The 143,138-nt window shown below is 32.5% G+C and overlaps 12 protein-coding genes, 1 long non-coding RNA gene and 1 pseudogene across 19 annotated transcripts; 5 read left to right on the forward strand and 9 right to left on the reverse strand.

Annotated features, from left to right (window-relative positions):
- Positions 1-5,871: 5,871 nt before the first annotated feature.
- LOC133683700 (uncharacterized) lies at positions 5,872-8,226 on the forward strand. The gene is made up of 3 exons (XM_062106792.1): positions 5,872-6,304; positions 6,406-6,561; positions 7,703-8,226. The coding sequence occupies exons 1-3, from the start codon at positions 5,933-5,935 to the stop codon at positions 7,883-7,885; spliced, it is 711 nt and encodes a 236-aa protein (XP_061962776.1). The 5' UTR covers positions 5,872-5,932; the 3' UTR covers positions 7,886-8,226.
- Positions 8,227-24,746: 16,520 nt separating this feature from the next.
- Positions 24,747-25,937, reverse strand: LOC133706049 (uncharacterized). Its single transcript, XR_009844427.1, has 2 exons — positions 25,722-25,937; positions 24,747-25,606 (listed from the first exon to the last, which is right to left on the reverse strand). It is a non-coding gene; the product is annotated as an uncharacterized LOC133706049 (long non-coding RNA).
- A 4,103-nt stretch (positions 25,938-30,040) lies between these two features.
- LOC133706044 (calcium-transporting ATPase 4, endoplasmic reticulum-type-like) lies at positions 30,041-36,837 on the reverse strand. Its single transcript, XM_062131560.1, has 9 exons — positions 36,656-36,837; positions 34,987-36,467; positions 34,628-34,700; positions 34,402-34,523; positions 33,425-33,706; positions 32,954-33,331; positions 32,566-32,675; positions 30,963-31,191; positions 30,041-30,830 (listed from the first exon to the last, which is right to left on the reverse strand). Exons 2-9 carry the CDS (start codon positions 36,403-36,405, stop codon positions 30,246-30,248), a joined length of 3,198 nt encoding a protein of 1,065 aa, XP_061987544.1. The 5' UTR covers positions 36,406-36,467; positions 36,656-36,837; the 3' UTR covers positions 30,041-30,245.
- Positions 36,838-46,397: 9,560 nt separating this feature from the next.
- On the reverse strand, positions 46,398-50,088 carry LOC133667941 (enoyl-[acyl-carrier-protein] reductase, mitochondrial). Its single transcript, XM_062087659.1, has 9 exons — positions 49,850-50,088; positions 49,549-49,778; positions 49,316-49,459; positions 49,124-49,226; positions 48,289-48,388; positions 48,057-48,133; positions 47,843-47,921; positions 46,743-46,861; positions 46,398-46,631 (listed from the first exon to the last, which is right to left on the reverse strand). Exons 1-9 carry the CDS (start codon positions 50,008-50,010, stop codon positions 46,538-46,540), a joined length of 1,107 nt encoding a protein of 368 aa, XP_061943643.1. The 5' UTR covers positions 50,011-50,088; the 3' UTR covers positions 46,398-46,537.
- A 1,183-nt stretch (positions 50,089-51,271) lies between these two features.
- Positions 51,272-53,663, forward strand: LOC133667952 (lysine-specific demethylase JMJ32-like). Of its 3 annotated transcripts, none has more exons than XM_062087669.1 (4): positions 51,275-51,454; positions 51,889-52,854; positions 53,056-53,126; positions 53,206-53,663. In XM_062087669.1, exons 2-4 carry the CDS (start codon positions 52,001-52,003, stop codon positions 53,373-53,375), a joined length of 1,095 nt encoding a protein of 364 aa, XP_061943653.1. In that variant the 5' UTR covers positions 51,275-51,454; positions 51,889-52,000; the 3' UTR covers positions 53,376-53,663. The 3 variants fall into 3 exon arrangements, with proteins under 3 accessions (XP_061943668.1, XP_061943653.1, XP_061943660.1); XM_062087676.1 differs by having other exon boundaries at positions 51,275-51,443; XM_062087684.1 differs by lacking the exon at positions 53,206-53,663 and having other exon boundaries at positions 51,272-51,454; positions 52,978-53,114.
- Positions 53,588-66,623, reverse strand: LOC133667926 (myosin-12-like). Of its 2 annotated transcripts, XM_062087649.1 has the most exons (40): positions 66,351-66,623; positions 66,112-66,240; positions 65,333-65,476; positions 65,060-65,205; positions 64,751-64,910; positions 64,602-64,660; positions 64,360-64,519; positions 64,133-64,282; positions 63,887-64,023; positions 63,636-63,782; positions 63,241-63,342; positions 63,103-63,160; positions 62,913-63,014; positions 62,800-62,837; positions 61,123-61,249; positions 60,862-61,032; positions 60,639-60,770; positions 60,392-60,498; positions 60,057-60,117; positions 59,759-59,936; positions 59,232-59,437; positions 58,834-58,953; positions 58,612-58,710; positions 58,017-58,232; positions 57,087-57,226; positions 56,908-57,009; positions 56,366-56,471; positions 56,233-56,286; positions 56,082-56,141; positions 55,795-55,965; positions 55,538-55,693; positions 55,254-55,460; positions 55,036-55,185; positions 54,864-54,934; positions 54,674-54,773; positions 54,535-54,591; positions 54,378-54,434; positions 54,221-54,301; positions 54,055-54,137; positions 53,588-53,966 (listed from the first exon to the last, which is right to left on the reverse strand). In XM_062087649.1, exons 1-40 carry the CDS (start codon positions 66,351-66,353, stop codon positions 53,825-53,827), a joined length of 4,689 nt encoding a protein of 1,562 aa, XP_061943633.1. In that variant the 5' UTR covers positions 66,354-66,623; the 3' UTR covers positions 53,588-53,824. The 2 variants fall into 2 exon arrangements, with proteins under 2 accessions (XP_061943633.1, XP_061943624.1); XM_062087640.1 differs by lacking the exon at positions 66,351-66,623 and having other exon boundaries at positions 66,112-66,252.
- A 6,189-nt stretch (positions 66,624-72,812) lies between these two features.
- On the forward strand, positions 72,813-75,859 carry LOC133706056 (protein neprosin-like). Its single transcript, XM_062131575.1, has 7 exons — positions 72,813-73,362; positions 73,557-73,643; positions 73,740-74,006; positions 74,248-74,412; positions 74,530-74,583; positions 74,744-74,890; positions 75,120-75,859. The coding sequence occupies exons 1-7, from the start codon at positions 73,150-73,152 to the stop codon at positions 75,495-75,497; spliced, it is 1,311 nt and encodes a 436-aa protein (XP_061987559.1). The 5' UTR covers positions 72,813-73,149; the 3' UTR covers positions 75,498-75,859.
- Positions 75,860-88,912: 13,053 nt separating this feature from the next.
- Positions 88,913-89,711, reverse strand: LOC133667855 (non-specific lipid-transfer protein 8-like). The gene is made up of 2 exons (XM_062087539.1): positions 89,228-89,711; positions 88,913-89,111 (listed from the first exon to the last, which is right to left on the reverse strand). Exons 1-2 carry the CDS (start codon positions 89,572-89,574, stop codon positions 89,102-89,104), a joined length of 357 nt encoding a protein of 118 aa, XP_061943523.1. The 5' UTR covers positions 89,575-89,711; the 3' UTR covers positions 88,913-89,101.
- On the reverse strand, positions 89,347-96,674 carry LOC133667834 (beta-hexosaminidase 2-like). 3 transcript variants are annotated; one of them, XM_062087519.1, is made up of 3 exons: positions 95,615-96,674; positions 93,596-94,555; positions 89,347-89,482 (listed from the first exon to the last, which is right to left on the reverse strand). In XM_062087519.1, exons 1-2 carry the CDS (start codon positions 96,405-96,407, stop codon positions 93,600-93,602), a joined length of 1,749 nt encoding a protein of 582 aa, XP_061943503.1. In that variant the 5' UTR covers positions 96,408-96,674; the 3' UTR covers positions 89,347-89,482; positions 93,596-93,599. The 3 variants fall into 3 exon arrangements, with proteins under 3 accessions (XP_061943503.1, XP_061943512.1, XP_061943496.1); XM_062087528.1 differs by lacking the exon at positions 89,347-89,482 and adding an exon at positions 93,105-93,121; XM_062087512.1 differs by lacking the exon at positions 89,347-89,482 and having other exon boundaries at positions 93,447-94,555; positions 95,615-96,673.
- A 2,896-nt stretch (positions 96,675-99,570) lies between these two features.
- Positions 99,571-100,718, reverse strand: LOC133680459 (uncharacterized; annotated as a pseudogene).
- A 3,404-nt stretch (positions 100,719-104,122) lies between these two features.
- On the reverse strand, positions 104,123-107,853 carry LOC133667864 (non-specific lipid-transfer protein 8-like). The gene is made up of 6 exons (XM_062087550.1): positions 107,810-107,853; positions 107,475-107,711; positions 107,142-107,258; positions 106,866-106,925; positions 104,428-104,682; positions 104,123-104,312 (listed from the first exon to the last, which is right to left on the reverse strand). Coding segments are annotated over exons 3-6 (327 nt in total). The 5' UTR covers positions 107,144-107,258; positions 107,475-107,711; positions 107,810-107,853; the 3' UTR covers positions 104,123-104,302.
- On the reverse strand, positions 107,620-111,369 carry LOC133706386 (beta-hexosaminidase 2-like). Of its 2 annotated transcripts, XM_062087502.1 has the most exons (3): positions 110,467-111,369; positions 108,430-109,389; positions 107,620-107,847 (listed from the first exon to the last, which is right to left on the reverse strand). In XM_062087502.1, the coding sequence occupies exons 1-2, from the start codon at positions 111,257-111,259 to the stop codon at positions 108,434-108,436; spliced, it is 1,749 nt and encodes a 582-aa protein (XP_061943486.1). In that variant the 5' UTR covers positions 111,260-111,369; the 3' UTR covers positions 107,620-107,847; positions 108,430-108,433. The 2 variants fall into 2 exon arrangements, with proteins under 2 accessions (XP_061943486.1, XP_061943481.1); XM_062087497.1 differs by lacking the exon at positions 107,620-107,847 and having other exon boundaries at positions 108,282-109,389; positions 110,467-111,368.
- Positions 111,370-134,596: 23,227 nt separating this feature from the next.
- LOC133699528 (hypothetical protein At1g04090-like) lies at positions 134,597-136,724 on the forward strand. Its single transcript, XM_062122813.1, has 2 exons — positions 134,597-134,847; positions 134,991-136,724. The coding sequence occupies exons 1-2, from the start codon at positions 134,724-134,726 to the stop codon at positions 136,541-136,543; spliced, it is 1,677 nt and encodes a 558-aa protein (XP_061978797.1). The 5' UTR covers positions 134,597-134,723; the 3' UTR covers positions 136,544-136,724.
- Positions 136,725-137,802: 1,078 nt separating this feature from the next.
- On the forward strand, positions 137,803-142,638 carry LOC133687254 (cleavage and polyadenylation specificity factor subunit 2). The gene is made up of 17 exons (XM_062107027.1): positions 137,803-138,240; positions 138,321-138,417; positions 138,490-138,616; positions 138,695-138,810; positions 139,003-139,097; positions 139,185-139,336; positions 139,523-139,580; positions 139,666-139,773; positions 139,959-140,211; positions 140,309-140,493; positions 140,663-140,755; positions 140,866-140,964; positions 141,489-141,620; positions 141,713-141,757; positions 141,853-142,020; positions 142,119-142,193; positions 142,297-142,638. The coding sequence occupies exons 1-17, from the start codon at positions 137,923-137,925 to the stop codon at positions 142,396-142,398; spliced, it is 2,223 nt and encodes a 740-aa protein (XP_061963011.1). The 5' UTR covers positions 137,803-137,922; the 3' UTR covers positions 142,399-142,638.
- Positions 142,639-143,138: the final 500 nt, after the last annotated feature.

The following is a 143,138-nucleotide window of genomic DNA, read 5'->3' on the forward strand; positions in this document are numbered from 1 at the left end:
AACACTGAACCCTGTCCTTTGAATTATGTTTTGTGAATAATAGCAATATCTTGAATAACATACATGTCGGTTAGGCAAACCATATTAATACACATTTATCATTGAAAATAAACAACAATATAATTTATTTTAGGTAGGATGTATAGGATGATGTCTATTTTTTAATTACATAATTAGCCTTCACCCAAAACCTTTGAAGACTAATTATGATTTTTAGTTATTATAAAATTAGATGATAATTTTTTTTTATCCCTTTTACTTATTGGCTCGCCTCGATGTCTATATATATATATATATATATATATTGAAATTATTGAAATAATTTTTAAAATAATGATTAAATTATGAAATTTTCTTCCTTGTAGTTTTTTAACATAATTGTTTTATTTATCCTTGTATAGAAATACCTGACATGTGAAATCTAAAAAGAAATAAAAACTAGGGGAAAATATAAATAACATATAAAAATATACAAAAAAATAAATTTTTGCTTAGTATAATATGTAAAATTATGGTTTTAGGTAGTATTTGAGATTATGGCAGTGGTTGTTTTTTAAAGTTATTTTTGCTTGAAAATATATTAAAATAATATTTTTTTTATTTTTAAAAATTTATTTTTAATATTAATACATTAAAATGATTTAAAATCATAAAATAAAAATAATTTTTTAATGTAACAATCGACATGCCAAAATAGATTTAAAATAAAAACAACGGTAGAGAAGGCATTTCAAATCGTTTCGAAAAAATAAAGATTGAGTTGACAACCAATATTTGAGTCAAATAGTAATCATTCACTTCAGAGTAAAAACAAGTCCACTTTCCACTATTACAAATTCGAAGGTGCATCTTGAAAGCATGTTTTGGCTTTTATAGATGATACAGTGATCCAAGATCTGAGAAATTGGGCTCAGAATTAATTTTCAACTTAAGAAAAAATATATCTTACAAGCTTTATTAAACACATTTTTAAGTTTAAAACATCATTTAATTAGTAAAAATTAAAAATTATACCAAAACAGAAGGCAAATTAATCATCCAATCTACTTTTATATATATATATATAACAATTTTTCATATCTGAAACGAATTCATTAATATAAAATCTGACTATTTTAATGATTAATTAATAATATTTTTTTTATTGTTTTCCAATGACTCGAAATACTTTCTCAACAAGTAAAATTTAAAACATTATAAAAATAAATTTTTAAATTAAAATTAAAAAAATCTAACATAACAGGTGTCAAATATCTACAATTTGAAACTTCAAGAACAATGCTAAATTTTTTTGTGCTTTTTATAAAAATAACTGTTTTTATGACTGCCAATTTTAGTCATTATTTTTTTTTAATTTTTTAATAATAAATTTAAATTGCATTTTGTGAAATATATCATTAATTTAATGGTAAAATACTTTATGACACGCGGTTATGCAAGGGAATATAAGTTGAAACAAATATCAACTCATAAATTTGAAATGATAAAATTGAAATGAAAGTACAATGACTAATATGTAAAGAAAAATAAAAATTTAAATACCATAATAAAACCTATTTTTTTCCCGGCTTATGTGTTAATTTTCCCAGCCATTCTCAATTATTCTCTCATGTATGGAGTTTTCAAATGATTTGAAATAAACTTCTCTCCTTTCATTTTTTTTTTAATTACTATGAGTGTTCGGACTATCTTATACGTATCTTAATTAATCCCACAGACTCTAAAGTTAACGACCATATAAGTTTTCGTGACTATTATATTAACAATCACATGAGATCACAGGAAAAATAAACTTTTTAATTTCAAGTTTTTACCACTGAATATCTATTTTCTTTTTATATACATACATTAGTGTCAAATTGAATTACAAATAGATTTCATTCAACCAAAGTTAAGTTAAGTTCACTTCTTCATTTCTTCACTATGATCGAAGATAAGCTATCTACATTAAAATTAAAAAACTTAAGAAAATTTCCTTCCGATAATCTATTCTAGGCCCACGGGATTTTAAAGTTAATTTTCCCTTTCCAACTTTCGTAATAAAAAAACATTAAACATATATTCCTTTTTATATTAAAAGTATGCATGTTCTCCATTTTACACTGCAAACAATAACTTTTGTTTAATTTTTAAGATTAGGCAAATCCATTGGTAGGAGAAACAATTTTAAGTCCTTTAATCTCTTGTTGATATGATTTTTTTAGGGGATTTAATTACTTGATGGAAAAATTAGTAGTAAAATACCCTTAAAAAAATAGTTAAAATATTTTTATAATAATATGAAGTTAGAATGAGAGAATAGAAGAAATCGTAATAACAGCATCCTAAATGGATTTTCTTAGACATCAACAACGGATTAAGTTCCTAACCTTATTTTAATATGGGAAAGATTATCTTTATCATTCAGAAATTAATAGTTGGAGTTTTTAAGTTTAAATAAATTCAATCAAGGAAGTGGTAACTTCCATTATGCAATGCATCTACAAGGAGTGTTCATGAATTGGCCGGGTTGGTCTTAACTAAGGGTGTTAAAAAAAATTAAAGTATTCACAAAATTTATATTATTTAACCCGATTTAATCTGTTAAAATAAGTTAATAAAAATATTATAAATAGTAATAAATAAAAAAAACTTTAATAAATAAATATTATATATCATATGCGAGTCAAGATGTTTGAAACCAACTTAACTCATATAGCTAATTAAATATAAATAAACTTAAAAAATCCTTGATATAAATAGCATTTTCCCTTCTTCCTATTCTTGTTTTTCCTCATAACCGCTTCTCATTCTCCATCATTCATTTCTCTCCTTCAAACTTTAAATAGCCTTTAACGTTTTTATTTCTATTTAGCTATTCCTTTGTTTCTTTTTCTAATTTTAGGTAAGATGTCTTTGTATCTTTTTTAAATTAGATTTTTTTGAAAATTTTTGATCCTATTAATAAATAATAAGGTTGTATTTAGCTATATTACCATAACTTGATTTGTCTAAATTTATAATGCAATACTTATTTATGAGTTGATTACAAGCTTCTTCTTGTTGTTTCTTCATTTGAATCTCATACCATACCATGATGTGGCCAATCTTAAGAAAATGGTTTTGTTGAAAGCAGAGAGAAGAAGCTTTGTTGAGTAAAGGCAAGTGGTGTTCTTAGGACATTACAAGAATTATCCCATGAGAACAAAATTATGTCCATGCACCCATATCCTTTTCTCATTCTTGAGAACAATACATGTCCCATGCCATTGAAATTAAAGATAGGATTTTGTCTTAGAATTAGTAACTTTTTGTTGAATTATTCTTTTATTTTTATTGATGTTTTGATCTTAAATGTATTTTTTAATTACAAAAATGAAATTTAATTTAATTTGTGTTGAAATATTATAAACTTCGTATCAATATCATCTAAGATGTAATTCTTTATATTTATGTTGCCGGTTTTAAAACTTTTTTTTTTATTTCTCAGTAGATATTGATTTCATCTTTTCTTTCACATAGTTATCTTTTTTTTTTTTAACTATTGGATTAATTTTGTCTTCTTGTTATGCAGATTGCAAATAAGGGTTTTGAAGATCTGACTAGCAATTCAAATGTATTTGATAAGGTAATTTACCAAGTTATTTATCTTTATAAGTGTAATTTTTTCCAAGAATATCATGAAATAAAGGATTTGATGTTTAACTCATGAATATCTATATACACTAAAACTTAGTCAAACCAGCTAAAAAAATTAAAATAATTTGGGTTGATAATTTATAAAATATCAGAAATTTGGTTTATTATGATTATTGACTCAAACTCGATCAGACTATATTCATAAATATCTCTAATTTTAACTAATATTTATACTTTAACCACACTTTATTATTATTTTTTAGTTTGGGAACCTGGCCAAATCCAATCTAAGTGAAAATTTTGTATATTCAAGAAAGTTTGATGATTTTTTAACTAACAAAATAGGAAAATGTAGCTAGATAGCTTATTTTAGGATCTTAAGCAAGTCAAAGAGATTCATATTATCTGGAACTTAAACTTCAATTATCTCTACAAACATGCATACTAGTAAAATTTAAAAGTTGCAGTTTTGTGGTTTAAGACATAAGAATTTATGATTAATGTTGAAGAATTGGTTTTAAAATCAGGGCAAGCAATGAATTGAAGCAAGTTAAGAACAAATCAAAACATCATAACCAAAATAATTCAACAAAATTCCAAAAGTCTCATTTCTCTCTCTCTCATATGTATAAATATAGTTTTTTTCATTTGTATTTTTTTAATTTTTCTCTTTCGTAATTTCACTAATACAACAACAGAAATAAAGCTCCATTAAACTAACACCATCTCCTTGAGACATTTTGTCAAACATGTAGCAGGCTTTCTTGGTATACCCAAACAAATATATATATGATTTGCTATGTATCAATATAGTTAAATCTTCATAATAATACTTTGTCATCGAATAAAAAATTAAAATATAAATTGTATCCTTCTTGTCATGCAAATTAAAAAAATAATTAAATTTGGACACCAAGTTGAAATAAAAAATTAGCTGAAAGATTAATTAAATTAAATGTCAATTTCCTAGCATAGGTTTATAGTAAATTGTTTTTACTTATAAGCTTTAGTTAGAGATGTTTATTGAATATTTTTTGGTGAGATATAAAAGCAAGAAGATTATGAAAACCATCTCTTATATTTGATCAATCCACATCAATGTTTTTCTGAGTTGTTATGGAAGTTGAATTATGCATTATTTGAATTTTTATTATTTTTAAATTAAATAATTTTAAAAAATATATATGAAATCAAGTATTATAATTGTTTTTATTTCAAAAATCAAGATCAGTTAAGAATTTAAGTTCAATTTATTTTATATTTTTATTATTTATTATTTTAGTTTCATGACAGGGAATTTCTGAACCTACGGTGTGTTTTTGCTTGAATCTCAGGGTCGAAAAATTAATTCTACACTAGTCTTGGACTCACAGCTCGACATTGTTGAGTTGTAAAGTTAAAAAATCCATATCATCATCACAAGTAAAACTAAGTTTTTCTACAAATAAAAAATATTGTTTTCATCTTGCAGAGTGATTGGTGGAATTTTCATGAATTTATTGATTTAAAGCTTAGTTGTTTTTTATTTTAAAAGTATTTTTAAAAAATTAAATTTTTTAAATTTGTTTTATTTTAAATTAATATGTTTTTAATATTTTTATATGTTAATTTTAAAAATATTTTTTAAAAAATAAAAAATATTATTTTTATACATTTTTAAGTAAAAAATATTTTAAAAAACAATTATTAATACATTTTCAAACACCCCTCCACTTGAAAGACACTGTCCATTAAATTTTGCTATTGCCTTCTTTTTTTCTTTTTTCTTTTTTTAATTGTGCTTGAGCTCTTGTTCTTACTGTTTTGTACGAGTTAAATCTTCATAATAATACTTTGTCATCGAATAAAAAATTAAAAGAACATTAATTTAATTTTAGTTAGGTTAATCGAGTAACAGGTTAAATCAAGTTAATATTTTTAGACTAGGTTAGGAGACCACTAGATCCCGTATGAACCTGTAGGTCAAATTTAAGAGGAGATGATAACGAGCACTTCTCAATAAAGTATTACAGAACAAAAAACCAAATAAATAGGACTATCAAACAAAAGGAAGGAAAAAGGGTAAAAAAATCGTAGAGTGGAAACTAAACCCTGTCCCAGAGAATAGAAGAGGAGGAGGAGGTGTAATTTTCTGATCCAACTAGGCAGGTCAGGTCAACGCATACTTAGATGGCGTCATCGTACACGTCAGCTCCAGCTCTTTACCCTCTCTGTTATGTTCGGGTCGCAGCATAAGTACTCCACAAGCCTTGAGCTCCAATCTCTTCATCCCTTGGCATAACCAGAATAAAAAAGAAGAAATAAATACTTAGCCATGAACGGAAACAACACATTCGTTGGCAGCAGCAGCTCTCTGTGTAATAGTTCCGGCGTCATCAACACGAGGCCATTAGCAGCAGATCAGTTGGTAATCCCAGACCCAGTTGCTGCTGCTGCTGCTGCTGGTATCGAACTAGGGAGTACTGTTGGTAGTCACTGTACCAGTAGTACTGCTAGTGGGTGCAGTAGCTATGGCTCACCAAGTTCACTTGTAAGTGGCAGCTGCAGTGTTAATATGCAGAGGAGCATTAGCAGTCATTCGTTTCAAAAGAATGGGTATCATTGTCATTTCGCTTCTCATCCCCATGATTTCTTGGACATGGACACCAGTCCTGTCAGAAGGGTTTTTAGCACCGGTGATTTGCAAGTGAGTGATCGCCCACCTATTCCTTTTTCTTTCCAAGATATTTAGATTTTTTATATATATATTTGTGGTTGTTTATCTGATGCGTGGTTAATGTCGTGCAGCATGGTCACAGAGCAGAGAGCCCATTGTTAAGTGAGAGCAGTATGATCATAGAGAGTATGAGCAAAGCATGCAAATACAGTCCAGAGGAGAAGAAAGAAAGAATTGAGAGGTACAGAAGCAAAAGGAACCAAAGGAACTTCAACAAGAAGATTAAGGTATTAATTAGACTATATATATATATACTAAAACGAACCTCTTTTACAGTAGAAATGACATAATTAATTTTTTTTTATTGTAACAATGAAAAATTTATAATTTTTTGTTTCTGTAGAATTTTTTTTATATACTTGATATGTTTATTCTTTTACATTTAATCTATTTATCATTATTATTTTATTTTTTATAATATTATTTTATTTTTATTTTTCTTTAAAAATTTTTAGAAAAAATAATATTTTTTATTCTTTATACTTAAAATATTTATCCTTTTATACTCTATTTTTACTTTTTTTTTCTGATTTTCATTCTTTTGTAGTTTTTATTTTTTTATTACACTTTTGTTTTGAAAAATTATTATACAAAACTAAAAGTAAATAGTGTTTTTATGTAACAATTATAATATTTCTTTTATTTTTATACTATTTAAAAAATTAATTTCAAACTTTACATGTCATTATTAACCTATATGATTTTAATTTTATTTTATCATGTGTTAGTCAAAATATATATTAAAAACACCTATATATTTTTATTTTATGTTAGAAAAAAAATAATTCGATCCGCAATCCCCAATGAGGTAAGTCATATAAAAATATTATTTTTTTTTAATTTTTGACCTACCCAATTCTTGATTTATTTAACTAAATATATGTAAAGCGTTATAATTTATAATTAGGATATATTTTTTCTTGTAAAAAAGCACATTAAAAAATTTTACATATAAATTTTTTATTAAAATAATTATCTGACCATCAATAAAACAGAGATGAAATAACTAATATAACTAGTATATATATATATATTAAATTAAAAAGCATACCAAGCGCACATTACCTAGCTGGCGCCTTTTACCTCTGGCCTCTATTGTACAGCACTATTGCATTGTGGCTATTCCTTCATCCTCACATGCCTTCGCTTTATGTCAAATCCAACTTGACCCTCGCAACACTATTAGAAAGAAGTTGCAACAGTTGTTTTTTTTTTTTTGCCTCGTCATTTATTTGCCCGTCATATGTGTGCGTGACTGACTGTTTTATTGCTGGTATGTTTCTTTATTAGGCTACAAAACCAGGGTTTTTTTTTTTTTTCATAATTAAGTAGATTGTGTGCTAAATGAATATTTCAATTTGCATTTAGTATGAGTGCAGGAAAATACTTGCAGACAGCAGGCCACGCATCCGAGGACGGTTTGCAAGGAACGATGAGATTGAAAAGAATCCTCAACTCCAATGGAGCAACGTAAGTGGAGAAGAAGATGAAGAGGATGATGATAACTGGATCGATTTTCTTGATTCATTCTCAGAAAATTCAGTTCCTTGAATCATGAAGGAGTCTTTCTGCATGGCCACAACTCTCTGCCTGGTTTCCTAGTAGTGTGCCATTGGCAAATATTGATTTAGGGTTCTTGTTTGTTATTATGTAATTAAGATCAGTTTGAAGTGCTGATTATTTTCGTTTACTTTAATTAGGTGATATTATGTTTTTTTTTTTTGGTTTTTCCCTCGTCTGAAGGCCCAACAGGCTGTGTATTATATACATTGACGGGGGCCATCCTTAACTCCCCCCTTACCCTTCATAGAATTGACGGCTAAGTTGCGCCCCTGCTGCCGATGATATAATAATTTCGTTAACATCATGAAATCTCAGAGGCTTTTAATTAATTGCCGGTAGAAATGTTTTTTTTTTTTTGTGGAGATATTATTTTAATATAATATCAAAGAAATGCACACATTGATTTTAATATTATTGATGAAAAAAAAAAACTCTTAAGAGTTAATAGAAGACGAAACACATATTTGTTCGCGAAAACATGCATACCACTATGCTACACTACCATTAATATCACCAAGTTTTCAAATCAACGTATAAAAGAAATTCGCATCATTTTATTACTATTTATTTTTATATTTTAAAAGTATTTTTGAAAAAAATTATTTTTTTTATTTTTTTTTACTTTAAATTAATAATTTTTAGTATTTTTAGATTATTTTGATGTGCTGATGACAAAAATAATTTCTAAAAATAAAAAAATTATTTAATACATTTTTAAATAAAAAATATTTGTCAAGTGATTTTTAATTTATCACCATTCTTTCTGTCTTTATATAAATTTTATTTTATATAAAATTTAAGTCTCTAATCTATAATTGAGATGAGATTTTTAGAAGATAATTATTTTTTAATTAATCATGAAATCAATATTCTATTGATTTTAATTGTTTGACAACTTATTTTACTATGTACCATCTTAACCAGGTGAGATTTTTAGTTTTTTAGCGTGTTTTGAATTGTAACATTTTATGTTCTATCAACTTTTTTTAATAACCAAGAATCCTGTTGGTAATTAAGTGACTGCAAATTCAAACATAAATTTTTTTTAATAAAATTTTATGTTTGCGTAAATATATTAGAACTTTAGGTTTTAGTTGTTTTTATTAGCATTGGAGCAGGATAACCAAGAATCCCGATGGTAAAGTGGACTGCAAATTGGTGGGAGATCGAGTGGCTCCGCCAAGACTTTTAGTACTTATCTTTAGAAGGATTATCATTTGCACCGTCAACGTCTAAGGAGGACTCAAGAGAGATTGATTGCGACGATTGAAAGGAACTCACCGACTTGATAGGTGCAATCCTGTGATTGTTTTTTTAATTTTTAGTATTAATATATTAAAATAATTTAAAAATAGTAAAAAAGTTATTATTTTTTAATATTTTTAAAATAAAAAAGGATGAAATTTATTCAATTGTAAGTGATAATATCGTGATGCTTTTCAAATTGATTTGTAGATATCTTTGAAAGGACATTACTACAACTTTCTCTTCAATTGAAACACCAGTATGGATGAACTCTTCGGAACTAGGAGTCCTCTCAGAGACATGACTTGCATCATCTAAATAGCAACTCAACTCAACTCATCATTTTGATCGATTGATTTCACCTCTTCTTTTGTTAGGTTCTTGACATGGATTGATATTATAAAATAAAATAAATCTTGATTTACTATTTGGAAATTCATCATTTTTATTCTAATTAATAAAAATTTATAAAATTAATTATAAAATAATATTTAGTTTATGCAAATATTAAACCCATCATTTAATTAGGGTATAGAATCAATTCAATTATTTTTCATCTCCTTCTTTTAAATTATAAATTCTATTTACAATCTAATTAAGTTCTCAATATTAACACCCTTAACAATGTGCACGAGCCATTCCTTTCTTTGGAGACCATAACACACTGCCATACGTTTGCTGTACTTGTTCCTAGCAAGAATTAGTTATCTTTTAAATTTAAATATCCTTCGTATTAATTAGTATTTCAGTACAAAACATGAAGAAGAAGAAGAAGAAGAAGAAGTTCTCTTTATTAGTGCTATTTTTTTTATTAATTAAAGAAAAGCAGCATCTTTATATGCAAACATTATATTATTTAAAGTGTTTCTTTGGCTTTTTCAAGCAAACATTGGATTATTTAATCGCTAATCATTTATCCGCTCATGCAACCTAATCATGAGAAAATATACTATAGAACCTGAATCTAATTTAACTTGCCCTTTCCATAAAGGCTGCCTATACATAAATAACTCTCCAGGGAACCCATAGAGGTGGGAAGGACGGCGATCTTGATTTTTGTCGGCCGGCGGTGGGTTACCCACTGAGGTTATGGCTAACCCTTTACTTAAAAATATAGACCAGGTGTTTGTCTGATTGACGCAGTGTACAGTGATCAAAGATATAAAATTAGGGTTTTTTAAGCTTTTAAAAATTAAAACTACAGCTATAAACTATAGAGTAAAAAAAAAAGGGATTTCTCAAGCCCTAGAATTATAGTTTATAAAATATAGAGAAAACTCTAAATTAAAAAGTTTAGAATAAATTTTGGAATAATCAATATATAATATATTTTGAAAATAAACTATAAAATTATTAAAATAATATAAGCTAATTAAAATCAAATCAAATTAAGATTCTAAAACCTGACTAAGAAAGGAATCCCAAAATAACTAAAAAATTAAGAAAATCCCTAAAAAATAACTTATAAGGCTAATTTCAGTATGATCTCGATCTTAGTTAGTTATAAGAAGTTGAACCATTATAAAATTGACTTTTTGAACATTTTAATCAAATTTCAACTCTATCCAACAATAAAATAAAAAATTATACTTGTTTATTAGAAAATATTTTTGACTGGTTCAAATTAATTCTTTAACTTAGACTTTTAAAACACATGGCACATCATGATAATGTTATTCTTATAGCACAATTATTTATATTTTTTTAATCTAAAAATAATATATGGTTAAGATTTTAAGTACGCAAACTTAAAAAGAAAAAATTTATTTTTCAGTATATTTTGTTTATTTGTTGAAAAATGTTTTCCTATAAAACACTTTCCTAATTTTTTTCATGTTTAGCTATATTGTGAAAAATTGATTGGTAAGATTTACTTTCTAGTAAAAAAAAATCATAAGCTCTAGATGATTGAAAATGTTTTTTAGTTTAAAAGATTAAAAAACACTTTACATGAATGACTCTAAAACTATAGTGGGTGTGTGTGGGTGTGTGTGTGTGTGTGTTAGGGTATATTAATATACAATATAAAAGTATATTGACTTGATATATTAGTGCATATAATACTTTAATTTAGATAATATTACTAGAAAATATATTCAAATACGAAACATGATATGTTATACAATACTCATACATTTTAAATCATAAATTGTGTTATAAAATTTACTTTATAAAATTTAAATTTTAAATCATGGAAAGTATCATTTCATGTATGGCTATATTGTGAAAAATTGGTCAGTAAAACTTACTTTCTAGTAAAAAAAATTCATAAGCTTTAAATGGAAGAAAATGTTTTTTGGTTTGAAAGATTGAAAAACTCTTTCCATGAATGATTCAAAAATTATACTTGGGGTGTGTTTGTGTATTAGGGTATATTAATATACAATATAAAAATATATTGATTTGATATATTAGTGCATATAATACTTTAATTTAGATAATATTGCTAGAAAGTAAATTTAAATAAAGAAGATGTTACATGTCTATAAATTATGGTATAAAATTAGAATACCATAGAAAAGAAATTTATTTTCAATGATCTCTAAACACCAAACAATAGTTGCATGTCTATAACATGCATAGTTACATTTTATAAAATAAATTATATATAAATATATGATATAGTAAATTCTTTTTTGTTTCCCACCATTACATTTTTTATATCTCATTATTTTATTATAAATGGATAAGTAGTTACATTTAATATTTTATACATGTTAGATAAACTTGAAAAAAATATTAATAAGTGATTTTCAAACTTATTTTTCATGGCATAATTAAAGAATAAAAAATATTATTCAATTTTTTTTTATGATAATGCCAAACATAAAAAAATAATCAACTTTTCAGAAATTCACTTTTTATGAAAACTATTTTTTGAAAAAAAAAACAAATTGCTTTCTAGCAAATAAACAAGAGATATAGTTGCTACCATGATTGTAGTAAAAAAAGATTACACACACACATACTAAATGGTGAGACTAAATCACTATAATTACAATGTTTTCTGTTTAGTTTTTTTTTTCAATTTAACCATTCAACAATCCAATCTTATTTGTTTTTTAGCTTTTTTAATCATTCAATATTAGATTGTATGAGAATAGTGTTTTTTTATTTTTTTTCAATTTTCTATATGTGGGGTCATATAACGGTCTCATGGATTTAATTTTTTTTTTCTTGATTTAAACCTTCAACATTAGATCTGTTGAAAGTGAAGACTTCATAATTTTTTTATTTATTTTTTATGAATTTATCCCAATATCATGATTTAGGTCGCGAATTTAATAGGATAACTCGAGTGGATTTAGGCTATTTTTTTCCGTAATGCTTTTTCTAATTGATTCTTTTTTATTTTATCCTTCAATATTGAGCTGATTATTATTTTTTATTTAGATATGATTATCTTGATCTCATTTTTCAAGGTCAAGTTGATTTAGGCTGACTCTATTTAGTTTTTGGTCTTTTTTTAATTGGGCTTCGTAAATTGTTTTCAATTTACTTTCTATAACGTTATCATAATCAGACTGACTCGAGTTGTGAGTTTGACAAATTGATTTTTTTTATTTTTTTAATCCCTTTTTAATTGATTTTTTTTTCAATCTCTCCCTTCAACAACTCAAACTTCTTTTTTTTATTTAGTTTTTTTTTATTTCATCTTTCAATATTAAGTTGTTTGGGAATTGCAGTTCATAAGTTTTTTCAATTTGCTTTACGTAGAGTTATATCAATCTCATGAATTTAGTTTTTTTCTTGATTTAAACTTTCAACATTGGATCTGTTGAAAATAAAACTTCATAAACTTTTTTATTTGGTTTTTAGAGAGTTATCTCGGTTTAATGATTCAGGTGGAGGGTTTAATAGGTTAGCTCGAGTTGATTTGAGTTGTTTTGGTTTTTGTTGTTTTTTTAATTGATTTCTTTTAAATTTCATCATTTTATATTGGGTTGATTGAAAATTGAGTTTCATAAGTTTTTTTTTCAATTTATTTTATATAGAGTTATCCTGATCTTATGATCAAGGTTACTAGTTTGACAAGTTAATCTGAGTTGACTCGAGTAGTTATTTTTTTATTTTTTTTATTTAATATTTTTCTTTCAATTCTTTCCTTTAACATTGGGTTGATTAAAAACTGATATTCATAATTTATTTTGATTTACTTTCTATAAGATTATCATAATCACATGACCCTAGCTGTAGATTTATTAGGTTAACCCAAGTCATCTTATTTTTTTTAAAATAATTTCATCTAATACGTCGTCTTATCAATATTTAGAAAAGATATTGTCCAATATGCATTACATTTTGAATTCATGATTATTTATTTTTACTAGAAATCACATCAGCAACATTTGAATAATAAAATTTATTTAAACTGCAACACAACAAGTGACAATGATCTAAGTATAAACTATAAAGAAACAATCAAATAATTTCCAAAATAAAGATTAAGCTACTCGACTTTAGTGATCAAGTTAGGAGCTACCCTGCACTCAAATTTTTGGCAATCAAATGAATTTAATCACAAAGTAAGGCTCTCATCATCATTACATAGAAATGCTAATGTTATATAAGCTTTTTCTACTTGTTTTTTTTTTTTTTCATAAATCAAGGTTCTTTTGAATTTTATTTATCAAAACATGGCACCTTTTTAACTTATTTTCCAAACAGAGTCTTTTATGTCATGTAGACTCTGCGCATAACCATTCCATATCATTTTTTTAATATATCAATAAAAGTGAAATTAAAATTTAGAACAAATAAATAATTTAAAAGGTAAGAAACTCACCTCCCTATTCTATTTCTTCTAGGTTGAGTATTTTTGTTTTGGTCCCTATTTTTGTTTTTTTTCTTTTCCCATCAATTTTTACACTTGAAATGAAAATCAAACAAAAGCAAATAAAATGGTTTTGTAACATAAAACTAATAACTAATATTCATATAAATTAGTGTCTTATAATTTGTTGAGAACTAATCTTAACAAAGAGACCGAAAGAAGTTGGAGAAATAATTAAAAGAAAAGAGAGAGTTATGAAAATGTAGAATTGCAGGATTTTCTTTTTTGATATTTCTTGAATTATACATTTTAAAATTCATGATTATAGACATTAGATTTCCCTCTAATTCTAACTGTTTAACTAACTAACAAAATCAACTATTAACTGCCACTAACTATTTATTTTTCAAACAAGATTCATGTGCTAATTCTAATTATTTCTTCAAGAAGAACTTATGCTTAAACTATACCCTCTATGTTGCTTCTAAGATTGGTATTCTACAATTATCCCATATGTCTCTAATAGTTTTCTTCTGCTTCTTATTCTTGTTGTAACAACTGCCTCACCTTAAAAGGATTCTTGACCTAAAAAATATGTGTTGAAATTTGAAAATTGAGTTCATCAAGATCTTCTCAGATGACATTTTCTTCAAAGAGTTTGGACCACCTTACCAATCCTATCATAGTAGCCTTTTTTCCTTCATTAAATTTTCTATGTAAGATTGCTAATAAAGTCACTTTAACCCTACCAGATTCATCCATGATTGGCAGTTTAGAAGAAAGAACTGCATTCTCCCAAACCTTTTTTTTATATATAGTGAAATGTGAAAAACTAGATGAATTAAAACACCTTTTAGCAGCTGTAATCTATAAGCTACAACACCAACCTTTTGAGTTATCTTATAAAGGCCATAAAACCTTGGATTAAGCTTGAAATTCTTCTTGAGAGTTACACTCATATGCTTGTATGGATGTAATTTTAGATATATGAAATCACCGATCTAGAATTCTCTCACAGTCCTACCTTTATCAGTAATTTGTTTCATTTTGTTTCTAGCTAAGTACAATTGCTACTAAAGAATGTTGTCTATGTTCTCTCTAGCTATTAACATATCTTCCACAGCTACTACTGAGGATACCCCTTGTGCAACTATTTATCTATTAGGAGGGAAATAACTATACAATGCTTGAAAATGACATTTTAATGGTTGAATGGTAACTTGTGTTGTACCACCATTAAGCTAAGGACAACTATGAATTCCATCTCACAGGATTATACATTATCATGCATCGTAGGTAAGTTTACAAACACTAATTGACCCTCTTAGTTTGTCTATCTGTTTGAAGATAGTAAGCAAAGGAAGAACACCTAACCTTTTAAACAGTTCTTTCCAGAATACACTTATAAAGATTTTATCCCTTGTTAGTTACAACTACAATTGAGGCTGACAATCCATGATTTTTGTAGAAATGATTAAAGAATACTTGAGCAACATTATGAGCAGAATAATGATGAGTTAAAATAATGAAATGAGCATATTTTGTAAATCTATCTAGCACCACCAATAATGCATCTTTTTAGATTTAGGTAGAGATTTAATAAAGTCCATTGTGATATCCCTTCAAGTTCCCTTTGGTACTGGTAGAGGCTGCAATAACCCTGGATAAGCCACTATTTCTATTTTTTTCCTTTTATAAACATCACATTCTTCTATCATCTATTTCACTAGTTGTTTCATAGATGACCAATAAGACAATGCCTTTAGCCTCTTACAAAAATTTTGAATCCATGCATGCCCTCTAATATAAGAATCATAAAAAGCATTAACTAGTCTTTTTCTTAATTCTTCATCACTTCATATCACAATCCTGTTTTTATAATTCAGAATGCCATCCACTAATTCAAATTCTGGCTAACTATTAGCATTAACCAATTTTTCAATCACTACATTCTTGAATTTAGGATTTAGTGCATAGGACTTATTGGTCTCCTCATACCATACTGGCACCATTGTTGTCAAAACATGAATACTTTATTGCTTCTTCTTGTTTGCATCAAGATTCAATGTGGTGTTTATATACAAATCTTATTTTTTGAACAAGGCATCTCCAACGAAATTATCTCTTCCCTATCTGTATTGTATGAAATATTTCAATCCTAATAACTTTGTTAATCCTTTCCTTTGCATTGGAGTATGTAATTTATATTCAAACAAATACTTTAAACTTTCATGGCCAGTCTTTATGACAAATTGATCATGTTCTAGGTAGTGTCTTCATTTGTATATTGTTATTAAGATGGACATGTTTTATTTTTCATAAATGGATAACCCCAAGTGTTGAGGACTTAAGGCCTTACTAATATAAGCTAAAGGTATGCCCTTTGACTCAATATTCCTCCTAACCCCACAACACAAGCATCAGTCTCTAGCACAAACACCTTATGAAAATTCAATAAGGCCAATATTAGAGCCTCACATAAGGTCATTTTAAGTTGCTCAAATGTTGCATTAACCACTTCATTCCATTTGAAATTGTTTTCTTTAATAAATCAGTCAATGGTTTGCTGATAATGTTAAAACCTCTAGTGAGTTTCCTGTAATATCCAGCTAAACCAAAAACGTTTCTCAACTCCTTCATAGAATAAGAAATAGGCCAAGTCCTCATATCTTCAGTCTTTTAAGGATCAGTTCCCACCCTTTCTGCAAAGATAGTATGTCCTGGATAACCCATTTTCTCTTCATAAAATGAGTATTTAGATTTCTTTACAAATAGTTGATTGTGTATCAGTGTTTCTAAGATAGTTCTTAAATGAATGATATGCAATTTCATTGTAAAACTATATGTCAATGTGTCATCGAAAAATATTAACACAAATCTTCTCAAATAAAGCTCCAGTACAATATTCATCAAAGCTTGAAACGTGGTTGGAGTGTTAGACAAGCCAAAAGGCATTACTTTGAATTCATAATGTCTTTGATGAGTCTTGAAGGCTATCTTTTTCATATATTTTGTATTCATCTTTAGTTGATGTAACCTGATCTCAAATCTAGTTTTGAGAAGTATCTGGATCCATTGAGTTCATCTAACAATTCATCTATAAGAGGGATTGAAAATTTATTTTTGATTGTAAGATTGTTCAACTACTTGTAATACATATAAAACCTTCATGTATTATCCTTCTTTTTTACCAAGAGAACTGGAGATGCAAAAGGGCTAGAACTATGTTGAATAACTTTATTTGTCAAAATCTCATTTACCAACTTTTTTATTTCATCTTTATAAATAAAAGAGTTTTTTTAGGGTATGATAATTATTATTTTATCACTTAGGATAAGAGGGATTTTATGATCAAGTTTCTTTCTGAAGGTAAGGTTTTTGGCTCAGCAAATACAGGCTGAGATTTTTCCAATAATATTGTCACTTTGTATTACTTCCTTTCTTATTGAATTTTTCTAAGGCTGTTAAAAAAGACAACTGACCTACAAAACCAAATATTATTTCATTTAATTTTTTATAGAGCTTTGATGCCACCATCATCTGCAATTTAGCTTCTTCAATCATTTCCTTTAACTCAACAATTTTTCCTTCTCTCTTAAAAGAAATCTTCATTTTAATAAAGTCAAACATAATAGAAGAATATTTTTAGCTAGTCTACTCCCAATACCATATCACATCTCTCTAGCTTCAACAATCCTAGATCAATTTGAAACTAATATCCTTCCATGAAGCATGAGAGTTTTAAGCATTATACAGATTTCAACACATTTTCATTTGCTATTGTGACAACCAATGTAGTAATTATTTCCATCACTGCTTTGACCTCATTAACAACACATTCATCAATGAAGTTGTAGGCACTCCCACTAATAATCAAGATCATTAATTTTTTTCTAAGATAACTTTCTCTAATCCTGATTGTGTTATGGGCATAACTTTCTACCAATGCATTCAATGATAGGCCATATTCTTTAATATCTTCAGCATTTATCTCATTATTTCTACCTTTTATTTCTTCTATAAAGTCATCCTCTTATTTCTTATCTCCTTTTATCAAATGTATACTTTTATTATGACATAAATAACCAGGACTATGCTTTTCTCCATACTTATAACATTGCTCCAGTAGTTTTTTTTATTCATAAACATATTATTAAGGTTGTTTTGAACCTTGTGTTGTATCATTCTTAACTGGATTATAAGACTTTAATGGTTGATTATTTGTCCATCTATTAGTATTGATTAGAACCATTGATCTTGTGGCCATCTTATTCCTCCTGGCCATAATAAGTTTTGATTTTTCCTACCATTTAGATTGTTCAAATGCCTGTATTAATGTGATTAGCTTTAAAATTTTCAATATAAGCTTCACAACTTCCTTAAGTCCACTAATGAAGCTTGAAATGTAATAAGATTCTGGCAATGTAAAGTTCTTGACAATCATTAAAGATTTAAGTTCTTTAAACTTCTCAATGTATTCTTTTATTCCTTTCTACCATGTCAATTTATTGAATTCTTCTACCGTATTTTCTTTATTGCCAAATATCATACAAATTCCTTTTGTAAAATCATCATAACTAGCCATACCTCTACTGTTTTGAATGTATCTTTCAAACCATACCTCAGCTCTTCCTTTTAAGTATATAGAAACTATCTCAACACACTAACCAACAAGAGAAAAGTATAACTTAAATTGTTTTTTTTTACATTTCCTAATCCAACTTTGAGGGTTATCTCCATAGAAATTTGTTATCTCTACCCTGGATAGAGCATTATTATAACCAAGTTCCTATGCTTCAAAAAAATTCACCTTCTCTATTCTTGTATGTGTTTTTAGTTGAAGTAGAATTCCATTAGAAATTGGATTGTTCTTTACACCAGGCAATAAACTATTTCTGCCTTCTTTTTCAGCTTCTTGATTGTTAACCTGTAACACCCCATACTTTCATTACATTTATAATTATTTTCCTACGATAACCGAGGGTTTAGATAACCATTATTGAAGCCGACTTAGAAATGAATTATTTGTTCTTCATGTTTTGTTCTTCCCATTGCCTTTGATTCTGCAGAAATCCATCATTCATGCCTTGTAATTATTCTTAAAATTCATCATGTATTCTTTGTATTTATTCTTCCATTTTGTTTCCATGCTCTTCTAAGGCTCTATCTTTATTGTTTTCAACTATATTTAACAGTAATGATTGGATCTTTTGGGACCTGATACTAATTTGTTAAGAACTAATCTTAACAAAGAGGTCAAAATAAGTGGGAGGGAGAATTAGAAGAAAGGAGATTATTATGAAATTACAGAATTACAAGATTTTCTTTATTGTTATTTCTTGAATTGCACGCTATGGAATTCCTGATTTATATACATTGGATTTCCCTCCCATTCTAACTGCCTATCTAACTAACAAAATCAACTACTAATTGCCACTAATTGTTTATTTATCAAACAAGATTCATATGCTAATTCTAATTATTTATTCAACAAGAACTTTTGCTTAAACTCTACCCTCTTTATTACTTCCAGGACTAATATTCTATAATTATCCCATATGTCGTGCCTCTAATAGGTTTTTTTTATTTCTTATTCTTGTTGTAACATAATTTACCTTTGATCTATATATTATCTCACTCCTCCGCATATATAAGGGTAGAAATTGAAGCATAAGAAACTAATTAATCTAAAACATGAATTTTATTCAAAAAAACTCATTCCAAACTCAATGAGTGTTTAAGAGTGACATAACTTTTGTTTTTTTAGTGTATTTCACTTGGAAAGAAATCAAATTAATAATTTTTAATATTTTCTGATAGTTTTGATGCTCTGATATAAAAAAAAAATATAAAAAAATTATTTTAATACATTTTTAAATTACAAGCTCCTTGTACCATAATACGCACATGCAGAAACCAATGAAAATCCATATAATGATACCCGAGTTTAAAAAGAGAGAAAAGAATTATTCAAGGCATTCAACGAAAGAAAATGTAATTATATATAGCAATAAATTACAATGTGCATACTTTATGTCGGGGAGATGAATCGTTTTTTTTATATATTAAATTTGATAATTGAGTGTGAACTTTATTTAAAATATTTAAGTCTTGTGATAGGTAATTTATTTTTAATTTTATATAGAGAGAATTATTTTATTGATTTCATTTTCTCTTTAAGAATTTTTATTGATCACTTACTTGTAAAGCATTTGATTTATTAACTAAAAAATGACATGTAATCGATATCGTACATGGAAAAAAAAATATCTGGTGTAAGAAATAAAATTAAACTAAACTCGATAATTTAACCTAAACTTGATAGATATTGATATGACATGATTTAGATGTGTGGATTTTTTTTATAGTTATCTTGCTCAATAAAGATAATGGATAGAGTATAATATCATCAAACTTGATCCAATCCAACCCAAAACCTGATCAAAGCATACGAAAAGCATTTATAGTTTTTAAATTCAATATAATATTCGTATACCCTGGTATTATACAGGCGCGCTCGCGCACATATAAATTTCTTATTTAATAAAAATAAAAAATAAAAAAATCTACTTATAAATACCCATTTTGTTTTAAAGGGCAAGCGCACATGTCCAAGTTGCAAGACAAAACAAACAAGAGCCTTAAAAAAATTGGATTTGAAATAGAATGATGATAACTTATGTTAAAAGTATTTATAAAAATTATGACCGACCTGAAACCATTACAACTGGGTAAACTGCTAATTTGGAAAGGCATGCATTCTTGTTACTATAATAATACTATGTACAATCATGTCTTGGTAGTGGTAGATTAGGCAAAAAGACTGTAGGAGCGGCCTAGGTACCATTTTTTTTTAACCTAATGCCAAAATACAGCACAAGCCTGAAGCCCCACCTTGTTCCCAAAGAACAAAAGTCAACATCGAGTCAGAACATGCACATGAGAAGCATAAGCAGTAGGGGCCATTTTTTCATAATGGAAATGGGGCTCTTGAGCCTGAAATGGTCGCTTTAGAAGCTCCACCTTCACACCTCCTAGAATGGAGGAACCACGAGACCAAAGACTTGAGGGCAAAAACAGACGTTAGTTACTGCTTCCCTCTTTTGTTCAGCGTGGAGACAGAGAGAAAATCAATGTGTTTATTCTAGTTTCCAAGCACAGGAGAGAAAAACCAAAACTAGAGAGAGATAAAAACACAGCCAATTCAGCTTTAGATTTCTAAGAATCTGAACATTTCAATGTTTTTTTTTTATTATTATTTTATCCCTTTTGTCATGGATAAAACCTAGCAGTCCACGGTCGATGAGCAGTTCGTGACAGGCAAAGTTAAAAGCGAAAACTGTGGCCAGTGGCCCCCTATAGCAAGGGGCCAGTTTTTAGGCCGAAAGGGGATTCGGACGCCAACTTGCCCCTTAAAAAATACGAAGGTCGGTACCACTCGGCCACAAGGCCGTTGGTGCATAAATTTCTAACAAGTTGCCATGGACTCTAAAAACGAGTAAGAAGCTAAACCTTTGTGAGAAAGAAACAGCACTTCCATCTCACTTTGACAGCATTATAAGAAAAAAAAAACAGCTGCTTTTTAACAAGCTCACCTTTTCTTTTTGACAAGTGAGTTTGTCAAGATTTTTGTAATGGCATATCCCTCATGATCAAGGTATCATGGACACAATTTTAAGTACAGTGGGCACCCATAAGATCTGAAAACAATATTTCTCCACCTCATGACCAGATATCACATTTCACCTCGACAATCTAAAGAAACAAGGCAAAAGATTCCAGTTACATTTCAAGGAGGAGGCCAGCAACATCTAAGCAGAAGTCAAGTTTTGTAATCAGAATTGTCTGCTTTTCATTCTGGTTTCTAATCACCTCGGCTATGAGGAAAGCAGAAATTGTGAACAGATAGCTATGGCGGAATATCCCCAAAAGAAAACAAATCAGAACACAGAAAGTAGAATTAGCTGATGCCAAAAGAAGAGTTGTTGCCAGAATGGAAACTCTTGATAGAACCAAATGAACTTGTTACATCCTTTAATCTCATAAATCATGATAATCAAGTTTAAATAACAGAAGGCAAAGCACCATGAAAACTATAATAATCATCAAAGAAAAAAATAAAACTTGATTGCAGTCATTATAGCATCCAGCTCTCGAAACTAATTTAAAGGATGCCTGGTAGAAATGGAACTGATGCTGTATGATTACTTTCAACATTAGCTTGTTCTTCATGCATTTGCCCTTTCATCCCCGCCTCCTCCAGAGACATACAAGTTTCAACAGAAGAGTTGTCTTTAACTTCAAAATCATCATCCACGACAACAATACTTCTAGTATCAGTATCTCCATGCTCTTGCTCTTCCACAGCTAGCTTCTCCAGGTTCTAACTTCTTGCAACTGAAAGAATATCTTTTAACTATCATGCTATTTGACTGGAATATGATCCACAAGTGCAATTGTTTCATTCTCAGACTCCTTAAGTTATTCTCTACCTGAAACACTTTTTTGTCACAGATTTATCATCTTCATCCATCATAACTTCCAGGTTATTTGCAACTGAAGAGACATTTTCAACTTTTGTTTCATCAGCAGCAACGAGAAGAGGAATATAATCTACCATTGTAATCGAATCATCTCCCCGACTCTCCTAATTGTTCACTGGTTGAAACTTTTTCAGTCACTGGAATTTTTTTCTCAGTCTTTAACATCAATATCCATTATGTCTTCATTCAAAGAAACATTTTGTACATAAAACTACATCAGAGGAGTTCTCAATCTGATGAGCAAGAACATTAGCATTCTCACACATAGTATCTGTTCTAGCATTATCAGCACTAGTATTTGCCTCAACGTCCAGGGTAGATGTCTGACTCATCGCACTCACATTAGATAACACAACATTTATTTGACAACTAGGGATGCTTATTGTGATTGCATATCATGCTTTTCATCTACTATTGCAGGAAGTATAACGTCTGATATGTTTGAATTCTTTGATTCTACCATGGTGGGGGTCCTCACATGGCTTCTAATTCCCTCATATTTGGTGAAAGGTCTCGTGTCATCATTTCCTCCTTCAAATACTCCACTAGTTGCAAGTGGCGCCTAAGTTGCCTGAATATTAGCTAAACAATTTGCACCCATGCTGTTAAAAACATCGGAAAAATCAATTGCTTTTGAAGCTATTTATGGATACTCTAGTGGTGGAAGAAAAAGGCTTTTCCATATCACCCAGTTGTAAATCGCCCTCTAAATTCATTTACAGAAGAATCAGCACTTGTGAAAATGAGATTCTCTCCACGAGTCCATTGCACTAGTAACTGAAAGCTCAGAAAGAGTATAGCTCAGATGATTAGTGAAAACATGCTTCAACTTTTCAGCTAAAAACAAAAATAAATCAGCCTATAAGTATATAAGACTTTCATACCGATACCTGTAGGATGAATCACAACTATTTGTTCTTTTTTTAAAAATAATCATTTATTAAACAGCACTCAACGCACATTGAATTTGAAAATCAATTTTGTACCTGTAGGGATCCCAACAGTCCCAAGTGATGCTTCCATTCTAAACAGAACTCAATGCACATTGAATTTGAAAATCGATAAAACAGTGTTTTGCTTCCAGATGAGTAGAACATCCAACAATAAAATGAAAGTAGAGAGTGAATGGGGCTTAGACGCTTCAAGTTGACGATAGCAACAATTGTAAATAATGTCTAGTCAAAACACCAAATATTCTATAAATCTAGTAATTTACACATTTTCTTCAATGCAAACTCAATTCTGCAATAACATGAGAGCCACGAATCTGGGGTTTCGTGATGGCATCCTTAAGTCCTTATATTTCTTATGCAGTAGGTCAATTAGCAGCTGCTTCGCAGAACCATTCAATGAGTTATGGAGGATAATCAAACACTCAAAACATGATTAAAGGAACCTCTACCAGCCAGACATACAATTTGTATTTCAGATAACCTAAAACACTAGCATTTGAGGAAATCAATGCCAAAAGGTAAGTAATATATACTATTGTTACTGGTTTTCTTTGGAGTCATTTTTCTTGATAAATTGTAGGGTTAACCATTATTTAATTGCTAATAATACCGTGTGTGGATGCATGAAAACAATCAACTTTTAGAGCTTCTGGAAGAATTGATATTTTCTTTGTAATTTTAGTCTTCCTATTTAGTTTTGGAATCCCCAAGTTATTAGGATCTTTTATTAGTTGTATAACTTTTAACAGTGAGTCCCTTTCCTATGAGGATTAGGATTTAGACTTACTAGTATAAATTAGGGCTGCCTATGATATTTTCAGACACATCGTATATCTTATCAATCAATTTCCATATTAGAGATTGTTACGATAATGATAGAGTGCAATTTTTCTTGTATAAAAATACATTCTATTTGGGTATCGACAGAACTAGACCGCAGCAAGAGTACACAAACAATAGCAATTCACTTAGAAGCACAAGGATACTTTTTCTACATCAGCACTTGACTTGTAAGGGTAATGATCATTGCCACACATCTCCAGAGGACAACACAGGAATTATGCAACATTTACCATGTCTAGAAGATTAAGCAAGCTTGATTATTAAAAGGCGATCCAAGCAGAAATTTGAAAAAGCTCTCATGTTCTAGCATCATTCGTCCTCGTGGTTTTTAGCTAAATTGCCTTTGAACACTCATTCTTGCATGCTAATGATTCTTATTTCAACTGTGAGGAGTGACAGCAACACACATGTATCAACATCAATGTTTGTTCCAGCTAATCAATTTTTCTCCTCATCACAGAAATGCTGGTTTGTTTGCTGGAAGCTCACAATTTGCAAGGACCAACCAGGCACCGACAATTTTCATGATATGATTTATACATGGTGCAGGCTGATGATTAAGTCCATAAAATTCAAACTCTGTGTTCCAAGATGAGTTTCGTCTATCACTTGTTCTGATATCAGAAGAAGTTGATGGGATCCCCTTTCTTATGCTCCCATGTCCCGAAAGGTATCAGGGGCATGCACAGGTTTCCTCAGGCTGGACAGAGATTGGCCCTACACCTCCTAATATAAGAACTAATCCCAAAAAACTTCCCAAAAGGAAGAATGAGAGACTATTAGAACTAGTTGTCTGAAGTTAAACCGCACTTGCAACAACAATCATAGCCAAGGACATGAAAACTTGGAGGCCCAAATCATACTAGCATCATGATAGCTCAACGATGAGTCCAGACTCATTTGTACTGGAGAATAGAATATCTTCAATAGGGTTATTTTCCCCCAGTAACGGTGATGGTGTTCTATAAAAGAAACGCCGAGAATTGCGAAAAAAATTCTGTGTCGAACTTGTCAAGTGGGGAGAGGGGGTAATGTGATTGGCATGCCATTACATCAAAGCATTACATATTTCTAAGAAACATGTGTTGCAAAGTACTTCATCGTAAACATGCATCGCATGTCATTCACAAACAAGAAATGAGACAGATTCTTGGATTTCTTCCAATAAATTTGACTTCACTTGTCACCATGGCTCGTTACCAAAATGATTCGAAACTTTAATGCCTTAAGCAAACCACAGAGCATTGAACAGTCCCAAAACTCACCTTCGCTTCGCATTGGGTATCGTTTGCCTCCTCACTTGAACATCAGCAATAAGATCAGCGTATGTAATTCCGAAATAAACTCCATGCTGATTATGAATACCAAAAGAAAAGATTAAAAAAAAGGCCCATCAGGCAAAACCACCAACAAAAAGAAATAAATTAAAAAGAAAAAAAGAGAAAGCTATTGAACAGCAGACAAACCTCTATCGCAGCGTTAACTACAGGCAGCTTTTCAAAACAGGATTTCCAGCGTTAAGCGCCTGGACCTGAGAAGGCAATGGAAGGAGCCACGTGGAGTGGAGTCAAGAGAAAGAGAAGAGAGTGGGATTGAGCAACGGTCGTGATCAGACATGACGTCGCCTTCTTAGATGCTGCGGTTGTATGCGATGCCACTGTATCAGAGGTGGTCTCTTGGGGCATGTTTTTTTTTTTTTTTGGTAATAATCGGGGCTAATAAGCCCTTCTAAATTGAACGAGTAACAGTAGATCCAATCAGGTCATAATACAATAAGGGATAAAGCCTCGACGGTGGTTCTTCTAACACATCTAATCCCCTGGCTAATAAATCCCTAGTTAGCCCATAATTTGCCAACCAATCGGCCACACAATTGGCCTCCCTATACACATGATAAGTTGTTACTTCTCAATCCCTCCCTAACATACCTTTAATCTGCATAATTATATTATAATTCCTGTCCACTCTCACACTATCCCCATTAATGAGACCCACTACAACTTTGGAATCGGATTCCAAATCCACCCTCCTAAACCCTCTATCCCATGCAAGTTGAAGCCCAATATAGACCGCCCATAACTCTGCATTAACTGACGAACAAATACCAATATTCCTTGCAAATCCCCCTATCCACGCTCCCAAATGGTCTCTAATCACTCCTCCAGCACCTGCCACTCCTGGATTTCCTTTGCTGCATCCATCCACGTTTAGCTTGATCCGCTCTTCTTGTGGGTATTTCCACCCAACCTGAGTATCTTCCTTACTGCTTCTTCCCTTATCATTACCATGCCTTTGAGTAAACTCAGTATCCCGGACCATTCTTTTTATAGCAAGAATAGCCCTAAACCAATTACCCTGATCTACTCCAAAAACTCTATTGCACCTTTCTTTCCAAATATACCATAGAGCTATTCCGAATTCCAACGACCAAGCCCCATGATCCGTATTTCTATTTTTGGCGGACATATTTGATACCAGCCATGCATACCAATTTTGACTGAAGAATAACTCTCTATTCTCTACCTTTACGAACACCTCCCAAATTTTACGAGCTTTAGGGCAATCGCGCAACGCATGGGTTAATGTTTCCACTTCAGTACCACAATGATCACAAAATCTATTAGCTGTTAAATGTCTCCGATATCTCAGGTCATTGGTCATAATAGAATTATGGGCTACCGTCCAAAGAAACACTTTGATACGCTCCATGCCTTGCCACTTTCTAATCAACCTCCAAATAGGGTCTTGATCCATCTCCCCCCTTTCCTCTAAAACCATATAAGCAGTTCGGACTGTAAGCTTTCCATTTGAAGAATGATCCCAACCCACCGTGTCGTTTATTCCATCTTGCATTGGTGGAGTGTATCCAACAATGCTCATCACAATTTGCATAGGAATTAGATGGGCAAACACATCCCATTTCCAATTGCCCCTATCGTCCACCATATCAGCCACCGTATAATCAAGAGTCTCTACCTGCACCTCCCTCTCTAAATGATTAATGATAGGCCCATAACTCTCCAACCAACTGTCTCTCCAAAATAAAATCCGTTTGCCATTCCCTACATTCCAGGTTGCATTCTGGTTCACCATGTCCCATTCTTTACAAATGGCCTTCCACAACACTGAGTCAGACGGTATTGCCACCGGATTACCTTCCCTTCTCCTAGTGCTCATATACTTGTCCTTTAGAACTTTTACCCAAAGATGATTCTCCTTCATCATTCCCCAAGCCAATTTCATTAAAAAGGCTCTATTCATTGACTTCATTTTCTTTAACCCCATCCCGCCTTCTTCCTTCGGCCGACACATCTTGTTCCAATTCACAAGATGGATTTTGTCTCTACCTTCTTGTTGACCCCATATGAATCTCCTGCAAATTTTCTCTATCTCATAGCACGTATGTTTGGGGATAACAGCAGCTTGCATCGGATATAAAGGGATCGTGGAAAGCACAGATTTACAGAGAGTTATCTTCCCTGCCAGAGACAGATTACTAGCTTTCCAACCTGCTAATTTTTTCTGCATATTGTCTAATAAGTAACTATATGTATTCTTAGTTACTTTTTGGTGAAGTAAAGGCACCCCTAAATACTTCCCCATATCTTTAGTGATTTGAAAACCACTTCTCCTGCTAATATCACCCGCCAAGGAGACTGATACATTTTTTGAGAAATATATTTTTGTCTTTGTATTACTAACCTTCTGCCCCAACGCTGCACAAAAAGTATCAAGACATTTAGTAACTCTCTCCAGCTGATCCATACTTGCCTCTGTAAACAACAACATGTCGTCTGCAAAACATAAATGAGAAATCTTCAACCCATTCCTTCTCATTCTAAAAGGCTTCCAACTATTATCCTCCACCTGTCTGCTTATAAGTTGAGAAAGTTTTTCTAAGCACAAAACAAATATATATGGGGATAGCGGGTCTCCTTGTCTTATACCTCTGTTAGGACTGAATTTCTGAGTTGCACTTCCATTCCACAGCACACTAAGTGTTTGTGTTTCTATACTCTGCATGATGACTCTTATTAGATCACTAGGAAGTCTAGCATCAATGAGAGTCTCTCTGATAAACTTCCAGCTTAATCTATCATAAGCTTTTTCAAGATCCACTTTAATCGTCATAAAGCCTTTTTTACCTTTCATCTTGCGCATGGAATGAATGACTTCCTGGGCAACGATAATATTGTCTGTAATTTATCTTCCCGGCACAAAGCTGCTCTGCACTTCACTGATGAGATTCGGCATCAAAGCTTGTAGTCTCCCCACTATTACTTTTGACAATGCCTTTAAAATCACATTACAAAGACCAATTGGTCTAAACTGATGTAGGTACTCAGGCATTTGGACTTTTGGAATCAAGACTAAATATGAGTGATTTATTCTCGACATGTCCTTATTGCCTGTAAAAATGTCTCTAACATACCTGCAAACAGATTGGCCAATCACATGCCACTGAGACTGAAAAAATATTGGCTGATACCCATCCGGTCCCGGGGCTTTATAAGGCTTCATCCCAAATATAGTCGTCTTAATTTCATCGTCTAGAATTGGGGCTTCTAGTTGGTTTATATGGTTTTGATCAATAATCGGAAAATTACCCTCCAACCGAATATCTTCCAGAGTCTCCTCCTGATCTTGCCAAAATAATTTTTGATAAAAATCCCTAGCCATATCCTTTAACTTATTTTCCTCCCAAACCCAAACCTGCAGCTCATTCTTCAAAGCTTTTATTTTATTCCTTTGCCTTCTGATGATGGTCTTCGTGTGGAAATAGGAAGTGTTCCTATCTCCAAAAGAGATCCAATTACATCTTGACTTCTGGAACCAGTGAATCTCCTCCTGTCTAAGAATTTGATTATATTCAGCCGATAGGTCATTCTCCAATTGGTACAGATGCGGATTTCCTCTAACCGCTATTGCTTTCTGAATTCCGCCTAATCTCGCCAAAACCTTTCTTTTCTTCTGGAAAATGTTGCCATACACCCATTTATTCCATATCTTCAACTGCACCGTCAAACCTTCTAAGGCTGTTGGCACCTCTGCATCCGTCTCCCAGTGATTTTTCAAGAATTCTGCAAACTCCCTATGTTGTAGCCAGGCTGCTTCAAACCGAAACGGTCTTCCTTCTCCTTGAACTGTAACTCTCTGCTCCTTGAGCTCTACCAAGATAGGGTGGTGATCTAACCTAACCCTTGGAAGAACTAACACATTAGCATCTTGGAACAGCTGCCTCCACTGAGCATTACCAAAACACCTATCCAATCTTTCCTGAACCCGCATATAACCATTTCTAATACCCCCTCTCCATGTGTATTTCGGACCTTTGCTGCCTAAATCTATCAATTTACATTCTTGAACCCATTTAGCAAAACGATGAATTCTATGATTATCTACTCCAACTCCCCCGGATTTTTCCGTAGCCATCAGGATCTCATTAAAATCCCCAATAACCATCCATGGTAATCTGACATTTCTAGCCAAATTAGCAACTTCTTCAAAGCACTGTTTTTTTAAAATAGCATTCGGATTTATTCTCTTGGGGCATGTTAAGGTCGAAGAATCAATCCCCTTTTTCATATTAATGACGATTTTTTTTTTCAAATTTCTTTATTGCATTTGATTACAGGGACGAAGACAATAAAAATAAAAGAAACGCGTCCATGAACTTTTTTTTTTTTTTTATCTATTTCTTAAAAAAGAAGAAGAAACATTTGATTTACTATAGCCAGGCATGCAACCCTTCATGGGCGTGTTTAAACGAGTTTCTTCGGCCTACTAAGATGAAAGATCTGCAAGTTGAATTCCAGAATAATCCATTGTTCTAAAAAAAGTACTCGATACAATTCTGCCTAATCGAAACCTAATTTAGTCCACGCCAACCCTTATTGTATTAAAAAGTGAAGGGTTTAAGGTAATGGGCCAAAATTAGCAATCCAACTGAAGATCCATCAAACCAACCACGATCCTTTCCGAGAGCTCGCTTACTCTGCCTTGTGCTTTGAATGTCTGGTTGAATTAGACCGTCGCAACCCTCTTGTACATCTCCCAACAAACTTGAGAACCTCGTCGATTAGAATGACCGGGAAAGCCACAGCCAGTACCAAAAGCCATTCGTTAAAGCTGAGCGGAACAATCCCAAATACTTGAGCTAGGAAAGGTACGTAAAGGATCAGAGCGTGCAAGCCGAATGAAATAGACATGGCTAAAAGGAGCCATGGATTGACCCATGGGGGCATTCTCAAGAGGCTGCAGTCCTCAGAGAGGGCGTTGAGGGAATTGAACATCTCAATGGCAACCAATACGGAAAGCGAGAGAGTTGATGCCTTGATTTTTCCAGATCGGAAGTATTCACATGGATTTGCATCGAAGCTGAACACTTGCGACCCAGCTGTGAATGGTGACACGGAAAAATCCTTCCAAGATCCACACTGGCCCCAGTTTGCGAGCTGAGAGTAAGTGACAAGACTATGGCCATCTCCACTAAGGTCAATACCCATGAATGTGTGATGTGTGTACCATATGATAAATACACCAACTGTTGCAATCCCAACATAGAGTCCAATCACCTACACATCAAGCACACGTTAAGGTTAACGAGTTCCCCAGCATTAGAGCTAACTAAAGAGCAAGAATAGAAAAGTTTTCTGATTGTGGAGAGAAGAAAAGCTCTCTGATTGCGGGAAAAGTAGTTTCTGTACCAGGTAACGGAATAAGATCCAGGTATTAATTAAGGAGTCATCGCTCCTTCTAGGAGGCTTTTTCATTACATCTCCGTCTGGGGGATTGAACCCTAACGCTGTTGCTGGAGGCCCATCAGTGACCAAATTAACCCAGAGAAGCTGAACGGGGATCATTCCTTCTGGAATACCCAAAGCAGCGGTCAAAAATATAGAGGCAACCTCACCAATATTTGAGGAGATCATGTACCTGTATTTATAATTGGGGGAGAAAACAGGGGATGAAAAAAGAAGTTAATTTGCAGTAATAAAGATAAAAGGTTACTTTGTGGTTATAAAGAAAAGGAGTTGATTCGAATTGAATAAACTTAAAATCCAAGAATAGGAGGAAGATTGTTAATGAAGATCTTCAAGTCAGAAATCAAGTTTCTCTGGTATTTTCAATGCAAGAGATTGAGGTTGTATGACAAGTACAAGTTACTAATGACGCAAATTTTGACATGATGAGAATACAAATCTCAGATTATCATTTCATACAAAGAGATGTTTATTTAACAAATGACAAATGTATGCACAATGCATTGGCACACATCAGAATATGCACACATGACTAGCAGCACATGCACAAAAAAGCTGTATCCTATTAGGTTTGAATTAATCAGAGCCTAAAACTCAACCCCCAGAAACTTCCCGCCTCCACTTTAGCTTCTCACAATACACAGTGCACATTTATACTCTCTTTCTCACCGCCGACCATGTTTTTTCATTTTATTACCCACTTTCCTGGCTTTTCATCGTTGCTCCTCTCTCCACAGCTCTCCATCCCTCCCCCTTCCCTCCCTTAAAATAAATTGGATCACCCGTTTGCACGTTCTAGATCATGCATATGACAATCCAGCATGTGGATGTGCTGCGATCCAGAACATGAAACCAGATTGAAAAAAACATGGGAATATCCCTGATAATGATAGCTATGGTGAAACGTGTGGAAGGCATGTTTTTTGCTACTTCAATACCAATTACAAGAAAATGAAGCAGACAAAAAGAAACAAATTAATTGTATATTTGTGTGATTTTCATAGAAGGGTATTTTTTTTTGTAAAATCCAGATTTTCTGGAAATTTTCTAGGTCTATGCTTTAACTTTATGTGTAAGTGTCTTAATAATCCTTAATAACATAGGTATAGATAGAAAAAAGCAGTGCCTCTTTTATAGGAATCCAAGTCCTTGCTGAACTTGGAGTACTAGGAACTCTATACAAAAGCTCTGTAATCTTCAATAGAGAATCAGAGTTTATGTATAAAATTTTCCACCTATATGCTATTCAATTGTTTGATAAAATCTCCCTAAGCCAAGACTCATATGGACGCCAGGTTTGAGGCTTATGTTTTCCACCTTCAATGTCTCCTAGAAATCAGGGTCACATCTATCTATAGTTTCCAGCAAACAAAACCCCCATATTTAACCATCAAAGTTTAACCTAAAACCCTTCAAAACACTGTTCACAGCCCCTTAATACATTACCATGAACTTCCTGTGTCAATTGTGCTCCAGTCCACCAATATATGCTATTATATTATAGACCACACTGATGTAAATTTGCCAAAACAGAAAAATCTCAAACCTGATAAAAGCCTTCATGTTGTTGTAAATGGCCCTGCCTTCGCCGACAGCAGCAACAATAGTGCTAAAATTATCATCTGCTAACACCATGTCAGAGGCTTCCTTGGCAACCTGAAAATGTGTAGTTGGCATGAAAAAATTTAATAGATAAATGGAACAGCTAATGTAGGTAAATAAAATGCAGAGTGTCATGGACTTCATGAAGTTGACTAAAATGGCCTAGCAACGTGATATATGATTACACACTTGCAGAGCAACCATAAAAGAGAACAAACCATGAGATTTAATTACAGCAGGAGAAGTTGGCCAATATACTTTCACATACCCACAGATGTTCGTTAACTAATAAAGTCCACATAATGTATATCCACAAATTATGATAAACTGACCTCTGTCCCAGCAATACCCATTGCTATGCCAATATCAGCCAACTTTAAGGCAGGTGCATCATTTACTCCATCTCCAGTCATAGCAACAACTTCACCATCCTCTTTAAGCAACCTTACTATTTCTTGCTTATGCCTTGGTTCAGCCCTGGAGATCAACAACCCTCCACTATGTCTTAAATGAGTTTTTTTATCACGACGGTCCATAAACTCTTTGCCAGTCAAGCTGTGAGAACTGATATCATCATAAGGTCCAAAAACACCTATTTCACGACAAATGGCTTCTGCTGTATGCTTGTTGTCTCCTGTAATGACCATGACACGGATTCCAGCTGCTCTGCAGTCCTCAATGGCTTGACGAACTTCTTTCCGAGGAGGATCCTTGAACAATTTGAAATCGAATAATGAATTTTAATTATGGTTGTGAAAAATACAAAACAGACCAGAAAACAAAAGATTGCTGTGCCAACTCACCCTAAGCCCAGCTAAACCAACAAAAGTGAGATTGCTCTCAATTGAAGAATAATTACGCGGCTCAAGTAAGAGCTGATGAGCTGGGTGGTCTTCATCACCATTATATGTTTCAAACTCTGAAAGGTCCTCTTTGTATGCAAAACCTAGACAACGTAATGCACTTGTTGACATTTCATGAAGGCTTTGTAAGATAAGATCCTTGGAATACCGATCCAATGCTACAACAGAGCCGTCAAGCAACTGAATAGATGTGCTTCTATCCAATAAGTTCTCTACTGCACCCTGCAACATTTGAGCAGAGCATTAACCTCAAATCCCCATACACACGACAAACTAAAATGACAAATGAAGAAGGCACACAGAAGCTTAAAATAACTTGTAGTTATCCATGTAAAACTTCAACTAGAAAGCCCAAAAGCAGCAACAAAATTAAAGGGGGGGCATCATATTTAAAAATTTTCACAAATCCAAGACATTCAACCCAGGCCATATGTTGTGGGTAACAATTTTCCGGTGAAAAAGCAAAATTAACATAGACAACTCAGCAGATTGCTAGATAAATTCAATTATTTATTACTTAAAATGTTATTCTGAGAAAAGAATCACTGAAAAAAGGAAGTTCCTAAGATTGAAAGAAATTATAGGTTATTTTTGGTTCTTGCAGTAAATGTCCATCAACTCATTTCTAACGAGCAGTTTTCAATTAAAAGACCAAAACGTTCCAAAAGTACCCTTTGATCATGTTTGTTCCTACTCTTTCAAATAATTGGAAAATTTTGCATAGCATCTGACCCAAGTAATAAGCAAACCTAATTTCTAGTTACTTATTTTGACTCTCACAGAGTAAGTTCGCTATCATATCTTTTTTTCCCTGTTCATGATCCTCATCACCAGCTATAGTTGATATTAGCTGTAAAGAACAAAACAATTTAACTGTAAAAGGCTGAGCTACAAGACAAACAAAGGGAAGAACAAACCTTCACTAGCAATGATTTTTTGTGGGAGATGGAATTCACAATAACCCCCATGGATTTTCTATCACGGTCAAACTCAAGAGTTGCAATCCGCTGCTCCATTTTATTCCAAAGTTGGCAGCAAGCTTATATGGCGCAAGAACATAGGACCCAAATAGACCAAAAAGGTACATGTCAGAGCTACTAAAAAAAATAGTGAACAGAAATTAAACAAGATAAAGTAATATACCTAGAACATCCCCACAACCTAAAGATGATTCATTGTGACGCCCTTCAGGAAATCCCATTTTTTCAACCATAACCTGGCATGGGAAAGAACAAAAAAAGTCAGTAAGGAATCCATATCCCATAAACCTTGCATACTAACTAAGTCCTTGTGCCATATAACTTTTAATCATGAAGCAAATTCATATGTTTCACAGATAGGAGCTCAGCCCTGAATTGTAGACATGTATACAGTTGCGAGAAATTGCACATGACAAGTGATACATACAAAACCATGAACACACACACACCAACAGAAAGAGAGATTACAGGGACAACATCCAATTTAAAAATCGTAAATCCAATTTTTGAAGGTGATTTTACCTTTAAGGCAGCCTCCGTGGGCATTCCACCAGCAACATAATGATTCCCAGATTGCTCCACGTCAGCATCATTGCAAACAGCAGCAATCTTAGCAATCATTTGAAGGTTAGAATCCATTCGACCCACAGGCCAATCTTCTATTTTTCCATCAAAAGGGCTATAGGTAGTCCCTTCCACGTTGAAGGCTCTCAGAGTGCCAACCCTAGAACCCATAGCCACAAGCTTTGATACGGCCATCTGATTAGTAGTTAGAGTACCAGTTTTATCAGAACAAATGACAGTTGTGCAACCAAGAGTCTCAACACTAGGCAGTTTTCTAACAAGTGCATTCTTTTGAGCCATCTTTCGAGTTCCAAGTGCCAAACATGTAGTGATGACTGCTGGCAACCCTTCTGGTATAGCAGCCACTGCCAGTGCGACAGCAATCTCAAAGTAGTACGTGCACTTCTCAAATGAGAATTTAAAATTCTTTGGCCAACCATCAACATATTCCCAAGTGAGGAAGTACTTCACATTAATAAGCCAAACTACGGCACAAACAATTCCAATTAACACTGTTAGAACTTCTCCAAACTCATTTAATTTTTTCTTCAATGGGGTATCTTCCTCATTCTGTGCGGCTTCATGAATCTGGGAATGCACCTTCCCGATCTCAGTATTCATTCCGGTCGCCATAACTAAGCACATACAGTTCCCATTCACTACTGTTGTCCCTGCAAAAACCATACATTTTTTCCCTTGAATATCAGTATTTTCTGCAACAGGCTTAACAGTCTTGCTCACCGCCTCACTCTCTCCTGTCAACGACCCTTGCTCAACCCTAAGTGTGGAGCTAATCAAATGCAAAACCCGCATATCTGCAGGCACCTTATCACCCACTCTCAGCTCCACAATATCCCCCGGGACAAGTTCCTTCGCAGGCAAGCTGGAGAACTTCTTTGCATCTCTTATAACAGTGGCATGCTCTGATTGAATTTCCTTCAAAGCCTCCAATGCTTTCTCCGCGTTACTTTCCTGCCAGACCCCAACAATCGCATTGACAATCAAGATCAAGAAAATCACCAACGGCTCCACGAACGCAGTTATCTCCATCTCCCCCCCTTCATCCCCATCATACCAAGCCAATACAAAAGATATAACCGCGGCAGCTAGCAAAATTCTAACTAAGGTGTCATTAAATTGATCCAATATCAGTTTAAAAATCGAAACACCCTCATGTTTCTCCAATTCATTGTACCCATAGATCTTTCTCCTCTTCTCAACATCCGCATCCGACAACCCAACTTCACGATTTACTTCGTACTTCTCTTCACATTCCTTGACATCCTTAGCCCAAGCAGGGAAGGTATCATCATCCTTTTTTCGTGATTCGATACCGTTCTCCTCCTTTTTACCATAATCTTCCCCTCCTTTACCCATCGAGAAATATCAATTAAAAAAACCCAAATCTTTCTGAAACTCAATCAATTATACCCTTTGACCTGAAATTGATAATCGCTAGGAAAAACTTAGAAAACAAAAACTTAAATTGGTACAGGAAACTAAAACTGAGGAATCCAAGCAAATTATTTCAAAAAGAAAAACAGAAGAGGGAAATCTGTTCAATGAGAGAAACGAACAAAAATGATCTTAAAAAGTCAATAAAAATGGAAGAGGGTCTGAGACTTACCGGAAAGATACTCGGCAGCCACTAGCAGTACTAATATCCCTCTCACTCTCCAATTGTTATTCCAGTATTTATATAGAATTATTACTCGGTATTTAGATACGTGACTGTGAGCATAAACTATGAAGAAGATAGCTATTCAATTGCTCAGATCCTCTCTGTCTCTCTCCCCTCCCTTTACCTTTTCTTTTCATTTGTCAATAATATCAACGCTGCCCCTTGTGTTTGATTAAATTAGTCTTCCAGTCCCTATATTTAAGACTAGTTATAACTTAGTCATCTATTTTTGAAAACCTTATGATGTAGTCTCTTAGCTCTTATTGAGTGTTGACCATCATATTGTAAAAACATTTATCGTTATTTTTTTATGTACCATTTTGTATAGGATGCTTCATGTTTTAATATAATTTTTTTATTGAGTTTATCTTTCTAATTTTTATATTTAATCATGTGTTATTATTTTTTTTATTTTTTATTTTTTATTAACGTGGGTGTCTAGGCCAGCTTTCATGTACCTTGACTAATCTCACGGGCTCTGAAGTTAACGACCATGTAAGCCTTCAATGGCCATCATATTAGCAACCACATGGTTTGAATATGAGACTACAGAGAGAGCAAACTTCTTAATTTTAAGCTCTTACCGTTAGATCACTTATTAGATGGTTAATCATGTGTTATCATTATTGATAGTATTCATGATAAAATTCAATGTTATGTGGATTTAGTTTTTGATTTTTAGTTAAAATTCGGTTTTTATTAACGGGTAATCTCAAAACCTATTCCCGACTCTAATTAAAAAATTAATTAAAATTAGTATGAAAAACTAAGTTACAACTTAATTCAAAATACAGGGACTAAAAAACAGTATAATCATCTGTGTTTTAATACGTTTGAAAGTAGCAGGTCCACATGTGCTGAACCAGTTGAATGAGGCCACGTCTCAAAAGCGGAGGATATGGGCCCCGTTTTGCTGGATTGCTTTCCAAACTTGGCGTGCCCCTAGAAGTTTCGTGTCGGAAGGAAATTTACGAGTTAATTAATGAGGATGATGAGTTAGTCTGCTAAACTTTAATTATTTAGTGCGTACGAAATTTCCTTGTCCTTGCCTTCATGATAAAAAATTCATGTTGTCACTCCAAACCGTAAGCATCGAACCGGGGGGGAGCTTTTCCCAGTGGATATTCCAGGCTCACGCACGATTGACCAAGGGTTAGCCATTAAATATGCTGGGAAGGGGCCCACTAGGCGAGAGTGGTGGGGCTGCGATGGGACGGCGATCGCAGGGCCACGTGTGGCTTCCATGTAAGGTAGCCTGATTTACTGCATCGCAGGAAGAATTGTGCTGCAGAATATGCCCTCACTTTCTGTAAAAAACAAAAAAAGTGGATGATTTACTGTCGGCTGCTTAAGAAACTCAGCCAAGCGCGCGATATTGCAGGGTAAACAGACCTGACCGTGTTTTTTACTTTTTATTAAACTTTTTTAGATTTACTGTGGATATTTTAGAGACATGAAATTTGTATTTCCATGATGAGATATCAATTAAGTTTTTGTACATAGTGCAATTTATGGGAAAAATAAAACGTATTTGGAAATGTAATAGTGTTTTTTTAAGGTGTTTTTTATTTTAAAATATATTAAAATAGTATTTTTTTTATTTTTTTAAAATTATTTTTAATACCAACACATCAAAATAATTTAAAAACATTAAAAAAATATTAATTTAAAATAAAAAAAAATTAATTTTTTTTAAAAACCTTCCAAAACATAATATAAAACACTTGAAGATACATTCAATGCAATGTTTTCCACAAGTAGCTCTCCAAGAGTGAGTTGTTTGCTGCATCAATTATCTCACGTGCATTTGCTAATCTACTCAAACTCATCTCTTCCGGGGTTTAAACAGGAAGATGCTCTTCAATGCCATTAATAAATTTAAGAATGGGATAATAATTCTTTTTTAAAATATTTTTAAAAAACTATATATTAAAATAATATTTTAAAAAAAATTATTTTGAAATTAATTTATTAAAATGATTTGAAAACATATAAAAAAATCAATTTAAAATATAAAAAAATAAAAATAATTAATAATTTTTAAACATAAAAATAAACAAACCCTGAAAAACACAACATGAGACATGTGAAGGCCGGCCAGCGTATTAAATTCTGCATCAACTTCAGAGGTCCATTTACAAATCTTTATTCTTTTCAACTCAATTCCCATGTTTAGGAGGTAAAAATGCCTCATTTTAGGTAATCAGCAACCAAAAAACATTTTTATAATAAGGAAAATATGTTTGAAATAAAACAAGGTATCAAATTCATGCAGGTGGTCAGGGTATGTTGAAAGGAAATTAGGAGTTAATGAATGAGGTTCGTGCGAGTTAACTTTATTTATTTATTGCGGACGAAATTTCCTTGTCATCGCCTTTATGATAAAAAAATATATATATATATATATATATATTCGTGTTGTCCAGACTTTGGTAGCCACTCCACACCGTAAGGATCGAACCGGTGGGAAGCTTTTCCGTGTGGATATTCCGGGCTCAACGCACGATTGACCAAGGGTTAATCATAAAATATGCTGGGAAGGGGCCCATTAGGCGATAGTGGCGGGGCTGCGATAGTGGGATCCTTTTAAGTATTTTAATAAATAAAAAAAATAAAAAAACATTTTGATATGCATGCGTCAGCCGCTCAGTCGTTTTAGAACGATGCGTGCGACTGATTTAGGAGACCAAGATTATCGTTCTGGGGTTGTTTTTGATGCGTCTCAGACATGTTTTTCAAGAAAAAAGATGTGTGCATAAATAAGTTCGCCGGTTCGTCGCCAACAACCATTCAATTTTTTTCTTCTCCTTTCTCTTTCTTGGTCTTTGGTCTTGCCCTACAATTCTTCATATCAACTATTAAATTTTTCTTTCTTTTTTATTTAGTTCATGTTCTTTTAATTATTATTTATTTTATTTTAAATAATTTATTAAATTAAAATTTTATTTTAATTTCATCCTTATTCAAGTTCTTACTTTTTCATATTTGATCCTTATTATTTTAATTGCTATTTATAGAATCTGAGATGATTTTTTTTCCCAATTTCACCCTCCATTATTTTTTTTCCTATTAGATTTCATCATCATTCTTTTGATTGTTATTTTTTTTATTTGCAAAGCTTTTAAAATTTGTTTTTTTACTCGATTTCATCCTTCAACTTTTAATTTGTTTGGATTTTAGTTTCTTGGTTAAGTTCATGTTTAGGATTTCACGAGTTGCAAGTTTTGAAAATTAACCCAGCTTTAGAAGGTTCGCTTAAGATTTATTTTTTTATTTGGTATTTTTTAAAGCTAATATTTTTCAGTTTTATCCTTTGGTATTTATTTAATTGGAGATTGGACTCTATTTTTTTCAACTTTTTATGTCTTTTGTTTTATCCTTTGTTTTTTTATTTTATTAGGTTCTCTCGAGTTTTTTTTTTTATTGTTTTCTTTATCAAACTTAATTTTATAGATAAGTTTTATTCTTGAGTTAAATAGAATTAAATGATTGAATATAAACGAATGATCACTCCTTTTATTTTTGTTTTCTTTTCCTCAGCGCTGCTTTAGCAACCTATGTGCCATTTCTTAATATAGTCATACACTCTTTTGCATTGGGATTTGGACCATCTCACCAAGGTCTTCTGGTGGTGGACATTGTCTATAGTAGAATGACGATGAATCTTTAGCTATCCTTTTCTTTTCTTTTCTTACGAGTATGATAATTACATCTTATTTGTTTTAGTTATTTGTTACTAAATATTTTTATACGGTTCATCTACTATCATTGTCTATGAATTAAATCAAACTATTATATTATTCGATATTATTGGATCCAGTCAAGTAAATAACTTGAGCATTTTTTATTATTTCTTTACAAATATTATCATTGCTTAAACACTCATGTTGTACATGAACCATCTAGGTGGTGGCCCAGTGGTAAGAGCTTGGGATCAAGAGGTTTGCTCCCTCTGTGGTCTCAGGTTCGAGCCCTGTGGTTGCTCATATGATGGCCACTGGAGGCTTACATGGTCGTTAACTTCAGGGCTCGTGGGATTAGTCGAGGTGCGCGCAAGCTGACCCGGACACCCACGTTAAACTAAAAAAAATAAAATAAAATTGATAGGCCTATGATATAGCAAGGGTCACAAGTTTTTAATATATTTTTTTTCTAGATAAGAAGTGACCAAAGAATGTCGAAATGTGTTTTATCGAGTGTATGATGTGTGTGTGTATTACATAATTTTCATTACATTCTATAAAATTCTCTTTATATAACTGGTTTGAATTATTTAAGTTTGTGAATGATTTATAAATGTGTTTTTAGATTTTTTGAATCTTTGAAAAACATTAATATTTTGGTATAAGTAATGAATTAATTTGATGTTACATATATTAGTAAGTTTTGGCATGCTTGGTCCAAAAATTAAATGTTATTTACTAAGTATGTGACAATTACCTTTATTTATTGCAGATGGTTTGGAAAAGGTTTAGAATGTCAAGTGGTTGCTTCAGAAGTTTATAGTTGATTTCCACACTTCAATATTTCAATTACTAGACCACTTTATGATCTTAAACTTGTAATACATTTAGTTTTATTTGATTTTGAAGTTAAATTTTCTTGATGTGAGATAAATTATATTGGATTTATTTAATTTATGATTTAAGGTATTTTTTTAACATATTACTATTTTGAGTATAATTTTTTAATTGGAATTAAGATGCGAAAAAATTAAGAATTATGGTTAAACTGGAAACTTAAGTTAGGTAAAGAGCTGAATCAAAAAATTTCAAGATTGATTCGCTTGATTAGGTTTAATGACAATATCAAAAAATTATCCATGCTTTTGACATTATTTTTTACATTTAAAAAAGTTTGATTCAATGTACTTAGAGCAAGGCAATGACCTAGTAATTAGAAATAAGGGGGAGGATGAGATTATGCACATGAGAGGATATCAACTCGGGATACTCATTCAAGAATTGCAAGATTTTTTTAGCATTGTTTCTTATTGTTAATATCATCGAAAAGTTGGTTTGTCTTACATTGTAATTTAGTTTTAAGGATTAGTCTTCCATACCAAAAGTTTGATTTTACTCAAATCAATGCTTTCAAATATCGAGAGAAGCATTTCTGCTGCTTTTGAATGATGAGTTTATAGCTGTTTTTTTATGAAATTGAAAAGTTGTCTTTCCTATTTTTTGCGCAAACACAAAAATCTTTAAGATTTTTTTATCTATCAATGGATTTTTAATTAGATATGTAATTAACATAATTATATTATAAAAAATTAACATAACTATAAATTAATCAGGTAAAAACTTGTGAATTTCTACAAAACCATCAAATTCCTTAACATCCCCTCCTTTTAATTCACATGAAACAAACATTATAAGCTTGTGAGTGTGTATAATTGAAACCTAATCAAGATGAAAAATAGATAGTGACTTTAAATAAATATGACTTTAATCACAATTGCTTTTATAAGTTGAGACTTTTTAAGATTTTTCTTGGATTTTTCTTGTAAATCTAAGTGTTTTTATGGTTAATGGCCAAAAGGGATTCACCTATACATAATTAACTTTAACTCTTTAAGAATTATTATTTTTTTATTTTAACTTTCAAGTTTTTATAGTAATCTTAAATCTTAACCAAGTTTGCATCCAATATTTGATTAAGACTATTAATTTTTATTCACTTCACTTGAGTTCCTAGATTTCACTAGGCTTGTGACAAATGATTCACCACATGCCGATAAAATTTTTTTGATGTAAAAAAAATGCTAAGAAATTTTTTTTAAGACCCAAGTCATTGATTCAATTAGTAATATAAATAATATGAATGAAAAAATGCAACTACAATAAATAAACTAACAAAAAAAGTGACAATGAAAGAAAGGTAAAAAAGGACCAAACCTAAGCCCATTTAGAGTATAAAAAAAACTCAATGTTAAAGAATGAAATTAATTTTTGTTTTAAAAAACAACAAAAAAACTCATTAAACCGGGTTAACTCGCAAAATCTATGAGTATAGCTATAAAATTAGGATAATCTCATAAAAAAAATAGGAAAAAAAAATTCAAAAATCAATTCTTAATAACTCAAATGAAAACATAATAACTCTATAAAAAAAAAGTTGAAGTTCAATCTCTAACAAATAAAATGTTATGGGATGAAAATCAAGAAAATACGTATAATTAAAAAACAGGTCGAAAATACTCGATTAGAGCCCACCCAGGTCAAGATGCAAAATCTTTGTTCTTATTTTTTTTTTTTGCTTTTATGATTTTCAAGATTTTTTTTAACAAAAAAAATTAAATAAAAAATAAAATAAAAACAAAATGATTGAAATTAATTAAAATTACTGAAAAAATACATCTTTTTGGATTTTTTTTCTAATTGTTTTCAAATTATATAAAAAAATAAAGGGTTAAAAATTGAGTTATAATAAAGAGGGTGCGTCTTTCATACTTCATTTTTAAATTCACTCTAAAATTATATCAAAAACATATTTATTTTATATTTTTATTTTTGTCTCTTCTACCAAACATATTTTTTTTGTCTCCTCTGTATATGTTCAACATTAATTGTAATACCTTGAAAAATTAAATATGAAAGAATAACATTATCCTTCAATGAGTAATTATAGGTGATTATAGTTGAGGGGCAACGAGAACATACATACATGAACAACAATAATAATAAATTAGGTTTCTATTATACCATTTTTATTAGTTAAGGGTATTATAAGTAATTGTAGGTAAATTAGTAATTACACAATATTTTAGAGAATAAAAAGAAAATAAAACCCCAAAGTAACTTACGCTCTATTTGATTAGACAATCAAGACCTATATCATCATGGAAAGGGAGAAGAAGATCAATAAGGAGATTTGATCTAGAGCCAAACTCTTTATTTTCTTTTATCAATTTAAGATATGTGCTCTTTATCCTTACCTTTTATTTTAGTTATCAAGAAAGGTTTAGGAATTAGATTTTTATGATATTTGATATGTAATCACTTTTGAGGAGTGAGTGCTATACTAATGGAGTCTTAGATTTATAGAAAATCATTGGAAGTGATATTATATATTTTTGGCATGTTAAGTAATAGTGAAGTTAAGGAATTGAAAAGAAGAAGAAGATGATGAGTTTGTAACTTTAGGCCATCAAAATCTAGTCCTTCAATGAGTGTTATGGTCAAAATCTGATACTTAGTTATAGGATTTCATGAGTTCTTTGATTTGATAAATCATTTGCTTAAATTAAAGTCGTGGATTAAGAGTTATAATCGTTGAAAAGAAGTTATTTGAATCTCTAATTTCTTAATTTATAAGAACATAATTTTTTTAAAATCTACTCCTAGTTAATTGGAGAGTGAAATTCACCTAATGGTCTACAAATCCAAAATTCATGAAAAAATGTTTCTAATTATTAAAATTTAATAGTTAATAATTGAAATTTATTTTGAAGAGTGAACAATTTTTATAGTTTGATTTTAAATGTTCCGATATAGTAAAATTAATTGATTTTTATTTGGAATTTGAACACGTGGAAGGTGTTTCACAAAGAACTTTATTTCTATACGAATTAATTTATTTACTTAATAAATTATTTTTAAAATAATAGCTACAGTTAATAATTTTCGACACCTCCACTTTAATTATGCTTATAGAATACTGCTGGACTTGAAACAAAAATGTTTTTTTAGTCTTTTTCTAATCATATTTTCTAATATTAATATTTTTGGACCATGGTTGCCATATGTTTTACATTATTATATTTTGTATTTAATTATTGAAAAAACAGATATTTTATAAGTAAAATATGAGGCTGGGTGAATTTTAAAGGGAATTTTAGGGTCATTTAAGCTAGTGATATATTTAATCTTTGATTAAACTAGAAATTAAAAACAAGCTGTGTATAGAATTGGATATTAGTGAACATATAATTTATAATGATTGTTATTATTAAGCTGCTAGGAGTGCTTGGTTATTTATAAAGCTAATCTAGGACTTGCTTATCAGGTAACAGGCTCGTGGTTGCTATGATTTAAAGTATTTTTTAATAGATTACTATTTTGAATATAATTTCTTAATTGAAATTAAGATGCTTCCATGCCTATAAAAGTAAGTATTTCCATGATTTTTTTTTGGATTCAGGGCGTGACACTAACCAAAGAAAAACCGATGTTTTGCATCCTCGAAAAGGGTGGGTAGTAAACACTAAGATGAAGGAATTACCCTAAACTACTGGGGCCAAGGCATAAACCCCTGCACCTCAGGGAATGCGGGGCCTCGAACGAGGCAAAGCCTTCACTAGGGGGCTGCGAAGGAAGAAGAAGATGGGGAAGTGGAAGTCCAAACAAGTAGAACTAGTGCCCTGACAATCTAACTTGAGGTGCGGATCATTACAATGGCAACCCTCTTGATGTGCCTCCGCCAGGATAAATGGAAGGGGAGATCTATTGACGGTTTTTTCAGGGTCTAATACGAGGGTGGCGGTGGCGGTATAAGGGCTCATGGGTTCCTCATAGGTTCACAGGACGAAGAGCTCTAAATTACCTCATCTTAGTGAGAATGGTATTATAAGCTCTACGCAAGCTAAGTACACTCCTTGATAGTTAAAACAACGCGTTTCGATCTGAGAAGATTTTAGCCATAACTGAACAAATAATGTACACCTAGCCCAAGAGGTGATAGAGAGTTCTTGAATTAGGATTGTATTACATGCTATATCCAAACTTACTACGATAGATCATATGATACACTTGGGCTTAAAGAGGTGTGCTTTGCACCTAACCCTCGAACCCTCAGGTAAGCATAATGATCCTTTAGGTTTTTGGACTTGTGTTTCTTGTGGCTCCTACCTTACATTTTGTGTCACGGAACAAGTAATGAGGGGTGCAAATTCCGAATCCATTCCTAACAGATGCGACACCATTAAAAGATAACAGCCCACTATTAAAAACCTTTTCGGTATAATTTTATTTATTTTTCTATTTAAATTTAGATTTAAAAAATTTGAATTTTTTTATAATATTTTTGAATATTTTAATATACTGATGTCAAAAATAATTTTTAAAAAATAAAAAAAATTATTTTTAAACATTTTTAAATGAAAAACCATTCGAAAGAAACAATTATTATATTCTCAAACATCCTTTTAATTTCCAATTTCCAGTAATAATAACCTAGGTTAAGCGGATAAATATCCGTGACCTTGCATATAAACTAATTTTGACATTTTTGACATACAGTATAAAAATGATGATAAGCTTGCTACTAATATTAATTCCATACCTATCCAACATTTAATGAAATACACATTGACAACCAAAGCATCCAACTAGAAGGACGGCTGTAGCTACCATAAGCGTCATAGTGCTGCTGCCAGTTCTCAATAGGTTATTTTTAATATGTTTACTTTTGTGTTTTAAAAGTATTTTAAAAAAAATTTAAATTTATTTTATTTTATTTTTTCAAATTAATATTTTTTTTGATATTTTCCGATAATTTTGATGTGCTGATATCAAAAATAATTTTTAAAAAATATAAAAAAATATTATTTTGATGTATTTCCAAGTAAAAAAAACTTTAAAAAACAACCGCAATCACACTCCCAATCATAATAACAAGCTACAGTTTGCATAATGCAGTAAAATATTGCAGAACCAGAATAGAATAACAAAAATTACTGTAAGCATAGTTCATCTAGAAAACCTAATTCAAATATCACTGAACGGTGATTATAATATTGTCCATGAAAGTACAATGCATCTTGTTATTCATATAATAATACAAAGAGCTACACCACTAAGGTACAAAACCGATCTGGATCTTTAAGACTTAGAATTTTAGTACCTGTTTGGGTTGGCTCCCCAGCTTTCCCAGTGCTTTATCCAATGCAGTATGAAAATCATCAAAAGAGACCAACTCCATTCTGCAAAGAGGTACAGTACAACACCCGCTTTGTAAATATTATCAGTTGGCAAAACACAAGTAATTCTACGGTGACTGAAAAAGTGACAAGATTTGCACAAAGAATACGCACTCATATTTCAACTTCCCTTCTCGTGCTAGGCAAAGAAGATGGTCAATCAAATTTCTACATTCATTAACTTTATCTGAATTCATTAATTTCTGCAGCCAGAATCCTCTCAAGGAAAGATCCTGCAGACAACAGAAAATAAAGAGGTAACCAATGCAAGCAAGAGATTACAAACAGAACCACAGAAGCATTGCTTATGGGCTTAGAAGGAACCACTTTCATAGTTGGGCATGCAATATTGATCATGATGATGATTACAAAACAGGTTTGAGGCTTGAAAATACAAGTAGGTGAGCAAAACAAGTTATATAACTTGCATTGAATTATATTTCATTCCACTATTCACCTTTACATGTTCCACTAGAGATATTAACGTGTGTGTTTGGTATTGTGGTGCAGAGAACTTTTCAAAAGTTTTTTTCAATTGAAATTGCATCAAATGATGTTTTTTCATTTTTTTTTTTACATCAGCACATCAAAACCATTCAAAAACACCTAAAAACACATCAATTTAATGTTTTTTCATGTGAAAAACAATTTGAAAATCAAGTTTTAATGCAAAAACAAACACTCACACTCAATTTGTTTAAGATTGAAATAAAGATTGTTATGATTTGTTTAGGATTCAGGGTTAACAAGAAGATTTAAGAGCTGGTTTAAGCCTTGAATTGAGGTTGTGAATAATTATCTAAGATATCAGCAAAAACGTAGAAAAGTAAGAAACAACAATAGAAAAATTGAACCCTAGTGTTAAAACACTCAATTTATTTTTTCATGACTCAAGTCCACGAAAATAAGTCATAGGATCCATATGTTGTCATCATCCATTTTTTACATCCTAAAAAAAAAAGAAAAATCTCATGCTTTATTTTTAATTTACAATCTTTTTAAATCGTAATTAAGAGCAGTCTTGGAATAATAGGGGGTTTATGTAATATTATCCTAAAAGTGAAGGGATTTCAAACTTTTGGACGATCTCTGTAATTTCATGATCCTTCAAAAGGGTTTCTTATAAATTTACCCATCTTATGAAAATGCAGTTTCTGAATTTCAATAACTGCCACATTATCACATATTCAGTTGCAAGGAAATTCACTACTTACCTTGAAAATGAACGAAGATGTTGATACTGTAATAGGTTTTTTTGACATTCCACCATATGTCACCATTGTTCCCCCATGCCTGAACACAAGAGTTTATTAAGATGGAAATATATATTTTTGCAATCAAGAAATAATAATAAAAGGATACGTACATGTTAAACAAAAAGGAAACAAAGGTAAAATTCCTAGAGAATTTATCATTGAATGCCCACACCTTAAGAATTTGAGAACCAAAGAAGCTGAATTGCCACCAACACAGTTGAATCCCAAAGCAGGTTCAGGCAAGTTAGTCTAGTATGTCAATGACATGAAAAAAATGGCACACCTCATGAATTGCTCTTTGTCTAACAAATAAATTTGTATAAAAACATTTGAGAAAGAATAAACACTTCCCACTTTATATACTAAATTATCAACCATAATGAGTGTATAGATGATAATGATACCAGAAGACCCTTAATATTTTTCACTTCCAATTGGCTCTCAGTAAAAACTTCATCAGCTCCTAGTCTTTTCAACATTTCCTTTGCTTCATCTGACCCAACCCTGAAGGATGAATAAATTTGTAAATGAAGGTCAGCTGGCAGAAATTGCATTAAAACATTAATAATAAAAAAACCATCAGATGATATGAAGTCACCAAACAGACCTTTCATCTCACACTCACAGCTTTAAAAACTTGACAGTGTGCTTTACAACCATCATAGAGATCCTCCTTGCTTTACAAGCATGCTTTGTTTTTACTAAATTAGAACTTCATTATGATTTGGTATGTAAATCATCATAAAGCCATAACTCCTTCTTAATCCAAACACATATGCCCTAAGTGATGCACATGGGAATTCTAAAAGGCAGAACATATTTTGGTCATCCGTTGAAAACTTTGTTTCCTTCAAGGAAACCAGGAAAAGGCTGTTATTATATGCTACGCTAAGGGCTTTTTTGGTATTGCAGTGTTGTGTTGAAAGTAGCCTTGGTAAAAGCAGTGTTTGGTAACATGGAGCTCATGAACCTTTTTTGGTCTGTGAGTACACCGAGTCTGATTGAATTTCACCTTGGCAAAATTCAATGGAAAAAATAGAAGCCAATCTGGAGTTCATTTTATCAAATCTGCTCATCATTCCAGAGGAAGATGAAGCAAATCTATTACACCAAGCAAATGCAACAACAGAAACCGAACACAAATGTAGGAATGGCATGGAGAGTATGCACAAAAACAAGCACACAATGCTTAAATAAACTAGAAAAGTAACACTAAAAGGCTTTGAACTGAAACAACACCTATCCCTTATTATATTGATACTATGGATGCCCCGATGTCGTGCAAGCTGGATGATACACTGCCCAACAATGCTTGTAGCCCCATTTTGCACTATACAATCTCCTGCAATGATGTATTTGATAATAAAAAACAAAAACAAAAATGAAATTTTAAGGTTAATTGGAAAAATAGTTATGGGATGGATACAGTACCTGAATTTAGAGTGACAAAGTCTTGAAGCATTCTTAAAGCAGTCAAAGGATTGACAGTAATAGTGGCAGCATATTCAATCGGTGAATCCTTACTGATTTTGTGCCAAACACTCTCCTCTTTTACAATGTAAGTCTGCCACGTTCCTACAGTGAAAAAAACGAAAAATAACAGCAGCAAGAAGAAGAATGAAGATATATATCTATGGGAGAGAGGGGTGGGGGGCGATAGCTACCAGAAGAAGGCGGAGATGGAATGACCCAATCGCCAGGAGAGAGGTGCTTCACTGCAGAGCCCACAGAAAGCACCTCTCCTACACCCTCATATCCACCGATTGCAGGCAAAGGTGGCCTCACTGGGTATACTCCTTCAATTCGATTTATATCAGAGGGATTGATTGGAGCTGCCATCATTTTGACGCAGACATCCTTCTCTTTCACTTCCACACCTTCCATCTCTATTACTCTGCACCCACTCACCCACCCACTTAACATTCACCATTAAACTAAATATACCATACATACATGCACACATACCTTGTCACGGCGTCAGGCGGCCCGTGCCGCTCGTAGACGACGGCCTTGGAAGGCGGCGAGGTTAGTAGGGATGAGAATGCCCGGATACCACTGGAAGACCGCTTCAGTTTGAAGAAGCCTCTCCTAGTCGTTGCTACCGATCTCATCATTATCAACGCCATCTCCCTCTCTCTCCCTCTCCAATCCTTGTGGCCTTGCTACTGCTACTTGCTTCCCTCCTGTAAAATAAGAAAGGGAAATGTTGCTGCTGCTTTCTAGTAATTTAAAAAATTAGTTTTAAATTATTTTTTTGAATTTTTTTTATTATTTTAACATATTATTGTTAAAAATAAATTTTAAAAATAAAAAAATATTATTTTAATATATTTTCAAATAAAAAATATTTAAAAAAACACTTCTAAAATAAAAAAATGCCACATGATTGTGTTAAAGATTTATATTTTAATACCTTTTGAGTTAAAAGCTTGATGAGAAGTTGCCAACTATGTGCTAATAGCATTAAAAAACAAAAACAAGAGTAAAGGTAAGGGCTAATTGATAAGTATAAAGGGCAATAATTTTTTTTAGATTTTTTTTTAATTTTTAATATTAATATATTAAAATTATAAAAAAATATTTTAAAATATTAATTTAATTTTTTAAAATAAAAATAAATTTTAAAAATATTTTTAAAAACAAAAGCTATCTAATGTTAAGTCATGTAAACAAAAGCTATTAGATTTTACTATAAATAAAAATGAAACAAACAATTTGCATCTATCTGTTTTGATTTTGTGATTTTTAATATGATAAATTGAGTTGAAAATAGACTATTTTGTGAGTTTTTTTTTTCACAAGAAGCTTTTTTAAATGTTTTTAATTTGTTTTATAAAAAAATATTAAATTAATATTTTAAATATTTTTATATGATTTTAATATATCAAAATAAAAAATAAAAAAAAAATATATAAAATCTTTTTTATTCTTTGTTTGGCTTGATCTCTTTCCTCTTTTCTTAGTTTCCTTTTCTCTAGAGTGAAAACTACGTATTTATCATAAAATTATCATAAAAATATTATATTCTTAACTTAAAAAAGAAAGAACTTGTATATTCAATTTGTAATGGAAATTAAATTTATAATAATAAATAAATATATAAATATTAAAAAATAATTTTAATCTTCTACTTATTTTAAAAAGTATTTTTATATAAAAGAAAAAATATATTATTTATGTTTTTTTTTTATTTTTCAAACTCAATATAAATTTAATAAACTGATTTCGAAGAAATATTTTATTTAATTACGATGTTTCAGTTTTTCTTATCCCACTCCATGTTTTATAATTTTCTTAGAATAATAATTTTTTTATTTTTTAAAATTTATTTTTAATATCAATTTATTATAACAATATAAAAATACTAAAACAAATTAATTTAAAATAAAGAAATCTCTCCTTCAATATCTCGTGCGCTGCGCCTCTGTCTTTGCACTGCTATTTTTTCGAAAACCCCAACTTTTACAAGTATTGTTAATAAATAGTAGCAGAGCTGCCACCATGAAAAGATTCATTCTTTCTTTGTTTGGCTTCTAAAACAAAACTCAGTACGGTAACGGTAACGCAAAGGCAAGCTTTCTTTCCCTTGTGCTTCTGATTCTTTGATTTACTATTAATTAAGCTTTTTTTTATTTTTTTTTAAAAGAAAGAAAAGTAGATGGGCTTGTCAAGTTATGATATAGAAACATACATTTGTATTTTGTGGGATGGTTTGACATCAAGTCTTGTTTTCTTTTGGGAATTTTATTAATTTAGGGCAAAATCAAGTAGCAGTAGTTATTCCATGAATTAACTTTGTTGAGAAAAATGGAGTAAAAGTCTACTTTTGTCTTGAATTTTATTAATTTATATTTCGTTTTCAATTCGGGAATTACGTGAGGTTTAAGGAATGATTAACTTAATTAATTGAGTTTGTGATATCCTGGAAATTATGAGAAGAATTCAAGGTTTTGATTATGTATGACTGTGATCTTTATGCATGTACACCGTGTTCTATGTTGTAGAAACATGCTCTATTTTTGGGTTGACAAGGACTCTGGCATGTGAGAGTGATTTGCACAAAGAGTGGTGAAAGGCGGAATGTAATAAGACAGACATAAGCACAAGAAAAGTGGAATGTTGAAGGAGGGAGAAAGATTGCTAGAAGGGCTGTGGGGGGAAGTAAGGGAGCTAAGCCTGGGAAACAGAATACAACGGCTAGACTCAGCCCCAACCCCACTCCAATTCCTAAGAGACTTTGTATCCCCTAACAAGCCTTGCATCATTTCTAATGCCGTCTCCCACTGGCCTGCTCTCACCCGTTGGCCTAGTCTCTCTTACCTCTCTTCCACCCTTTCCAATTCCATCGTCTCCCTTCACCTCACCCCAGATGGCCGTGCCGATTCCCTTGTTCCCCTAGAAAACCCAAAAAAAGAAGAAATATGCTTCGCCTCTGCTCACGTGGAGCGTGTTCCTTTCCCTTGTGCACTTGATCTTGTTCTGAATCCAGAAAGAAAAAATCTGGTGGCATACCTGCAGCAGCAGAATGACTGCTTCCGGGAAGAATATTCGGCATTGGCTTCAGACTGCGATGCCCACATCCCATGGGCGACTGAGGCACTGGGAGGCTACCTTCCGGAGGCGGTGAATCTGTGGATTGGAAACCATTTATCTGAAACTTCATTCCACAAGGACCATTATGAGAATCTGTATGCTGTTGTTTCGGGGGAGAAGCAATTCTTGCTACTTCCTCCTACTGACATGCACCGCATGTACATTCAAGATTTCCCAGCTGCTCAGTATTCTTATTCCAGTGACAGTGGAGAATTTAGATTGGAGTTGGAGAAGCCATTGAGATATGTGCCATGGTGCAGCGTGAATCCTTATCCATCTCCAGAGACTAAGGAGATTGAAATGTCTAAATTTCCTCTGTATTTCAATGGTCCGACACCCTTTCATTGTACTGTCAAGGCTGGCGAGATTCTCTACTTGTAAGAAAGATTTCATTTACTTGTTCAATTTGCTTCACTTACATTATTTTGTATTATACCATTATTAGAAAAATTTACTTTGATATACATTTCATACAAGTGAATGTTTTGGGTGATTTTTAGAGGGAAATGCGGCATGGCTATCGTGCTGCATAATGAACCCATCATAATATCAAGGTTAAACTCGTGAAGTTGATGCAGGCCAAGTATGTGGTTTCATCATGTTCGACAGAGTCCAGATGACAATGGATGCACTATTGCCATAAACTATTGTAAGAATCAAGTATTTCTTGGCTCTTTTTTTTTCTTGTTAAATTTCACACAATGCTAACATACAAGGATGCGTGGCAGGGTATGATATGCAGTTCGACATCAAGTATGCTTATTTCAATTTCTTGCAATCAATTCATCATGGGTCAAGATTGATGAATTGCGATGCATCCAAGTGCACCTTAAGTGATGAACTATGTATTGATGCTAGTGAATTGGAAGCCAATCAAGAAGATACTAAAGACGGATAAGCTTTGATTTGTTTAATGTGGTGGGTGGTTTGGTCATCCGATCCATTTATGAAGAACTCACCAAGCAGAATATGCAGAGAAAATCACAACAAAAGACATTTGCGCTGTCTCTCTGTCACATGCTAACATTGTCACTATTGATTCTTGCAACTTCAATCCTTGGTGGCTGCTTGTAATCATTTTCTGGTGTTGTCATCTTACAAGCTTCAACGTAGAAAATATAGAAACATCACGAAATGTTATTATCTTCTTCTTCTTTGATACAAAAAAATCTTCCTTTTTCAGGAACCATTGTGATGACAAAAACCCATGTACATTAAAAAATTGATGAGAATGTGATCAACAAACAAAAGAATTGCAAAAGTAGAAATCACTGTCACACCTCACCCACCCCTTGGAAGCAAAACAAACTGTATATAAGCAAATAAATCAATAAATGAAAAATGAAATCAAAGGCAGGCTGTTTCCGTTTGTGTTTCCTGCAATAAAAAGTGGAAATCTGGTCTTTGACGGAGCAGCGGTGGAGGATCCATGTTAGATAGACGAATTGCACTCAAGGATCCGAATATCTCTTCCATTGAGAAAGGTATGCTGAAACCAAACCAAATGATTAGTATTTAAACAATGAAGATTAGTAGTCATGAGAAGATAAAATATTGTCACTCTTCATCATACATACCTTGAATCAACATCAAGTAAGAATGTATTATTAGGCATTTTTATTGAATCTTCTGCCATCAGTGTTCTCATCTTGCTAATCACCTACGCAACATTTATAATTTTTCTTAATGAAGCCCACTTCCAAATAAAGAATAAACCAGTAAAAGAGAGAGTTCTTTGCTTACATCTGAAGATAATCCCTGAGTTCCATATTTGTCATCCCAGAACATGGTCCCAATGCGATATATTTGTGGAATGCTCAACATCTATCAAAAGAAAATCAACAAATTATATTATACCACAGTTCTAATTCTGTTATTTACTACGTGCAAACTTACTTACCGGGCAGAGTTCATTTGTGATCTCTTCTAAGGATTTTTGAGCCTTTTGATGCGAGACCTACATGCATATATTAGTAAAACAAATCATTAGTTAGTTTAAATCAAATGCACTATTCTGGAAAGAAATAAAGGCCTTTTCGGATTGCTAGAAGATGTACCAGAAACCCAACAGCTTGCCTTATGTGTCTGAGTTCATCCCATGATGATCCTGCAAACTATGGAATAAATAACAAGATGTTAGAGTTATTGTCTTTTTTTCTGCGTTGCTAATTATATATTAATTGTTCTTTTGCTTACCTGATCTGATGCTTTACGACACCACTGTTCCAATTCCTGCAAACCGGCATTTACATATTCTCCATTGCTAAACGAGCAGCATTCACGACGAAGCAATAAGCTGCCAGGTCAACCATATGGATAGAGTTTTAGCATAGAATGAGAACATATAGTTAAACACATGACAAATAAAAAAAAGAAAAGTTCTTACCTGTTAAAAAGTTGTACATTTATGAATGAGAAAACCTGACTAAAGTTTTTCCTCATGAACACTGGAGGGACCTGAAAATTTCCAAACGTTAGGCGATAAACACTTCCTTTGCCAGTCTCTGCACTTAGACCTTAAGTCTGAAAAACCTATTAGAAAGGAGGTTCGTTCTTACATGGTTCTCTGACAGTATGCCCAATGTATGATCTAGCTTATTGACAATGCTTTGCCAGTGTTTATTTGATGATTGCTGTTTGGCAACAATACTGGAATGGATATTTTTGGATGACCCTCTTATTGATATAGCTCTTATTGATCTTGGAGCCTGTTCATTCAAGTAAATGATTCAGCTCTTGCTTTGTGATGTGATTCACTCTTATTCAATATGCTTACTTGGATGCACAAATTCAGAAATGGACCAATCTCTTTCTTTACACTGTCTCTGATCAGCCCATATATTTTCTCAACGTATGCAGTCAGATGTTGCTTAAATAGCAGTGCTGGGTACTTAGCTTCCACTTTTAATTGTTCATTTCCTTTTCCCACCATTCCACTGTAACCACTTGACATTCCCATGCCAACTGAAGATGAATGGAATCCCTGATATTGCATGTTCGAGTATTACGATTTTGTCATTGAATTAGATGTTACTAAAGAATTAACTTGATAGAACTTACCAGCGCCATTCTACCAAATAAGGTAGCTGGCGAGTTTCGGTTACGCCGTGAAGATACATTCTTTGTATTGCTTGCTTTAAGAGTATTTTGAAGCAGATACAAAAGGGTAGAAGTACTTGATAGCCAGTATGCTAGATCAGTGATGTTGTCTTGACTCTTCAATAGCACAACATGGAAAATCAGTATCACAATTAACTGATAGTACTTTAATTTCCTTGTATATGGTTAATATGCTTCAATTGGTTGAAGAATGCTACCTCTATTGATGATCGGATTGAGTGAATAATCTTGTCAAAAATAGTTGCCTTCTCTGCTTCAAAGGATCTCCACTGAAGAAGTGTTTTATACGCAACACAAGCAGCGACAGGTCTGGCCTCGTCAAACCGCTTATCTTCCATAAGACACTTGATAAGTACATCATGGTTTTCCTGTTCATAGAGAAGAAATATCAGAATGTTCTTTCCAGCAATTACACAATCGATGCGCGATGCTCTTTGGACTTTTTTTCTGGGTATTTGCAAGAATTCAGCATCCAGCTGGCTACCTGCTGTTTGTCTGTTAGGGATCTTTGTGTAGTTAAGAGGGAGATGGGAGGCTCAGATTCCTGGAAACAAAATTTATCATTAGGTCTGGGATGAATTCATGGAAGTATCTATTTTCTTCTGGAAATGTGTTCATGGAAGGTGTGGCCATACCTTTGTCCTTTGAGGCTCTTCTTCTCTTTGATGACCATGACCATTCTCAAAACTCTAAATCATTATACAAGGTTAAATGACAAACTATGTGATAAATTTTATCTAAGGAAAAGGACAATCTTAGAAAAGATACCTTGACCCGAGGCATAAATATTTCAGGAGTCATCTGTTCTACAATTGCTGGTTGTTTGCGGAGGAGTTCATTCTCTGACTCCAGCTCTGCAATCTTGCTCTTGAGGCTGGATAAAAGGATACGAAGCTTTCATATTTTTATGAGAATAAGTAGTTTGATAATTGGGCTACGGTTTCAGAAAGTTCATGGTGAATTGACATGCTGTATAACCAGTTCAACTTGACCATACAGAACTGAATCAATTTCTAGTACCGAATCAAATTTCCAGGAACTCTTGCTAAATAATCTACAACATGCCATGTTTCCATGATTTGTTTAATTGTATGATGTTATGTCATAGAACCTTTTCTTCCATGTACAATTAGATCCACCATTACACACACGTGCAGATATCCCTTTCCTCACTCATCAATTGTACTATCAGCCGAACTCTGTTGCATCTCATCATGAGTTTTCCCTTCCAGCTAATTTGTATGGGAGAGAAACGAAGAGAGTGGGGAAAAGATGAATTCTCCCGGTTTAATCATGTGACTGAGCCTTACATTTTTAATTCTTCAGAGAGACCCTCAATTTCTGATGCATCCAAAGCCTGCTGTCGTAAAACCTGATTCTCTGATTCCAGGTTGGACAGATTTAATTCCAATCTGAAAATCATAAAGAGTTAGTACACCCTGGATAATGATCATAGAGGTGCTTGTGTAACAAAGCCATGGAGGAGTACCTTTCAATGGTATCTTGAAGTGTCATCGTTTTCAGGTGTGATTCTTCAGCCTCTTTAGTTCTTGCCTTGCTTTCTTTCTCTAGTTCAGAACACTTATTCTCGAATTCCTCCATCTTCTTCTTCAGCTCACTTAGCTCATTCTACGCGTTCAGAATAAAAATTATATCATCCATTTAAAGAACATTAGAATTATGTGTGCACTCGTCTGTGTATATTATCATATTGTTAGAGAATAATATAAATTATATCCTGAAATTTTATCTAAGAGCTTAAATTATTGAGTTGAGATAATTTTTTGACATGGTATCAGAGCCTTGATAACCAAGTGGTCTTAAGTTCAAATCTCACCACCTCCATTTATGTGATAAAAATTAAGCATAAGATAATGTGAGCCTATATAAGTTTCAAGCCCAAAAGGCTTTCACTTGAGCAGGTGTATTGGAAAATAATATAAATTATATTCTGGAACTTCACCTAATAGCTTAAATTATTGGGTTGAGATGGTTTTTTGTCACATATGTGTAACAATCTTCCTCTCTGTAAATTTTTAAGTAGGGAGATTCATGCCTCTCCTTCTGTAAAATTCTGTCATGCGGTTATCAAATCATTTACATCTTAATCCATATTTATCATTCACGGTGCAATAATAAGATTGCATCTGCGTTGTTAATGCATGCTAGATTCTGACCTGGAACTTCTATCACCTGTAGCAAAACAAAGAGAAAACTTGCTTGGCATATTTCCAGCACAGTGACATGTTGGCTCACAGTGAAAATAGATTGTTAAGAATTCTCTGTCTCAACCCTAGTTAATTATTTATGATGACGTATAAAGCTACAACTTATGTCAAATTTGTCAATCAAAGCAACATAATGTAATGCATTGATACTGCTATGTGATGTTAGGTCGTTGAACTGTGTCAGAAGTTACCTCTAGTTCATCATTCTGATTCTTGAGTAACTCCAGCTTGGTGTTGTCCACAACCGGCACCTCTTTAATGACCGGTGGAGCTTGTTCTATAGCTAACTTTGCCTCTTCTTTCTCCCGGATTATTGCGGCATGGGCTTCATCTAGCTGGCCTTGCATTTCATGTAATGAACTTTGCAGCTTTACAATTTCTTGCCCTTTAGCTTCTTCCAGATCAAGCTACACGCACAAAAAACAAAAAAACAAAAAAAACAAAAATGTCATGAAAATTTTTAGCAAATTTCTTGACAACCTTACATTCTTAACTAGAGTTTAAAGTTTTTGGCTCAGGGCATTTTGGGGGAGTAACTGACTGTTTAGACAACTGATTGTGGAATCAACATATGCAAGGATGCATGTAGGATGTGTTCAATTTGTAGGTGATAATTTTCCTGCACTGTAAGTGAAATGCCATTTAAATTTGTTGATGAGTAGTGTTCATTTCTAAATTTAATGGTGCTTTTGTAAAACAAAAAAATCGCATTTCATTTTTGTTGCACGATAAAACTATTACTCTCCTAATATTCTCACTTTTTTGGCACTTGAACGTAAAATATACCCGCAAGTGCTTTTCAAATTCTAGTCGCCATGTGAGCTCTTCAACACGCTTCTCTAGCTTGTCCTTAGCTTCTTTAAGTGCCCCTGTTTCTCTTGCAGCCTGCATCAGTATATTTTTATTTCTATTGTGAAAACACCGACTGTAATTATAGTGCAATAGAATAGTTGAATGTCAAGAAATGGTAGAGAATTGCAGTTAAATTGCTACAGATAGTTAGCTCACCATCCTGAGCTTTCTAAGCTCCTTCCTGGCTGTCCTTGCTCTCCAAAGACATTGCAATGCTAGAGTTGCCATCTTATGCTGCTTATACGAAGAAAGAGAACAATATCTTCTCCAGCGAGTCTAACAAAATAAAGTTATGATAAGATAGGAAAATTATTAGTCAGAAATTGTTCATCTGAATGTTTTGGCATTGCTAATTCTTGTGCATGTAGTAAGAAAGAAAGAAAATCCGAACAAATGCCATTTCCCCCCATGTTTATCTGATCTCATGTTTATTCCTGTTGGCATTATATTTTCTTAATTTTCAGCTCTTCATTTCATTCTATTTCTAGTCACATGCTTCTTGATCCCCTGTGATTTACAACTTCTGTCCGCAGCTCATCCTGAGAGTGCGTCACCTGAATAATAATTGCAGCCTTGGTTCTTCTTCTGTATCTGTATTCATTACGTGCTGCCATTGCTTTTATTCCAGTTTGGATGACTATTGCTGATGCTTGCAAGTTAGTGTAAAATGTTCTTGCTTCATGAGCACGGACATTCTTTTGTATACGGATAGAAGCTGCTTCCTTCCTCATCTGTTCATACAGCTTACGTGCAAGTTGTGCTGCACAAGAGGCAAGGCAAATAGAGAATTGTCATCTTCTGACTTCTATTCTTTCTAGGCAAGGATTTCAAATGGTGGTCCGGCTCATTTTCAGTTGGGATCAAGTCATGGACACAAAATCTGACTTTTATATAGAAAATCATAAAGAATTCGACCAACTCAAGCACAACTATTTTAGAATGGCATGATTCTGTTGCCCAAGTATAACATGCAAACCTAATTAACCATTCCTCATCAGTGCAAGTTACTTCAGTCGGATGGTCTGTTTGCCTCCTTGTTTTATAGGGAAAGATTTAATTACTTGGGGAAAAGAGAGCTAACCTCTCCAGAGTTTCTGCAAATGAATTGTAGCCCTCCTTAGGGTGATGAACTCTTTTCTGGTCAGATGTGTCCGGATTTGTCTCTGGATACGCCTGACAGCATTAGCCAAAACTTCAGCTCTTCTTGCATCTAACTCAGCCATCTGCCCAGCTCTGAGGAACACCTTTGTCTTCCCAATCTAAATGAAGCATTCAGGGGGGGAATGTTACAATAGCACATCATATTTTGTTTTTTACTTCTTACATAGTTTATGAACATTGCTCTTTTATATATATATATATATCGTGATCAAACATACCTGATAGCCCGTTAAACCCATCCTGTCCAAGACGGCAACACATGCTGATTTTTCATCAGATCTGCCCAGAAGAAACAGAGAATGTTATGGTTGGACTAATATGAAGTTCAAGTTACTTTGAGTTTTGGAGAATAGTTAGTGAAGAACAGCTGAGTAGATATTCTAACTCAGCTGTCACCGACTGCAGTCAGCTTCTGTTAGATAAGATACAATTTCTGCTCAAAATAATTTTTTTAGCTAAACAGTTCATTACTCTCATTCCAGTCCTGACTTTGAGGCTTCTGTGCCACAAATGCTTTATGCCAAATGACAAGTAACCGCACTAGAATTCATACCCATCTAGAACATCAGGAGCCAACATTCCAAAACGATCAAGGAACTCATCAAATGTTCTTTTGGTTGGATAACCAGCACAACTTATCCTAATTGCCTCTAGTACTCCCTGTTGTAAAATCCATTAGAATAATCATTATCAATCGGAGAAACTTGATAAATAGTTAGGAAACAAATGTTTTTCCCAATCAGAAAATTGAGAATCAAAGCTACATGTCCTCAATAAGGAACCAAGTGAATTTATCTTACCCCACATCTTAGTTGGTTTAAGACATTGATGTTCTCAAAGATTCCAGGCTTTAGTACTGTATTTGGCTTTACACATCTTATGTAATGCGGTTCTGTTGTATTCAATGTCTCCATTAAAGCTTGTAATTGTTGCTGGATGCTCATTTTAAGCTAAGTGTCAGTCACGGTCTGAATTATTTTCTGTATCATACAGGATGCTGCTATTTCATGCGGACAAGCTTACCTTGAAGCGGGTACCAATTGAAGAGAACTTGGATTGCTTAGATGTCTCCTCAGGTAGTGGAGGGAAAAGGTTAGCAACAAAAGGACACCTGGAAGCATCTAATAGAGCTTGATGTTCTGCTACAACATAATCTTTATTTTTATCAAGAAACTGATCTGCTTGGTAAGTAACCTGCTCACAGAATGGCTCAACGATTAGAAACCTACAAATATACCTCATTTAGCCGGGTGTTCAAGAATAAGATCTGAACACATTGCTTACATCTCCCGCATAATGATTGATTGTGAAGTCTGTTCGAGCAAGTTTCGGCTTGCTGAAGCGTTTGTGAGCTTTATATGTCTGGTACATCTTCTGTGCAAATGTCTCATGAGTTGACTTGGGAAACATGCTGCATTACAGAGACGTTCACCCTTACATCTAATGATTCAGCTTTTATTTGTTGCTCTTTACCCTTTTGATCTCTTTAATATAGGAGATGGGTCTAAAATTAAAGGATTTACACTTCCTTTTTCTTTAGATCAAGTATTCAGACGTTTAAAAAGAAATGCTCCACTTGCTTTCATAACATTCACCTACATTTCTGTAGCTTTTTACTTCAAGCTTTTTATGACATCGCTTACAATCACATAGTTTCCTCGCTCTGTTTTCCATTAATATGATGGGTGCATGAAAAAAAATAAAAAAAACTGATTAAACCAGAAAAATTAAAAAAATAATCGAAAAAACCGAACTGTGAAAAAAAATTGATAAAAATATTTAAAAAACTGACCGGTCGGTTCGGTATCGGTTTAATAAGCCTTAAACAAAAAAAACCGAACCGAGCCAAACCGAACAAAACCGAGCCGAACCAAAAAAACCAAGCCAAACCGAAATCAAACCCATTAAAAATTACAAAAAAGACCTTAAAAAATAATATAGTTTTTGGTTTTTAATATAAAATAACTGAATCGAACTGAAAATGAGTCGGTTGGGTTTTGGTTTTTGTCCTAAAATAACCAAACCAAACCGAAATCGGTCGATTTGAACCAGTTTCGGTTATTTTTTAAAATTCAATTTAATTACTTTTTTAGATAAAAACTAAAAAAAAAATAATCACCCCTAATTAATATTACGTAGCTACGTAGCGTCCACAATTTTAACTGCCTTGGGTCACAGTAGCTTCACTAACATATAATTCCTTGAGCTTTAAGTAGTTTTCATATAAAATATATTATTTTTTGAATTTTTGTAGTGTTATAGAAAAAGTTAAAAAATATTTTTTAGTATTTGGTTATATCATAAGAAATGAGCTGAAAAATAATTTAATTTTTTTAAAAAAATTTATTAAAAGAATGAAGACCAAATCTGACAAATAAAAAAATTAAAGGAGGATGAAGTTAAAAAAAAAATCTAATTTCATAAATTATTTCAAATAAAATAAATTACAATAAAAAAATGGATACCAAATGAATCAGATAAAAAATTTGAAAGATGATGAAATTAAAAAAAAAATCAATTTCAAAAATTATTTCAAATAAAATATATAAGAATCAAAAGAATAGAGATCAATTTTGATATATAAAATATTTCAATTAAGAAAGTGATATAAAAAAAATAACAATAAAAAAAAACCAAAGTTGATATAAAAATCAAATTCTAAAAAAAAAATTAAAGAAAAAAGATATATTATAATTAAAAGATTGAGAATCAAATTTAATATAATTAATAAATAACAAGAAATTTTTGAGTTTTTCATAACTTTTTAAAAAATATTTTCTACTCAAGATAAAAGGAAAATACTTTTCTGGAATTAATTCAAATTTTTTTAACAGAAAAATAATTTTTATTGATCAATTTTTTTTAATAATAAATAAACATGAACAAATTTTAAAAATTATTTTTCTTGAGACAAACAGCCTTATAAATAATTTCACAACTAGACATATCCTTTTCACATACCAGGCTTCATCAAGAAGGGCTATTATACCTCCTGGTTTCTGCAGGCAAGGACATAAAAACAGTGTTAATTTTTCATGAATAGAATATTTTACTTTGAAATGCAACACTCTTACCTTCTCAATAAGATCCAAAACATCCTGGTTGTCTACGAACTCTACATAGCTCCAGTTTATTTCCTCCCTTGTATACTCTTCTTGCTCCATCTTGAATACATGCTGTGGATAGAGATCCATGTGTGCATAAGAAGAAGAAGAAGAAGCTTATAGAGATGGTCGAAACCATGCAAAGGAATCTTATCCCTACCTGGTTAAAATGTTGTTGTAACTTCTCATTCGTTAGGTTGATACACAGCTGCTCAAAACTACAATATTTATTACATGATTAGATGTTCCTGTTAAAATAATTATTTGAAAATAACTCCATATATAGTTTCCTACGTACCTGTTGATCTTGAAGCTTTCAAAGCCATAAATATCAAGGACTCCGATTATACTTGTTGCAGTAGGATCTTGACCAATTGAACTGTTGATCTTATCCACAATCCTGAACATTCAATTGACTCTTTTTTTGTTAATTTCTTATTTTGATGGGATAAAAACTAATTCCAAATGCATAATTGAGAAACTGGAATAATGTTAGAGAACTATCATGTGAACAGTTTTTTCGCAGAAATCATATTCCTGAGGAAACATTAACTATGTCCAGGATTTGGATGAAGTACATATATACTTGCAAAACATCCTGAACAAATTATAAAATGCACTTCTGCTACTGCTTGCATATTGTAGTGTCGAGAATAAAGTTACTGGTCAGATGAATGAGTTTGATTTTCTTACCAATCAAACAGCCTTGAGTACACAGTCTTGGCCATGGCATCACGACTTAAGACGGCTGAAGCTGGGTCCAGAGGTTTTGTAATGTTACCATCTGGAGTCACTATGACGCGCTTGCAAAGTGAGTCTTCCAGTGCCTTCTCATCACACCTAAATTAAAGCATTTAATTTGTTAGATAGCAAAGTGGCATCACTAGATATTACAGCAGTATTTTTATTTTTATTTTGGCGGTACAATAAGTCATAGTTCTAACATCAGTAGCTCCGCTGCTGTTCGAAGATGGTAGTGTGATTTATCATCCTTAAGTTTAGAAGAATCAACTTCCTTCCCTTTGACAAAGTTGATGTTTCCGAGATGGAGGATTGCAGCTACTATGCGGAATATTGCATCCTGCGAAAGAGGAACCTCCCTTTGTCAATCTGGAATGTGTATCTCTACACTAAATTGCCAGATATAAATAATCCATTAAACCATCCGTATGAATGGGAAGAGTACATACCTGTTCATCCTGGCTGATCCCGACAATATCCATTGCATTTCTGGTTTCCAAATACTCCCTTGCATCATCTACGTTTGCTACTTCGTAACAGTTTGTTTGGTTCAAATAATGGAAAGTTCTTGGGTCCCCTAACTTGAATCTCTCGACATCCTGAAAGGGAACATCAGTCAGATAGCTTTTCCTGAAGGGCCAGGCCAACAATTCTTGCATGGTTGTCAGGAAATCACCTCTGGTGGTGCTGCGCAGAGCATGTAAAAACAATGGTAGTTTCTCTCCGGGTCAGAGACTTGGCAAACACGTGATCTTTCAAGAAGGTAAGTACGAACTGCAGCTCCAGATATCTTCCCATTCTTATCAAATTGTATCTCAACAAACTTTCCAAATCGACTGATTGACCACCCAAATTTTTATGAGTTAAACACAAAATTTTAGAACAAAGTAGAACGTAGATAAAGCATCTAAATTTCACCTCGAGTTGTTGTTTTTGACAGTTTTTGCATTCCCAAATGCTTCCAATACTGGATTGGACTGAAGTGGAAATCAGTATGACTCTTCATTCAATCAGTTCAGTAGTTGAATCATCCAAAAGGCAAGATACTGTCATAGTTTTCAACTTACCTCCAAAACTTGTTGTTCCACTGTTCTTCCTTCATTACCCGCAGATCTCCCCCCCATGAAGGCAAGGTATCTCATGAGCATCTTTGTTGTCTCTGTTTTACCAGCTCCACTCTCCCCGCTTACTAAAATGGACTGGCTTCCCTGATCGTTTATCATTGCTCTGATGTTTCAAGTGATGATATTAGGTGTTTATATATGTATATATATTAGTTACAAAATATGTTATATTCAGCCCATGCATGTTAATCAATTGACATGAATTGGTGTGCTACCAAATTAAACTTGTTTTTTTTTGCTCTATCAGTATACCTGTAACAAGTGTCTGCCACAGCAAAAAGGTGTGGACTTAGCTCTCCAAAAACAGCTCCTTTGTACTGCTCCATCATGTGAATGTTGTATAAATGCGGTAGTCTCCGGAAAGGATTCACCGCTATTAGAATGTTCCCAGTGTAAGTCTGTTTATTTCAGCACTGCTCATCAGTATGCTGCTTTTTATTTGAATCTATATTCTGTAGTTTCAAGACTAATTCATAAAAATAATAATTATGGTGACATCAGTTATATCAATTAATGTTGGCTCACATATATCTCATTGAGTGCAAACCGGCAAGCAAGGTTATACAAGACTCCTGGTTCATGGAGATATGCTAATTTCGTCATGTCATCGACTCCTGCTGGTGGAGCCTCTGTGTCTTTTGGATATATACTTGAAATATCAGCAACTACCTGGAGTTGAGGTAAGAATCAACAATGAATTCATGTTAATACCAATCAACACTTCGAACTTCATCTAGTTAGTTCATATCTTGTAGGCTGGTCTCTTAGAAGAAAGCTCAAAACATAACAATGTAGCATAAATACTTGACCAATTCCAGACTCAGGAAAGTTTAACTAATGAAAGAGTGATATTGTATGAGTGATATATAAGCTTGTCTCCTTTCCTTATTGCAACGGCTAGCATATGTTATAACAGTTGTCTCATTGTTTCATAAGAAAACTTCAATCTAAAGTTAAACATCAGTCGATGGCCTATGTATACAAGTATTCATTTCGAATCATGTAGACATTAAAAGTATATATCATGCATTAAAGTTTCGTGATGTGCTGGATTGCTAGCAGAGTCAGATTTGTCCAAGATATTCAATATACAGGAGTAGTCAGCACACATGTAGGGTCACTAATGGATCTCTTGTCATTCTTTGGATCCTGAATCTCAAAGATATTTAGTTTTGCAACTATATCAGTAGAAAATCCTTGTATTAGAATATAGATGGTTTCAAACTCAGAGTCCATATTTACATGATGATCTGAACTAGTATGGAAGAGATTGGATGATACAAGTTAACAGGAAGAAGTCTTACAGTTTTCCCATTTGTGGTGATTATGGTGGCGTCTCTGCCCTTGATTTCTGTAACTTCACCATCCATCCATGCTTCCTCAGGATCCTCTATCCACACGTGGGATCCAACTATGATGTTCACTGGAGTTCCCTGGATCATCATCCAAGACGAAGAGCATAAATTAAATCATTTCAACATTGTGCTTGCAAATCAAAGAATGGAGAATGAATTAAACAAAAAACCATGATCAGGGAGCTTACCATATTGAAAAGATTATTATATGATCATCAAATAAACTTCAGAATGAGAATGAATATAGGAAGCAAGTGAAAATGTGATGGTTTTGAGAAAGAGAGGATAGAAGAAGAAATGTATGAGCTAGCCAGAATGGAGAATGGAAGTGTCGTTTTAATCTAAAGAAGGATGGACATATATCTTAGTGTTGGATTAAAGAAGTTGAGAGTAGAAAAGAATGTTGAAAAGGAATTCAAAAAGGTAGAGGGAGTGCAGGGTGGTCGCAACTCAAAAGCAAAAGGTAGCAGGCAGGCAGCCACCATCGCCTCCCGCTCCCACTCCATTGCCACCTTTTTTGCTCATTACACATACGATGCTTACTTGGCGCCACAAGAAGCCCTCGCATGAATTAAAATCTCTTCATTTCTTAAGGCACACGTAGTAGCTACAGCTAGAATTTAATCCTCATCAACTTGCTGGTAGATACATTTATGCTATGGTGATGGCTAAAGTCATGGTACTGTTCCATTGAATGATCGCAGTTTATTGTTTCTGGACAGGGCTCATTTTTCATAATTTTGTACTACTAGTTTAGCAGCATTGTTAAATTGGTAGGTAAGTTTCGGTGATTTTGCATTTCTAATTTATGATAGTTTATGTGTGTTCGTGCACTTGAAAAAATTAGTAAGACGGTGTTGGATAATTCTAATTAATTTAAAATAATATTATTTTAATTTTTTTAAAAAATAAATTAATTTTAACTAAGTTGATTGAGTCTTGAATTATTTTATTTAATTAACTTTCATTGTATTTAATTTGAAATTTAATCTACAAAGTTTACCCACGAGCTTATTGGATTTGATAATATTATCAGGATCTGAGTCATGTGTTGGATAATTCTAATCAAATTAAAATAATATTATTTTAATTTTTTTTAAAGTAAACTAATTTTAACCAAGTTAATTGAGTTTTAAATTATTCTATTTAATTAACTTTTATTATATTGAATTTGAAATATGATTATAAGCTGACTGGGTTTAGTAATACTATTACATGCACAAAGTTTTGAATTAATCATGTTTTTCTAAAAAAGTGGAGTTTTTTTTTTAAAAAATTATTATTTTATATATTTTTATTATCTTGATGTGTTTATATTAAAAGCAAAATTTTAAAAATAAAAATTATTTTAATATATATTTTTTAAAATTATTCTAAAAGTTATCCTTTGAACATTCTCAAATAGGTCTAAAGTCAACGAGACTTGGAAGAAAGAACCGAAGAAGGGGACAGATTGGTGATTCTCATTCATTTGTAAAGATGAAAGCAACAGGAAAGCTGATTTCAAGAATCCAGTCACAGAAAGACACCACCATATTTCTCGAAAGGAAATCATGAACCAGTGGACCATAACCATACATGCACCCCTCTTAACCTTTACCATACCTGAGGGAGGGGGCCCTTCGGGCTGTGGGACTTTTCTTTCCGGTGAGAGGCTGGTGGAGAGGATATGCATGCCGGTGCCGGATTTTGGCCATTTCACATCGGGAAAAAGGTCCTTTGCCAGGGGACCTCAAATACAATACAAAAGCTTACTCTTCATCACTCCAGCCCAGCCCCTTTTGCTTTTGTTTTTTATTTATTAAATCGTCATTTTTAATGTAGGATTTACTACATAATAATATAAATTATATTTTATAATTTTATAAAAATTATTTAAATATTTAAATTGATTTGCAGTGAAGAGTTTAAATTTCATCATCTCTATAAATATAAAGTAATGTGAGTCAGTATAAACTTTAATGTTAAAAAGCTTTCAGTTGAAGGGATGTGTTAAAAAATAATATAAATCACATCTTGAACTGCCACTTAAAAACTTAAATTTTTGAATTGTATTGATTTTTTTACAGGATTTTTAATCATTATTCATACTTGTTAAGGCTGTGTTATCAAGTATCGGGGGATAAAATAAGAAAGTGTTTGTTTTTACGATACGATTAAATTATGTGTATGAAAAATCTTAATTTTTTTGTTTTATATTAATAGTTTAATATCATGGACTGTTTTAATATATTAATATCAAAAATAATTTTTTAAAAAAATATTATTTTAAAATACTTTTTAATAATAAATATTTAAAAAATAAATCCATCTCAAACCAAATCTACTGTCAAACATGCTTTCAGGAGATGTCCTATATCAATTAATCCACTTAGGGCCGCTGCTCTCATCGTGCTTGGTTGCTTTCTGTTGTCAGAGTGTGAGCTCTCTTTTTTTTTACTGTAAAAATAGTTATGTTTTAAAATATATTTTTATTTAAAAATATATTAATTTTTTTATTTTTTAAAATTTATTTTTAATATTAATATGTTAAAATAATATAAAAACATAAAATAAATTTATTTATTTTAAAAATACTTTTAAAACATAAAAATAAACTTCCCTGTTTAATTTTCATCCAGGATGTGGGGATTGAGTCTTAGAAAAAATGGGGCTCTGTACTTTGCTTCTGTCCGGAGGCTGGGTGCTCTTGCTGTCCTGACTCCTGACTCCAGAGACCGAGTTAGTGATGATGCACATGTACATGTCGGCTTGCTTTTAACTCCTAATCTTCCAATGCCAGAACATGCTCAGATTGGACAACAGAACTCCAGTTGGATGGAAGAAAACTGCTCTTTATTATGTCTTCTATTAACATGGGCATATCAAGAAATTGTCAGGAGAGTCGGGTTTAAATTTAAATTTTATCAATTTTTATTTTAAAATTTTAAATTATTAAAGAAAAAATTAAGATTTTTTTTAAAAAAACAAAAACTCGAGCCCCGCCAGCCTCCCCTACACATCAAATATTATTATAAATAAATTTGTCATGTTCTATCTAGTCTAATTTCATGTATTGAATGTTATTACATTTTCATAATCTATGGGGGTAAATTTTTTATTACCGGAACCTCTCTTGCCCAGATTTTTCTATATTCTCTTCTAGAAAGGCTTCTAAAGAGCTTGTGCATCATCAAATACATGTGATTTGTGTTAAAAATAATATAAATTATATCTTGAGGTATTATCTAATAGTTTAAACTATTAGATTAAGATAGTTCTTTGATAAGATATCAGAATCTTGATAACCAAGTAATTATGAGTTCGAATCTCACTATCCTTATTTATTTAATAAAAATTAAAAATAAGATAATCCAGATCTATACACAAGTTTCAAGTTCAAAATTTTTTTATTTGTGAAAGTATATTAAAAAGTAATTCAAATTATATTTTGAATCTTTACCTAACAACTTAAACTAATAAATTAAAATGATTTTTTTACACCACCAGTGATTCAATGCCACTTAAAATGACAATATCGTGAAATGTTTAGAGGATTCCTTTTTAGAATGGACAAAGCAAGATTTTCAAAATATGTAAAAGAGTGGCCAGTGGCCAAGATTTACACCAAGGCCCATATAGCCTCACATGGGCCTAGCCCAAGATACAAGTAGTCAGCCCGAAATCTACCTTTGACGGCCCTTTTTTTTTTTAAAAAAAAGAAAAAAACAAGAAGAAGAGGGTCTGTTTTTTATCTTATCTTTGATGGTGTAACGCTGTCCATATCAATGATTTGGCTGATACTTTACTCCGTGACATATAATCACGGGTGTGTTTTCTATGACATTCACCTCACGGGTCTCTACTCTGTTCTGCCTTTTGAATCAATGTTTGACAAATCAAATCATTTATATCATTTATATATATATATATATATATATATATATATATATATATATATATATATATATATGGATGCGCTTTTGTCAAGTTGCGAATGCTGCTGATAACTAACTTTTTGAGTGTTTTTCTAATTTCTTCAGACCATCATTAAAAATATTAATTAGCCATGCAATCCTAAGCTCACTTCGTTCACTTTTAATCAGATACGACGTCGTATATATGATCAAGCATCTCCTGATATAATCTACTTCCACCTAAAAATTATTAATGTGCTAAAATTATTTCACTTTATATATTAAAATTATTTCACTTTATATGTTTCAATTTTATCGGTTTATTTTAAATTATTAATGTACTAAAATTAAAATTATTCAATTTTTATTACCTTTTCCTGTGATTATATATCTAGCATTTTTTTTTAATACAACTGGTGACTTTTGTTATACCACAAAATCATTAATTTTCTACCAAAAAACAAAAGCAATTATTTTCATTATTTTATGTTCTTAAAAACACTATTTTTTCTTATTGATAACACATGGGAGCACTAATTTACCAATGCATGATAACATAAACATGCAACTCTTTTTTATTATTATTATTTATAATCTTAAGTTATAAAATGACCCCATGAAACGACACTCGTGTTTATTTGTTCCATCTTTTCTCCTATATTATTTTTTTTTCTTGTAATTGTTTTTATATAATTTTTCCAAATATATTATTCTTATATTTTTTATGTGCATAAAAATATTGATTAATGTTTTTTTTATTTTCTAATTAAAAGTTGCTTTGAAAATTATAATGTTTCTCATAAGAAAAACATGTTTTCATGAATATAAAGAAATGTTTTTTTATTAAAAATATATATTATTTTTTAATCAAATTGTTATAGGTTTTTTTTTTAATATTCTCCTTATTGCCTTTACTTTTTATTCAATTAACCAAGTTGTTAATAAAAAAATTGTTTCGTTGACAAATCAACAAAAAAAATTACATGAATTAGAAAAGATAATTTTGATTAAAAATATATATTTTTCTCCATAGCTTTTTTCATTGTCTTTCTTATAAATATATATATTTTTATTATTTTATAATTAAATAAAAATAGATTTTTTTTTAAAAAAATTAACTCAATTAATCTCATAACCCAGGTTATGGTTTGAGGGTTAACCTAAATTAACACAAATCAATCCAAAACATCATCATTGTAATATTTTTTTTTATAAGCATATATTAGATCGATATCACTTTGAAAAATATTTTAAGAAAAAATATAATCTAGGTTTTGACTAATATATTCTCAAGGTCGATTATATTATACCAGATTAATCTTTATCTTATTTAATTTGAAACAAATTTGAAGTGGGGACAATGAATTACCTTGTTAACCCACTAGTCAAGCCAAATTTAATAAAACACGGAAAATTTTTCCATAGAAAAATATAGAGGTTTTTTTAAAAGTGTAATAGAGATTATGTTTTAAAGTGTTTTTTTGTTTGAAAATATATTAAAATAATATATTTTTTATTTTTAAAATCTATTTTTAATATTAACACAATAAAAAATCTAAAAATTAAAAAAATTAAAAACTTTTAAAATCTAAAAAAAAGTATTATTTTAAATAAAAAATATTAAAACACAACCACACACTTGTATTTCCAAACGCAACTATACATGAATCATCGCTGTCGCTATGGAGTTTAAGTGATAGAGAAAGAGGAGACTTTCTTGTTATGCATGTGACAAGTCAGCCTCTATCTATGTTTATCTCATCCCCGAGCTATGGTCTGGTAATTTTGGTTTTTATATTTTAAATTATATTTATGTGGATTTTAAAAAAGTATTTGATTTGAAAAAAATATTAAATTTATATTTTTTTAGTATATTTTAATAATTTTAATATAATAATGTAAAAATAAAATAAAAATCCTAAATAAAATTAAATAATAATTTTAAAAAATATCATATAAAACACATAATAAATCAAGCATATAACAATATAACAAAATGTACAATAAAATAATGGAAATTTTGTGGTTTGATTGTCACCATTAAAGAATTTGTTGTGAAACTAGTTGATTTTTAAAAAGTTTTTTTATTTTAAAATATTTCAAAATAATTTATTTTTAATATTAACACATCAAAATTAAAATTAAATTCTTTTTAAAAAATCTTTTTAAACACAAAAAGATTTCATAAAATTATTTTTGGGCGGGGGGAGGGGAAGGCTATCTAATTTTTGAATTCCAAAATGTCATCACGGGAACTGAACTGGCGAGAGGATAATAATAATTAAAAAAAAAGTGATGTTGTCCCTTTCGGCTTTTCAGTTTTCACCAAAAGGCGTAATTGAAGCTAGCTAGCTAGCTAGCTATCATAATTCCTTGCAGAAACTCCAAAAGTTTCCTGTCACAAATTATTAACCCATGATCAATAAAGTATAAATAAAATCACCCTTGAAAATTATACATTTCCTCAAGACCATCCTTTTGCCCCCACCAGCATAACTATACAATTCCCCCGCCTCACTTTGCAAATTCTGGATTCGTCCCCGTGTATATATAATAAATAAAGTATTAAGTATTTGTTAATTCTCCACTTTACAGCAAAAGCAAAGCAAAGGGAAGCAAAAGAGGTGAGGGAGGGGGGGTATTCATAAGATAAGCGTCGGCAATCTTTATTGGATTGTAGTGGGAAACCGTTTGTCTGTATATGAAGTGGTAGGGAATGGATCAAATCAAGGGGTGATTAGTGGGGGTAGGGGGGTGCGCAGGATAAGCTGCGTTGAGCAGGCAGGAAGGCAAACCAAGGTCTCAAACGTGGCCACTCACTCCCACTACTATATCACTAATATCTAGTTGGCACCACCACAATTCCATCCTCATCCCAGATGCTAACACCGCTACAGCCTCAACTTGTTGAATTATGAAACACTACTACTGCCTATAGAAGCCTGCTCTTCCAACTTCCCAACTGGGCTCTGCTAAGCTTGCTAATTTATTACTACTTTCTTCTTATATATAGTACATTCTTGGTATCTTTTTAGTAATTAATTTGGATAGCGAAGGGGGATTGAGGGATATACATATTAATCGTTTGGTAATGATGGCGGCACATTTACTGAGGAGGAGCTGGGGTAGCACTATCAGTTTGTTGATAGTGATTTTATTGCTATCCTGCAGCTCCCAAATGACATCCGCAGAAGCAGCACCTGCTTCACGTAAAAGCAGCAGCATATCCATGTCTCAGCACAAAATGTTGGATGCTCACCAGCATTTGAAGCGCCTGAACAAGCCTCCTCTTAAAACCATCAAGGTCAGCTCCTCGTCCTACCTGATTATCTTTTTTTTACTTCTTTCTCATCTCTAATCAATTCCCTCAATCCCTTACTTTCTGCTGGTTGCTATTAATCTATTATTGTCTCTACCCTTTTCAAGTTGTTGGTCTTCATCATCCATTCGTTCAACTACTCTTGTAATAATTATTGCAAATCGTGTACTGTATAACAGAGCCCGGATGGAGATATCATCGACTGCGTCCATATTGCTCACCAACCGGCTTTTGATCATCCTCTGCTCAAGAACCATACAATTCAGGTAAGTCCACTGTTAATTGTGTGTGTGTGTGTGTAACAGCTAGCTAGCTACATATTTTATCTAGGTTGTTAATTAGCGTCCTGTGACTGGTTGCAGACGAGACCAAATTTCCACCCAGAAGGGACTAAGTTCGAGGAAAGCAAAAGGGTGTCTGCACAGAAAGCAACATCATCAAAACCAATAACCCAGTTGTGGCACTTGAAAGGAAGGTGTCCTGAAGGAACTATTCCCATAAGGCGAACTAAAAAAGAAGATGTATTAAGGGCAAGCTCTGTCGAAAGGTTTGGCAAGAAGAAGCCCACTAAAATTCCTCATCAACCCAGGTCTGCACAACCTGACCTCATTACTCAAACTGGCCACCAGGTACGTACTTCAAAGTTATACTCATAGTACTTAATTAATAATTATTAGTTAATCTTGTCTCATTTAATTCAGTAGCTAACTAGCTAGCATTTAAGCGAACGCATAGATAGTGAAGGAAATTAAAGAAACTTAATTAGTTTTATTATTAATTTCAGCTATAGCTTCAAGTATCTTGGTTGGTTCTATAATTAATTTGTTCTGACAGATAATATTTGTTTTTCTTGCTTGGAGTCTTTATTAGCATGCGATAGTATATGTGGAAGGAGATAAGTATTATGGAGCTAAGGCCACCATTAACGTTTGGGAGCCCAAAACACAACAGCCTAATGAATTCAGCTTGTCTCAAATCTGGATCCTTGGAGGTACTTTTGGTCAAGATCTTAACAGCATTGAAGCTGGATGGCAGGTAATTGTGTTATCTTAAGTTAATTAATTTTCTTTTTAAAAAATCATACATTATTATTACCATCAATATGTACATATTATCTTGCTTGGTCTTTAATTATACCTCTGTAAATAACAGGTTAGTCCAGATCTATATGGAGATAACAGAACAAGACTCTTCACATATTGGACTGTAAGTACTACTAACTAATGAATTTGTCTTCGTTAATTTTAAGTATTATTTCTTGTTTTCATGATCAGTACCTTCATTTATTAAACATTAATAATGGGTTGGCCAGACTGTTAATTACTTATAATGGAGCAATTAATATTGATTAATTGTCTTGTGACAGAGTGACGCCTATCAAGCCACAGGTTGCTACAATCTGCTGTGCACAGGCTTTATTCAAATCAACAATGAAATAGCGATGGGGGCAAGCATCTTTCCTGTTTCTGGCTACCGTGGCTCCCAGTATGATATCAGCCTTCTTGTTTGGAAGGTAGACGAGTATAATTTAAGAAACATGTAAATTGATCTACCTGCATTTGTGTTTTGAAAAATTAAATAAACGAAACGCAGAGAATCTCTGACATATAAATGGCGCAATGCATGTCTTTATCCTATCATGCATGCATCTTATGTTGCTGTTTTCTTAAAAAATATTTGAGACCAGACTGTACCTGCACGTGAGTTGGCACATTCAGTGATGTTGTCTGTGTTGTCTGTAGGACCCGAAAGAGGGAAACTGGTGGATTCAATTTGGGAATGACTACGTGCTAGGATACTGGCCAGGCTTCCTCTTTTCCTACTTGACAGACAGCGCAACGATGATAGAGTGGGGAGGTGAGATTGTAAACTCAGAATCAGATGAGCAACACACAACAACTGAAATGGGGAGCGGGCATTTCCCTGAAGAAGGGTTTGGAAAAGCTGGCTACTTCAGGAATATTCAAATTGTTGACGGATCCAATAGTCTCAGGGATCCTAAAGGGCTCGGCACTTTTACCGAGCAATCCAGTTGCTATGATGTCCAGAACGGCAGGAGTGGTGATTGGGGCACCTACTTTTTCTATGGTGGTCCTGGAAGAAACCCCAATTGCCCATGATCGACGATGATGATCCCCTCATCCATCCCTTTTTTCTTTTTACTTCGTGTCTCTGTATTAGTACGAGTAAATTGTACAATATCATTTCTTATTCTTTAGGCTAGGGAGCTAAGGTGTACGTGAGCCTTTCTTTCCTTCTGCATGTGCGGTGTGCTGGCTAGCTGGTTTTCACTCCCTCCCGATATTCCTTATTTAAGCTGTGGTATGAGGTAGAAGAAAGAGAAGAGTGATCAGTTTCTTAAACTCAAGAAATTGGATTATCATTTCTGTCAATCAACTTCTTTACTTATATTATGCTGTAATTGACTGCTTTCTCCATTAAATTCTTTGGAGTGCAAATATATAATTTATTACTCCTCGTCTTTTGTGGTGTCCATCTAGATTCAAACTGGAAAGTGGGCCTGTACGATGATGCTGTGGGACTCTTTGTGAAATATATTTAAATTTTCAATTGAATTCTTCCTCAAAATCATTTCAAATTCAAATTCTCTAATTTTAGTGCGTTGCTTTTTTCAATTGACAATTCAAATTCTCCCATGGTTTTTGTAGTGGTTGCATTTTTGTGATTATATAAAAGAGCATGCTTTCTTTTTAGTGATGGGAGTACGGGTGATGGAGAGGATTTCAAGTGATTACATTCGAGCAATGCTCACTTTTTTGTTTTTTTTACTTGGATGAATTGTATTACTAAAACATAATTGTGGAGAAAATTAATCATGCATAAACAATAAATCTTCATCTAGGAGGACTGATAAATTTATTAGAACTTCTTTATTGTAAATTTGGCAGCTACATCATCTATTAAATTTGGCTTCAAGGATTATTAAATTTGGCTTCAAGGATTTATAATGTATTTATAAATCATGTAATTTTATTATGATATTTTAAACTGTGTTATAGTTAAAATAATATATATAGAATTAGTGAAAAATACTGAGGAACTAATGTGGAGTCTCAGAAAAATTTTATAATAAGTGTTGGGCTCGAGCCTATTAAAAATAAAAAATAAATCCAGGCATGTTGCTTGGACCCACACATATTAGGCTCGAGGCGTACACCCGAGTCTAAGGGGATGCTGGGTAGCACGTCTAGATGTACATGTGGCCATCCCAGAATGGGCTCAAGCATGTTGCTCGAGCCAATGCACCTGGCCAATCATGAGCTTGGGCTACCATGCCCGAGTTAATTTTCCTTGCCCCCTAGCTATATATGGGGCTCGGGTTTGATAACCCGAGTCCAATGTGTGTTTTTTGGGTCTATTTTAGAGGATTTTTCGGGTCTATTTAGGGTTTTTTTGAGTTTATTTTATTTGAATCTATCGATGGCTAATAATTTTCTTTCTCCTCCTTTATATATATTTATATTGTATTGAATTAAAAAAAATATAAATGTTGTAGGTGTATCTAAAAATACATATAATACCAAAGTATATATATTTAAGGTTGACACTCTGTTCATCATTCATGTGGTATTCATTTAAGTTCCAGCTGAATTCTCGTCCTTATTAATAAAAAGTAAATGAATAGCAGATTAATGTATTTGTCCAATCCTAAGCTTGAGATGTATATATTGTTAATGGTCAATCAAGCATTGCTGGTTGACAAATTTAGCTTTAAATATTACACGAATGATGTCAATGTTCTCATCAATTTGCCAGTAGTTATTTAATGCAAGTGCTTACGATGATGTTGAGATCCGATGGACTGGAAGAGTGCTTCTTCTTCTTCTTCTTCTTCTTCTTGTTTTTTGGGAGATCTCATCATGTATGTGTAATTGTGTATATGTTCAGATGGCCATGTCGTCATTGTTATAGCATTAAAGTTAAATAGAGATAAAAGAGAGGGAGAGAGTCTTTTCCATAATTAAAAATAGATAAATACGTCATTGATAAGTGGATTAAGAGTGAGTTTACTCATTTTAACCATAATAATTGATAGATTTTGCCAAAATAAAATGTAAATGTTAACGAAGAACAAAGCTATTCTGAAAACATGGTTACTTTATTGATCACCATAAGTGTTATTTGAACAACTTGTTAAAAGCAACAAAAGCAAACAAACAGCAGCAAAATCTGCTGTTGTTTGTTACATCATAGAAAAGAAGATTATGACAAATCCTAACAAACTCTGAAAACTTCAATCCAGCATGAGTTTTATTTAACTCTAAATTCTTCGCATCTTCCACATTAGCAGGTTCTGAGACATTAATTCAACACTCCTCTTTGGCCCTGGAGCTGCAGACTCCAAGCCTTTGTCTGAAAAATTTGTAAAATTTGTACTAAGCTTTAGGAAGTGTCTTGCTCAGAATATTGAATATAAACTATTGCACAGCTTGTTTCAACTTTTGTTTACATAAGAATATTATTTTGCTCACACAAGAATGTCATCTAATACAGAGATCAGTATTCTATATATACGAAGCCTGCACAATCTATTCTTAACAAGGGAAGCTAAAGTTAGGGATATGCTGCCTAACGGTTACAGAGTTGAAAAAGCAAAGTTAACATACATAGACAATTTTCCTTTTATTTCCTAGCTGTTACATGCTTGATTATTGGCAGATTTGTGACTGATGGGATCTGCAGCATGATTCAAGGAATCATCCTTAATACGCCCCCGCAAGATGGAGTCACCATCGGTTACTCCAATCTTGGTCCGAAGAAGTTCTGTCCGTTGTCGAGATAGAGGTTTCGTCAAGAGGTCATCCAGTTGATCTTGGGTATTGACGTGATGAACATGAAGAGTACCCATTTGAACAAGATCACGAACAAAATGCAAGTCAATTTGAATGTGCTTCATCCTAGAATGTTGAATCGGATTGAAACTCAAATGTGTGGCACCCAAATTGTCACAGAGGAGCTGTGGAGGAGCTGAGGTGGAATAGCCAAGTTCAGTAAAAAGTGCTAGAAGCCATAGCGTTTCAGAGGCAGCAGAGGCAAGGGCGCGATATTCAGCCTCAGTGGACGACCTTGCCACAGCTCGTTGTTTTTTGGAGCTCCAGGAAATAGGATTGGAACCAAGAAAACATATGTATGCTGAAGTGGACTTTCGATCATCACAATTACCTGCCCAATCAGCATCAGAATATGTAATGAATTTGGGGTTCATGTCTCTACGAATATGAATGCCATGGAAGATTGTATGCTTCAAGTATCGAAGCAATCGTTTTGCAGCTGTCAAATGTGTTGTCGTCGGCTTATGCATAAACTGGGACAACTTGTTAACTGCAAAAGAAATGTCAGGTCGGGTGAGAGATAAGTATTGCAGGGCACCAATAATACGCCTGTATTCAGTGCTATCAACTGAGGATGTGCCATCAAGAAGCTTGAGCACAGTAGTGGTGGATAATGGAGTGATAACTTCTTTTGCGCCATGCATATTCAGCTTTGTTAACAAGTCCCTGATGTATTTATGCTGAGACAAAAACAGACCTGTGGTAGTAGGAATAATCTCCATGCCCAGGAAAAAATGCAACTGACCCATGTCTTTTACAGAGAACCGATTGCTTAGTTGGTCAATGATGGATGAGACAAAGATTGGATCATTTCCTGTAATAACCAAATCATCCACATACACCAAGAAGTAACAAGTAACAGATGTGGTCTTATAAATGAACAAGGAGGAATCAGCTCTGGATTTCATGAAACCAAATTCTAAAATGGCACCTCTGAGAGTAGAATACCAAGCCCGTGGGGCTTGTTTGAGGCCATAAATGGCTTTGTTCAGGCAACAGACATATTGAGGATGGGTATCATCTTTGAAACCCGGAGGTTGAACCATATACACATTGTCATTTAACAAACCATACAAAAAAGCATTATTAACATCAAGTTGTCTCAATTGCCAGCCTTGGGTGACAGCAATGGTCAATACAGACCGAATAGTAGCCGGTTTCACAACCAGACTAAATGTTTCCTTGTAGTCTAACCCAGGATGTTGATTGAATCCTTTGGCAACAAGTCTCGCCTTAAAGCGATCAATCGTCCCATCAGCGTTCCTCTTAACCCAAAACACCCATTTACAACCGATGGGAAGACAATGTTTCGGGGGAGGTACTAAGGTCCATGTGCTGTGTCGCATTAGAGCCGTGAGCTCTGCAGACATGGCTTGGCGCCACCGTGAATCACCTAATGCCTGGCTCACACAACTGGGTTCAATAGCATTAGGGAGGGGATGTTTGGTAACAACATGAAATTGCTTGGGTTTGTAAATTTGATTCAAGGACCTAGTAATCATGGAATGGGTTCGCTGGGGCTGAGGATGAGAAACAACATCAAGCACAGTGGGAGAAAGATGAGCAGGGATAGGAACATCGGTGGTGAGTGGTGAAGGAGAAGCCGGTGTTAATGGCAAAACTGGTGAGGAAGTGATAGTCTCACTATGATGAACAATAGTAGGACTATAACATGGAGAATTAAATGGCAATTGTTCCTCAACAGAAAAAGGAAGAGCAGAGACGGTACCTGAAGGTGATGCAGAAATGGCAGCACGATCCAAGATCACTGGTGAAGGTTACAGTGGAACAGGTACATCGATGAGTGGCACAGTCGCCGAAGAGGATGGAGTAGAGGAGCTGGATGCAGGAGTGAGTGCCTGAAATGGGCTGTGACTTTCATCAAACAGGACATGGCGAGAGAGATAGAGTTTGTTAGTGGATAAGTCTAGACACTTGTAAGCATTCTGAGTTGTAGAATATCCTAGAAACAAACACGCGGTGGCTTTTGGTTGAAGTTTATTTGTATTGTATGGTTTTGTGAGGGGAAAACAGCGACATCCAAATTTTTTTAATTTGAGATAATTAGGAGGCTGACAAAATAAGATTTCAAATGGGGTTTTGTTGTGGAGCAGAGGAGTTGGTTGTCTATTAATGAGATATGCAGCTGTGGAAAATGCATGAGACCAGTAAGATAGAGGAAGAGATGCATCATGTAGTAGAGTAAGACCAGTTTATACTAAGTGACGGTGGCGACGTTCCGATGCACCATTTTGTTGAGGTGTGTGAGGGGCAGTGGTGTAGTGACTAATGCCATGGATAGAAAAATATTGTTTGAGGGCAACAAATTCACCACCATTATCCGAATAAATGCTTTTGATTTTGGTATGAAATTGTTTTTCAACAAGGTGTTTAAATTGAGGAAAAATACAGCTAACACAAGATTTATTGGACATGGGATAGAACCATATATATTTGGTAAAATGATCAACCAAAATCAAGTAAAAGCGTGAACCATCAAGGCCAACTGTATTGGAGGGTCCCCAAACATCGGTATAAATGAGATCAAGTGGTGCATGACTTACAAGACTAGTTGAACGAAATGGTTGCTTATGAGCTTTATTGATTGAACAAGAGGTACAAAGATAAGATACGTGATCTTTGTGTTTTATTGGAAGTGAAAAAGATTTGATAATTTGGTTAACAAGTTTTTGAGACGGATGTCCTAGACGTTTGTGCCACCCATCAAGTGACGTCCGTTCATGAACATTTGCAACCATTTTTGGAGAGGATACCAGTGAATCCGGGAGTGTGTAAACACCATTTTCACATACACCTTTGAATAGGACCGCCCCCGTGATCTGATCCTTGACAAGAAAAAAGAAAGGGTGAAATTCAATACAAACATTGTTTCGGAGAGTAAAATGATGAACAGAAATAAGATTTTTGTGTATACTTGGAACACAAAGAGTATCAGTGATATGAAAGGTACGAGTGGGTGAATGAAATGCTAATGATCCAGTGTGTGAAACACGCAAACCTGATCCATCACCAATGACAACCTCATCAGTACCATCATATTCGGAATGAACAGATAATTTTGCAAGATCACCGGTGATATTGTGAGAAGCAGCAGAGTCAATAAGCCATTTAGTATCCTTGGCTTGTGATGTGGAGACACAATTAACGGTGGCATTACAGGAGTTGAACTGTGAGCAATGCTTAGCAGTGTGACCAAATTGATCACATATTTGGCATTTTGGTGAATACCTGCGTTGACCATTAAATTGGTTGTGCTTCTTATGGTCACGTGAGTTACCATTACCATTATAACGAGATGGGGCAGGAGAACCATCATATTTAAAGTAACCTCCTTTTGCTGGTTTGTTAAAACTCCTGTAAACATTGCCTCCATTGGAAGAGCCAGAGGTCGAGCGGCGATTGGAGAAATTGGCTGTAGCAATGAGTTGCTGCGTGGTAGCATCAAGACGACGCAGATAACATTCATGACTAACAAGCAAGTCATGAAGTTCTTCAAAAGATAGTGGGCGTTCTCGTGCCCGGATTGGTGCTGCAATTTCTCTGTAATCAGGTCCCAAACCATTTAGAATGTAAAGAGTAAGATCATCCTCTGAAATGGGATGATCAATGAGTGCAATCTCATCAGCAAGGGCCTTGACAGTGTGCATGTATTCTGGAATCGACCGACTGGCTTTCTTGATTAAAGTAAGTTCCTCTTTTAATTGCATGGCACGACTGCGTGATTTGCTGGCATACATGGTGTTTAATTTACACCAAGCGGCTTGGGATGTTGCTGTAGCGGAGATAAATGGAGTGATGGTGGGTGTAGTGGAGGCTAAGATAGCACTTAGAATCAACTTGTCTTGCCTGACCCAATGAGATTTTTGAAGAGAAGAAACAGAGGAATTATTTTGGAGAGGACATGGTTTATCACCAGTAACATAGTCAATGAGATTGTATTCAATTAAAAGAGCTTCAAACTGTGCACGCCATTGAGGGAAGGTTGAGGGTGTAAGTTTCTCATTGATTTGGGTTGCAATATTCAGGGCAATGAGTGGAGCTTCTGTGGTGGAATGCGGGTTTGTGATGGGTGAAGGAAAATTTTCAGGGTTGGGGATCAAATTCTCGGTGGAGTGATGCTCTGATACCATATTGAATATAAACTATTGCACAGCTTGTTTCAACTTTTGTTTACAGAAGAATATTATTTTGCTCACACAAGAATGTCACCTAATACAGAGATCAGTATTCTATATATACGAAGCCTGCACAATCTATTCTTAACAAGGGAAGCTAAAGTTAGGGATATGCTGCCTAACGGTTACAGAGTTGAAAAAGCAAAGTTAACATACATAGACAATTTTCCTTTTATTTCCTAGTTGTTACATGCTTGATTATTGGCAGATTTGTGACTGATGGGATCTGCAGCATGATTCAAGGAATCATCCTTAATACAGAATGTCAACATTTTGATTCTTTATTGTATTTCACCTTCTCTTCGCACCTCTTGTAGAAAATACAATTTCAGCTTGAAGTGTTTTGTTTTGCCATGAAACATTGGATTTCTTGCAATTGAAATTGCAGCTTGATTGTCTACAAGTATCTATGTGCTTTTTTTTTGCTCCATATGTAGATCAGTCATCAATTTTCTAATCCAGAGAGCTTGATTCACGGCAGCAACAATAGCTACATGTTCTGCTTCTGCTATAGACTGAGCAATGACTTCTTGTTTTTTAGAACTCCATTAAAAAATAGCAGAACTAAAGCTAAATTAATAACCTGAAGTACTCCTCATGTCATCAACACAATTGGCCCAATCACTATCAGAATAACCATGGAGTGTGAAGTTTTTAACTTGACAGAACCTCAATCCATACACAATTGTTCCTTTGATGTATATGACAATTCTTTTTGCTACTTGAAAATAAAGTTCATTTGCACAATGCATATACCTTGAAAGTACACTTGTAGCATTCATAATGTCTAGTTTTGTAGTCTTGTTGCAGTAAGATACATCAAATAACATATTAAGGTTCTATAAAGCTTTTCATCAATCTTTGTAGCCCCATCTTCTTTGCAAAATTTCTCATTTTCATTCATTGGTGTTGTTATGAGCCTGCATTCTTCCATGTTAAACTTTTTTAGAATCTCTTTGTCATATTTGTGCTGACATATAAAGATTTCATTATACTTTTGTTTAACTTCCATGGCAATGAAGAATATCATCTTTCCCGGATCAGTTATCTCAAAAACATTCTTCATTTTCCTTTTGAAAGTATCAATCTGCTTCATGTTGCTTCCTGTCACAAGTAAATCATCAATATAAAGAGAAACCACAAGTAATTCATCATTAACCTTCTTAAGATATAGTGTGAATTCACTTAGGCTTTTCGTGAAGCTTAAGTCTATATGTATAAATCATACTGTACCAAGCCCTTGGTGCTTGCTTTAAACCATATAGAGCCTTTTTCGATAGATATACTTTCTCTTCTTCTCCTTGAACAACAAAACCTTCAGACTTCTCCACAAAAATTTCCTCCTCCAAATATCCATTTAAGAAAGCAGATTTGACGTCCATTTGGTGTATAATCCAACCATTTTGAGCAGCAAGAGCCAATAACATTCTTATGGTTTCAAGTCTAGCAACTAGAGCAAAAGTCTCAGAGAAATCCACCCCAAACATCTGAGCATATCCTTTGACAACAAGCCTTGCCTTATATTTGTTTATAGAATCATCATAATTGAATTTGGTTCCATAAACCCATTTGACTCCTATGGCCTTTTTATGTGCAGGCATATTCACTAGCATCCAAGTCTAGTTTTTTTCAATCATCATAAACTCCTCCTTCATTGCAACCATCCAATGTTGATCTGCCGTGACTTCTTCATATCATGCAGGCTTAATTATTGCAACATTGCAACTCTGATAGATGTTAAAGAGTGATCTGGTTTTTGTAACAGGTTCATCATCAATGTCATCATTCTCCTCTCGGAATTCAAGCTTCTTATCATTCTCTCAGCTCCAACTTTCTGACTCAAAGAATTGGATGTCCCTGCTAACAATTATTTTGTTGTCTTGTGAAAGATAAATCTTATAGGCTTTTGAAACTGAACTGTAGCCTATAAAGATCCTAGATTCTACCTTTTTATCAAGTTTTTCTCTCTTAACCTGAGGAATATAAGAGAAACAAAGGCAACTAAAAGTTTTTAAATTCTACAACTTTGATTTATAGCCATACCATGCTTCAAATGGAGTCCTTTGTTGCAGAGTTTTTGTTGGCAATTTGTTCAATAGAAAAACTATTGTGTTTGCAGCCTTAGCCCATAAATTCTTTGGCAGCCCTTTGTCATGTAATAAACACCTTGTCATCTCCATAAGTGTTATGTTTTTCCTCTCAACCACCCTATTTTGTTGAGGGGTATAAAGTGATGTCAACTGGTGCTCAATGCCTTTTTTTTCACAATTTGTTAAATTTCTCTAAGATATATTATATTCCATTGTCCGATCTAATCACCTGTACTTTGTATGTACTTTGTTTTTCCACCCAAGCTTTAATGTAAGACCCAAACTTTTGGGCCAAACTCAAGTCCAAGTCAGTCCAAACCCAACCTAAGTTAACCTAGGTATATAAGGAAAAGTTGGAAGAGAATTATTATTCTCCCTTTTAAGTCTTGTGGCCGCCGTGACCCTCTCCTCATAAAATCAAGGATTTCAGTTTTTGATCATGAGTTTTGGGTTTAAGAAAAGTGGAAGTAACAAGTAAGTGATTCTCTCTCATGTTACTTTTAATTATGATTTGTTTATGGAAGGATTAGAGAGAGAGAGAGAGAGAGAGAAAGAGAGAGAGAGAGAGACAGATTAGGGTTTATAAGGATTAGAAGTTTATGTTGTTAAGATTGATTTATGATTATTAAGGGTTTAATGTTAGGTGATTAATTAGTATGTTGTTAGAAATAAGAATTTGTGAGTTGATTTGTTTAAATTAATTTTTATAGGTTAAGAAATTCATTTTAACCTTACTGTAAAATCTGGATAGAATGGTCTTGAGATTGAAGATGACCAAATTTTATTTTGGTCCTTGATTTATGAAAATTTCAGTTTAGTCCCTAAACTTTGGAAAAATTACAATTTGATCCCTAAATGTATTTTGAGATTCTGTACAGTGTTATTATGAGGTTAAGGATGATGAATCTCAGTCTGATAATTGATATAGAATATTTTCAGTTTGATCCCTCAATTTTAGGAATTTACATTTTAGTCCATGAACTTTTAAAAAAATTACAGTTTGGTCCCTGTGTCGTTCTGGACAGGATTGAAATTTCAGTATGGTTATGTATTTATAGTTTGGTCCAGTTTGGGTAAAATTATGTTTTGGTCCCTGTTTTGGATAATTGTCGTTTTAGTCCCTAAACCTAAGAGACTAAACCTGGTTTTCTTTTATGCATTGGAATCTTTTAATTGTGTTGTTTTGAATTGCTTTTGAGTATATTTCATATATTTATTGTAGGTTCCCTAACGATCCTCAATAGGTTTTTCGGGTCTTTCATCTGATATTCCTTTTAATCTATATTCTTCCAGGTGAGTGGGATAATATTTAATATGCATATAATATAAATAAATATGTATATTTATTATACGATGAGTACACCTAGTTAATTTCTTGAATATTTATATATTTTGCTTTATTTTTCGAGTATTCATTTATTCTTGAATTTGCATTCGCAATTTGTCAAACTAAATTCTATTTGATATGATATACATTTCTTTAATGATTATGTAAATATCTATTATGCTTTGATATAGGACTTGTCAGTAACTCCATGCTAAAGGAGAGTAGTTAGCCTATGTGCACATAGTATTCTGTATACCTAGCTGGTGAGAGAGGTATCAACCTGTGGCGATTGATCATCCCATAGTGGTCACCTTCGGGTGTCATCCGGTCACCTTTGGATGTCATCTGGTCACCTTCGGGTGTCATCTGGTCTCTGACATGTATTCCACTACTTTATAATAATATGTTTAGTATGTATATGTATATGTATATCAAGATAAATAGTCTTGCAAACTATTAATATCTAAAATATCTAAAATGTATATTAAATATTATTCCCTCACTGAGTTGGTTGAACTCACCCGTCATTCGTAATATTATTTCAGGTTCTTAGTTTCTATTAGCATGTGGACTTGTTGAGTGTTCCTGCTTCTTCAGTTTTGGTCGGTATGCCTTACTTATTTTGCGAGGTTTTCCTTTTAGTTTTGATTTGTTGTTTTAGATGCTCCATTATTACCTTGTTTCAATTAAGTTTGGATTTTGACAATGTAGTGAGTATTATGAATTATTTTTTTTGTTTTAATTACCGATGAAGAGTTTTGAACTATCTTTTGATTTCATTAGTTTTAAATAATATAATATTTTTGAAGATTATGAAATGCTGCGTATTTTTGAATAACTTATTCTTTTGATATGTCCGCTCTGAGGCTTAGCATAGATGATGTGTCCTTTCGACACCGCTCCTGCATTGCCGATTATGGACCCGGGATTCGAGTTGTGACATTTAAACTTTTAGGAAGATGTCAAAAACTTCAGATTTATATTTCATGAAATGAATCCAACACATTCTTGTATGATCATCAATGAAAGCAATATAATACTTATTTGCCATTCAATGATGATGGTTTCAGAGGTCCTCCCACATTAATGTGCATTAACTGTAGTTTTTGTGTAGCTCTCCAAGTCTTGTTTTGTAGAAAAGGAAGTCTTGTCTGCTTTTCATAGTGACAAGCTGCACATAGAGAAAGTTTTTCTTCTAAATCAGGTAAGCCTTTCACAAGATTCTTCTTCATAAAAAGTAGGGTTGTATGATGAAAATGCTCCAATCTTTTATGCCAAAGCATTGTACTGTTATCTTCTTTGTGTATCGTAACTTATTTTTCTTCCATAAAATTCAAGGCAAAGCTTTTACTCTTCATTTGGACTTTAAACACTTCTCTGTTTTGTGCATCAGTAATCAAGCAAAAATTATCCTCAAATAACACCTTATATCTTTTCTCCAACAGCTGACCAATACTCAAAACATTTTGATTAATTTCAGGAACATATAGGACATTAGAAATTAATTTTAAACTTGTGATGCCTTTAATTGCCATTGTTCCTTTGCCTTTTACTGCTAGATAAGCTTCATTTACAATTCTAACTTTAGAAATGATAGTTTTGCCAAGATTTTTGAAAAGTTCTTGATCGTAAGTCATGTGACTTGTACAACCACTGTCTATAAGCTAGCTTTCTATTGAGTTACTGGTAACAAAGCATGAAGCCATAAACCGTTGCTCTTCTTCAGGTTATTAAACAATAGTTTTGACTTCTCCTTGTTGTTGTTGAGATTTGTATACCCTTTCAATATGTCCTAATTGACCACACTTGTTATATTTTGTATCCGGCCTCCACCAACATATGTTTTGTGGATGGTTGGATTTTTTGCATTAAGGATATGATGAAAATGTTGTGTTGTTATTGCTGTTATTTATATATCTTTGTTATATATTGTTATGTGACTTAGCAAAAATGCACCTTTCACAGAACCTGCTTGCCTTATAAGTCTTATTTGTTCTTGAGCTTGCAATGCATATAATAGTTCTGCTAAAGTGATACTTGTTATATCTTTTGAGTTTTTGAGTTTTCTATCGATGATATTATGACTTCAAATTTTTCAGGAACCGTTACAAGAACTTTTTGAACAATCATTGAATCAGAGAAATTAAAACCAAGAAGCCTTACTTTGTAAGCAATGTCGAGAAGTTTGTCAGACTAATTCTTGTTGGTATCTAATTCCTTCATTCTTTGCATTTCAAATTCTCTGATTAGATTTAGGACTTTTATACCTTTCACTAATTCATTTCCTTCAAACTCCTTTCATTCTTTGCATCTTAAATTATTTGATTAGATTTAGGACTTTCATACCTTTCACTAGTTCATTTCCTTCATGCTTCTACTTCAGAAAGTCCCAAGTTTCATTTGCTATTTTCAGTGTCATAATTCTGGTAAAAATTAAAGATGAAACAGCTGCAAATAGACTAGCTTTCGCTTTTGATTTTCTTTGCCTCTTCTCCCTGTGATTTTTTATTTAAGCGATAGTTGGATTGTCAAGCAAAGGAGGAACTTCATATGTATCTGCAACAGCTTCCCACTGATCATTAGCATCAAGGTATGCTTCCATTCAAACAGCCCACACTTGATAATTTGTTCCACCAAACACTGGAGGTGCCATTACATTCAATGGAGAGTCTGAACTCATTTTTCGTTGGTTGGTTTTTTGTGTTTTGAATAAGGAAGGTGATAAGTGTTTATGTTCTCTCAACCTCACAGGTCTCTCAAGAAGTTTTTTGCTCTGATACCAATTTGATAGATTTTGACAGAATAAAATGTAAATGTTAACAAAGAACAAAGCTATTCTGAAAACTTGGTTACTTTATTGATATCATAAGTCTTATTCTTAAAAACAACAAAAGCAAATAAACAGCAACAAAATCTGCTGTTGTTTGTTACATAACAAAAAAAAAGATTATGGCAAATCCTAACAAACTCTGAAAACTTCAATCCAGCATGAGTTTTATTTAACTCTACACTCTTTCCATCTTTCACATCAGCAACATGGATTAAGAGTGAGTTTACTCATTTTAACCATAACAATAATGGTATCTTTATTTACTGGAGAAAAGAAGGCACTGGGCATTCCAGCTTAAAACAAAGTAGGGTAAGCTTCCCATACACACAGGCAGACATGAATGAAATGAGGTACAACTATTCTATTTCACTCGAAATATATAGGAGCACATGGATCGAAAAGCATTCACCAGACCATTTCCATTTCAACTAAGTAATCCTGCAAAAGGAACAAATTTTGGTTAACATAGAGATGTATAGGTAGCTGCAGTGAAAAGAAAAGAGCAGACATTGATGGAAGTCATCAGAGTGAGAGAGTTGGCATTTGTATCTTACTTGGAACAATCAACATTGGGTGAAACAGTGAAAGGCAAGGTGATTCCACAGTTAGCTGGAAGAGCCTGTGCTAACTGGGGCTTTGGATTTATTTGCTTGGAAGCTGACTTGATGCAGTTACAAGCTGCCTGCTTGTCAGCCGTGGTTGATGCAGTAGTTTGAATAGCTGAGATTCCTGAACAGCATGCAGCAGGTGGTTTCCCAGTGCCATTCATGAGGTAGTTCACACAAGGCCTCAGGTCCTTGATTACATCACTGCAAGAAATTGCAGCATCAGAAGGTGGAGTGAGTAAAAGAAATATCATGAGAGCAGCCATTGCTGCCGCTACAACACTTGGAGAGTTCATGGCGCCGGAGGAGGTGAGATAAGACTAACTTGGAGCATTTCCCTTTACACTTGTTTCAATTTTATAGTGAACCTGGAGGGATACTCACATGTACACGAAAGGTTAGAAAATTCTAAAATTGCAATGATTCAGTTGCTAATGAGTGCAAGAAAATAAAAAGAAGAAATGATCCAAACAAAGGAATATAAAAGTCAAATTAGGTGGGATTAATGAAGAAAATTGTCCCATATTAACTCGTACAAGAATGTCTGCAATACTAATTGCCTGAAACAAGACTTATTGTTCCATAATCAGCGTCAAAAGGGGGCTCTGTCTTCTCCCGAGTCCCTAGTCCCTCTATTTTCCACTAGAGGCTAATCCTGTCGAGCAGTCCGAAAAATTCACTAATTCTGACCACTCCATCCTGAGTAAAAACGTTATTAGTGCTATACTGAAGGATGGAATATGCAACTGGACGCATCCAGTTGCATTCATAATCCATTAGAGCAAATAACATCAGCTGGCCGAAACCTAATACGGAATCCAGAAGTAAAGTCAAACCCTGAGTGTAAACATTTTGAGTTAGCACCATTTATTATATCTAGTTCCTAATTAAAAGTATAAAGAACAGGAAATCAATCTGACACTCAGTCTCCTGAAAGGATATCTCAACCATCCATAATTTTTTCTAATAAATTAATCGAAAAAGTAAAGCAAGGACATCAGGCTATTGTCTATGTTTACAATAGCCTGGCTGTTCAGAATTTGCTTTCCTTTGTGTTACTTATGTTGTTCAACTTAGACTAAACATATTATATTACAACACAACAAATATCTTCCCCTACAAGTGGTGGTGTTTGTGGTGCTTGGTTCATCCCATGTGTTGACGATGAAGCAAAAGACTACCAAAACAAATGTCGGTGCAATCAGTGAGATTAGACTGGTTATGTTGCGGACAGGAAACATCATACGTTCATTATAGTGATGTTCTCTTGACTGCAGACAATGCCTGCAAGTATTAACCCAAGGGAATCAATGAGGTCTATATTTGTGACTCTTCCAATTTCCTTGAAATTATGCCAAGAGGACCCTAGCTTTTGTCTAAAAGCACATCAATATCACCACAAATCCATTGTTATTGGAGACAACTGCTCTGCTCGACACACGACGCAATGAGGTCAGAATTTAGACGTATGCTGTCAAAATACTGAAGTGCTGCACTTTCATGAGGATGAACTCTATTAGAAACTGCAACAATTGACACTGCTTTAAATTTCTTACCAGCTGGGCCTTGCATGTATTCTTTTATGTCCATTGATTCTTGAACCTTCTTCATTGAATTCTGCACTCAAAGAGAAATACAAACAACGCAAAATCTTTGTTACAAAGCACAGGGACAATTCATTCAAAGAAAATAATACATAACTTTAAAAATGATTTACTTTAGCCTTGAGTAATGATTGCCAAAATGATTAGCAGAATTACCTATACCTTCTTTTTTTTTTTTAATTAAGTTCACAATTACCATACTGTCACTTACTTTAAATTTATAGCCTGCAGATTCCTTGATCTTACTTAAGGTTAATACGTTAGTGCATATGCCCATGTAGCCAATCAATTGATTATATGTGGTATTAATTTTATTCATGTAAATATATTTAATTTATTAATAAAACCTTATTTATATTTAATATTCATCAAATATTTGATTAATGAATTAAATATTTGATTAATGAATCTAGAGTAACGATAAAGTTTTTGAGACAAAAATACTTTGTAAATAAAATTATAAAGTTGTTATAATTATAAAATACTTATTGCATCAAATTATTGTTTATAATAAAATGTTCTTGGTCAATGCTCTATTAAAACTGGATATTAATTAGAGTTATTGAGACTGATACATATTATATTTTTTTTTTTGTAAAAAGAAGCAGTTGTTCTCATAAGTTGGGGAATAAGAGATACCTAGAACTAATATGTAGATGCTTGTCGGATAACATATTTACTGAATTGACTCGCATGGGAATTTCATATGAAGAGATCATTTGTGTTTATGGAAAGACTCACTTGATGATTATGTAAATGATCCTTAAACTTGAGATTATTAAGTTATCTTATATAGGGGGTGTTATGTTTTAATCCTGCTACACGTTATCCTAATTATTGGTAACAAATGAGTAGATATTGAGTAGACCATGAATTATATGAAAGTATTTAAGTAATCAAGAGATAATTAATCACCCTTGGTGAATTAGAAAAAATATTCCATATGTTCTTAAATAATATTAATTGTAAATCTTTGCATAATGTAGAATGAGATTTGTAAAGAGTTTCAAATTTTATTCAAAGAATCAATGACTATGGTGTTAAAAACAAATATGATTTGACATAGTCGACACATTTTATGCTATAATATCTAAATTGAAACATTGTTGATGAAGAGATAATAATTACACTGAGAAACTGATCACTGAAATGTTAAGTCAAATCACTTATGACTTTTCTAATACTTGATCTTCAAATATAAATCAATCAATTGTTGAATTAATAATAAATTAATTTATTTAATCATATTTTTATTAAGAATTATGATTTATATTTGGATCAACTTATTAGAGAACTTAATGGGTTACACTCATAAGAACTTTTGATCAAAAATTAAAATGGAATGATTAATCAAGTATGACTTGATTATAAATAAGTTTTAGAAATTAAGGACTAGATTGTAATTTATATAGAAAAATACAATTCTAAATCTAGAAAAATCAAGTAGGGACTTGATTGAATAAATTTCTAAAATTATCTTGAAATAATATATGTGATATTATTAGGGGGCAAATTGATATTTTGTCATTTATAGAATTTTTAGATTTCTCTATAAATAAAAAGCCATGTCTCTTATTTTCTAAGGGGTGATGTAAGTAGAGTATAGTATGTAAACACCTAAAACACCAAAGAAAAGAGCTAGTACTCTAAGTCTAAGGTATAACAATCTCTCTCTTTCAAAAGGGTTGAAGAGATTTTTCAGTGATGGTTCGTGTGATTACCATTAGAAGCCGAATAATTGGACAACTTGTGATTTGTAACAACTCAGCCTTTGAAACAAATATTCAAAGTCAAAAACAACATCTGATCTTCAAATAATTTTTATACAAAACCCTAAAACAATTCTAAATTTGTCTGAGTATTCGAACTCTAAAAAAATTATTTTAATTTATTGTTTTCATTTCATCTATATATTTTGAAAAACCGAACACAATACAACAGCAGGAACAAATTCGAAAAACCAAAAGCGAGGCTGGGATCTAATACCAGTTACTAAAGTGAACAAGGTAGCAAAGACAATAGTTACTGGATAGCATTTGTAGCAAACAGAGAAACTCTATCTATTCTACAGCTTTCTAATGAAACTAGGTCAACAAAACTTCATCTACGAATGTTGAGGTTTCTGCTTTGGAAGTTTCCTTCGGTACTTTGTTTATTTATTTCTTTTCCATTTTTTTTTCTCTGGATCTGTTGCTTTTGATGCAAGCATATAACCTCAAGACACCAAACAGAGAACAGGCTACATCAAGTAGATGAACGTGTCTTGGAGGAGTTTAAAAAGGAAAGAAATTTGATTAGCGTCAATTACTAGAACATAAATACAGTGTATTACTCACAAAGCAATTCTGAAGCATCTTACAGACAATTAACACAACTGGTTTCCACCAAAAGGAATGAATGTGCAAATGCGAAAGGAGACAATAATTTTCTGTCTCCAGAGTGGGAAATATAAGAAGGGGATATAAATGTAACTAATGAATAGAATCATAGATTAAATAAAAGAAAGACGCATTAACTTGAAACTACTCCTGTACTCCATTCCATTCTGTCTTCAAAGATAAAAATTCAATTCAAAATAAATTTTATTACTGTAACTCTTGAATAAGTTTACACACAAATCCATATCCAGCATATCTATGTTCTGATAGCAGAAATGGATATCGATTTGGACATTCAGTTTCAGAAAATTACAAGGTCAACAAAAATCCCACACTTATCTAATCACTTGGATGAACTGTGTTGCACATGCCAGGGTTCTTGATGCACCAGAGAGGCTGAAGTGGTTCAGCTCTGATTCCTTTGTTGACCATTCTATGTCTCCATTCATTTAAACGATCCATTGCCTCTGCATATCTCTTCTTTCCTGACTCATCTCTGTTCCCTGACCATAAAGTCTCAGCCATCGCTGAAGCTCTTGGCCAAATCCGCACGTCCAAAACTGTTGGGTCTGCTTGCTCTGACCATAATGCTACTTCACCCCCTAGCACCAATTTGGTCTCCTCCGGAGTCAATCCATATGCTATGTCATAGTTATATATGGTTTGCCATGTTTTGAAAGGTCCACACCATGATCCACCATTGCCACTGTCACCACTTGTTGGTGGTGGATCATATTGGCTGTCATTCCCAGGAAAATCGCCATGGCCACAATCCAAATAATAAAACTCTGAGGATGAGACAATAGCTCTGTAACCAGAAGAAACAATCAGTTTTGTGTTATTGGGACCGTTATTCCATGTCTGTAGGATGGTATGCTCAGGTGGAAGAAATGAAGGGTCCACCTTGACATTGGCATCCAACAAAATATCTTCCCAGTAAACCACCGTGCGATTGAGGGACACAATGTAAGGGAAGGTTGAGTTCACAAATTTCTCAAGGAGTTGACTGAGAGTTCCATTTTTGGATAGGAAGGACTGAATGGCCGGGTCAGCTTTCCAACAGCCTGGGATGATCTCATCACCTCCAGCATGGAAAAACGGTTCAGGAAACAAGGCAACTGTGTCACCAATCACATTTTTTAGAACATGGTAGGTATTTGGGTTCAAAGGATTTAGCTGGCCAGTTCCTGGTTCTGATGCAAGCCGGTCAGCCCATTCGCTTTCAGCCGGCCACCAGAACATGTTTGCGCAAGTCACGATATCTGGATAGGCTTCAGCCCACGATCCTGTATGTGCTGCAATTACCAATAATTCCTACAAGTCAGGTCTTTCAAATACCCTTTGAATCAAGAACCAGATAAAAAAAGGATGATATATTCACTCCTCCATCGCGTTATAGTTACAAGAAACCAACTCTTCCCAGTGGGTTCAAACGATTTTACCAGTTCATTTTTCTTATTAACATTCCTTTTGCATTTCACACTCTACTAGTTCAAACATAAGAACAAATATTAAGTTTTTGAAACTCTTAATTTGGCATTAGAAGAGCCTTATAATGAGAGAAAAAAGGATGATGTTAGTGTGGAATAGAATTACAATCTCATCATTAACTGGACCACACTGCAAGAAACTAGCTTTTTCGAATTCAAAATCGCTTGGTCTTTTTATATCTTTTTTTTAATACAATTAAGGATGATGCTTTACGAATTTGAATAAGATTTAGCATAAGTGCATCAAATAAAATGCTGAGTTAGAGCTGATTTAAGTTACTGTCTCTCTTTCATTAAAACAAGGAAAATCTGTGAAGGGAACCTAACAACCTTCAGGTTCAAACTAAAGCCAAATATATAACATACAGCATCAGTGCCAAATTGATCCATTGACACATTGTCTATATATTATAGGAGAAATGCTTAATCCTAAATTCCTGGTACTTGTAGATTGAGTGAGGGATTACATACTGTACAAAATCACAAATCATTTTAGCTAGGAAATGAAGTTTCTGGCTATATATATATATATGCATCGTTTGTTTGATTTGATAAACAAATGTGGCACCATGTCCCGGTAGTGAGTTCGGCATCTGCACTGCCAGATTAATAATTTGCTGAGGAAATTAATCAAGAACTTGCATGATCATGATATATAACCTTATCTCTCCCCCCCCCCCCCCCTCCCCTCCAAAGAAAAAAAAAAGATATCTAACAAACTTGATATTTGACAAAATCAGTAGTGGCATGATGTTTGCTACTCTAGTCACTAGTGCATGTAATCAATTAATTATATATTCCCAATCTCCTAATGAATTGAGCGATTGATTAAGCTTGGGGCATTAATGAAAATAATCAATATACCTGGAGAATCAATTTCCGGTAGAACCCTGACGCCATGCTCCAAACCAAACCGAACAATTGCTGCAACATCAGCTGGAGAGTAGAGCATGTCATTCCCATAAGACCCTTTGTCAGCAAGAGCAGGCTCAGATGGAAGCATTAAAGGAAAAGAGTGAGAATCGGTAATGTGCCAATGGAAAACGTTGAGCTTATTAGCACTCATTGCATTGATGGTCCTCAAAATGTCATCCACGGGGTAGTAATTCCTAGAGGTATCCAACATGATCCCTCTATGCTCAAACAGAGGCGAGTCCCACACGTCGAGCCCAACAGGGACAAGCAATGGTTTCAATCCCCAGACCAGTTGAGAAAACGTCTCCAGACCCCTCATGGCGCCCCATACAGTCTCGGCCGTCAGATTGGCGGTGGAGCTAGCAGTGGGGATGGCAAGGGCGTAGGACTCGTCAGCGGAGTGTTGGAGTGGGGCGGAGAGGTCTTTGACAGTGATGGTCAGGGCCTGCAAAGGAGGGGATGAGTTGGAGAGGTTGACTGGGGGAGGAACGAGAGGGCGGTGGTGCTCCGTGAGGATTTGGAGGCGGTAACGGTTGACGGCAGGGGAGAGATGTTGGTGGTAGGGGGAGGAGATGGTGAAGTTTGGGGAGAGAATAGTGGCGAGTGGGATCGGCCAAGACAGGGTTCTTGGCTTCGGCCATACCCATTGAGCTGATGTTGCCGTAAGGGAGGCACTAACCAGCAAGAAAAACAATATTAAGAATAAGGAACAGCGGCTGCTTATTACCAAGTTACTCGTCATGCTTGCTAAATTGGATTGGTTAAGGAAATAGTCAATCCATGGAAGAGCAAGCTACAGGTACATGTATATATAGCGAAAGAAGTAGCTAGCAAAAAAAACAGAAGTCTTTTGCTGGTACTTTGACTTGTTTTACAACAAGTAGTTTTTGTTTGCTTGTAGGTGGAGCTTAGCAAGCGGCTTCTCCATTTGCTGCGTTCTTGGACGTTGATGATGATGCTCTTTAATTTCTACTCTGGTCTCCGTCCCTTTAATTGGATAAAATTAATCACAAATGAGAAGTTAATCCTTGGGTTTGCTTCCTTCCTGTTTTTTCTATCATACCATACTCATCTTCATGCAAAATTAATTAATTAATTAATAATTATAAGAAAAACTAAAAGGCATCGATTTCACCGTGGTCCTAGAGAACAATGTTATCCCATCTAATGTCTTCTTCACCAAACTGAAAAATATTGCTTTTTAGGGTGTTCTTATGCCCAATTCACTAATATCTAATACATTACTATACTTCTAAAAAAAATCCCCTCTTTTGGCTCGCCACATGCTTCTCTTTCCACTATGAATTTTGTTTTCTTTTCACGTCATTTCAACAAGATTTCTCACTTTCTCATCATTTTTCCACATGCTTCTCTTTCTCCTCCAAGATTGTCGTCCTTCTCTCCTTATCCCTTTACTATTTCCCACTTGATTCTTCTCTTAAATGAGTTATTAAGTGTTTAATTTTACAAAATCTCACTTCTCTCACTCTAATTCTTGATTTTTTTTTTCTAAAGTTTCTTAAGGTTTTTTCCTCACAATTCTAGAATACTCTCAAGCTCCTTTTTTTTTTTTTTCTTATGGCCAACCATGTTGGCCATTTAGAGCATCTCCAACCACCGGAGAGCCGAATAAAGAGTTAAATTTAAAAATATGTACTTTTAACTTTTATTTCTTTTCTTACAACTCCAACGCAGCAAGGAAAAGGATAGCCGAAATGGCTATTCAATATGTGAAAAGCTATTTCTACATGTTTATGTAGAAATAGCTAAAATAAAGTTATCGTTGGCAACGACTATTTTTATAGCCGTTGGTCAATAATTTTTTTTTTTTAAAAGAAGAAGGAAAGAAACTTGTTTTTTTTTCAAAAAATATTGTATTGTGCCTCATCCTTCTCTCAAATTTAGAAAAACAAGAATTAATTATTCTCTAGTTAATTAATAACATCGGTTGTGTTAATTAGCTGAAATTAAAAGGTATGTTTGTTTAAAAGCTTTTTCTATTTTCTTTTTAATATCTCTTGATTTTGTAGATCTTTTGTTGTTAATTTGATATTTGTGATGATTTTTATTTCTTTGTTATTTTATGTTTTTGATATCGGTCAAGGAAATTTATTTTTTATTTATGTTGTTATCTTTGACAAAATTGAGAGGAAGTAATAATGGTAGCTGATATTGATAAAAATATAGAGTGACATATTTAAAATTTATTTTTGATTGTCTGTTTTAATTTGAGGTTAATTATATTTTGTCTTATTGAAAATACAATTAAACCAGTATATCAATCCTCTTTTAATTCTAAAAAATAGTCAAATTGTAATGTTAGAACAAATAGAATGCAATACTTATTATTAATTCACATGTATGTAAACTACAAAATTGCTAGACATTGAATGTGCGCTTCTTTTACGCTCTCTTATAAGATTTTAACTTGATTATTTTTTTTAATGTAGATAGATTCAAATTTTCCAAGCTCTTTCACCAACTTTCTTATGAGTGAGTCAGAAGATATTCTCTCTCAACCAAGTGATTCTAATTAATTAATTGATGACTTAACATACTCGAATTTAAATGTCCATACAATAAAAAAATCACAAAGAAGTAAAAACTTCTCACCAGAGGAAGATTGTTTACTTGTCTTTGCATGGCTAAATACAAGTAAAGATCCAATTACAGGAGTTAAACAACAAACAAAACAATTATGTGCTCGAGTATATGCTTACTTTGTAGAGAAATGAGGAAACTTGAATAATCGTTCCCAAATAAGCATCTCAAATAGATGGCAAGAAATAAATAGAGAAGTCAGTAAATTTATTAGATTTGTTACTCAAATTGAAAATCGTCAGCAAAGTGGAATGACCGAAGAATCAAGGGTAATTTTAATATTCATTTTCATGTTAAATTGTTTAACATATATTTTAATATTATTTAATTTCTCTAATTTTTTACTTACCAGATTAATGATGCTCGACAAATGTATGCTTCTTGCGTTGGCAAATGATTTCAATTGGAACATTGTTGGGTTATCTTAAGAAAAGAACCCAAATGACAATTTGAGCGTGCAAGTCAACATCAAAGGTCAAAAAAGAAACAAGAGGTCATGCCAATGCAAGTTCGACTTCATTAGCTCCATCTACCCCTGATTCTGTTAGTTTAGAAGAGGATAGTGAATCATTGATTTATCAAGATAGATCAATTGGTCAGAAGGCTGCAAATGAACGACTTAAACGTAAACAAGGAAAAGATAAAGTTGGGGAGACGACTGTAACAAATCTTTTACAACAATTCAGGGATACTCTAGTTGAAATTAAGGATTAGAAGAAACAAGACAGAAAAATTATGTTAGAGCAACAAGCTATGATGATTCAACAAAGTCAAAAGAAACAAGAATTGGACAGGATTGAGAAAGAAGAACAAATTATGAAAATTGATATTTTTAATTTGGATCCAATTTCTGCAGCATATTTTCAAAATAGAAAGTTAGAAATTATGCAAAAGAGGGGTTTTAATTTTTAATTAACTAGATTTATTTATTGTTTAATGTAATGTATTTTTAATTAAATATTTAGAAATTTCTTGGTTATTTTAAATATATTGTTATAAAAGTGATATCAATTTATAATACTTTTTTGAAGTTCTTTTAACACTTAACAACAATAAGTAGGATTAATTAACTTAAAAGATAACAACCATAATGAAAAAAAAAACATAAAAAACTTGAAAATTATGATGACATAAGAAGTTCAAAGCTAATGAGTCTACTTGTTACCATATTGTTCCCATAAATGTTCAACCAAATCTTCTTATAGTTGAGAGCTAGTTGCTCTATCCCTAATTCGATTATGAGTTTGAAGAAAATCATGTAGTTCTAGTATTTCACCATGTGAAACTGATATAAAGGAATTGACTTAACGTTTATGGTCAAATCCAATGTTCATTGCTCCTTCATCCTCAATAATCATATTATGCATTGTTATGCAAGCTTTCATAATATTTACAAGCGTTTCTTCATCCCAGTATCGAACAGGTCCACGTATAATTGCAAAACAAGATTGGAACACCCCAAATGCCCGCTCCATATCCTTTCTTGCAGACTCTTGCTTACTTGCAAAATATTTCCTCTTTGCTCCTAATGGCCTTGGGATTGTCTTAACAAAAGTTGACCATTTAGGATAAATCTCATCTGTTAAATAGTATCCCATTGTATATTCATGCCCATTAATTGTATAATTGACATGAGTAGTACAACCTTCAACAAGTGCAGCGAAGATAGGTGACCGATCAAGAACATTAATATCATTTAATAATCCAGGCATTCCAAAAAAGGCATGTCATATCCAAAGATATTGTGAAGCCACCGCCTTTAGAATTATAGTTAGTTCACGACAATGACCAGTATACATCCCATGCCATGCAATTGGGCATTTTTTCCATTTTCAATGTATACAGTCAATGCTCCCTAACATCCCTGGAAATCCACGCTGCTTTCCAATTGATAATAATTGACAAATATCGGCCTCGTTTGGTGCCCTTAGATACCAATCACCAAAAACTTCTACGATTGCTTTGACGAAAGCTCTAAGACTTTCTATCGCAGTGCTTTCTCCAATTTAAAGATATTCATCAGTAAGATCTGCAGGAATACCATATGTAAGTATTCTGTGAGCTGCAGTTACCTTTTGAAGGCAAGATAAACTAAAAACACCAAGAGCATCTTTCCTTTGTTTGAAATATGAATTATGAGCATCTATCCGAAGAAAAAGACGACGACTCATCCTAAATCTTCTTTGAAATTGAGTTTTAGTGAATTTAGAATTTTCAGCAAAATAATCATTATATAACCTTAACTCACCTTCCTTTCTATTACAATTGATAATATTGTGACCAAGAATAGAGTCATGATACCATGTTATCCGCCCTTAATTATTCGATTCTTCTTCAGCAACCATAGCAGTAGCCAGGGGCGGAGCAAGAAAAAAAAATTAGGGGGGGCCAAGGGAGGGGAATTTTCCTTGCAGTATGTTACTTTTATTAAATATTTACAAGGGAGGGGCATTTCTTAGCCCCCCTCCCTCCGCCACTAGCGGTAGCAACTTGAAAAGCGAACACAAGAGTGCCATCATCAAAATCAAAAGCATCATAAAAATTAAAATTAGAATGATTCATGATGAATTTTAATGAAATATATTTTTGATTGGAGAGAAAAAAATGGAATGATGAGAAAAAAATGTTAAGGTATATGAAAATATTTATAAATGGATTATTTTTTTAAATTTTGAAATCTTAGAATGTTGACAATTATTTTTTCAAAATTTGAAATTTTAAAATTTAAAATGTTGGCTGTAATTTTTTTAAAATTTGAAATTTTAAAATTTAAAATGGTGGCGGTCATTTTTTCAAAGCATGAATTTTTAAAAAAAAAAATTGAAAATCAAAATTTAAAATATTGGCGGTTTTTTTCAAAGTTTGAATTTGAATTTACTTTTAAAAAATTAATTTTTTAATAGTAACATATAAAACTGAAAATTAAAAATAGTCATATAAATAAATTTTAAGTTTAATTTTAAATTATATCTTTTAACTTTCATATTACTTCATTAATTTTACATTACTTTTATAAATTACTCATATTAATTATATAATTAATAACATCATAATTATATTATATATAAAATATTTAAATTAGTTATATAATTATATTAAAATTAATTTAACATGAAATATATTAAAATATTATTGATTTTTCTAAATAGCTTTTTACCATTGGAATGCAAATAAACAAAAAAGCTATATTTATACTATTCAAAAAATTATTTTATCAATTTGGCTCTTTAATTTAACATTTTGCATTGGAGATGCTATTACAGCCAACAATGTAATCAATTCTTCTTATATCTCTACCTTGTATCTTTTGTGCTTCCTTGATAAGTTTTTTGTTCATTTATGCTAAATTTAAACTTAGCTATTTTCAATTTCATTAAATTGTATTTCTCTATTTTTATTACTCAAGCATCACCTTTATCTAGGTTTTATTCACGTTTCTGTATTTTTTTTTCTTAAGTATTTTCATAATTTTATTTTAAAAAAAAAACATTCACCAAACATTTCATTTTATTTTATCCATAGATTATCCCTTTAAGGTAAATAGTCACCTTAATTAGTTGGAGAAGTTTATTTTCTCTTCTTCTTTTTTTTTTTAGTTATTTACATTTTCTTACTTTCATTTTCATTTTCTATGGGATTTTCTATTCATTTTAAAAAACAAAAAACACTTACTACCTATATTTTTTTTCATGCTTTATTCCAATTTCTTTTGAAACCCGAGTTGGCCTAAGCCCCTGGTCCCCTGGATCACAAGTCAATTTATCAGGTTGAACATGACTTTAAAATAATGTATTTTGATTTTGATTTTGATTTTGATTTTTTCAATTGTTTTCAATTTTTTTCAGATTTATTCTTCACTCTCTTGATTTTTATTTTTATTTAGATTCTTTTGTGAATTTATGGCCTTAAAGTTTTTTTAATTTTGCCCTTTAATTCAATAATTGATGATATTTGAGGTTCTGACCCTCAATATTTTTATTTTTATTTTTTATTCTTAGTTCTTTTATCAAATTTTAATTTATTTTCAATTTTATCATTTGATCTATAATCTTGGATGTTTTTTTTCAATTTCACCTGTGTTTGCTGGTATTATTATTTTTTGAATTTTTTTCTCATTGATTTTTTTTTTTTAATTTCATCTTTCATCGTTTTGATTCTTGAAGATTGACAATTATTATTATTTTTAGTTCTCTTTCTATGATATCTAATTTTTAATATTTTTTTTTTTTCAAAATACATTTATAACACTTAAGCATTGTCTTTTTACGCTTCAAAAAATTTAGCTCGGCCCGCAGCGAAGCACTAGTAAGCTATCTAGTAACAATAACTAATTGAAAAGGAAAATCATTGTTACTCTCCTCACTATGTTACTATGTCACTGTTCTAATTGTTCATTAGAACAATAACCTTTATTTTATTGTTTGCTCTTTTTTTTTTCTATTTTATTTTTCATATTTTAACATTGTGTTTATTGGACATTCAACTTTGTTGTTTATTTTAGTTTTTTTTTTATACAGGGTTATCATAGTCTCAGAAAAATATCTTGGTATTGAGTTGGTGTTCTGTTTTGCAGACGTTTTTTTTTTATCATATAATTAAATAAAAATAGTTTTTCTTAAAAAAATCTAAGTTATTAAACTTAATGAAGTTCATAATCCAAGTCGCAAGTTTGATGAGTTAATCTTGGTTGATCGAGATTTATCCAATATGTCGTCGTCTCAAAATCTTTTTAAGAAAATATGTCTTCTTGAAAATATTTTTAAAATCAATATCAAGTTTTTATCAGTAGTTCAAATTTTCTTTAACTCGTCAAGTTGATTGAGTCATGTTAGGACAACTCATATATAATTTAATTTTAAACTCAAGTTAAACAAAAAGCATGGTTGAGAGGTTTCATGTTTGATATGTTGAGTTGAATTAAATGACATTATCTAGATTTCTTTTTTAATTTGGGCATAACTGTTTTACATGTAAAAAAGTTATGGTCGGTAGTGCAGGGAATTATCTAGTTCTTAATGTACGAATTGGTGCATTCATGATGGGTTTTTTTTCCAGTTTTTTTTTTTTGTTAAATACTTAATTAATCTACAAATACTTTTAAGATACTTATTTATAACTACCAATACTTAAAATTTATGAAATATATATATAAAAAATAAACACAAAAAAATAAAATTGTAACTATTAATTATTACAACTTGAATATTATAAATTATCAGATAGATAATCACTTATGTTTTCAGTTTAGATAAATAGTTACATTTATCAAAACCAATAAATTTAATAAAAGAAAATTACAAAAAAACCTTTTATAGTTTGATTTTGTTTCACTTTGTCTCTATATTTTCATAAATTAAACTTTTTATTCTGTAGTTTACATAATTAATAATAATTTACATCTTCAACATTGTATTTTCTTTACTCGTGATGTAAAGTATAATTTATGAAAATAAAAGGAAAGTAAAATTCAAATCAAATTATTAGAAGGTTTTTATTATTATTCCGGCCCATTCTTTATCTATTAGTTTATGACCTTTCTATACATAAAAAGATTATATTTGAAAAAAAATTAAAAAAGAAAAATAAAACTGATGTAACTCTTTAAAAAGACAATATTCTAGAGACCATCTAGCTCGTTACTTCTTATAATATGAGAGGGCTTATCCGCCTATTATCTTGAGCTTTTTGGGATGGATGTGCATCCTCTAACAATTCATTAGCGATGAATTACTAAATGCTATCATTATTTTGCTAAAGCTACGTCTTGTGTTGTCTCATATAATTTAAATAATTCATTTATTGGATATTTCTTTTTTGGTATTAAGGATCTTACATTGAGACTGAATTTCTCTGTACTAGATTCTAAATAGGCCATCTATAATAGAATTAACACATTCACAATAAATTATTTGTTTTGCGATTTTTCCTTAGCTTCCCATACACACAGGCAGACATGAATGAAATGAGGTACAACTATTCTATTTCACTCGAAATATATAGGATCGAAAAGCATTCACCAGACCATTTCCATTTCAACTAAGTAATCCTGCAAAAGGAACAATTTTGGTTAACATAGAGATGTACAGGTAGCTGCAGTGAAAAGAAAAGAGCAGACATTGATGGAAGTCATCAGAGTGAGAGAGATGGCATTTGTATCTTACTTGGAACAATCAACATTGGGTGAAACAGTGAAAGGCAAGGTGATTCCACAGTTAGCTGGAAGAGCCTGTGCTAACTGGGGCTTTGGATTTATTTGCTTGGAAGCTGACTTGATGCAGTTACAAGCTGCCTGCTTATCAGCCGTGGTTGATGCAGCAGCTTGAATAGCTGAGATTCCTGAACAGCATGCAGCAGGTGGTTTCCCAGTGCCATTCATGAGGTAGTTCACACAAGGCCTCAGGTCCTTGATTACATCACTGCAAGAAATTGCAGCATCAGAAGGTGGAGTGAGTAAAAGAAACATCATGAGAGCACCCAAACTAATTAAAATTAGGTTCAAAATAATAAAAATAAATAGAACAATAGTCTAAGTAAAATCATAAACATGTTAGAAAAATAAGCTCTTGATCTCGCTCTTTTTTACATAGAAACTCAAGTGTTTACTAATATTTTTTACACTCTTCTTTTCTGATTCCTTTTTCCTTCTTTCTACTCTTTGCTTCAATTGAGTTTTTTTCTTCGTTACTCGAATTTCAGTCTTTTCTCTTTTCTTTTATTTTTTTTTAAGGCTCACTTTATTTTCACTATTTAAACTAATGACCTACATGGTTTCTTTGTCTCCCTAACTTTGTTTTCTCTTTTCAGCTTTAATTGGTTTTATTTAAACCTTCGAAGCTCTCTTCAACAAAGATAAAAAAAAAAACCTAGTTGAAACTAAGACACAGATAATCAAGAAAATTAACATGAAATAAAAGCACAAATTGAAACTATATAACCTGAAATTAAAGCAAGCTATAATACCAATTGATGCGAACCTACAAATATACAGATCTACAAACCCACTGACAAATTGATTTTCTCCCAAGAAAGCTAAGATTACAAGAAATATAGAAAATGCCATGAAGATTAGTCAATCCTTCCATAAGTTCGAATATTTCAATCAACAATCAAAGTATGAGAATCACTCACTACACAAAGCATATACAATATGCACGGAATAAAATCCTTACATAAAAGTATTTATATGGGAGTAAGACATGCATCCAATTTAAATAAAGCTCAAACTAATTAAAATTAGATTTAAAATAATAAAAATAAATAAAACAATAGTCTAAGATTTGTTAGATTTGTTTTTACCTTTTACCGCATATAATAGTGAAAAACACCCAAGAGAAATAATTGTTGAAGAATACTTGTTGAACAAAAGCTTGATGCCTTATAAAATAAGAATTAATTTCTGACCAATTAATTCTTCTTATTTGATATGGAATAAAATAAATAAGTCAAAGGCTACCATATAAGTTCTCAGTAACATTAAAAACTACCTGTAGTCAATGAAATTCATAACTCTTAAGGAAACAATGTCTTTTCTATTTTTGTATTTTGCTGACAAATTCTAGGCCCAACTTCAAACATGTCGTTCTTTCTTATCTGAATGAATTAGCAGGCCTAACATATATAGTTTAGAAGATATAAATGTATAGTTTCCAATCCCATTAGAATCTCATACAAACTCTTTTTGTCCAAATATGACCTGAAAAGTAGATAAAGGTCTAGGCTAGCAGATTTGAACCTTTTTAACCCAAGTTTCTTGACTTAATCCATTGAACTCTTCTTGGATCCACTTCGTTTTAGGCCTTAGAATAAACCCAATGAACACTCCTAATAAATTCTTTGATGTCATAGCCAAGTTCACATAAATCAGAGTGCTGTCTTCTCCCGAGTCCCCGGTGCCTCTATTTTCCAAAAGAGGCTAATCCTCTCTAACAGTCCGAAAAATTCACTAATTCTAACCACTCCATCCTGAGTAAAAACCTTATCAGTGCTATACTAAAGGATGGAATACGCAACTGGACACACCCAGTTGCATTCATAATCCATCAGCGCATATAACATCAGCAGGCCGAAACCTAATACGGAATCCAAAAGTAATGTCAAACCCTGAGTGTAAACATTTTGAGTTAGCACCATTTATTATATTTAGTTCCTAATTAAAAGTATAAAGAACAGAAAATCAATCTGACACTCAGTCTCCTGAAAGGATATCTCAACCATTCATAATTTTTTTCTAATAGATTAACCGATAGAGTAAAGCAAGTGCATCAGGCTATTGTCTATGTTTATAATAGCTTGGCTATTCAGAATTTACTTTCCTTTGTGTTACTTATGTTGGTCAACTTAGACTAAGCATATTATATTACAACAATAACAAATATTTTCCCCATCAAGTGGTGGTGTTTGTGGTGCTTGGTTCATCCCATGTGTTGACGATGAAGCAGAAGACTACCAAAACAAATATTGGTGCAATCAGTGTTGTCTTTGACTAAGTACACATTATAATCGATAATATATCTCAACAAAACAAATTACTAACCACTCTCTTATTCTGTCAAATGAGCCATTTTATTTCTGTATTGGTTAGTGAGATTAGACTGGTTACCTTGTGGACAGGAAACAGTGTATGTTCATTATAGTGATGTTCTGTTGACTGCAAACATGCCTGCAAGTATTAACCCAAGGGAATCAATGCAAGTCTATATTTGCGATTCTTCCAATTTCCTTGAAATTATGCCTAGAGGACGCTAGCTTTTGTCTAAAAGCACATCTATATTACCACAAATCTATTGTTATTGGAGACAATGCTTTACTCGATACACCATGCAATGAGGTCAGAATTTAGACGTATGTTGTCAAAATATTGAAATACTGCACTTACATGAGGATGAATTCTATTAAAAACAGCAACAATTGACACTACTTTAAATTTCTTCCTAGCTGGGCCTTGCATGTCTACTTTTGTGTCCATTGATTCTTGAACCTTCTTTATTGAATTCTGCACTCAAACAGAAATACAAGCAATGCAAAATCTTTGTTACGAAGCACAGGGACAATTCATTCAAAAGAAAATAATACACAACTTTAAAAATGACTAGCAGAATTACCTATACCTTTTTTCAAATTAAGTTCACAATTACCATATTGTCAATATGGTCAATACACCAGTAGGAACAAAAAACGAAAAACCAAAAGCGAGGCTGGGATCCAATACCTTTTACTAAAGTGAACAAGGTAGCGAAGACGAGAAACTCTACTTATTCTACAGCTTCTAATGAAACAAGGCCAACAAAACTTCATCTACGAATGTTGAAGTTTCTGCTTAGGAAGTTTCCTTCTGTACTTTGTTTCTTTATCTCTTTTCCTTTCTTTTTTTTTCTCTGGATTGAATTTTTGCTGTTGCTTTGATGCTTCTAAGCATATAACCTCAAGACACCAAACAGAGAACAGGCTACATCAAGTAGATGAAGGTGTCTTAGAGGAGTTTAAAAAGGAAAGACACATTTGATTAAGTCAATTACAAGAGCATAAATACAGTGTATTACTCACAAAGCAATTCTGAAGCATCTTACTGACAATTAACACAACTGGTTCCGACCAAAAGGAAACGAGTCATTTAAATATTCCATTTGGTTCAGTAACAGAATACAGGCACAAAAACAGAAAGAGAATTCAACAAATCAAAAGAAAAACATACCTTTCCTTCACTGATAACGATAAAAGAAAAGATCAGCAATCATCAAATAGTTATCCAGATTTGGTTAGTAAGGGAAGACAAGACTTTAAACACTGAGTTGCATGCATTCTCTTAAGAACTAGCAGTGTGAATGTGCAAATGCGAAAGGAGACAATAACTTTATAAAGGGTTGAATTCGTCTTAAGTACACTATAATTACTGATATCCCTCCAAAGTTGAAAATTTAAGAAGGGGGTATAAATGAAACTAATGAATAAAATCATTAGACTAAAAAAAGAAAGAAGCATTAACTTGAAATTCCATTCTGTCTTCGAAGAAAAAAAAACATTTCAAAATAAATTTTATTACAGTAACTCTTAAATAAGTTCACACACATATCCATATCCAGCATAACTATGTTCTGATAGCAGAAATGGATATTGATTTGGACATTCAATTTCATAAAATTACAAGGTCAACAAAAATCCCATACTTATCTAATCACTTGGATGAACTGTGTTGCACATGCCAGGGTTCTTGATGCACCAGAGAGGCTGAAGTGGTTCAGCTCTGATTCCTTTGTTGACCATTCTATGTCTCCACTCATTTAAACGATCCATTGCCTCTGCATACCTCTTCTTGCCTGACTCATCTCTGTTCCCTGACCATAAAGTCTCAGCCATTGCTGAAGCTCTTGGCCAAATCCGCACATCCAAAACTGTTGGGTCTGCTTGCTCTGACCATAATGCTACTTCACCCCCTAGCACCAATTTGGTCTCCTCCGGAGTCAATCCATATGCTATGTCATAGTTATATATGGTTTGCCATGTTTTGAAAGGTGCACACCATGATCCACCATTGCCACTGCCACCACTTGTTGGTGGTGGATCATATTGGCTGTCATTCCCAAGAAAACCACCATGTCCACAATCCAAATAATAAAACTCTGATGATGAGACAATAGCTCTGTAACCCAAAGAAACGATACGTTTTGTGTTGCTGGGACCTTTATTCCATGTCTGTAGGATGGTATGCTCAGGTGGAAGAAATGAAGGGTCCACCTTGACATCGGCATCCAACAAAATATCTTCCCAGTAAACCACCGTGCGATTGAGGGACACAATGTAAGGGAAGGTTGTGTTCACAAATTTCTCAAGGAGTTGACTGAGAGTTCCATTTTTGGATAGGAAGGACTGAATGGCCGGGTCAGCTTTCCAACAGCCTGGGATGATCTCATCACCTCCAGCATGGAAAAACGGTTCAGGAAACAAGGCAACTGTGTCACCAATCACATTTTTTAGAACATGGTAGGTATTTGGGTTCAAAGGATTTAGCTGGCCAGTTCCTGGTTCTGATGCAAGCCGGTCAGCCCATTCGCTTTCAGCCGGCCACCAGAACATGTTTGCGCAAGTCACGATATCTGGATAGGCTTCAGCCCACGATCCTGTATGTGCTGCAATTACCAATAATTCCTACATGTCAGGTCTTTCAAATAGCTTTGAATCAAGAACCAGATAAAAAAAGGATGATATATTCACTCCTCCATCACGTTATAGTTACAAGAAACCAACTCTTCCCAGTGGGTTCAAACGATTTTACCAGTTCATTTTTCTTATTAACATTCCTTTTGCATTTCACACTCTACTAGTTCAAACATAAGAACAAATACTAAGTTTTTGAAACTCTTAATTTGGCATTAGAAGAGCCTTAGAATGAGAGAAAAAAGGATGATGTTAGTGTGGAATAGAATTACAATCTCATCATTAACTGGACCACACTACAAGAAACTAGCTTTTTTGAATTCAAAATCGCTTGGTCTCTTTATATCTTTTTTTTAATACAATTAAGGATGATGCTTTACGAATTTGAATAAGATTTAGCATAAGTGCATCAAATAAAATGCTGAGTTAGAGCTGATTTAAGTTATTGTCTCTCTTTCATTGAAAGAAGAAAAATCTGTGAAGGGAACCTAACAACTTTCAGGTTCAAACTAGAGCCAAATATATAATATACAGCATCAGTACCAAATTGATCCATTGACACATTGTCTATATATTATAGGAGAAATGCTTAATCCTAAATTCCTGGTACTTGTAGATTGAGTGAGGGATTACATACTGTACACAATCACATATCATTTTAGCTAGGAAATGAAGTTTCTGGCTATATATGTATATATATGCATCGTTTGTTTGATCTGATAAACAAATGTGGCACCATGTCCCGGTAGTGAGTTCGGCATCTGCACTGCCAGATTAATAATTTGCTGATCATGATATCTAACCTTATCCCCACCCACAACCCCCCCCCCCAAAAAAAAAAATATATATATATATATATATATATATATATATATATATATATATATATATATCTAACAAACTTGATATTTGACAAAATCAGTAGTGGCATGATTTTGCTACTCTAGTCACTAGTGCATGTAATTAATTAATTAATTATATATTCCCGATCTCCTAATGAATTGAGCGATTGATTAAGCTTGGGGTATTAATGAAAATAATCAATATACCTGGAGAATCAATTTCCGGTAGAACCCTGACGCCATGCTCCAAACCAAACCGAACAATTGCTGCAACATCAGCTGGAGAGTAGAGCATGTCATTCCCATAAGACCCTTTGTCAGCAAGAGCAGGCTCAGATGGAAGCATTAAAGGAAAAGAGTGAGAATCGGTAATGTGCCAATGGAAAACGTTGAGCTTATTAGCACTCATGGCTTTGATGGTCCTCAAAATGTCATCCACTGGGTAGTAATTCCTAGAGGTATCCAAAATGATCCCTCTATGCTCAAACAGAGGCGAGTCCCACACGTCGAGCCCAACAGGGACAAGCAATGGTTTCAATCCCCAGACCAGTTGAGAAAACGTCTCCAGACCCCTCATTGCGCCCCATACAGTCTCGGCCGTCAGATTGGCGGTGGAGCTAGCAGTGGGGATGGCAAGGGCGTAGGACTCGTCAACGGAGTGTTGGAGTGGGGCGGAGAGGTCTTTGACAGTGATGGTCAGGGCCTGCAAAGGAGGGGATGAGTTGGAGAGGTTGACTGGGGGAGGAACGAGAGGGCGGTGGTGCTCCGTGAGGATTTGGAGGCGGTAACGGTTGACTGCAGGGGAGAGATGTTGGTGGTAGGGGGAGGAGATAGTGAAGTTTGGGGAGAGAATAGTGGCGAGTGGGATCGGCCAAGACAGGGTTCTTGGCTTCGGCCATACCCATTGAGCTGATGTTGCTGTAAGGGAGGCACTAACTAGCAAGAAAAACAACTTTAAGAATAAGGAACAGCGGCTGCTTATTACCAAGTTACTCGTCATGCTTGCTAAATTGGATTGGTTAAGGAAATAGTCAATCCATGGAAGAGCAAGCTACAGGTACATGTAAATATAGCGAAAGAAGTAGCTAGCCAAAAAAACGGAAGTCTTTTGCTGGTACTTTGACTTGTTTTCCAACAAGTAGTTTTTGTTTGCTTGTAGGTGGAGCTTAGCAAGCGGCTTCTCCATTTGCTGTGTTCTTGGACGTTGATGATGCTGCTCTTTAATTTCTACTCTGGTCTCCGTCCCTTTAAATAATTAATTTGAAGGTGCGTGGGCCTGCAGCAAATTTGTGGTGGTCCATGCATCCAAGTGTGGAGTATGTATCTGAGGTGGAGGTTGAGGTTGGATGTGGGATCTACTAAAAAAATTACAAAAAACAAGAAAAATTAGCTTTTATGGTTGAGTTTTGTACATAAATAGGTTGTACCCTACCACAACCTCAACCACAAAAACTAAACCAAACACACCCTAATTCACGTGGGCGAATGGTGGCTTCCAAGGTGGCTATGGACCTACCTGAATTTTATGACATGTTTTTCATATTTTCCTTTAGATTGCTATCAACGTCCCTTTTTTTTATTTTTTCCTTTTCTCTCTCATTTTAATAAAAACGTGTTGTCAAGATTATCAAAAACCTTTTTTATATATATGATATAAAATATATAATATAAATTCAGATCATAAACTCAAATCATAAAATCACAAGAAAAATATTTTAATTAATTATATACTGATAATTTCAGTCAAGTAGTAAATATTAATATAACACAATTAAAATAAAAATGAAATAAATAATACAAATATCCAAATACTTTAAAATACATAATTCAAATAAAAATTCATGCATGGTTTAAATAACTTAAAAATACAAAAAGAAAAAAAATAAGATTGAACATCTATGTTTTATTGATAAAGTTTCAGAACATTTTCTAGAGGACAGGTCTTGAAACACACTGCAGACAACTAGTGAGATGATACAACATTCTAAGGTATATCACTAATTTCAAAAAAAAATTAATAGAGACCAATACAGTGAACCCGTGACAACGAGAATAAAAACATACAAAATGACATCAATTTAAACTCATGCCACTTCACCTTCCACCTATTTATGTTAGTAACAAGTCCTAGAAATAATGTCCAAATATCCCACCAAGCAAGAAATGTATTTCAAGTTCTCTCTAAGTCTTTATCGTCTCTCTTTGTAGTTAACAAATAATTAGTCTAAAACACAATATTTCTCTCTATATAAGTATTCATATCTCTTATTTTATTCTTTTGATTCATCACCATCTACCTCTGTCTTTTCATAATTTCGATCCTCCAATCATGCCTTTCCGGCCTAAAATACAGTATAAGGCTTTCCCATACCCAAGATCCTCTAATGCTAGTGTTAGTCTATTAAGATTGAAAATTTGAGATTTGGGCAACGAGAAAAGGGGAGACTAGGAAGTGGGGACTATGTAGTGAAGTCTTAGGGGACTCGAACAAGGAGGCCGTAATTTTTTTAACTTTTGCGGGTTAAAACTTGAAATCGGTCAAAATTGGTCAAACTCGTAAAATCGGTCTGATTTTATTGATTTTAACCGAGTTTGATCGATTTTGATTTTTAACCCGATTTGACACGTTATATACATGTTGACTCGTAAAATCGTAAGATTTTAAGAGTCAACTTGCGATTTCAACAACTTTGCGTGTTGTCCTTATAAAACTTTAATTAGTTTTGTTTTCAAATTTGATTCTTATATTTATTTTATTTGAAATAATTTATAAAAAAAAAGTTATTTTCAATTTCATCCCTCATTGATTTTTTTATCTTTGAAATTTGGTTATTGAAAAACTCAATACAACCTTTTAGTTCTGTATTTTTGTAGATTTATCCCTGGCCTTTTGATTAGTATTTTTCTTGTTTGAAGTAATTTATAAAACTAGATTTCTTTTTCAATTTCATCCATAATGAATTTTTTTCATATGTTTAATTTGGTCTCCATTTTTTTAATCTCTATTTATTTTATTTCAAATGGTTTATAGAATTAGTTTGGTTTTTGATTTCTTTCTTCTTGGGTTTTTTTCTTATCTAATTTTTAAAATTTAAAACTTTTTGGGTTTGATTTCATTTTGTGATTTATTCTTCAACGTTAAACTTGTCAGGTGTTGACCTTCTTGGTTGAGCTCGGATTTAAAACTTAACGGGTTGCAAGTTTGAGATATTAATCTAGGGTTAGGATGTTCACACAAGGTTCCTTGGTTTTTTTATTCCTTTTTTAAATATCTTTTTTTTTGTTTCATCATCTGGTATTTTTTATTTTTTATGGGATTTTTCTGATTTTTTTAGAGTAATGCGGGCTACCTCTTTTAAAATGAATTTTTTATATATATTAAATTTATTTATTTCACCCTTCAACATTAAATTTATTTGATATTGCCTCAGTTTTTTTTGTGCTATTTGTTAGATCTTACTTTTAAAAAAATATTTTTTAAAAAATTAAATTAATTAATCTCACCCTTCAACATTAAATTTGTTTTATATTGAGCTTTTTAGTTAAGCCTAGGTGTGGAATTTTAACAATTTTTAACTTTAAAAGATTAACTTAGATTTAAAAGATTTATCCGAATTTGTTTAATTTTTGTTTTTACTTATTTTTTTCGGTTTCATCTGAATATGTTTTTTGTAATGCCCCTAACAATAATAGTGTTGATATAAACAATTATTGATAAATTAGGACCATATATATATATATATATATATATATATATATATATATATATAAAGAATTATAAAAATTCATATATATATATATATATATAAAGAATTATAAAAATTCACTACACTTCAAGCCCACATACCAAAATTAATAAAACACCCACATTAAATTCTATGTCATTATATCATCTAGAAAACTACTTATAAATTTATTTATTACAATATTCAAAAGAGAGTGATTTAATTTACATATCCTACACACCATTAAAATTTACATGCCAAGTTAAGTCTAAAGTACTATATCAATACATTGTACCCACTAAGATAAGTTATACTACTGATCCTGTATATGTTCTTGATGAACCTGAAATAAAACAAATAAGTTATCGTATAAATTACTTAAGCCATGAAATTAAATTATGCACAACTCACTAATATCTAATACATTACTATACTTTAAAAAAAAAAATCCCCTCTTTTGGCTCGCCACATGCTTCTCTTTCCACTATGAATTTTGTTTTCTTTTCACGTCATTTCAACAAGATTTCTCACTTTCTCATCATTTTTCATGGTCTATCACAATTATGTTCTTCAATTCTCATCTAGAGAACCCTAATCTTCAATCCCTAAAAATTCCATCAAAACCAACTAAATCTAGTAAAACATGTTTAATTGTGTCTAAATACTTTACTAAATAAAGATTTGAGTTTTCACCACTTACTAATCAAAAGTCTTCCAACTTCTCTTTCTCCTCCAAGATTGTCGTCCTTCTCTCCTTATCCCTTTACTATTTCCCACTTGATTTTTCTCTTAAATGAGTTATTAAGTTTTCAATTTCATAAAATCTCACTTCTCTAACTCTAATTCTTGATTTTTTTTTTTCTAAAGCTTCTTAAGGTTTTATACATGTGTCCCCTATATTACGAGTCAACATGTCGAATCCAACATAATTTTAAAATAGTATATTTTGATTTTGATTTTTTTATTTTTTTAAGATTTGGTGATCACTTTCTTGATTTTTATTTTTGTTTTGGATTCTTTTATGAATTTATGGTCATAAAATTTTTAATTTTACCTTTCAATTCAATATTTGATGATATTTAAAGTTTTTGCCCCCAATGTTTTTATTTTTAAATTTTATTCATAACCCTTTTATCAAATTTTAATTTGTTTTTAATTTCATCACTAGATCCATAATCTTATTTTTTTTTAAATTCCATCACTAGTGTTTGCTAGTATTCCTTTTTTTTTTAATTTTATTTGTTCATTTATTTTGTTTTATTTCATCGTTTTGATTTTTGGAGATTGACAATTTTTTTTTTTTTTAGTTCTCTTTCTATGACATGACATGTTGTTAATTTTTTTTCTTTTCTAAAATACACTTATAGCACTTAAACATTATTTTTTAATATTTTAAAAAAATCAGTCCAAGTCACGGCAAAGTACAAGGAAGCTATCTAGTAACAATAACTAATTGAAAAGGAAAATCATTGCTACTCTCCTCACATGTTACTGTTCTTATTGTTCATTAGAACAATAACCTTTTTTTCTTATTGTTTGCTCTTTCTTTCTTCTTCTTCTTTTTTTGCCTTTTCTTTTTCTTCTTGTAATTTTCATATTTCAACATTGTATTTATTAAAAATTCAACTTTGTTATTTATTTTAGTTTTCTATATACGGTGTTATCATGGTCTCAGAAAAACATCTTGATATTGAGTTAGTATTTGGTTTTGCAAGCATCTATTTTTTGTCATATAATTAAATAAAAATATTTTTAAAAAAACAAAGTTATTAAAATCAATGGAGTTTATAACTCAGGTCGCAAGTTTGATGAGTTAACTTAGATTAATCAAGGTTATCCAATATATTATCGTCTCAATATTTTTTCAAAAAAAGATATTATCTTGAAAATATTTTTAAAATCAAATCATATTTTTACTAGTCATTCGAGTTTCTTTTAACCCACCAAGTCAACCGAGTCATGCCTAGACAACTCCTATATAATTTAATTTAAAGCTCGAGTTAAATAAAGAGTATATTCAAGAGGTTTCATGTTTGACATATTGAGTTGAAATTAATAATATTGTCAAAAAAATCTTTATTAATTTGAGCATAAATTTTTTACATGTAAGAAAGTTATGGTCGGTAGTGCAGGGAATTATCTGGATCTTACTATATCAATTGGTGCATTCATGGTGATATTTTTTTTCTATTTGTTTTTTTGTTAAATACTTAATTAATCTATGAAGACTCTTAAGATACTTATTTTATAACTACCAATACTTAAAATATATGAAATATAAAAAAAAATAAACATAAAAATTAAAATTGTAACTATTAATTGTTACAACTTGAATATTATAAAATTTCCAGTTAGATCATCTCTTATGTTTTCATATTAGATAAATATTTACATTTATCAAAACCAACAAATTTAAGAAGGGATAATTACAAAAACCAGTCTATAGTTTGATTTTAATTTGACTTTTCCTTTATATTTTCATAAATTAAACTTTTTATTATGTAATTCGCATGATTAATAATAATTTATATCTTCGACATTGCATTTTGTTTGACTCATGATGTAAAATATAATTTATAAGAATATATATAAAAAAAATTACATCAAACTATAAGAGTTTTTTTTTTAATTATTTCATTTAATAATTGAGATTGTTGAACGTAGCCCGTTCTTTATCTGTTATTTTATGACTTTTTTATACATACAAAGATTATATTTGAAAAAATTAAAAAAAAACTAATATAACTCTTTAAAAAGACAATATTCCAGAGACCATCTAGCTCGTTACTTCTTATAATATGAAAGGGCTCGTCCACCTATTATCTCGAGCTTTTTGACATGGATGTGCATCCTCTAACAATTTGAACCCAGACCTACACCTTCGTTAGTAATTAACTATAACTAACCATACAGTAGGTAGCTCAGTAATAAAAGCTTAAGATTAAAAGATTTGTTCCCTCAATAATTTTAGATTCGAGCCATATGGTTATTAATATGATGGCTACTGGAGGCTTATATGATCGTTAACTTCAGTGCCCTTGAGATTAGTCGAGGTGCGTGCAAGCTGGCCCGGACACTCACGTTAATAAAAAAAATTAACTATAACTACGACAAATGCGGTACACAGTGAAAAGGCTACTGCCTTCCGGGTTTTTTTTTAATGAAATTTTTTTTGTTTAATTTAATTTGTTAATGTTAATTTTTTTTTCTATTAAGTTATCAGACTTTCATGACACGTATCCCAAGTTTGGCGGGTTAATCTGGCTTGACGGGTTAACCATAATTTTTTTTCTTTTTTTCTTTTTAATTAATTTTTTTCGTTTAATATAATTTGTTAATGTTAAATTTCTTTCTATTTAGTTATCAAACTTTCATGACACAGATCCCGGATTTAACAGGTTAACCCAATTAATTCTGGGTTAACCCATTAAACTTTTTTTTTTATATTTAGTTATCAAACTTTCATGACACAAATCCCAGCTTTGACGGGTTAACCCACTTAATTCACATTTTTTTCCTTTTCTTCATTAGTTTTTTTTCTTCTGTAGGTTTTTTTCTTTTTTTTTTAATTAATCTATTTAATTATCACATTTTTATGACACGACCTTGCAGCCAGACCCACATCCAAGGGTCTTGGGTCTGGTGTTGCAGCCAGACTCACTTAAACTTGAGTTATGCAAGTTTAACATTATTATTGATATTATTAATATTACTCTTGGGTTAAGTGTTGCAGCTAGACCCAAGGCTCTTAGGTATTTTTTTTGTAGAAAGACCTCACACTCTTAGATCTTAGCATTTTTTATGCAAAAAAAAAAACCTGCGATGTATGCCTTTGTTTTTTTTCTTTGCTCTTTCTTTTTTTCTTTTAAGCCTTTTACTGTGGACTGCACAGTGCAGTTCATAGTGAAAAGGCTGATGTCTTTAGTTTTTTTTGGCTTTTTTCTTTGTTTTGTTGTTTTTTTTAATTTAGTCTGTTAATATTAAATTTTTTCTATTTAATTATCAGACTTTCATGATACGAATTCCATGTTTGACGGGTTAACCTGGTTTGCCAGGTTAACCTAGTTAATTCAGATTTTTTTTCTTTTTCTTCATTAGTTTTTTTTTCTTCCTGTAGGTTTTTTCTCTTTCTTTTTTCCTTTTTAATTAGTTCATTAATATTAATTTTTTTTTTCATATTTAGTTATCACACTCTCATAACACGAATTTCAAGTTTGACGGGTTAACCTGATTTGGCGAGTTAAACCAGTTGATTCAGATTTTTTTTCTTCCAATTTCATCTTTTAATATTATATGCAGTCCACGGTGAAAAGGCTAATACTTTTAGTTTTTTTTCTTTTTATGTCTTTCACTATGGACTACACAGTGTACCCCACAGTGAAAAGGCTGATGCTTTTTTTTTCTTTTTAATTAATTTTTTTCTATTTAGTTATCAGACTTTCATAACATGGATCTCTGGTTTGACAGGTTAACCTAATTAGTTCAGATTTGTTTTCTTTTTCTTCATTAGTTTTTTTCTTCCTATAGGTTTTTTTCTTTATAGTTAATCTTTTTTTTTTAATTTAGTTCATTAATATTAATTTTTTTTCTATTTAGTTATTGCACTCTCATGAAACGAATCTCAGGTTTGACGAGTTAACATGATATGGCGGATTAACACAGTTGATTCAGATTTTTTTTCTTTTCTTCATTTGTTTTTTTCTTCCACTTTCATCTTTTAATATTAACTACAACTAAAAGGCATCAGTCTTTTACTGTTGATTGCACAGTGGAGTCCACAATGCAAAGGTTGATGCCTTTACTTTTTTGTTTTTTGTTTTTACGCCTTTTGTTTTTTTTCTTTTTAATTAATTTTTTTGTAATTTAGCTTGTTAATATTAAATTTTTTTTTATTTAGTTATCAGACTTTCATGACACGGATCTCAGGTTTGACGGGTTAACCTGGTTTAACGGTTAACCCAGTTAATTTAGATTTTTTTTCTTTTTCTTCATTACTTTTTTTTCTTCCTATAGGTTTTTTTTCTTTTTAATTAATTTTTTTTGTTTCATTTAGTTTGTTAATATTAAAATTTTTTCTATTTAGTTATCGGCTGATATCTTTAGTTTTTCTGTTCTTTTTTTCTTTTTTTCCTTTTTGCTTTTTTTCTGTTTTTATGCCTTTTACTGTGGACTGCACAGTGCGCGCCCGTCGCCCCCGGGATCTCCTGGACCCTCGGGCATCGACCTTCTAAGATGCTCTCGTTGCGACCCCTGATGCCAAAATAGTTGTTCGGGAAGGGGAGGAGTTGTGAGCCTCACCATCACATGGGTGCACTGCCAGTGGTGCAGTGCGAGTAGGGGAAGAACCCCGAACTTCTCCAACACAAGAGGTTGCCACCAATGGATCTGGTCTAGGGGAGTGCTGAGCGGTATCTGTGCAAACAGGGGGACATGGAGTAGCAGGGGAGTTGTCAGCAAGCTCTGGTGCAGTTCATAGTGAAAAGGCTAATGCTTTTTTTTTCCTTTTTAATTAATTTTTTTAATTTAGTTTCTTAATATTAATTTTTTTTTCTATTTGGTTATCAGACTTTCATAACATGGATCTCAGTTTTGACGAGTTAACCTAGTTAATTTATTTTTTTCTTTTTCTTCAATAGTTTTTTTCTTCTTATAGGTTTTTTTCTTTGTTTTTTAATTAAGAATAAAACTTTATGATTTGTTTTGTTTACTTTTCATTAGATTATTGTGATCTCATGAGGGGATTTTACAGTACCCCTCCTTGCAAAGCACTATTCATTGGAATAGTGCTTTGCTTGTTTTTTTCTTTTCAATTAATCTTTTTTTTTGTTTAATTTCATTATGTAATATTAATTTTTTTCTATTTTGTTATCATGTTTTTATAACACGACCTTGCAGCCAGACCCACATCCAAGGCTCTTGGGTTTAGTGTTGCAGCCAGACCCACTTAAACTTGGGTCATGCAAGTTTAATATTATTATTAATATTATAAATATTACTCTTGGGTCAGGCGTTGCGGCCAGACCTAAGACTCTTGGGTATAATTTTACAGAAAGACCTAACACTCTTAATTTTTAGTTTTTTTAATATTTTTTATGCAAAAAACAAATTGACCTGCGGCATAACGCGGGCCACACAGCTAGTGAATTACTAAATGCTATCAATATTTTGCCAAAGCTATGTCTTGTGTTGTCTCAAATAATTTAAATAATTCATATATTGGATATTTCTTTTTTGGTATTAAAGATCTTACATTGAGACTGAATTTATCTATATTTGATTTTAAGTAGGTTATCTATTACATTCACAATAAATTATTTGCTTTGTGATTTTCCCTTAGATGATATATAACGCATATAACATATCTTATTTACAAACCGGATAGAGATAGAAATAGAATTTTAATTACAAAATACCAATTTAAAATATATTAAGATATATTTAAAAATAAAATAAACAAATCATGATGTAAAATGATACATGTTTTTTTTTTTTTTTTTTGGATTTGGAAGCGAGGCAGGCAACATGCACATTTTCCATCAGATAAACCTAATTACAAGGGTATAATATATGAAAATATCTAAATTTTAAAGATTAAGATTAAAATTTTGTCAATCTTTAAAGATGTTACGACCCATAAATACGTTGTAGTTACGTCTTCACAGTTAGGCAAAAACTTTGTTAAAATTCAAGGATACACAGCATGTTATATGAAATTAACCATGGTTATAAAACCTGGCTTTGAAGAGAATTTGTCTGCTCTTTAAAAGATGCCCGTTCTGTTACTATTGGGAAAAAACCTCCACTGCCTCTCTTTAAATTTTCTGCTTGACTTAGATTCTCTTTGCAATATTTTTTATAGGCAAACAAGGCCGGCGTTGCCAGATGTCTACGATATGTTCTATCAAGGCCTGGGGATGAGGGCCTGTTACTGTCTTTATATGCAACCCAAGGAATCTCCAGCAAATTACGTATTATTCTAAAATGTATGCCTTTTCGTGGCTCTATTATTCATTCTTTCATTTATTATTGTTGATAAGTTATGCAAAATTTTATATATTTTTTAATTTAATTTTTAATTTTTTTAAATAATCTAATTCTAATTGAAGACCAATTAATTTTGATTTCTTATAAAAAAAAGGATTAAAAGAAGAGGGACCGAAATTAAAAAAAACATCAAACAGAGGTGGCATACCATAATTTTTATAAAAAATACACTTTGGTCCTTGAACATTAAAAATTATGTAAATTATACAATTTCAGCACCTCAATATTTTTCCAATTCAATTTTGTTATAAAATTTTATTTTTATTATTTTTTAGTTCCTAGTTGAAAGAGGTCGGTGCCAAATTCAAGCGATAGAAAGATAATTTTGGTATAAGTATCGTTGATACAGATTTAAGCCACCAAAATATATGATATTTGTGTTATATGGTTTTATTTAATGAAGGGAGTTCATATTAGGTGTTTTTTTACCTTTAAAATTTATGAAAAAACATATCTGAGTTCGGGTTGATTTTTGAATTCGAGTTGATTTTGATTTTTTAAGCGGTTTTTTAATGTCATAGATAGGTTTATCATGGTTCATACAGTGTTTTATAGGTTTTTTAGGGTAAAAAATGAATTGGAAAAATATTTTAAAATAAAAAAACATTTAAGCCTTGATTTTTTTTATAAAAAAAATGGGATTAACTAGTTGCAGGGCCTAATGGCACAGCCCTGTTAGGGCAGGGCCACACGTTGGCCTTGAAAAAATGGGTCAGGTGACTAGCTTGGCTTGTCATGCCTAACAACGCCTGACCTTTGCTTCTTCTTTTTTTATTTATATTTAAATTAGTATTCCTTCCCTCTCTCTTTTATTTTGTTTGAAGGTCTCTTTTAAATGACAATTATTTTTTTATTTATGCATTTAAATCTGAAAAAGTTTTCTGATTTACCTATAATTTTTTTTTATCTTTTGTAGGGATGAATTTTTTTTTTGAATTTTTTTATTTTCAGATAATATTTCTAATATGTGTAGCATTGCATGATTTTTTCCCTTTTAGTTTATTCAATCAATTTAATCTGTGTCTGTATTTCTATTATCATTTGCTTAAATAAAAAAATTATTTTAATAAAAAAATTTAGTAAACACAACCGGATAAATACTCTATTTTTTTATATTAAATATTTTAATGTACACCTATCTCTTGATTTTTCAAGTTTTATTTTTTGATATCGTTAATAATTTTTTATTTATATATTTATTAACATATATAATTTTCAATTATTTGATTACATGCATCCACAAGATTTTTTTATTTGAATTTAGAGTTTTTAAACTACAAAAATACTTATATATAATATTTTTTATAAAAAATAAAAGTATACAACTCGACTCTGTATCCATAGAGAGTCAAGTAACTAGTTATTATACACAAATGATGTAGCTAGAAACAGATCCACAGGATAGGAAACAATATATATATTTTTATGCAGCTGATTGGTATCGTCACTAATGTCAACGTGAGACACTCTGTATCCATAGAGAGCGTGGTTGTTTCATTTTATTTTATAAGAAATTGATTCAGAAACTGAAATCTTTTAGAAAGAGCACACCAACTCTAAATGGAAGGTTGACTTTTCTAATTTCAGTGACAAAATTTTGAAACTAAAGGTTTGTTTTTTCTGTATTTTCAGATTTGATTTCTATAGTTGCTAATATGATAACTACTATAAGTTTATATGATCATTAACTTCAAAACCCGTAAAATTAGTCGAGACATCCATGTTAATAAAAAAAATTTGAGGTTTCTATAAAGAGTAGACACCTCCTTGCTATCTGTTATATATTCTGGGGAATTAGGTATATGAGGGATCACCCAAGCAACTTTGCAAAGAAATTGATTAAAGTAAAGGCAACAGCTACCAATTACGCAAGGTTTTAAAAGAAATAGAGCTTGCTGTGAAAGACAAGGTGGAGGGATAACGTTCCAAAGCTTAGGGCATCCAAATACATGAGTATATCCCAATGTCTTCCTTGCACGTTACATCCGTTGGCTTCTCTCTACTTTTATTTGTTTTTTTTTTGGCTTTCTTTGCCTCTGTTTCGGTACATCGTTGCGTTGAAGTTGTGTTTTTCCGTGTTAACGTGCGATTCAATTTTTTGAGTTACTTTAATATAATATTTGGTCCAATAAAGTTGACTCCCATATTCATATTTTATAAATTAATGGCATCATAGCTGTATCAATAATAAGAGTTCAAATACAATATTTTTGGTTTCAAAGCTTATTTACTGAAATACGGACTTTTATCTACAGACAAATATCATTAAATTTAAAAGTATCTAAACTTAAAAGTACTAAAACTTTTAAAAAAAATTCGTAAGTATTTTTCATCAATGATATAAGGTAGATTTTGATGTATTTATCTTTTCATTTCAAATCTAAATAGAAATTATTTTAGAAACATACTTAGATCTATCAAGTTTAATAGTTGGTATCAGAACTTGTAATAATACCTCTACTTTGATATGATATCTATATTGATATATCTATCTAGAAATTTTTGTGCTAAAAAAAATCAATTAATCTTCTTAATTGTATTTGTTATGAAATTTTTAGTGGTCAATTTATTTTTTTTATTCCATCATATTTTATAAATGATTTACTTGATTTTATTTATGACTTGAAAATTTAGTTTATAGTGTAATGAGTTTCAATAATTGCCATGAATATGATGCCTAGAATAATTTCCATCAACATTCCCAATAGTGTAGGAATAAATTAAAAACCATTTGTGCTAAAAAATAAACATCTTAGGGTTTTTATTTTATGGGTTGTTTTGATGCTTTGTACAAATTATAAATCATTAGGAAAATTGATTTCTAACCATTCAATAATTGGGCTATCCATTTTATTTTCCTTAGGATATTTAATTATAATTCACGTGGCTATCACTTTGATGTTTTTTTTTACTTGGTTAATTTTCATGGCTTTACTTTTATTTTATTGGTGCTTCTTTTATGAATTAAAAAAAGGTACCATATCATTTTATGCTATATAAAATTATGCCTTAACTTAATGTCTAGTGATCTATATAATTTTAAATAATTAGAGATTATCCATGACATCTTTAACTAAATAAAATTATATATTATGCTATGTTAGGATCACATAAAGAATTATAGACATTAATTGTAATTAATTATACTAAATATAATAAATATTATCCCATAGGAATATTTCATTATATTTATATAATTGATTAAAATAAAATATCAAATTATTTTTATAATATACCCACAAGAATTATAAATTAATTACATAATTTGATACTTTTATTGTAAGGTTTAGGATAGAACATCAAATTACTCTCATGATATATACCCATAAAATTATGAATTAAGTATATAATTTGATAATTCTAAATTTATTTTTACAGTTATATAACCTGTTAATTTCTCTTATATTCATTGTGATATTCTCAATATAGCTAAAGGGTGATAACTATAAGAGCATATCCAATGGAGAAGCTAAATGGATACCCAAAAATAAAAAAATTAATATTTTGGTTTATCTTTGCTTTTTTTTTCATACTCCAAAGGGAAAACCAAACAAAATGCTAAAATGCATTTTCTTTCCCACAAATGCTATTCCTACATATCTCTCAAAAGAGCCAAAACTAACAAAGTGGGGCCAACAAAAGAATAAACAAATTAAATCTAGCCATGTGGAAAAAAAAACATCAAAATCATTAAAAAAAATAAAACACTTATTTATTCCATTCTAATAGAATTGGCTTTTCAAATGGCTTTTTTTCATTGGAATATGCATAGTAAAAAAAGCTATATTTATACTATTCAAAATGTTATTTTATCGATTTGCCTCTTTGAAATAGCATCTCCCATTGGAGATGCTCTAAAGTATGAAAAGAAAGAATTCTATTTCATTTAGGGTAGATGGACATAAATTATGCAATTAGAAAAGATAAACCACTTGCAGTTGCTAATACCAACACTTTAGAGGATATATCACTTTATGAACGATGGGAGTGATCTAATCACCTCAATATGATGTTCATAAAAACTAGAATATCCACTTGTATACGTGTTTCGGTTGATCAATATGAGAAAATTCATGATTTGCTAAAAGCAATTGATGACTAATTCATCATTTCAGATAAGGCACTAACAAGCACCCCAATCATGAAGTTCTCATCCATGAGGCTCACTAGTATGAGAGATGTGCGCGAGCACATCATGCAGATGAGAGACATTGTGGCTCAAATGAAGAATCTTGAGGTTGAGATATCAGAATTCTTTTTTGTGCACTATATTATGAATACTCTCCCACGATAATACATACCCTTTAACATATAATATAAAACATATAAAGACAAATGGTCAATCAATAAACTCATGACCATGTGTGTTCAAGAGTAAGGGAGGCTGGTAATGGAACTGGAAAAAAGTGCAATGCCAGCAACGTTGAGGAAGGACAAAACTCCATCCAATAAAAAAAAGAAAGGCAAAATGCCTCATCAAGTTGATATTAAAAAGGAATCCACGTGTTTCTTTTATTAAAAAAATGACACATGAAGAAGAATATACTAAATTTCAAAAATAACATGAAAAGAAGGTATTTCAATCTCATTTGTTTGTTATGAATCTAATATGGTTGATGTTAATTATAACATATGGTGGATTGATTCTGGTTTTAGAATCCATATTTCAAATATATTGCAGGGTGTGCAAAACCTAAGGAAACCAGTGAGAAGTGAGCAAAACATCTATTAAATTTTATCTACAGAGATATATCATTAAATTTGAATGTATCAAAGATTAAAAGTACTAAAACCTCAAAAAAAAAAAAATTCTTAAGTGTTTTTCATCAATGACATAAGGTAGATTTTGATTTATTTATTTTTCCACTTCAAATCTAAATACAAATTATTTTAGAAATATATTTAGATCTATGAAGTCTAATAGTTGATATCAGAGCCTATAATAATATATCTACCTTGATATGATATCTATATTGATATATCTATCTAAAAAATTTTGTGCTCAAAGAAATCAATTAATCTACTTAATTATGTTTTCTTTATGGAATTTTTTTAGTAGCCAATTTTTTTTTTATTCCGCCATATTTTATCTTCCTAAGCAATTTTAAAAGCAATCTTGATTCCCAAATTGAATCAATGATTAACTTGATTTTATTTATGACTTGAAAATTTAGTTTAAATATTATCCCATAGGAATATTTCATTATATTTATATAATTGATTAGAATAAAATATCAAATTATTTTTATAATATACCCACAAGAATTATAAATTAATTACATAATTTGATAGTCTTATTGTAAGGTTTAGGATAGAATATCAAATTACTCTCATGATATATACCCACAAAATTATGAATTAAGTATATAATTTGATAATTTTATCATACGATATATTTGAATATGCTTGAATTAAAAATTTAGCCCACGTGCAACTTTTATGTCATTATATTCAATTTTAGCATGAATTACATTAGTAAAGTATGAAATCTTGTTTATTCCTCAATTTTGACACGAGCATGCACTTTAAATTTGTAAAACAATTATACAACCTGTGAATTTCTCTTATATTTATTGTGATATTCTCAATCTAAAGGGTGATAACTATAAAGTATGAAAGGAAAGAATTCTATTTCATTTAGGGTGCATGGAAATAGATTATACAATTAAGAAAGATAAAAACTTGCAGATGTTAATACCAACACTTTAGAGGATATTACACTTTATGAACGATGAGAGCGATCTAATCACTTTAATATGATGTTCATAAAAACTAGAATATTCACTAGTATACGTGTTTTGGTTGATCAATATGAGAAAATTCATGATTTGTTAAAAGCAATTAATGATTAATTCATCATTTCAGATAAGGCACTAGCAAGCACTATAATCATGAAGTACTCATCCATGAGGCTCACTAGTATGAGAGATGTGCGTGAGCACATCATGCAGATGGGAGATATTGTGTCTCAAATGAAGAATCTTGAGGTTCAGATGTAAGAATCATTTTTCATGCACTATATTATGAATACTCTCCCATAATAATACGAACCCTTTAACATATAGTATAAAACATATAAATACACATGGTCAATCAATAAACTCATAACCATGTGTGTTCAAGAGGAAGGAAGGCTAGTAATGGAACTGGAAGAAAGTGCAAGCTGGCAACGTGGAGGAAGGACAAAACTCCAGCCAATAAAAAGGAAAAGGTAAAATGCCTCCTCAATTTGATATTAAGAAGGAATCCATATGTTTCTTTCATTAAAAAGAATGACACATGAAGAAGGAATACATTAAATTTCAGAAATAACATAAAAAGAAAGGTATTCCAATCTCATTTGTTTGTTGTGAATCTAATATGGTTGCTGCTAATTATAACATATAGTGGATTGATTCTGATTCTACAATTCATATTTCAAATACCTTGCAGGGTGTGCAAAACCTAAGAAAATCAGTCGGAAGTGAACAAAACATATATTTGAGAAACAAGAAGTGTTCACATGTGAAGGTTATAGGAACATGTTATTTAACTCTAAGTAATGATTTTGTTTTAGAGTTGGAAATGACTTTTTATGTTCAATTTTTTCTAAAAACTTGATTTCAAGACTTGTACCTTTTGGTTATTCTATTAAATTTTCAAAAACTTTTAGTTTATTTTATATATTTGATTGTGTTGGAAATTGTGTTTTATCTAATGGTCTTTATGGCATTAATTTACAAAACAATGTTACTTATAGTTTAATACATGTTCACACTTGTTGTTGCCTATTTTTGATCATACACACACAATTATATAATAATAAAAAATAAAATAAGACATACATGAAGAAAGCCTAGAAGATCAACCAAGATTGGTGGCAGAGGACCAAGATAACAAGTGGAAATGTTTGAGGATCAAAATGTATAAGATCAACAAAATGAACAACCCAATTTTGATTGAAAAAGGGTCTCATTGGTGAAAACATTTTTATTTAGGGTAAAGAAATACAAATTTGGATGGTTAGGACTCAATGAGAATTTTAGAAGGCTTAATTAATTTTATTGAAGACTTGTTTACAAGGAAAATCAGTTTTTTGGAGTCAATTTGGTTGCTAATTGGAAGAAATTGAAGTTTGAGGGTTAGAAATTAAACTTTAGAAGGTTTAATTAGTTAAATCAGGGGCCTAATCAAGAAAAAAAAAGTTCATAGGCCATTTAAGGACTTAATTTTAGATTCACAAGACTAAGAACCACCCTGTAAGTGGTCAATTAAGGATGAAATTGAATAAATTGAAACTAATGTCTTGTCTGTAAAAGGCGCTGAATTCTAGGGCTGATATTTGAGTCTGGCAAGGATATAGTTGTATGCAATAAAAAGTTGGAAGATAAATATGGGTGTAATTAAAAAGAATTGGACAAAGTATTGACCAGATTAAAATTGGCCAAATCCTAAATTAAAAAACTCTAATTTCTAGGTTTTAACCTAGACGACGTTTTTATTCATCCACTATTCATCTCCTTTCTTGGTAATTTTGAATGATCAAGTGAGCATGTTCAAACGAATGAATGTGGTATCTCCAACCATCTTAAAAGTTGTAACCACCACCATTCAACTTAGAAACACCTTCTCTATAACCCTATGCCCATGAAATTAGACATTTACACCTCAATTCTAGGGGTGAGCAAAAAAACCGAAAACCCGATTAAACCGAGAAAACCGAGAAAAAATAACTGAAAAAACCGAACCGAAAAAAAAAACAGATTAAACCGATTAAAATTTTTATAAAAATTTTCGGTTCGGTTAGGTTTCGGTTTCAGAAACCTGAAACCGGAAAAACCCCAACCGAACCGAACCGGTTCGGTTTAAGGGGTACTATAGTATAAATACAAAAAAAAACGCGTTATCTTTCTTAACCCTAGCTGTCCTTCTCCTTGCTCCTGAGCCGCTCCCTCAACTCACAATTCACAATTTCACATCTGTAACGAAATCAATCCATCTTCATCTACAGGACCACAGCCAGCCACATCCCTCTCTCACCATCTTCATCTTCAAACGCCAGTCAACCACATCCCTCTCGTCCCTCCCTCACACGGTCACACCTAACCTTGAATCGTAGGACACATAGTCACACACCACACCAGCACACCGAACCTGCAGATCTACTTGTTTGGCAAAAAAGAAAAAGCAGGAAGGTATTCGTCATTTGTTGTGGGGGGTTTGTAAAGCACTCCACTCCATGTTTTTGAAACGCTGCATCTGCAATTCCTTCACTAGCTAGATCTACTTGTTTGGCTTTGGACATTCCTTCCACTTGAATCCACAGAGAGGAGAGGAAGCTTGGAGTTTTGCTAAGGAAGTTGCGTTTTGCTAAGGAAGTTGCATTTGTTTCTGGATCCAAGCGCCATCATTTGAATCTAAGGATACATGTTTCACTTTATCTTCTTCTTCGCTTTTAGCATGTAAATTTCTAGTTTTTTTTTTATAAATTAAATTCAATCATTCTTACAGTAGGATATCTTGTTGTTGTGGTGGTTAATTGAGAAGCAGGCTTGTTTAGCTTAAAAATGGAGGAACCACTAGGTGACGAGGGGGCTAGAAAGGCCCCGACTTTCAGAGAGACAGGTTTTCCGGTTTTTCTATTAAAAAAACCGAACCGAACCGAACCGAAACCGGTCGGTTCGAACCGGTTTCAGTTCGGTTTCGGTTTGAATTTTTAAGTTTTTTAAAATTTGATTTTGGTTAGTTTTTTAGTTAAAAACCGAACCGAACCGGTTTTGCTCACCCCTACTCAATTCTTCCATAAAAGCCTCCAATATCTTGTCCCTGATCAACTTCTCTATATTTTTAGATTCTGGGTTGATCGATTTGACACTTTTAAACGAACAAATGAATGTAAAGTTATGGACCTCTAAATTGAGTAAGGTTGAATCCAAATAAAATGTGTGCACCTCCTCTACCAACTTTAGATATTTTTTTTATTATGTTTACATCAGAGTTGCTATAGTGACGTCTTAAAAGTGGTCAACCCAGTTAGCCTCTATTGTGACACCTATTTTTTAAAAAAACCATATATTTTTTCATGTGTTCACATTTAAAGCTTCTCAAAGGGATTATATTAATGGCTTTAAAACATCTATCTTAAGATCAAAAGGCTAAAAATAGTTCATTGCCTTTTAAGTCTAGCAAAACCACCAAGTACCCCTGAAACCAAAATCACAATTGCAAAACCAGCCTAATATAACAGCTTCTAGATATTAGCTTTTGTTCAGAACCCTCTCACTTTGATAAAAGAGCTAAGTTTTGATCAATTTTTAAGGGAATCCATAAAAAAATCTAGAAAAAAACCTTATAAATACCCTTAGAAATCAAAGGAGAAAGAGAGAGAAAGGAAAAATATGGGGATATAGTTGGTTAATAGATCATTTTGTAAAGGTTCAAAAGCCTAACATAAAAAGTCTAGTAAGTTTTGGATAGAAAAAGAGTGAAAGGGAAAGAAGGAATGAAGAAAAAAAGAAGTAGAAATAGTAGCCTATAGTCAACAAACTTTAAGAAGGTATAACCATGTAAAAACTCAAAAGTGAAGTCGATGTGGCCTGCTCATTCATGTTTTTTTAATGTTTAAACCTCTTTTGATGTTTTTTTAACTTGTTTTAGTGTTATGATGTTTTCTAGTTTTATTTTGATTAATAGATAAAAATGTTATTTTTATTATTTAAATATTGTTTGGAGTTGTTATTGATGTTACTGAGTGTTAAGACAATATATTTGTGACTGATATTGATAAAATAGAAGAGTTTTGGATTCTGTCAAAAGGTGGCAATGGGTGTTTAATGCCTTTTTCTGTTTTTGTTAGTGTATGTTCTTAGTTCCTAAATATGGTTTGAGTTCCAATTGTTTAAAGAATAATTTTTTAATCAAAATTTGATGTTTTTGTTGGCTGTTATTGGAGTTGCAGTTATGAAGTTGGAATTTAATGCATATTTATGATCATTTGATGTTTTTTGTTAGTTCTTTGGATTCAACTATATTTGGTATTGATAATGTAGTTTGTGAGGACCAAAACCACTGTATTTAGAGGCCTAGAAGGCTATATATAGGTTTTGGCATTAGTTCTTCAATTTCTAGAAATTTTCCATATTATAGGTTCATGTTCTTGCATGAACTTTGCCTTAACCTCTTATTTATGAGTTGTTTTGGGTTAATTCTTGGCATAAACATGTTAGCTTGCCATTTTTAGCAAATAATCTTAGTTTAAAATGCATCAATAACATGTATTCATGCATTTAGATTCTAGAATTCTTTTGACTATCCAAATACATTTTGATCAAATTGTGGTTTTTGAGTGTTAATTGAACAAAATGGATGTTTGATTCTTGATCTACATATGATTATAGACAAAATTGTGGCCTTGATTACATGAAAACTTGTTTGGTTTGTGATTTGTGTTTGCTGGGTTTCAGTTTGAATATTTATCGTGTTATTCATATTCTTGGTGTTTGATCTATTTTTGTTAGGAAATTTTATGTTCTTTTCACTAGTTTTGATTTGTTTTTAGTTTAATTATTTGTTTTGCTTTAGTTTCGGGTCAAATAATGGTGTTCAGTTTTGTTCAAGGTTGAAATAGTGTTTTCTAGTCAATTCAATTGGTTTTGTTTTGGGTTAGATACCAAGACTTTGTTTGGTTGATAATTTTTTTTATTGAGGAATTTTTTACCTAAGGGGTTGTTTAGCAAATACATCTTTAGATCTATTTTGACAATTTTGCTTTGAATAAAAAATATTTTTTTTGCCAAACAGACCCTAAATAAAATTCCAGAAAAAATTCTAAAAAATTTCAAAGACTAATTTAAAATTATTAATGGGTCATATGCATGTTTTTTCAACAATTTTATTTAATATTGAGGTTATAACCTTATACTGTAAGATGTTAACATGATATTAAAATACTCATTTTTCATCGAAATCTAAAAAACTTCCAAATTTTAAAAAAACATTCTCATTTCAAAAAAATACAAAACAATTGTGTTTTATTTGGTGTGCATATGACCAAATCTCTAAAAAAATAAAATAAAAAAAATCATATTTTAGCTTTAAAAATATAAAAAATTACATGGTATGATTTAACATTTTTTTTCTATACACAAAAGTTCAAAAATATCTTTACATGAATTTTTAGATTTAATAACCAATTTATTGAATCCATGAGAACTTGACCAATATTTCAAAAACCCTAATTTTTTTAGAATTAATGGTCAACATTCTAATATGAATATTAGACCTACGAGTAGACTGATATTTAAATATCAAGAGTTGATTAGAAATTCTTAGAATTTTTTTGGATATTCACCAATTTTAATTATGAGTATTTTTCACCATGATATATGAATTGTGGAAAACTCTTTTGTCTTTCATGATAGGTGAAGCACGTCAAAGCACCTAAATGAATTTTTTCATACAAGAATTTATTTGGGTATACAAGCCTATAATAAATTCAAAATACTATATTTATTCATCAGCATAAATCTTTATTTTAAGATATGGACGAACCATCAATATCTTTAAACCATATCTAGACCATAAAATGCAGCTTACCTTAGGTAACGTGCACCCGGGATGTTAATACATTTTCTAACTACAACCAGTTCCTTATCTTAAAATTCATATAAGACTAGTCCTTCTAGGTCTCTTAGTGACCTTGAATCATACAACAAAATGGCTATTCCTTGATCTCGACGTCCTATCATGCCGCGCGCGCACGTGCGACAACACTAACATTAAAAGATGTGTTATTAACGAGGATTCTTCTATTTTATAGCACTGATGATTAAGACATATCTCCATAGAGAGAATTAAGATATTAATAAATGATGAGATACTTAGTAATCTTCATTTTACTAATTTCAAAACTTGTGTGGATTGCATTAAAGGAAAACAAACCAACAAGTTAAACAAAGGTGTTAATAGGAGTTCAAACATATTAGAAATCATTCATAATGATATATGTAGTCTAGACATGGATTCACATGATCATAAATACTTCATCTCTTTTATAGATTATTATTCACAATATATGTATCTTTACTTGCTTCATAACAAGAATGAACCATTAGATGCTTTTAAGATTTTTAAGGCTAAAATAAAGAAAAAAATATAGGAAATAAATTAAGATTGTAAAATCAGATAAATGTGATAAATATTATGGAAGATACATAGAGGATGGACAAACACCTGGTCCATTCACAAAGTTTTTTTAAGAGAATGAGATAGTTGCCAAATACACCATGTCTGGTTCATCATATTATAATGGTGTAGTAGGAAAAAAAAAACATTATTGGGCATAATGCGTAGTATGCTTAGTAACTCTAATATACCTAAGTCCTTATGAGCTGAAGCATTAAGACAACATTATACATATTAAATCGAGTTCTAACCAAGGTTGTTCCAAAAATGCCATTTGAGTTATTAAAAAGTTGGAAACCAAGTTTATGACATGTGCGTGTTTGGGGATGCCCGTCTGAAATAAGAATTTACAATCCACAAGAAAATAAGCTAGACCCATGAACCATTAATAGGTATTTCATTGGATATGTTGAAAGGTATAAAGGGTACAAATTTTATTGTCCATCTCACAACACCAATATTGTGGAATAAAAAAAATGCAATGTTGCTTAAAAATGACTTGATCAATGGGAGCGATCAAATCACGAACATAGTTTCTGAGAAAAATTATTTTAGAATCACAACCTTCTATATCAAGTGATAAATCGGTTATTCTTCACAACATCCTCAAGTACAAACCGATGTTGAATAATCAATTGTTGAAGTTCCACAAGTTGTTGACAACATTCCAATAGATCAGGTAGTTCAAGCATTACCAAGAATTTCTGAACATCTAGTTGAACCAAATACTTTTCAAGAAGATGATGGTACATTATTGAGAAAATTTACTAAAACAAAGAGATCAATGATTTCTAATAGTTATGTTGTGTATCTACAAGAATATGACTACAACTTTAGAGCCTAAAATGATCTTGAATCATTTTCATAGGCTATAAGTTACAAAGAATTAGAATTAAGTGTAATTTCATAAAGGAAGAGATGAATTTTATGAATAACAAAGGAGTATGAGACTTTATTGAGTTGCCTAATAATACAAGAGTCTATAGATGTAAATGTATCTTTAAGACAAGGATAGATTTATTGGGCAAACATTGAAAGACACAAGGCAAGAATTGTTGCTAAGGAATTCACTCAAAAGAAAAGAATCGATTACTCGAAATTTTTTTTCCGTATATCTAAGAAACATTCTCTACATATTATTTTGGCATTAATAATATATTTTAAATTGGAATGCAACATTATTTTTTTTAAAAAAATTGTGATTGTTTTTTATCGAGTAGTAAATTTGGAACTATTTATTTTTCCACGTATCTAAATATAAATTGTCTTAAAACCATATTTATATCTGTAAACAGAATATATGTATCCCTTACGCTGTCCTATAAACAGAATATATGTATCCCTTACGCTGTCCTATAAACAGAATATATGTATCCCTTACGCTGTCGTATAAACAGAATATTCGTCTAGTCTTGGCTTTGATCTCCTTGTACATGTGCCTTTAATATTTATAGTATAGCTAGCAAGCAGTCCGTAAGTGTTCCTTTTCAAGCTTAATCCCTCTCTCTTTGAAAAAACTTTCAGCCGGCAGTTATGGGGAGCTGTCTTTCCTCGAAACAATCTGCAATAAGTTGTGAAGGTGTCTCCAAGAAACAAAAAGTATTGCCAATTGATGCTTCTTTCAAGCTTCCTGCTCCATTACCATCTTGGCCACCAGGTAGGTTCCTTCTTCTTTTTCCTTTCTGGTCCATCTTGCCTTCCTTAATGCTGTCGCACTGTTTATATCGTCCTGCCAATCTTGTTTGTTTTATTTTGCTCCTTAATTCGAAATACATACGCACGCTAATGATAGATGAACAGGTGGTGGTTTTGGGAGTGGAATCATTGATCTAGGCGATGGATTACAAGTGTGCCAGATATCATCTTTCAACAAAGTCTGGGCCACCCATGAAGGAGGACCAGATGATCTTGGAGCTTCCTTCTTTGAACCCTCACAATTGCCACAAGGTTTCTCTATGCTTGGCTGCTACAGCCAACCCAACAATAGGTCGCTCTATGGATGGGTTCTTGCAGGGAGAGACGAGACAGGCTCGGCCTTGAAGCAACCGATTGATTATACTCTGGTTTGGAGCAGCGAGTCTTTGAAAATCAAGCAAGACGGCGTTGGCTACATTTGGCTACCTACTCCTCCCGATGGTTACAAAGCTCTTGGCCATGTCGTCACCAATTCTCCTCAGAAGCCTCCCCTTGGAAAAATCCGCTGTGTCCGGTCTGACCTCACCGACCAATGCGAGTTTGACTCTTGGGTATGGGGACTAGGTAAGGAGAGCGATCTAAATGGCTTCAATGTTTTCAGTCTGTTTCCTAGCAATAGAGGGACACAAGCTATGGGTGTCTGTGTAGGAACATTTGTAGCCCAAAAAACTACCACTGCTCCTGTTTCTCTATCTTGTTTGAAGAATGCCGTGTCTAATCTGTCTTGCATGCCTAACCTAGACCAAATTAAAGCAATCTTTCAGGCATATTCTCCTTGGATATATTTTCATCCTGATGAAGAATACCTTCCTTCTTCAGTGGAGTGGTATTTTGTAAACGGGGCATTACTATATGAAAGAGGTGAGGAGTCCAAACCTGTCCCAATCGAATCCAATGGTTCGAACCTTCCCCAAGGGGGTTCAAATGATGGTGCATATTGGCTGGATCTTCCTGTGGAGGAAGGGGCCAAAGATAGGGTAAAGAAAGGAGATTTACAAGACTCGCGAGTCTATCTACATATAAAGCCAATGTTTGGTGCCGCATTCACTGATATAGTTGTGTGGGTGTTCTACCCTTTCAACGGTCCTTCTAAGGCTAAAGTTGAATTCATAAATATTCCATTGGGAAAGATAGGAGAACATGTTGGTGACTGGGAGCATTTGACCTTGAGGATCAGCAATTTTAATGGAGAGTTGTTGAGTATCTATTTTTCGGAACACAGTGGAGGAACATGGGTCAATTCTTCAGAACTTGAGTTTCAAAACGGCAACAAAGCTGTGACCTACTCATCCTTACATGGCCATGCCATGTATGCCAAGCCAGGTCTAGTCTTACAAGGGAGTGGGAGTATAGGAATTAGGAATGATACAGCTAAAAGCAAGAAATTCATAGATACAGGAACAAATTCCTTAGTGGTGGCAGCTGAGTATCTGGGCATGGCCATCACTGAACCACCATGGCTCAACTATTTCAGGAAATGGGGTCCAAAACTTACCTACGACATTGCGGAAGAGATCAAGAAGGTGGAGAAACTATTGCCTGGAAAACTCAAATCTGCATTTGACAAGTTTGTCAGGAGTCTGCCAAATGAAGTGCTTGGGGAAGAAGGGCCAACAGGACCCAAACTAAAAAGAAATTGGACTGGAGATGAAGTTTGAAGGTGGCTAATTACATGTCATGATTAAGCTTGAAATTCTTTCTTTCCTTTTCCTTTCCTTTTTTTTTTTTTTTTCCTCAAAGGGTAGTTTTAGCTTTTATCGCCTTCGATATTTGCACCAAAAAATAATCAGGCGCTTTGATTAAATTCATTAATAAAAGAAATCCCGATTTGTAGAGTGACGGTTCTGTTCCTGAGTCCTGACCCTGATCATACTTTAGATAATTAGTGCGCTGTGTTGCCGGCGGATAATTTTTCTTTAACGTAAACAAATTATTCAATTGTTATTAACGTGTTTTCTTATAAAAAAGTTTTAATTATAATTTAAAATATGATATATATTAAAAAATATTTTTTAAATATCAATAATATATTAGATGATTTTTTTTAACTATTAAGATTGCATTATATTGAATTAACTAAAGTTAATATATCAAATCTATAATCTAAATCATAATAACTTTATAGAAAAATAAATAAATTAAAAATTCAATTACTATTCAACCCAATATTAAAAAAAAATAAAAAATAAAAAATAGAAAACCACAAAAGTTAACACATGTAAATATTCCAAACCAGTAACCCATCCAGATCTTAAGACCATAATAATAATATATAAAGCAAATTGAAAAAAATTATAAAATTTAATTTTAAATTAATCTAATATTAAATGATAAAATAAAAAAATTCAAATCAATCATGGCTAATCTAGTAACCCACAACTTGAGTCATGAAATCAAGATAACTTTATAAAAAATAAATAAAAAAATTATAAAGCTCTATCTTTCAATATATTCACTGTTAAATGTTAAAATTAAAAAAAAAACTCTAAAATAACTTAACATACAAAAACCATAATTAAACTAGGGTTATTCTATTAAATTCATAATTTAAATTATATTTATAAAATTAAAATAAATTCATGTTGTTATTACATGTCGGGTTAAAAAATAAAATTAATTTGGTTAACCTGAAATTATTATTTTTTAATTTTTTATTAAACAAAATTGTTTGGATGGGCTTGGGGCGTGGCTTGGGCATCTTCTAATCTATATCAGTTTAAAAAACAAAATCAATTGACTTGAAATATATATATAAAGCAAAATTATTTTGTTTTTCTCAAATTTTTTTAATATAAGATAATTTTGAGCACAGAATTTAATAACACTATGATATGCATGGCTAATTATCAGATGGATTTATAAACAGTATTGCTTTTATAGGTAGTTATTAATAAAAACGCCGTCGTCTTGCGGCTTCTCTTACTCCTCCTTTAACAGAAGCGCCCTGCTCCTAACACCCTCTAAAACCCTCGAATCCAGCCAGCCAGCTAGCCTTTTCACCTTCACAGAAGGAACGAGGAGCAGAGCAGCAGAGAAAATGGGAACATCAGTGCAAGTGACACCACTAAGCGGTGTATACAACGAAAATCCACTCTCTTACTTAGTCTCCATCGACGGTTTCAATTTCTTAATCGATTGCGGTTGGAACGATCACTTCGACCCCTCTCTTCTTCAACCTCTCTCTAAAGTTGCTTCAAAAATCGATGCAGTCCTGTTATCTTACGGCGACATGCTTCACTTAGGCGCGTTGCCTTTTGCTATGAAACAATTCGGACTCAACGCTCCTGTTTTTTCCACTGAACCTGTTTATCGATTAGGTCTTCTCACCATGTACGACCAGTCTTTCTCTCGCAAGGTCAGTTTTACTCATTTTCAGTGTTATTTTATTATGGTAGCTGTATTTGTTGCTAATTTCTCATTTTAATTGCATTTCAGGCGGTTTCGGAGTTTGATTTGTTTAGTTTAGATGATATTGATTCCGCTTTCCAGAATTTTACTAGGCTTACATACTCTCAAAATCATCATCTTTCAGGTGCGTACTTCTTTTTATTTTTTTATTTTTGTTTAATTTTTACTAAAATGTGTGCAATTCTGATGGTTTTAGGGAAGGGAGAGGGGATTGTTATTGCGCCGCATGTGGCGGGACATTTACTGGGAGGAACTGTGTGGAAGATAACGAAAGATGGAGAGGATGTTGTTTATGCTGTTGATTTCAATCATCGAAAAGAAAGGTAGGTATGATGGAAAATTAGTGCAATGAATTGATGGAAAAAGGGAATGTAATTATTGGTGTGGTTGTTGATTACCAGGCATTTGAATGGAACTGTTTTGGAGTCGTTCTACCGGCCTGCTGTTCTGATAACTGATGCTTATAATGCTTTAAATAGTCAGCCTTCTAGACAGCAAAGAGACAAACAATTCCTTGGTATTTTATCTTTCTGGTTTGTTGACGGTTGAAGTTTTATTCTTCGTGACGATAATTAATACTTCCCAACCATGATTGCAATTGTTTTCTTAATTGTGCTGTGAAGAAAGTAAATAAATATTTGCTTGCAGGTAACTGCTCAAAAGCATGGTTCAACTATTTCTTATGTTTGTTTCTCTGTAATTGACTTAGAGACTATTTTAAAGACTCTAGAAGGTGGTGGAAATGTATTACTACCTGTTGATTCTGCTGGCCGAGTTTTGGAACTTCTACTAATATTGGAACAGGTCAGTAAGGAGAATGAAACTGGTACTGGTTTTGTTATAGCTGACCATATTACATTCATAAAGTTCGAGTCTTAATGTAAATTGCAGTTCTGGGGACAACGGTTTTTGAACTATCCCATATTCTTTCTCTCGTATGTTTCATCAAGCACCATTGATTACATCAAAAGTTTCCTGGAGTGGATGAGTGATTCAATTGCAAAGTCTTTTGAAACTTCACGTGATAATGCTTTTCTTATGAAGTAAGTGGTTTGTTCATGTATTCCACAACTTAAGTCTATTTAGCTTCCACATTGTCCTCGATTTTCAAATCTATTTTGCAAATTAGGCTTTACTAATAATATATCTAGCTCTGCTCTGGCTTATCTCACTGTTGGTATATTTTATTAACTATTCATCTTAGGTGACTTTATGACCAAAATTTGCAGACATGTGACACTTCTGATAAGCAAGGATGAATTAGATAATGCTTCAACTGGTCCAAAGGTTAGACATGCAGTAGCTTGGAGGGTAAATGATATTAATGTTTTCTATTATTTTCAATGATGTTGACTTGGAACACCTCAATTAGGTTGTTCTAGCATCTGTGGCTAGTTTGGAAGCAGGTTTTTCTCATGATATATTTGCTGAATGGGCGGCTGATGTCAAGAATCTTGTGCTCTTTACAGAAAGGGGCCAGGTATGAATGTTCTTGATGTCTTTCAGTGTTGCAATCGTTGTGAATGTTAGCATTTTCATTATTTGTTGTGCATGCTGCTCGTCTGCGTTAGTTCTGTTTCTGAGGCTTGAGCACGATTTATGCGTAGTTGATTTTCAATTTTCTGCATGGAGTGCATATCCTAAGAACTGGCTGTGCACATGTAGTTTGGCACGCTAGCTCGCATGCTTCAGGCAGATCCACCTCCAAAAGCTGTTAAAATGACCATGTCAAGGAGGGTTCCCCTGGTCGGGGATGAGTTAATTGCTTATGAAGAAGAGCAAAAGCGGTTGAAAAGGGAAGAGGAACTCAAAGCTAGTCTGATCAAAGAGGAGGAATCAAAAGTGTCTCATGGGCCTGACAACAATTTGAGTGATCCAATGGTCATTGATTCTGGCAACACACATTCTCCACTGGATGGTACTCTTCTTCCAGTTTATGATAAAGCACTGCTGTGATTTCCTTCAGTTGCACCATTATCTCATGCACTACTAAATCCTTTGATTGTACTTTGCAGTGGTTGGTTCACGTGGGAGTGGACACCGGGACATCTTAATTGATGGATTTGTTCCTCCATCCACCAGTGTTGCTCCAATGTTTCCATTCTATGAGAATAGCTTAGAGTGGGATGAATTTGGCGAAGTCATAAATCCTGATGATTATGTAGTTCAGGATGAAGACATGGACCAAGCAGCTATGCATGTGAGTTCCTTTTCAGTGTAGAACATGTGCATTCTTGGTTGCTTTATCTGTGATATTCATCTATGGAGAGTCCTCATCTGCTGAAGTTGATAGTTTTACTTCTATCTTTTATCTCCTTCAGCCTTATAAATGGTTGCTATATTATCTACTACTTCATCTTTCATCGCAGGTTGGTGCGGATATTGATGGAAAACTTGATGAAGGGTCTGCTAGTTTGATACTTGATACAAAGCCATCAAAAGTTGTCTCGAATGAACTGACTGTAAGTTAATTATGGGTGGAGCTATCTGTGAATAGGTTTCGGTGGTTCATTCCAATAGGGTGAGGAAAGGGTTTCATATTGCTGAATCTTTGTTCTTCAATGGTAATCAGGTGCAAGTGAAGTGTTCATTGATTTACATGGACTATGAAGGGCGTTCTGATGGACGCTCAATTAAATCCATTCTTACCCATGTGGCACCCTTGAAGCTTGTAAGAAAACCCCGTGCTTGGAAATTTATATAATTTAACATGTACATAAAGATATATGATTTAACAGCAGGTTTGGAAATTCGGTTCCTTTGTGTTATAATTTTTGTTGTAGCAAGTGGCTTAGCAATAGGATTTTTCTTGGGTTGTTAGCATGGATCTTGTGAATGACTTTTGTTTGTTCTAGTTTGCTTGTGATTGTATTGCTCTTATTGGGTCAATATGCATGCATAAGCACAAGAGTCACAGTGTTATTCAAAGTGGATGGACAGCACTTTTTCTCGAGCATTAGGAACTTAACCAAGTCCAGGGTGTTCTTTTCTTTTTTGCCTTTTGGGTTGAAGTCAGAAGCCAAATAGCTTCAAAATGCCTTTGAAGTAGGATTTTCCTGTTTAAGGTCCATTTATATGGGTGGATCAACCCCAACAATTTTATCATGCACAAAACATGGCACTTTTAAGGATTCTATGTGGAGGAGATCCTTACTGAAATAATTAACCACATGGGCTTTATCTTTTTCCTCGAAGGTTATGGTGCATGGATCAGCTGAGGCCACAGAACACTTGAAGCAGCATTTCCTAAATATAAAGAATGTCCAGGTTTATGCTCCCCAAATTGAAGAGACAATTGATGTTACCTCTGATTTGTGTGCATACAAGGTACGAATGCTGGAAAACTTTGATTCCTACAAGAACATTTATTATCAATGACCAGCCTTCATTTTTCTTTTGCCATCCATTGTGACATACAGGTGCAACTTTCAGAGAAGCTGATGAGTAATGTGCTTTTTAAAAAGGTATCATCTCAGCATACCAAACATTTATGATGTTTAACAGCATTTATTTATCTGCATGTACCACTAATTGTGACTGACATAATTTGCAATTTCAGTTGGGAGACTATGAAGTAGCGTGGGTTGATGCTGAGGTAGGGAAGACAGAGAATGGTATGCTGTCATTACTGCCCATCTCATCTCCAGCCCCTCCACATAAATCTGTTCTTGTTGGTGACTTGAAAATGGCGGATTTCAAACAGTTTCTAGCCAGCAAGGGCGTTCAGGTACTCTTTTTTCCCTTTTCTATTTTACAAGAAAACTTAGCAAGGAACACATCAATGAGTACTTACATAAAAAGATTGATGAGTGATAATCTTTACAGGTAGAATTTGCTGGCGGGGCATTGCGATGTGGAGAGTACGTGACACTGCGTAAAGTTGGGAATCCAAGCCAAAAGGTGAGTCATTGTATTTGTGTGTGTCTTCTGCTTTGTGAATGAAACAGAGAGCACGTATATCATGGAAATTCTTTCACTTATTTAATGCTTTTTTTTTTGGTAGGGTGGCACTTCTGGCACTCAACAAATTATCATTGAAGGTCCTTTATGTGAAGATTATTACAAGATACGTGAGTATCTATATTCACAGTTTTATTTGCTTTAATTGAAAATTTAATGTTGTAAATTTTTTTAATTTCATATTTTGTTGTGCAATTCCTTGTATTTTTTTTGGAAGTCATGCTCTGAATGTTCAACTTTAGGTAATTTCACTTTTAGCTGACCTGTACTCCTTTTCTTCAGCATGTTTTGGGCAATGCTCTGCGTACTCTTTTTTATTAGTTTCTTAAATCACGTTTTTAAGTTTGAGTTTTATGAAAGTGGTAATCGATTCTCTAATTTTTTAGATTCGCAATTGTTCTGTATGTTGAACAAATCTTTCTTCTTTACCAATATGCATTCGGATTACAGAAATTTTAGGATCTTGATATTCTTGCTTCGGATGGATTTCTGGATTGCCATCTCGGTCTCCGTTTAGTCCTCTTCTCATCTAGCAATCAAACATTAATATAATATTTGTCGTTTTTTTCTTCTTCCCTCTTACGGTAACCGCTCTCGTTATCCTTTATCATCTCCTTCAATAGTCATCCATTGCCAGGGCTTCTATCTCTAACTCATCTTGGGCATGGCGTCCTGATTACCTCTTACATTACATTATGGACAAGTTAGTTCCCTTCCCAGATCGCATTTGCGGTAGGGCACTTTCAGGACGAAGGATTGAAAAAGAGGTCTACTATTCTCCATCAACAACAATTACCTTATGATTGCAACCACAGATAATGAAGAAAAACAGAGTTTATATAGCTCGACTGAACAAAAAGTTTATGAAAAAGAAGCTAGTGGGGC

Source organism: Populus nigra, chromosome 1, assembly GCF_951802175.1.
Source record: "Populus nigra chromosome 1, ddPopNigr1.1, whole genome shotgun sequence".
NCBI classification, from domain to species: Eukaryota; Viridiplantae; Streptophyta; class Magnoliopsida; order Malpighiales; family Salicaceae; genus Populus; species Populus nigra.

What these genes read in the sequence shown, in the direction of transcription:
- LOC133667941 (XM_062087659.1), bottom strand. Translation starts at nt 50,010, where the DNA reads ATGGCGTTGATAATGATGAGATCGGTAGCAACGACTAGGAGAGGCTTC. An exon ending in ATCAATATAATAAGGGATAG is followed by an intron (nt 48,389 to 49,123) that starts GTGTTGTTTCAG and finishes TTCATCCTTCAG; the next exon opens with GGTTGGGTCAGATGAAGCAA. An exon ending in TTGGTTCTCAAATTCTTAAG is followed by an intron (nt 47,922 to 48,056) that starts GTGTGGGCATTC and finishes TCTTGTGTTCAG; the next exon opens with GCATGGGGGAACAATGGTGA.
- LOC133667855 (XM_062087539.1), bottom strand. Translation starts at nt 89,574, where the DNA reads ATGAACTCTCCAAGTGTTGTAGCGGCAGCAATGGCTGCTCTCATGATA.
- LOC133699528 (XM_062122813.1), top strand. Translation starts at nt 134,724, where the DNA reads ATGGGGAGCTGTCTTTCCTCGAAACAATCTGCAATAAGTTGTGAAGGT. An exon ending in ATTACCATCTTGGCCACCAG is followed by an intron (nt 134,848 to 134,990) that starts GTAGGTTCCTTC and finishes ATAGATGAACAG; the next exon opens with GTGGTGGTTTTGGGAGTGGA.
- LOC133667834 (XM_062087519.1), bottom strand. Translation starts at nt 96,407, where the DNA reads ATGACGAGTAACTTGGTAATAAGCAGCCGCTGTTCCTTATTCTTAATA. An exon ending in ACCGGAAATTGATTCTCCAG is followed by an intron (nt 94,556 to 95,614) that starts GTATATTGATTA and finishes TGGTAATTGCAG; the next exon opens with CACATACAGGATCGTGGGCT.
- LOC133667926 (XM_062087640.1), bottom strand. Translation starts at nt 66,252, where the DNA reads ATGATGATCCAGGGAACTCCAGTGAACATCATAGTTGGATCCCACGTG. An exon ending in AATTTGAAAAGCACTTGCGG is followed by an intron (nt 58,233 to 58,611) that starts GTATATTTTACG and finishes TTGTGCGTGTAG; the next exon opens with CTTGATCTGGAAGAAGCTAA. An exon ending in ATCAGAATGATGAACTAGAG is followed by an intron (nt 57,227 to 58,016) that starts GTAACTTCTGAC and finishes CTGAACGCGTAG; the next exon opens with AATGAGCTAAGTGAGCTGAA.
- LOC133706044 (XM_062131560.1), bottom strand. Translation starts at nt 36,405, where the DNA reads ATGGGTAAAGGAGGGGAAGATTATGGTAAAAAGGAGGAGAACGGTATC. An exon ending in AGGTTGTGGGGATGTTCTAG is followed by an intron (nt 34,524 to 34,627) that starts GTATATTACTTT and finishes GCGCCATATAAG; the next exon opens with CTTGCTGCCAACTTTGGAAT. An exon ending in TGGGTATTGCTGGGACAGAG is followed by an intron (nt 32,676 to 32,953) that starts GTCAGTTTATCA and finishes ACACATTTTCAG; the next exon opens with GTTGCCAAGGAAGCCTCTGA.
- LOC133706386 (XM_062087502.1), bottom strand. Translation starts at nt 111,259, where the DNA reads ATGACGAGTAACTTGGTAATAAGCAGCCGCTGTTCCTTATTCTTAAAG. An exon ending in ACCGGAAATTGATTCTCCAG is followed by an intron (nt 109,390 to 110,466) that starts GTATATTGATTA and finishes TGGTAATTGCAG; the next exon opens with CACATACAGGATCGTGGGCT.
- LOC133667952 (XM_062087669.1), top strand. Translation starts at nt 52,001, where the DNA reads ATGTTGAAGGAGGGAGAAAGATTGCTAGAAGGGCTGTGGGGGGAAGTA. An exon ending in GCTGGCGAGATTCTCTACTT is followed by an intron (nt 52,855 to 53,055) that starts GTAAGAAAGATT and finishes AAGTTGATGCAG; the next exon opens with GCCAAGTATGTGGTTTCATC. An exon ending in CACTATTGCCATAAACTATT is followed by an intron (nt 53,127 to 53,205) that starts GTAAGAATCAAG and finishes GATGCGTGGCAG; the next exon opens with GGTATGATATGCAGTTCGAC.
- LOC133706056 (XM_062131575.1), top strand. Translation starts at nt 73,150, where the DNA reads ATGATGGCGGCACATTTACTGAGGAGGAGCTGGGGTAGCACTATCAGT. An exon ending in CTCCTCTTAAAACCATCAAG is followed by an intron (nt 73,363 to 73,556) that starts GTCAGCTCCTCG and finishes ACTGTATAACAG; the next exon opens with AGCCCGGATGGAGATATCAT. An exon ending in TCAAGAACCATACAATTCAG is followed by an intron (nt 73,644 to 73,739) that starts GTAAGTCCACTG and finishes GACTGGTTGCAG; the next exon opens with ACGAGACCAAATTTCCACCC.
- LOC133687254 (XM_062107027.1), top strand. Translation starts at nt 137,923, where the DNA reads ATGGGAACATCAGTGCAAGTGACACCACTAAGCGGTGTATACAACGAA. An exon ending in ATGCTTCAACTGGTCCAAAG is followed by an intron (nt 139,581 to 139,665) that starts GTTAGACATGCA and finishes CACCTCAATTAG; the next exon opens with GTTGTTCTAGCATCTGTGGC. An exon ending in TTGGGAATCCAAGCCAAAAG is followed by an intron (nt 142,194 to 142,296) that starts GTGAGTCATTGT and finishes TTTTTTTGGTAG; the next exon opens with GGTGGCACTTCTGGCACTCA.
- LOC133667864 (XM_062087550.1), bottom strand. An exon ending in CACTGTTTCCTGTCCACAAG is followed by an intron (nt 104,683 to 106,865) that starts GTAACCAGTCTA and finishes AATTTCTTGCAG; the next exon opens with TGATGTAATCAAGGACCTGA.
- LOC133683700 (XM_062106792.1), top strand. Translation starts at nt 5,933, where the DNA reads ATGAACGGAAACAACACATTCGTTGGCAGCAGCAGCTCTCTGTGTAAT. An exon ending in TTAGCACCGGTGATTTGCAA is followed by an intron (nt 6,305 to 6,405) that starts GTGAGTGATCGC and finishes AATGTCGTGCAG; the next exon opens with CATGGTCACAGAGCAGAGAG. An exon ending in ACTTCAACAAGAAGATTAAG is followed by an intron (nt 6,562 to 7,702) that starts GTATTAATTAGA and finishes ATTTGCATTTAG; the next exon opens with TATGAGTGCAGGAAAATACT.